The 144179-nt window shown below is 42.0% G+C and overlaps 2 protein-coding genes across 2 annotated transcripts; one reads left to right on the top strand and one right to left on the bottom strand.

The window, feature by feature from the left end:
• Positions 1–32065: 32065 nt before the first annotated feature.
• LONRF1 (LON peptidase N-terminal domain and ring finger 1) lies at positions 32066–71323 on the top strand. Its single transcript, XM_054030675.1, has 12 exons — positions 32066–34798; positions 40539–40657; positions 47427–47549; positions 48316–48462; positions 49014–49254; positions 49342–49438; positions 53304–53418; positions 54026–54147; positions 64016–64174; positions 64310–64472; positions 65223–65375; positions 70635–71323. Exons 1-12 carry the CDS (start codon positions 34177–34179, stop codon positions 70791–70793), a joined length of 2220 nt encoding a protein of 739 aa, XP_053886650.1. The 5' UTR covers positions 32066–34176; the 3' UTR covers positions 70794–71323.
• Positions 71324–83831: 12508 nt separating this feature from the next.
• PAICS (phosphoribosylaminoimidazole carboxylase and phosphoribosylaminoimidazolesuccinocarboxamide synthase) lies at positions 83832–143831 on the bottom strand. Its single transcript, XM_054029768.1, has 20 exons — positions 143472–143831; positions 136704–136790; positions 131458–131937; positions 129939–130028; positions 129642–129737; positions 129020–129091; positions 122303–122389; positions 116555–116626; positions 114759–115160; positions 113570–113632; positions 110972–111247; positions 100822–101049; positions 99163–99360; positions 92906–93084; positions 89963–90142; positions 89730–89843; positions 87746–87829; positions 87466–87646; positions 85547–85705; positions 83832–84211 (listed from the first exon to the last, which is right to left on the bottom strand). Exons 1-20 carry the CDS (start codon positions 143602–143604, stop codon positions 84045–84047), a joined length of 3348 nt encoding a protein of 1115 aa, XP_053885743.1. The 5' UTR covers positions 143605–143831; the 3' UTR covers positions 83832–84044.
• Positions 143832–144179: the final 348 nt, after the last annotated feature.

The following is a 144179-nucleotide window of genomic DNA, read 5'->3' as shown; positions in this document are numbered from 1 at the left end:
CTGGGAGCATGCCTCCCAACTGGGTAGACAGACACATGCTAGTTCTGCTTGAGCTAGTATGCTAAAAACAGCAGTGCGGATGATGAAGCATGGGCAGCAGCCCAGGCTAGATATCTGAGTACAAGCCTGCCCAATCCCCTGGGTCCGTACTCAGATGGCTAGCTCCAGGGCTGGCCTTACCATGAGGTGAACTGAGGTGGCTGCCTCAGCTGCCAGACTGGGGCGGGGGGCACCACGAGGACCCAAAGTGTAGAAAATTGTGTCTGATGCTGGGTGCATATGTATTCTCTCTGCTCTAGATGCACAGAGATGGTGGAGTGCTGTGCTGGAGGAAGGAGGGCACAAGACACATAACAGGCAGGCAGGAGAAAAGGTGAGAGGGAATAACAGAAAGCAGCAGGAGCTGCAGGAAAAGAGAGGAGGAGGAGCCTCTTATGTACCTCTCTAGCACCCGCAGGAGCCTGGACTGATTAACATCAGCTTCTCAGGGAGCTTCCTGTTTCCTGCTGCTTCTCTGAACCCACTTGAGGAGAACAGGCAGTCAACTGAAGTAGTAGGAGCCAGTTAGGCCCTTAAGACACTGATATCATACCTCACTCAGGCCCTGCTACCAGTCTGCTTATTTGTCCCCTTCAATTGAGTGTTGAGAGCCACTATAGGTGGCACAGAACCGCAGTCAAGAGTGAAAGAAGAAAATGCCCCTCTGGGACAGCATTCAGAAAAAGAAAGAAAGCAAAGGAAGCTTTTCTATCTAAGCAGGAAGGAGCTCTCCTGAGATACATAGACACAAATGTTCACGGTGAGCCTTCCAGCCCCAGTGAGGATGTGAATGGTGAGGAGATGTCTGATCTTCCAGTTAGTCAGAGTGCAGGTGACCTGGCAGCTACTGCAGCATCCATATCTCCATCTCAAATGGATGTAGCCATGCACATTCCTGAAGAAAAGTGTAGATCAAAGAACAGTGTGGTGGAGGACCCACTTGAGCAGTAGCCTGAGGGACTTCCTTGTACTGCATGGGCCATAGCAAGTGAAAAACTTCATGTTCCCCAAAGACAATTAAAATAGAAGTTTCCATCCAACACATTACTGGCATGAAATCCCCAATGGTAACAAAGTGGAGAGGCCATGGCTTATGTACTCAAAAACCCAAAATGCTGCATACTGTTTTTGTTGCAAACGCTTCCAGTCTAATGTTCCAGCCACATTGGGTTCTATAGGAACAAAGGACTGGAAAAATCTGGCTAGAAATCTGGCATGCCATGAGAAGGCAGCAAATCACCAGAGAGCATTCCAGAGATGGAAAGAGCTTGAGAAGAGACTAAGGTTAAAGGCCACCATAGATCATCATCATCATCAAGAGAAGATTGCATCAGAGTCTCTTTACTGGCAAAATGTTCTGAAAAGGCTCATTGCCATTGTGAGAATGCTTGCTACCCAAAACCTAGCACTGTGTGGCACTTCAGATCAGCTGTATATGCCAAACAATGGAAACTTCCTTAAAATTGTGGAGCTGATGGCTGAGTTTGATGCTGTACTCCAGGAGCATCTAAGAAGAGTCACCACCCAAGAAATGTACACACACCACTACCTTGGAAAAACAATTCAAAATGAGATCATACAGTCACTGGCAACAAAAGTCAAAGAGAAGATTGTGGCAGATCTGAAGTCAGCAAAATATTACTCTGTTATTCTGGACTGCACACCTGACATCAGCCATACGGAACAAATGACTTTAATGGTATGTTTTGTAACAACAACAGAACCTAGTGAAAATGTCCCTGCAATGGTGACTGTCAAAGAGCATTTTCTAGAATTTATTGACATTGATGATACTACAGGAGCTGGTATGACAAATGTGCTTCTTAAAAAGCTGGAAGATACGGGAATTGCGATAGCTGACATGAGAGGTCAGGGCTATGATAATGGTGCCAACATGAGAGGAAAGAACAGAGGAGTGCAGACATGGATCCAAGACTTAAACCCTCGAGCTTTTTTTGTCCCATGCAGTTCTCATTCATTGAACTTGGTGGTCAGTGATGCAGCATCAGCTTCTAGTGAGGCTGCTGAATTTTTTAATGTAATTCAAAGCATCTATGTATTTTTCTCTGCATCAACTCATGGATGGCAAATTTTGGAGCAACATCTGGGAACATCGTCTCTGACACTGAAACCACTGAGTGCCACATGATGGGAAAGTCAAGTGGAGGTGATAAAGCCAATCAATCACCAAACTGGGAAGATAGATGATGCCATAGTTGCCATTATGGAGGATAATGCTGTGACAGGAACTGTACGTGGGAGAACAGTGGCAGAGGGAAATGGAATCACCAGAAACATACATAACTTCAAATTTCTGTGTGGCTTAGTGTTGTGGCATGACATACTGTTTGAAATAAATGTTGTAAGCAAGAGACTCCAGGGTAGTGACCTTGATATAACTGGAGCAATGGAACAACTGGACAAAGCAAAGTCATACCTACAGTCTTACCGGTCAGATGAGGGATTTCAAAACGTTCTAAAGAGTGCACAGAAGTTGGCAGAGGAACATCACACTGAAGCTATTTTTCCACCCATTCAAGAATACAAGAGTCACTGAAGAAAAAGACATTTTGATTACGAGGCACAGGATAATCCCATAAGAGACCCCACACAAAAATTCAAACTTGAATTCTTTAACCGGGTGCTAGAATGTGCGATACAGTCAGTTGAAGAATGTTTCATGCAGCTCAAGGAACACAGCAGTATATTTGGGATGTTTTAGAGTAGCAGCCGTGTTAGTCTGTATCCGCAAAAAGAAGAACAGGAGTATTTGTGGCACCTTAGAGACTAACAAATTTATTAGAGCATAAGCTTTCGTGGACTACAGCCCACTTCTTCGGATGCATATAGAATGGAACATATATTGAGGAGAATATATGTTCCATTCTATATGCATCCGAAGAAGTGGGATGTAGTCCACGAAAGCTTATGCTCTAATAAATTTGTTAGTCTCTAAGGTGCCACAAGTACTCCTATTTGGGATGTTGTATGCTATTCCAAAACTCCTCACTATACCTGAAGATGACCTACACCAGCAATGCAGGGCACTAGAGACAGTGTTGACACATGATAACATGTAGGGTTAACATATCTCATAAATAAAAAAAGAGGACCCTCCATGGGCCATGGCCACGCCCATTTCCCCACCCCTAGCCCCACCCCAACTCCGCCCCTTCCACACCCTAACTCCGCCCCCTCCTCCCTCCCACTCCCAGCCAGGGGGAAAGGGCTGCCCCAGTGCTACCAGCTCCATGGTTTCCCGGGCAGCCCCCAGACCCTGCGCCCCCAGCCGGCGCTTCCCCAGCGCAGCTGGAGCCCGGGAGGGGAAGCACCCAGCCGGGGGCGCAGGGTCTGGAGGCTGCCCAGCAAACCGTGAAGCCGGTAGCGCTCGGGCTTTGGGCAGCCCCTATGCCTCCGGACCCTGTGCCCCCAGCCGGGCATTTCCCCTCCGGGGCTCCGGCGGCTCTGCGTAACTTACACTGTATAAGTTACACAGAGCCGAAGAGGAGCAGAGCCCCCGCAGCTGGAGGCTCTGCTCCTCTTAGGTTCTGTTTAAGAGCCGAGCTGCCCCAGCGCTACCGGCTTCGGGCAGCCCCGTGCCTCCGGACCCTGCACCGCCGGAGCCCGGGAGGGGAAGTGCCTGGCTGGGGGCGCAGGGTCTGGAGGCAAGGGGGCTGCCCGAAGCCAGTAGCTCTCGGGCAGCCCGGTTCTTAAACAGAGCCTCCAGTGGCTGGGGCTCTGTGTAACTGACACTGTGTCAGTTACACAGAGCCCCCAGGGCTGGAGGCTCCAGCCGCTGGGGCTCTGTTTAAGAGCCGGGCTGCCCGAGCACTACCGGCTTCGGGCAGCCCCCCTGCCTCCAGACCCTGCGCCCCCAGCCGGGCACTTCCCCTCCCGGGCTCCAGCGGCGCAGGGTCTGGAGGCACGGGGCTGTCCGAAGCCGGTAGCTCTCGGGCAGCCCGGCTCTTAAACAGAGCCGCCATTTTCCCGGACATGTTCTGCTTTTTGGCAATCCCCCCCAGACGGGGGTTTGAGTGCCGAAAAGCCGGACATGTCCGGGAAAAAGAGGACGTATGGTAACCCTAATAACATGTGCAATTTTGATGTGAGTGATTTAGGTGATGAACTGAAAGCCCTTTCAAGATACATTTCAGCAGGATCAACTCCAAAGGCTGTTCTGGAATATATGTGCACAAATAAGATGACCACCCTATTTCCAAATGCTTTTGTTGCTCTGAGCATACTTCTAACACTTCCTGTAACAGTTGCCAGTGGAGAACGCAGCTTCTCCAAGCTGAAGTTAATAAAAAAAAATCTATGCTCCACAATGACACAGGAGGGGCTGGTCGGCCTTGCAACCATCTCAATAGAGCATGAGCTGGCCCAGACTGTGGACCTTCAGCAGGAAGCAATTCAAATCTTTGCATCCTAGAAGGCACGGAAAGCACCACTTTGATTATTCAAACAGATAAAAATGCCAGTATTTACTATGCAGACAAAAAAAGTTAACTTTCAAACGCGTGAACAGCAAATGTAAGTGTTACTTAAAATTTTTGAACAAGATGTTTTAAGTTGTTAGTTCTCCTTTATTGGGGTAGGTAGCAGAGCAGTACTATGAGAGGAGTAGAACAAGAAGGCGGCAGAATTGAGACCTTTCAAAGTTTTGGCCCAAGCAAGGGGGCATAGGGGCATTATTTGAGCTCCCCGCCTCAGGTGCCAAAATGTTGTGGGCCGGCCCTGGCTAGCTCATCCCACCATGTCCACACTGCTATTTTTAGCATGTTAGCTTAAGCAGAGCTAACATGTCTGTCTACCTGGCCTGGGAGGCATGCTTCCAGATGCAGTGTAGACCTACCCTTAGAGGCCCAACCCTTCCCACCACCACTCACCTTCTGCCAGCAGCGGATCTTGCAGTGATGTTTTAAGAAGGAATGTCTTGCAAAAACATTCTCCCTTAACTTGCACTAAACCAGAGCTTAATTTATGCCAGGGCTTACCAGGGTTGAGCCCAGGCACCCCTAGGCTTGGCAATTCATAGCACTGGCACCTCTGGGCTGCATCAGTTATGAAAGTAAAAAAATTGCCTGAGACGTATCACCTCTTTCATTACAAAGTAAGCACTGCACTAAACTCTGTCCCACAAGGTGCCTGTCACACCAAAGAGTAGGAATGAGGGAATTGTGAAACCATTCCATTTAAACAGAAAGATTCTCGGCCATAACCAAGTAGAGAGTAAGAACAATCTGCACTTGCTGGAAATGCTTACCCTAAAACACACAGGGTAAAATCCTAACCCCATTGAAGTCAATGGGAGTTTTGCCATTGACATAGCACACAGGAACCAAATTCCCCAGTAACAGCTTTTGTAACCCAAACCGACCAAAATTGATCATTTTGGCACAGCAGCTCCATCATGCTGCACACCTAGGCAGTGTAGACCAACACAGTCTGCTCCTGAAGTCCTTTTCCCTAATACATCACTAGATGTCACAGGAGAACTCATTCAAACCCTGATTACAACTATATGAGCCCCAGGGCTAGGATCCATGGCAGAGGTGATTTAACATGATCTAAATAGGAAGTAAATTTCCTCAGAGTTAGGGATCTTATCCTTGGCAAAGGTGATTTAAGAGTCCAGAGATGAGGTGAACTCCATCTGAGGTAGGGAAATCATCCCAACCCTCCCTTGAAATTAGTACAGACTTTAACAAAGAGCTCCAGAGTGCCCCATCCAGCACATCATTTGTGTCCCTACGTCAGGGAACAGTCATTAAGCCCATTTCCACACTTCAGGCTGAAGGCTTATTCAGGGGTCAGCCCACATTCCCTCTTTTCACAGAGTGGCTGGCCAGCCTGCTCCCACCTCTTTTTGTTTAGGTCATAGCTGAAAATAGGATCTGCCTAAGCTGAGAAAGATCATCTAGTGGGAACGTAACTGCTCTGCTTCTATGCTTTGCCTCCATAAATACTGACTTTTAAGATGTTTGATATGTGACTCAGAAGACATTATGCACTTGTTCAGTGCTTTAATACTAGGACCTTTGAGACTACAGAAAAAAATTAGAGTGATGTTTGATATTTTACTTTTTAAACTTCAACAAAGAAAAGGGTTTTTTTGCTGTTGTTCCCCCCCACCCCCCCGGAGTATACTTGTAACATTATTTTGAGTAACAAGATGGCACTATTGTAGAAAGTCTTGCTCGTTCTGCTTCACTTAATGTATTGTAGTTCGATACTAACACATCACCAGTAAAGTCTGTTCTGCCTGAATCTCTAAGGATATGTCTACACTTAAAACGCTAGCCGCTGTAACATTTCAGCATAGCCACTACCTACACTGACAGGAGGAATTCTCCTGTCAGCATAGGTAATCCACCTCCCCAAGCGGCAGTAGCTAGGTCAACAGAAGAATTCTTCTATTGACCTAGCCTTGTCTGCAGCAGGGGATTAGATCAGTAGACCTACATCTCTCAGGGGTGTAAATTTTTCACACCCCTGAGAGACATAACTATGCTGATGTAAGTTCCAAGTATAGACCAACCCTAAGAAACTTTAGGTGCAATTGCTGTGTATATGTTATACTCCCCAAAAGCAAACAAATTATTACATGCCAATGCCAAAATCTTACAATACTTGTCTGATAAGCAGTCATGTGTTTTGTATCTTGGATGATGACGTAACGGCAAACTACAAGGGAGGAGATTTGAAGAAAACAAGAGGGAGGATAATGTTCTTAATAAAACAATGATGGCTACTTTGTACTACAGCAATGCCTAAAGGATGTAACCGAAATCAGGGTCTCATTGTGCCATGCATTATGCAAACAATAAGAGAGAGTCTCTGCTCGAAAGAATGTACAGTCTAAATCAGGGATCAGCAACTTTTGGCACATGGCCCACCAGGGTAAGCACCCTGGCAGGCCGGGACAGTTCATTTACCTGCCACGTCTGCAGCTTCGGCTGGTCGCGGCTTCCACTGGCCGCGGTTCACTGCTCCAGGCCAATGGGGGCTGCGGGAAGTGGCGCAGGCCCACCCGGGGCTTACCTTGGCGGGCCGCGTGCCAAAGGTTGCCGATCCCTGGTCTAAATAGACAAGATGGATAGTGAGTGGTAAAAAGGAAATATTATTTATCTCCATTTAAAGAAGGATTTGACACTATATGTCTTTCCATGTAGATCTAAAGAATCTAGCACTGGAGCCCATTTTTCTCATTTCCATGCCCTTTGTAAGATAAAAGATTGTTTGCAAAATGCATGAACAGAAGCCACTACAGAAGAAGCAAGATCTGTTATCCATGGTTTGAGAATAGCTTCCTTTGCTATTACTTGCTAAAACAGACATGCTAATTTTTTTGAATTTTACTCAAGTTAACATCTGTCCGCATACCTAAAGCACAACTGTAACTATTCTACAGGATTTGAAGATGAAACAAATGAGCTGCTTTTGCAGTGTATTTAACAGTGTAGCACAAGACCATGCAACAAATATGCAATAAGATTAGCCTTGAATGAGGACAAGAGGCCCTCTGAAGAACTAGAGGAATTACACTGTTAGAAGAATAGCCTTCTTGAAGCCATAGTGTGAGCAAATTGTAGGTCTCACAATTCAACAGCCCTTTTATCACTGTCAGCTCAGTAGGCCCACTGCAGCTTCAATTTAAGAACAGGAATCTTAACACTGTTTTTAATAGGATTAGAATTGGGCCAAATGTGATCACCATGTTTTGTTGAATAAGTATTCTAAAGGCAGACAAAAAAGCTAGTGAATTCCTCAGGTGGAATCTTGAAGTGGACAGCCCTGCCTCTGTTTGTGGAGTGTTTTAATCTCAGGAACTGACAATAAGAGTTTCCTGTCTGATTTTAACTACCGGACTGGGTTGCAGGATGAGATATGGCCTCTCAAAGAACTATACGCCAGACTACTCAGGTTTTAATTCACCTTGAATTATACCCTGAAGTAAACAAGAAGTCAGTGGAAAGACTTGAGCCCAGATGTTATGTGCTCATGTTAGCCCTTTTTATGACTGGAGCAGCTTCATTCCATACTAGCTAGAGCTTCCAGGTGAACTTCAAGGGTTGCCTGAAGTAGAGCACAATACAATAGTCTAGCCTGGAGATGCCAAAGGCATTCATAACTGTTGGAAGGTCCACATTACAGAGGAGTGGAGACCATTTCTTCACTACGTGTAGGTGATTAGGATGCATGGAACCTGTCACAATAGAAATAATACTAAACTGTCATCATTTGTGGTCACACAGTTAATTGTGTTGGCAATTATTTGTGGGTGTTTAAGGGAAGGCAAGTTTTAAAGTAGTCATAAAGGATTTTATTTTATTTTACTAGCAAGTTTAGAGCTAAGTGGTTGAACACTGATACTTCAAAAATCTTACAATGAGGACAGTAGCAAGGTCTGGGATGTGCTATATTAAGCATAGTGAGGCATACTTACCCCAGGTATCAGTGGTGAACACTGTAAGAGCCAATATAAATGGACTAATAGACATGATAGACTTAGCAGGTTCCTGCTGCATCCACTTTGTTTGGAGTTTTTACTGTGTGATCAAGTTGTGAAAATAAATCTAAAAGGATTGTTTGTAGTCTAGTTATAGCTCTCATAGAGCAAACCTGTATTAACAATACTCACTTAGGGCCAGCCACCTGAGCAGAGAACATCATTCTGAGAGACAGTAGCTTGCGTATAAGCTGAAGACTTTTGCAGTTCAAGATGCAGGAACTTGTAATATCCAGAGTTGCCTCCGCATATGCTCTGTTCTCAAACACTCATTTCATCAATACTGTCAATCTCAGAAAAAGTTGTCAACCATAGTATTTGAACAATAATATAACTCAACACAAATTCCACTTGGACTTCAACTTCACATGACCCAAGAGGCCTGATGGAATTGCTGATGTTGTACACCAAGAGACACCAGATGAAAATGTCCATGATTTGCTTTTAGAATAATAAAATCCTTAGATGCCCTATGGTCCACTCGTCTCTGCATAGAATAGCCAGGAATGAGAATGTTTGGATCATAGAGAAGACACGGATAGTTCAGCAACATACTGCCCCCAGTGCCCCACCACCACGTAGTTGCTGGGAGGCTCCCTGTAGCAAAACACACATATTATTCTAAATTAGTGATTGGGGAAAGGTCACAAGGAAGGTGGAGCCAGGGACAGCTGTTGTCCATTGGGTATTCCCATTCAAAAAGGCTCTACGTTATGGGGCAAATTTCAGTGTAGTGTAATGTTGCTCATTGCATCAATGGCAGACACTAAATGGCTTTCATATCACACGCACATACACCAGCACAGAAAGAGATACAGTCACTGCCAGCAGACCAACAGCAGTACATCCATGAGCCAGGTTTTCTGAGTTGATTGGTGTGGTGTGGTGTGGTGGAATGGGAGGTTGGTATGAACCAGACACTGACTATCTCAACAGTTCTAAACCAGGCCAAGTGGGAACGGACTGTCAGAGTTCAGCATTCCTACAATCTCGTTAATCTTACCTCTGCTTTCCAGTTCATTTATTTAAGCTTTGTCACAGAACAAAAAGTCAGTTCACAGAATTCAAAATCACAAAACCTCTGGTCTTGCTACTGTAGGCAGGTGATGCCCCACCAAACTTTGTAATTGGGTAATTTTCCACCATATGCAGCACTGTCTGCGCAGAACTGCATTTGTAAGCCCTATTTATGTAACATGTAATGACAATGCTCATGATTCAAATAAAAACAGTTCAGCAGGATCAGACACCAATGGGGAGCCTGGGTTATGTACTGCAGTGACCAAGGAAGTTAGAATTATGCAATCTTAAACTAGAACAATTCTATTTAGTCATTCAGTCCATTTCCCTGCCAATGCAGGATTGTTTTCTACAGTGCACTTTCTATTGTTTCTTTTTTACTAAAAAAAAACAACAAGGAGTCCTTGTGGCACCTTAGAGACTAACAAATTTATTTGAACATAAGCTTTTGTGGGCTAAAACCCACTTCATCAGATGCATGGAGTGAAAAATACATTAAGCAGTATATATATTACAGCACATGAAAAGATGGGAGTTGCCTTACCAAGTGGAGGGTCAGTGCTAATGAGGTCAATTCAATTAAGGTGGAAGTGGCCTATTCTCAACAGTTGACATGAAAGGGTGAATATCAGCAGAGGGACAATTACTTTTTGAAGTGACCAGTCACTCCCAGTCTTTATTCAGATCTAATTTGATGGTGTCCCATTTACAAATTAATTCCAGTTCTGCAGTTTCTCATTGAAGTCTGTTTTTGAAGTTTTTTTATTGAAGAATTGCCACTTTTAAGTCTGTTATTGAAGTCCAGGGATATTGAAGTGCTCTCCTACTGGTTTTTGAATGTTTTTTACTGTTACCCATTACTTCACCCCATTATGCTATAAAGTTAGATGCAAGTTTAGCCTACCTAGACTGCATCATAATGGACCATCAAACCACATAGGGTGAAAGGTTTTCAAATGATTTGATGAAATATTAAAAATATCCTGGAAAGTGAGGGTGGTAAGTTCAATTTGCCAAGAGAAATTAAAACAAATTCTCATTCCCATGGAGAAGCTCACACTGTCCCTGTACTTATTCCAGGACTACAGCAGGCATTTCAATTTTCAGTGAAGTTCACAAGATATCTTTCAATAACATTCAATTCCCTAAAAATGAGACAAACACCTTTTAAACTAAAAGACCCATGTGAAAAAACAAAACTTGTCAAATGGCTTACAATGAAAAGACAGTAATAGCAGCCATATGCTCCTGCCTAATTCACAGCACACAGTGAAGATGTCTGCAGTACGGTAGTACAGAAAGGGACAGTAAACTTACCGCATGAGTGAAAAGTGCTTAAGTGACAACATGCTACAGTAAAGTTTCAGTGTAGCTCATCTTCAAGAGACCTGAACCCTCTGAAATGGGGACATGATTAGGATTGGAGGAGTGAGGATCAAATCCAACACATCCTATGCTAACCTCAGAACAATTGCCTTGCTTCTTTTTGAACATCCATTGCAAATTACTGCAGTATGGACACCTTTAATGGAGCACAGAGAGATATGTACTTCATAGTCTTGTTTTCCAATGTATTGCTGACTGATTCAGATTGGGGCCATATGATTCAACTGTATGTGTGCAAGACGAAGTACAACACTTGCCTTGGCATAATTCTGTGGCAAAAGACACCTATGCCCTTTGCCACGTGCAACTGAATGCTGGAACTCTGACCTATGAGCCTTCTCCAATGGTATCACAGCAGTACTGCTTCTTGAAAATGAGTTTTTCAACCAGATGTACTCTAGATTCCTTGGGCAAGTGTTGTGTGCATATCACAAGGCAAGATATGGTGCTAATTTTTCAGGTCTTCATCACAGCTTTTTTTCCTGTGTCTTCCATCACTGCACTGTTTTTCCACACAAGAGGAACATGTGGTTCTTACATTTTATAAAGGGACTTTTCTCCAGCATGATCCCAAAACACTTTTAAGTATGTGTAAACACTACTGACTCTTTTGCCCACCAAAGCAAGGCAGGCATGTTTGGAGAAGAATGTGGCAACTATTTAACAGTTCTAGCAACACTATACAACAGTTTAGGTTAGAAAGTGAAGAAAAAATGTCTTAGGTAAGCAAAGTATAATTGTCCAGGATGGAATTTGGCCAGAAGACCAGAGTTTGAATAGTCTTACTCTTTCAAAGGGAGTTTTAAGATTTTTACTGACCAAAAGTCAAAAGGGCTTGAGTCTTACATCTCACCCAAAACATTAACCAAGACATTAATTACTATTCCTTACTATTGTTTGGCAAGGCACCTCTTTCACCTCCTCAGCCTCAGTGTTTCTCACTCTAGCAACTGGGGGACCTAAAATAGATCAGTTCTACTCCAGAAGTTTTTAATTCTTCATTTTGGTTTATTTCTTTCAATATGTTGAAGGTAGGCCTGAGGGTAAGCCCGAGTAGGAGCTTGTCTACACTTACAGTGCTGCAGCGTTGGTGCAGCTGCACCACTGTAGCACTTTGTGAAGATGCTACCTATGCTAATGGAAAAGCTTCTCCTGAGAGTCTCTGGGGTTCTGGAGAAATCTGCAAATAGATCTTAACATTGACATAAAAAGATTGCAAGTCCAGTAAAACATTTCAAAGCTATGCCTACAGCAGTCTTTTAGACATTTTCTGTAATAATCAGGGAAATTTATGATCTAATGTAGTACCATAACATGCCCAGAGGGAGCAGAGATGCATTCAAACAGGGTATGAGGGAATATTTACAAAGGCACTTATTTACAGAGGCATGAGGTATACAGACTGTGTTCATGAAATTATGCAGAGAAATATTTGTTCTTTCTAAGTTAAAACTATGCCATATCATAACTTTTAATGCATCTGTTTGTCTACATTAGGTTCTCTCTTGTTTGTTTTGGTTTGGGCTGGGTTTTTTGGTGCACTGATCTCTCTCAGCTATGCACCTTACTTTAATAATATAGTTTGAAAAATTATTAGCCAGTTTTTGAGTTAAAGAGTAGAAATAGCTTTTGTGCATAGGTAGATTTGTTACTGTGTAGCATTGCTTGATGGTTACAAACATTATCAAAGGTTATTGTGAAGATAATCCATGCAGCCAGAGGACTAAAGCAAAAACAAAAGATTTATTTTTTTATTTTCTTATGTAAGTAGACTGGCAGAGATCCAGCTCTCTCATTCTGAAAGCTAGTCTGAATCAACAACACAGTAGATATTCTGGAGAAGTTACAACAAATTGAAAAATGTGAATTCCTCTTACAGCCTTTATTGCTTTAGAAACAGAATAGTTTCCTTGTTTTGGAAAATCTGCCACTTAAAATCAATTCAGAAAGTCACTCGGGAAAACAAAATTTAAAAATTAGTCAAACAGTATGTTTACCCATTTGACCAGTTTGGATATAGAGTCTGATGTCACATGGCAATTGGCTAAGAGATGACTAAATTGGGGGGTGGGTGAGTGAGGGGGGACCACAAGAGATTGGAGAGGAATTATTTAGGATGGTACACTGGGGAAAAACTAGGAGTAATGGGCGGATGTCTTGGGCGAGCGATTGGGGGTGTTGCATTTTCTCTTTGGGAAATATGGTTACCCGGCAGCTACCAGCCACCATGAGCAGAGGGGGTGACCCCCTGCAACTTCCAGCTGCCGGGGGCAGAGGGGGAACCCCACAGCTCTCAGCCACCAAGATGGTGGGGGAAACCATGGAGCTGCAGCATCAAAAGTCACAGACAGGTCATGGCTTCTGTGAATTTTTGTTTATTGCCCATGACCTGTCCATGACTTTTACTAAAAATAACCATGACAAAAACTTAGCTTTAGGAATAACCCTTGTATATCAAAAAGGATTTTTCCTGAGGAAATAATAAGTAGAAATAATTATAATTTGCACGTGTAATTATATAATACAGGAAAGAATAATGTACTTACCACCAAAACATACTAGGAGAGCCAAACAATCAAACCATAAACTTAAATTTGCTGAGTAATATCAAGAACTGGTCAAAAACCCAACAAACCGCCAAAGTGCCTAGTCAAGAAACCAAATAAGTCATAATATGATTCTTAAATGAGAGATAAATATTAAAAGTCCTTCCTTGCCATTTTTTCATATTAGCTTTATTTAGTTGCAAATGTGAAAAAAAGAGACAGAATTGCAGTCTGATACAATTTCCAACTTTCTCAAACTTTCAGCCATAGTACCCCAGGTTGTGATCTTATCTACTCCCGAAAGCTGAGCAGAGGGGCCTGGTCACTTAGATGACTGGGGTGTGAAAAGGAAAACCCTGGGTACTGCAGGAAGTGGTGATTCAGTGGGTGGCATTCTTACTTCTGATTCAATATTCAATTAATGCCACAGCATTGTGCTTGAGAGAAAAATATGTTACTGGAGGTGCCATCTTTTGGTAAGAGATAAAATTTTTGTGATCATCAGAATCCTGTGGCACTTATTGAAAGAGTAGAGATGTTCACACCAAAGTCCTAGGGAGATTCTATCCCGGAGAACTACATTTTGACTCCCTTGAGTTTCAACTAGATACAGTATTCTTCTTCATTTTATGTCCTAAGTTATCGAGTAACATTGCTGGTAAACAGCTGCTATGTTCCACCCCAAAATGGGTGATGTAACTCCAGTGCCAATATAAGTAATGTACTTATATATATTTTGGCAATGTAAGCTAAATATATATTTTAAGACTTGCATACATACAGATGTATGGTGGTTTAGATGCAATGGTACCTGTTAACAATAAAAGATGCTTTTGTTGGGGGGGGTTCTATCACTTAAGGCTTAAGTCATAGGAAAAAAACCCACAAAAGCATCTTTTATTGTTAACCGGTTGTATTGCAGCTAAACCACCATCTCAGCCATCTCTTCATAGAGTGAATTCATACTGATTGCCCCAGGAAGTTCTTCTGAGCCATGGCTAAAAATCACATAACTGATTCTTTTCAACATATACTATATGTGTATAGAGTTGTTGGGGTACAATTCACATTATATATATATGTGTGTGTGTGTATATATATATATGGAGTTTTGAAACCATGGGTGTGAATTGTACCCCAACAACTCTTTGTATTAAGTCCTATTTTTATTCCTTTCTTGCTGGCTTGGAGAATGAATTAATGTAGTTCTCCAGAAAGAACAGCAGGGAGCACTAAAGAGCACAAATACCAGTAAGAACTCTCCCCAGACACAAGACACCTTCCTTCAATGCTCAACTTATAATAAATTGTCTCTCTGTGACTGTATTTCTATTTAGTTGCTATAAATTAATTCACATTAATGGAAGATTTTGAGGCCTTATCTATGCTATCATGACAACTGAGTGAAAAGACACAATCACAGCTGTAGTCTGACCAAGTTACATACAACATGGGGACCCAGTTATGTCCCAGCCACACTACCAATTTTAACTGTGTTCATCATGGTCAAGGAATAAATTACAAACGGATGTCCTGATTCAGTTAGTTGTGGTTTAGATGGGGCTGGAGCATTATGGCAGTAGTGAGAGGCTTACAAGGCTGTTTCCAGATACTGTGCAAGATTCTATTAGTATCTGTGTGTATTTTAATATCAACCCATCTTTCTACATGAGCTGTGGACAGGTAAGGATTTTGCCTCCATACCCAAAAGATTACAGGTGTTTTATATGAAGCGTGTATGTATTTTTGTGACAAAAGTGACCTATGAGATAAAGATGTGTGAGCAACTTCTGGCATCAAAATAGAAAATAATGTTATAAAATGTACTTAAAACTTAGTAAAATGCAAGATCAATATTATCTTTTATTTCTTCTCCTGTAGGATGCATGGTTTCTTGAAATACCTAGAGCTATGGGCCCAAATGTACACTCTCCCCTGAGATCTATGCATTGAGGATCCCCTCAGATTCCCCCCACCAGGAATAAAAGGGGCTCTGCTGCAACATCAGCCTTTTGGGGTCCAAAAGACTGTCTGTGGATCCACAGATCAGAGGTGGGGGGGGGGGGGGCTGTCAACTGTGCGTGGAGAGCTGCAGCCCTATGATGGGATGACCACACCAACCCTGAAAAGGTTAAGGAAGCTGAGAAAGGTCCAATTAGTGTGATAGGCCACACAAGGGGCAGAGGCTGGAGAAACAACCCCTGACTGGAAGATGAAGCTCAGCTGAGCACATGTGGGATAGGCTAGTATAAAGCCAGGAAGTAGGCAACAGAAATTGTGGTGGTGAGGAAGTCAGTATCTACCTCCTGTGCATTAGTGAGGGAAGGAGGAAACCCAGGGAGCCTAGCCCTTATGGAAAGGCATACTGAGAAGAGAGCCTGTGGAAGGCAGAGCAGGAAGCAGCCCAAGGAGAGAGCTGCAAGGTTGGGGACTGAGTAGACCTTGGCTGCATATTGTAGGGTCCCTCGTATGGGACCCAGAGTAGTGGGTGAGCCCGGGTTCCCCTACCAGCCACTGATGGATTGGCATTGCCTGGACAGTAGGTCCAGGTTGACTCTATATCCCAGAAGGGGAAAACATGTAGTGACATGGCCAGAGGTCTGATTCTCAAAGAAGAAGAGCAGGGGCTGCAGTGTGAGAGAGAGGACAGGAGCTGAGATACTGCGAGGCAAGGTGTTAGACCTAAAAGAGAGCTATTCCTTAGAGGAGCAAGTAGGAGGTGTCACCTGCAGTGAGAGAGTACCCCATGACACCCCTCCCCTACTCCACCCTTCTGCCCAGCAGAATTCAGGAAGGAACTCTAAAACAGCTTAAGGCTGCCTTATTTCTCAAGCCCCGCCCCACTCTACAATACCTCCACCAGGCAGCTGCCAGCTGTGGGAGCCCTATCAGAGTGGTTCTGTTGAACCCAGGTTACCAGGGTTTGGGTGGGGAACTGCCAGAGACCAGGAGGCTTGGGGCTCCTGAGCAGATGTTTCTAGCATTTCATAGCTCCAGTGGAAATCTGTGGGTATGCTTTGTTCTGTGGGGGAAGATGGAAGACAAACATGACATAGAACAATGAGGGGAGCAACTCTACAAGGAACAACCTTGTAGAGATTTCATCCCCCTTATCATCTGCCTATGGGTTTTCCCACATGAGAAGACAAAAATAATAATTAACAACAACAATTTGGTTTTACATAGCTCTTTCATATATTTTGGATGAGAAGAATATAATCAATGTCTAATCTAATTAGGTACTGATATGCACGCACACCCCCAAACTCTGTAGTATCTGAGCACCAAATAAACATTAATACACTTTTCCTTATAACAGCCCTGTGAGGTGGGTATATTCCCAGTTTTACATATGGGAAACTGAGGAACAAAGATTAAGTCACTTGCTCAAAGCACATGGGAGGCCTGTGGCAAAGGCAGGAATAAAACCCAGAGTTCTCAAGTCCCTGTCCAGTGCCTTAACCACAAGACCATCTTGTTCAGGTATTCCATGGGATAAGAAATCGTCTTTAATACAAGAGGCATTTTAAAAAAGTTAAAGTAATAGGAACAAATTCTGCTCTCTGATTTCACTGAAGTTGCTCCAGATTTATGCTGGCTAGTTGAGAGAATTATTTGTCCCATAAATTCTGAAAGTGCTTGGCTACACCCCAAACACAGCACTTATGTAACACTGCATAATCACCTGACACATTGTAGCTGATTTTCCAAGAATGCTAATCCACTTTTCCTGAAACTATCCCTTTACTGAGCAAATATATGTAGGCTATTTTTTGTATGTCTGTTTCAGAGCTAGCCAAGTATGCTGTCATGGAGTAAACAAGAGAATAATATTTTATACTCTCAAACATCAGAGATAAGGACAGAATTCTTACAGCAAAGCAGAGTGACTTGTCATATAAAAGGGACACACAACATCACCATTCCTTGCTTGGGAACCCCCATCATACTGAAATAAAGCTGCTCCTAACCATTAAAAAAATCTTTCCCATAAGAACAGTGAGGCTTCACTCTTCATTTTCTTTCCCACCAAACTGAGGATTTATCATTCTAGCAAGGAATGTTTGTGGATGGTGCAAAGCAATTATTAGGCTGCCCTGAGAAAGAGCAGAGCTATGTGTAGCACAGCTCGATACCAGGTTGGAGCCAGAAGTAACTTGAACTTGTTATTCCCTGTACCTTTATGTTTTGGGGTTCTTTTGCTGTAGACTATTGATATAAAAAAATTTATCAGATGTCTAAATATATAAGTAGCAATTCCAAGTTGTACTGTATATTAGTGGGCCAGATCCTCATTCCATTGGAGTCAGTGCCATAGACTTCAATGGGACCAGAATTTGGCCCAGCATTATGCTAAGTATGTATCACTTAGTGCCGCAATATCAGGGTTATTCTTTATTAATGATTTTTGTGCATGTGGTTTATTCATGTCTCTTGTGATGTTAAGGGTCCTGCTCACATAGCACTGTCCCTAAAATAACAGAATTAAAAGGCACTGCTGGGCACAAGAGGAGGCAGAGGGCATAAGGAGCCTTCCTTTGTGCCATTGTCTATTTGCTCAGTATAATGGCAATCCTTGTGCTTTCATCTTGAGTAGACTGCTCCAAGCCTCCCAAAAGTGCTGTTGCCAGCTCCTCTCCTTCATGCTAGCCAGCTGTGCTGGATCTAAACCAAGGTTTTCAGGGAAGCCTCCCATTGTTGCTCTGTCACCGATGCAATTCCATTAGTGTTAGCAACAGTGAGTACCCTAGTGTTCCAGAGCAGATATAGACAAAGCACCAGTGGTTATATACATTACAGCACCCACTGCTGCTTGCACTGGTGGTATTGTTATGCTTGGAGTTTTCTGTAAATACTGTAGTGTAAACCATGCAGGAGGATAGGTCTACAGGGGAAATTTTCAGTACTTATCCTACCATTGTTTCAGCATTGGTACAGTCACACCAATAGCAGCAACAATGGAATCCGTGGAGTAGACAGGGCAAGACACAGGAATTTCTACCATCATCTAACTGTTCTGCAGCTGAGGCTGCACCAGTAGTGGCACTGCAGGGGTGGGAGATTTTAAGAAAAGTGTCAACATAGGCCACTTCAGAACAACTGTCTCATCAGTGGCAATTCTTGGTCATTGTCACAAGCATCGCAGCCAATGGGAGCTGGGTGGGGGGGCGGTGCCTGAGGGCGAGAGCAGCATGCGGACCCTCCTGCCCTCTGTCTAGGGCTGGACCTGCTGGCCACTTCCAGGGCGCAGAGCAGATCCAGGACAGGCAGGGAGCCTGCCTTGGCCCTGCTGCACCGCTGACTGGGAGCCACCCAAGGTAAGCCCATGCCCTAACCCTGAGCCCCACACCCTGCCCCAGCCCTGAGCCCTTCCACAAACCCAGATCCCCCTTCTGCACCCCCCAAGCCCTCATCCCTGGCCTCACCCCAGAGCCTGCACCCCCATCCCAGAGCAAATACCCATTGCTGCACCCCAACCCCCTGCCTCAAACTGCAGCCCCCTCCTGCACTCCGAATCCCTCGGCCCCACCCCCCAGCCTGGAGCCCCTTCCTGCACCATAAACCCCTCATCCCCAACCCCACCCCAGAGCCCTCACCCCCTCCCACACCAAAACTCCCTGACTCAACCCGCAGCGCCCTCCCACACTCTGAATCCCTTGGTCCCACCCCTCAGCCTGGAGCCCCCTCCTGCACCCCAAACCCCTCATCCCCAACTCCACCCCAGAGCCCGCACCCCCAGCCAGAGCCCTCACCCCCTCTTGCACCCCAACTCCCTGCCTCAGCCTGGAGCTCCCTCCTGCACCCTGAACCCCTCATTTCTGTCCCCAACCTGGAGCCCACATCCCCAGTTAGAGCCCTCAGCCCAACCCCCCACCACAGCCCAGTGAAAGTGAGTGAGGGTGGGGGAGAGCAAGCCACCAAGGAAGGGGAAATGTAGTGAGCGGGGGTGTGGGGGGCGCTCAGGGAAGGGGCAGGGCTAGGGTGTTTGGTTTTGTGCAATTTGAAAGTTGGCAACCCTAACCCCCACACCTTTCTGGATTAGCTCCTCACTGTCCTGAGACACAGTGAAGTTGAAGTGGCAGCTGCAGTGTAAGTCCAAGGTGGCAAGGGAGGGGCTGGGGGCTGCCTGGGCAGCAGGGCTTGCAGAAGCCAGTGAAGGCTGGGCAGTGACATGGAGCCAGGTGGGTCGCTACATTTGTAGCCAAAGCTCCAGCAGCACTCACGGTGCAGCTAGGAGGAGCAACGGTGCCATAGCCACAATCTTAGCCCCGGCTGGGGACTGCTTCCTGCTCCTCAAGCCCCAGATAGCAGCTGCACCCTCCCCTGGGCAATCCTAGCCTACTCTGACACCACTGCTGCCCACAGAAGGAATCTGAGTAAGTCTACAGAATCTGCCTAGTCTGCCTATAGCTAAAGCACCCTCTCATGCCACTGACATACTCTCTCTGTATCAGAAGGTGGGAGTAGGGCCAGTACAGAACCAGTATACCAGCTCTACACAAGCTGGGAAGGCCTTCAGAAAAAGGTGTGTTCTCAGGTGGGTCATTCTGCCTCTTTGTGTAACTGAGCATGTCTGACTGCCTTAGATTTTTGGGAGAAGGAAGTGCTTATTTAGTCTGCAGAAGAGAAGAGTGTGGTAATAGAATTTGATCAATAATATTAGTATTGACATTTCACTTAGAATGGAGAACTAACATATGCATTGCATTTAATTTATTGGGCTGTATGTAGCCATCATAAATTATTGCTCCCATGAAAGAGAATTATGAAGTCCATAATCCTGCTCAAGCATTTATCATGCATCTTCACCAGATCTTTCTATGAGCTTGAGTGATGCAGTTAAATGCTTAACAGCTTTTATTGTTAATTCTTTTTGTTTCCCCTTTTATATTGTACTTGCTATTAAAAGCCTAATTAGTTTAAGAAAACCAAATGTAATTACTATAGTTAATTAATTTGGGAACAAGTTATCTGATGCTTTTAAAGAGGATGTTCCCTTTGCCTTGACATGAAGCAGACAAATGTTGTGTGATAGCCTGATTGCTGGTCATGTGAGAAGAGATGGTAACTTCTGCTCACAAGAAGTGTCAGGGTAAATTAATTGTTTAAAGTTAATGAGTTATTTTAAAAACAAACTTCAACAGGTTAGGCATAAACCTGTTTTATAGCTCATTCCAAATTAAAGCCACATATACACCTATATGGTTATAATTTAGTTACTTTAACAGTATATTTAACTCCATGAAGATTGAACAGAACAAATAAAGAATGTTCAAATATTTGTCAGAGGCAATCAATATGAGTGCACTTTCCCCCCATATATGTTTTGGAATTGTGTAGAAAAGAGGATTTGGAGCTGATGTAAAGTCTGTTGGCATGGACCCAAGCAAAATCCTTAAAAAAAAAAAAGTTAACACATCAAATTAGATTTGCAAATACTCAGTAACTATAGACAAAGAAAAAATGCATTACTGTGAAAAAATGCATGTATCCCAAGGACTGAATAAAAGTTATGGGATCCTCTTTAAAATGTGTATAAATGAATAAGAAAAACTTAGGGCCTGAAATCCTGCCAATCCTTATTCATCCACCCAAGTAGTCTTTACTTACCCGTGTAGTTGAATTGACTTTACTGGGTTAGTAAAGGCTACTTCAGTGAGTTAAAGTTGTCTGGACTGGACTCTAACACTTCCGAGACAGAAAGAAGAGTACAAGAGTTTGCACCCCATTTTTTTCCCTTATGAAACAGAGGTTGAGTATGTGTTGGTTGTTTTTCCTGTGATTCACAGACTCAGAATAAAAATCAAACTGTCTGAAAGGAATCTTGTAAAACTGAAAAAAAAAGCTAATGTTACACCAGGGGGAGGAAGGGCAAATCACATCCAATGTAGTCCTGTAACAAGGTAGCTCACCCCTTAAGGGCTGGAGAGTCTGGGGCTAGCCACCCCGTTAGATGTTTTCCCTATAAAGGGCAGCAGGAAGCTACAGGGAACGGGATGAAACTGTAAGGAATGAAAAAGGTTTCTCCAGTGAAGAATCTGATACCAGCGGAGTTTGGGCCCAGAGCTCAGGAGACACCTAGGGGAGACCCTGATTAGGTTTGGACCTGGAAGCCAAAGTCAGAAAGCTGAGTTCCAGCTAGGAAGAGCTGTGAGGACTGGTGGTGAGAATAGTCTAGGACAGAAAAGGAGCTCTGGAGGTGAGATGAGACACCAGAGTTAAGTATGAACTTTTTTGTGGTGATGGACTTTATTTTGGGACCCTGAGCATTAAAAATTGTTTCTGTCATTAAACCAGCCCCAGGAATGGATCGTGTTAATCAAGAAGCCTGTGTGCAGTTCTCAAGGGGCCCTGAAGTAGGGGAGAAACAGAGGCAGAGTGCAGCAGAGTGACCTGAGGCCCCAAGGGGTTGCTCTGTAAATGGCAACCCTGTTACAAGTCCAGTGTACAATTGGGCTTTGCCAAGCTTTTATAGCATTATTGCTCTGGTGGTGGAATAAATCATGCATTCTCTACATTTTGAATTGCAAAAGTAAGAACAAGTAGTTTATCTACCTTACTTAGCAATTGTTGCTTAATACTGACTCAATACATATTGAGTTACATAAGCAATAATATGCAATGGAAAGTAATTTTATTCCAGTAACAGAATGTATTTTCCTACTTCATAAACAATGTTATTTTAAAAACCATATTATATAGCAATGTCACTGTAGCAAATGTTGTAGCAATGCTGCAATTAAAACATCCACCTTTGAGGATATCTATTTATCTAGGCCTTAAAGCAAATGTTCCATGTTTAGGCCTTGATCTTTCCTTACATAGAAATAGCATGTCTATTAGACTGAAGACTCTGAGGTTCACTTTGCAAGAGCTACTTATAGCTGAGCTTGCTGGGGTCAGGATTTGCCTCTCTCTGCTGTTCAGGACAAGGCCCAAGTTTCTACAGTGCTAGTCACAATAGGACTCCAATCCTGACATAACTTCTGGGAACTTTTTTCAGAGTAGCAGCCGTGTTAGTCTGTATCCGCAAAAAGAAGAACAGGAGTACTTGTGGCACCTTAGAGACTAACAAAATTATTAGAGCATGAGCTTTCGTGGGCTGTAGTCCACGAAAGCTTATGCTCTAATAAATTTGTTAGTCTCTAAGGTGCCACAAGTACTCCTGTTCTTCCTTCTGGGAACTATCACAATACAAATATGTATCTTAATAATTCATGAGAAGTAGTGATTCTCTTTTGCAATAATATCTATATATTGCTTTGAGTAACATGGGTTCAGTTTCCTTTTGAAGGACATTAATTATATTGCATGGAGTGAATAAATCTGAAGCTGTTTGGATTATAATTATAAAACTCAACCTTAGTGATGATGTTTGTACCTCAATAAAATTTGCACTGTGCTGTGACACCAGCCCAGAACAATCCCTGCTCTATAAGTCCATCCCAAGCATACAAAATGATAAAGAGCAGATTGGAGAGGTGTTTCTTCTTTAATGCCTGCAGAGAAGCAGCCAGCCCATTTTTTTTTCCTTCTCCACCCTCAAATTCTCTGACCATAGCCTTCCAGGGCATGACAAAACAGGATATGGTGACATTTACTTCACAATGCAACATCACAATATCATGATTCAAATGTCTACATGAGATTTTACTTTAGCATGGCAAAGTCAAACCCACCAAGTTTGAGCAAGCTCAGATTTTTTGTAATACAAGCTTCTATTTTAGGGCTAAAAGAGCCAGTCTGCCTCATGCTACTCAAAATGTTATTTAACTGAAATCCTTGAGAGTGTCCCAATCTTCTTGATGGAAATTACAGTATTTTAAATATTTATTACAAAAATCAACTGTATAAAATTCCATTACCCATTACAACTTATTGAGTCAACAATGCGTATTTTGAACACTTTGTTATACATATTTATACAATAGCTCACCTGGCTCCAAAGTGGCTACTGCAATTTATCAGGCCAAAAGAAATACTTTAAAATCCCATCATATATATATATATATATGTATGTGCTCTACTTCACCTGAATGTGTCACTAAAAACTACTGTCCCAAAAGGAAGCAAAATAAAGTTTAAGGTATGACACAAAACAACAAAAACAAAAGTGTGAAGTTAAGACTGATACTCTGTTTACTTCTGAATTCATCCCTTGTGCTTAGCTCTCAGCAGTGCATTAGAGAAACATATCAGTACATATTGCAGTACTTTCTTGCTTTCACCTCTTTGCATAACACTCTTAAGCGTACTTCCCTATAGAGTTGTATGAGTTATTATATTTAGGATGTAAGTATGCTTATATAAGGGAATTAGAATCGAAAACAGTCATTCCATGTCTGTGCTAGTTGACAATAAATGCCCTTGATTGCATTATGCAACACACTGCCTCACAAGATAACTATTTATTTTACATAAGTCACTGAAAACTTTCAGTACAACAAGTTTCTATTTAATATTTCTATATTCTGTCTCCCATAAACCAAGTTCCTTATTATCATGGACTGTCATTTAATACAGAGTGGATATCTTAGAAGGAGATGTGAGCATTATGCATATGTTCAAAAATATAGTAGGAATGCTTGAAATTTCTACTGATATGTACAGTATGTCTAAATTTGCTAGAATTTGCTATTTTCCCCCAAAGATGTTGCAAACATCTACCCACATACTAGAATTAAGATTTTTTTTATTAATTTATAGATCATTCATATCATAGCACCTATGAGCCACTAGAAATCTGCAGAAGGTATGAACACCCCCTCCAGGGCGCAGAATTCCCCAGGAGTAATCTGCTGACCACTAAAATGGTTTTGCTTTCTCACCCAATCTATGCAATTGTTTTGTAGTATTGGCAAACCCAGAAATGAACCTTCTGTAATAGAAGTAGAGCCCTGTAAAACTCTGCACATCTGGGGAGTTGGCCAGCTCTGCACAGCCTCAGTTTTCTTGTTCTCAGTGAAAACTCCCTTCTCACTAATTGTGTTTCCAACGTAGATTATCTGTTTTGGAACAATTCACATTTCTTTGGGTTCAGTTTCAAATTGGCCGTATTCAGCTTATCACAGACCACTTATAAAAGTTTTAGTTCCTGCTTAAATGTTTTAGCATGCACCAGGATAGCAACTATCTAGGAGTAACAGACAGGCTGAGGGGTGAATGCCACATAATACCCTCTCCATTAGCCTCTCAATGTGACTAGCGCATTGCACAAGTCAAACGCCACCACTTTAAATTGCCACAAGCCTTGTCCTGCTGTGAAAGCAGGGTTTTTTTCCTCCACTTTTTGGTTTCCACTTCCACTTGCCAATATCCTTTTTTAAGATCCAGTGTGGAAAAGCAGACTGAATCTGCTACACCATCCAAGGCATCATCTATTTGTGGTCATGGATAAGAATCTTTTAGCCTTCTTCAGTGGAGGTTCTCAAAAGGCGTCTGGATAGCCATCTGTCTTGGATGGTTTAGATACAACAAATCCTTCCTCTTGGCAGGGGGTTAGACTAGATGACCCTTGCAGTCCCTTCTAACTCTATGATTCTATGATTTAATTTAATTTTCTGCAGTCCACACAAAATCTGGTGCTGCCATCTTTTCTCTTCACCAGAACTACAGGTGAGGTCCAAGGGCTAGTTGAAGGCTCAGTTATGTCTTCCTCATACACTTCCTCAATGGCCTGTAGTGTTTCTTCCGTTTTTGCTACTGGTAACCAGTAAGTTGGCTGTTTAATGGGTTAGTCCCCGTCCCCCCACCAAGTACCAATCTTGTACTGTACCAGTGCAGTACAACCTATAAGCTTTGTTAGATCAGGAGAACTACTCCTGATTCTTAACCAGAAAGTCTCTTAGAAGTCTCTTAGGCCTGGTCTACACTAACCCCCCAATTCGAACTCAGGTACGCAAATTCAGCTACGTGAATAACATAGCTGAAGTCGACGTACCTTAGTTCGAACTTACCACGGTCCAGACGCGGTAGGCAGGCTCCCCCGTCGACTCCGCGTACTCCTCGCACCGAGCAGGATTACTGGAGTCGATGAGGAGCACTTCTGGGTTCGATTTATCGCGTCCAGACAAGACGCGATAAATCGAACCCAGAAGTTCGATTGTCTGCCGCCGAACCAGCGCATAAGTATAGACAAGCCCTAAAGGCTGTTCCCCATTTAAATGTACAACACTGCCCTGGAATAGGTCCAATAGGAGCTCTCCGCATTCACCTTCCCCCTTGTAGTTTACTTCTAGATCAGTGTTTAACAGATGCATCGGCCCACATTTTGCAACAGCAGTTCCCTTTTTTACTATTTGTTGTTTGTCAGAAACATCCAGCAAATGAACTGGGATCAGTTCTTGTTTTAGATCCCTAGAACTTTAGTAGATAAAATTCCCTCAAGAACCTGGATCTCAAAACAGATTTCAGCAACTCCCCAATTTTCCCTTGCTGGAAAGCTACCACAACATATAGCTCTTATAATGGTTTCTGCCCCTTGGAGCAGGACAACTTGCTCATTGCAAACCAATTGCCTACAAACCATTTGTCTCATCTAGGCCATTGTGAAGGTCAATACTATTATGGTCACCACTTTTACAAGACTACGATACATTTTGTATAAAGCGTGCCTTGTAAGATATCATTTGAAAACACTTAATCTACTGAATATTGTTGTCCTGGTAAAATGTGGGCATCAACATTGTATGAGAATTTATTAGATTCTACTATGTATCATTGTTATAGCATGCTCCAAGGTTCAGACAAGCAGCTCCAAACCAGTTTTTCAGAGACAAAAGCTCACTGGCACCCCAGCCAGGTGTTAAAGAGCAATGAGTAAGGCTACGATTATGTCACGGAGCTCATGGAATCCATGACTTCCATTGACCTCTGTGACATTTTCTGCCCCGGGGCTGGAGCTCCCACAGCAGTTCCCTGCCCCCGCCCTGGTGGGGAGACCTCACCGCTGCCCAGACGCAGCAGAGGACAGGGGGCAGGCAGACCCCGCAGCTACCCAGCCACAGCAGACAGCGGTGACTCCCCACAACTGCCAAGCTGCGGCAGGCGGCCGGCAGGGCCCCACTACTGCCCAACCCATCTGCAGCAGGGCCCCCCCACAGCTGCCCAGCCACGGTGGGCAGCAGTGACTCCCTGCATCTGGTGGACCCCGCAGCAGTCCAGCCCCAAAGGCAGGGAGACCCCATGGCTCCCACGCACTGCAGCAGTAGGGGAGCCGGTAACCCCAGCAGCAGTGGGTGCTGAACCCTCTTACCCCTTTTGCCAGGGATATTTTTAGTGAAAGTCAGAGACAGATCACAGGCTTCCATGAATTTTTGTTTACTGCCTGTGACCTGTCCATGACTTTTACTAAAAAATATTTGTGACAAAAACTTAGCCTTAGCAATGAGCAGCTTAAGCACTGGGATGGTGTAAATAAGAAATTTACATTTCATTTCAGAGACTGTTCAGACCTCACATACACAAGAGACTGTCCCCTCCCCAGCGGGGGGTAATCCTCAAATAGGGGTGTAAGTATGCAAAACAGTGGCCTCCACCTGACCTCTCCTTCTCCTATATTTCTGCTCATAACATCAACAAACACTTGAAGGACTCTGAACTGGGGGAGAGGTCCCTGGCTGAAAGGAAATCCAGCCTGAGAAAGATACTTGCTCTAAATCCTATTAGCTTGTTAAAGTTTAGGAATTATCTTGTGTTATCTTTTTATTTTGTTTTGTAACTAATCTTGACTCTTATGTATTATCACTTATAATCACTTAAAATCTACCTTTCTGTAGTTAATAAACTTATTTTATTGTTTTATCTTAACCAGTGTGTATTTAGATTAAAGTATGCGGGAAACTCCATTTGAGATAACAAAGTTGGTGCATTATCATTTTCTTTTGTTGAAATGACAGACTATGAGCTTATACTGTCCGGGGGATACTGTGCAATATAATATGCACATTTCTGGGGTCAAGGTTAGGACTAAGAATATGTAGGTGTCACCCTATAAGTAATTTATGAGTGGCTAGCTAGTAGCACTCAATATTGTGTGGCTGGGAGCAAGTTACATGCCGGAGGCTGTGTGAGAGAAGAACCTGGAGAGATGGTTGTTCAGCAGCAAAGCAGTGTAAGTGGTATCCCAGGGTAGAGAATTAAGGGGGCACAGCTGTTCAACACTCTTGATTGAATGCTGGGGAATGTCACAGCCATATTTTAAAAGGAATTTTCACAGACTAAATTTGTATGACACCTTTCCTGGAATTGATTACACAGTTACTAGCCATAGAGAAATCCAAGCCAATTAGCTCATTCATTCTTTCAGCCACACAAAACTTCTTGCTCAAATTTTATAGGTCCAATCTTCAGACCCAATTTTCCCAGTTTTTGAATAGGTACCCTTGGTCCAGTCAGTCTCCACTTGAGACTAATTAGGCAGTTCAGTTTTGGATCCCCTATTCTTTAGGGTGTCAGGGTTCCCTCCCCACTCTGAACTCTAGGGTACAGATGTGGGGACCCGCATGCAAGTCCCCCCAAGCTTATTTCTAGTAGCTTAGGTTAAAAACTCCCCAAGGCACAAATGCTTCCTTGTACCTTGGATTAGGTAACACTGTCACCACCAAGTCATTAGACAAAACTCAGGGAAAGGACCACTTGAAGTTCCTACTCCCCTCTAATATCCTCCCAAGCCCTACACCCCCTTTCCTGGGGAGGCTTGAGAATAAACAAGATGAGCACAGACCAACCTTGGGTTTTTTTAGGACACTAAAAACAAACAAACAATCAGATTCTTAAAAAAACAGAACTTTATTAGAAAGAAAAAAAGGTAAAAGAAGCACCTCTGTAAAATTAGAATGGAAGATAATCTCACAGGGCAATCAGATTCAAAACACAGAGGATTTCCCTCTTAGCAAAATTTTAAAGTTACAAAAAGAAAACCAGGAATACACCTCCCTCTCAGCACAGATAAAATCACAAGCCAAAATAAAAGTAAGCTGACACATTCCCTTGCTAGTACTTACTAATTCTAATGACAGGTTTCAGAGTAGCAGCCGTGTTAGTCTGTATCCGCAAAAAGAACAGGAGTACTTGTGGCACCTTAGAGACTAACAAATTTATTAGAGCATAAGCTTTCGTGGACTACAGCCCACTTCTTCGGATGCATATAGAGTGGAATAAATATTGAGGAGATATATATACACACATACAGAGAGCATGAACAGGTGGGAGTTGTCTTACCAACTCTGAGAGGCCAATTAAGTAAGAGAAAAAAAACTTTTGAAGTGATAATCAAGATAGCCCAGTACAGACAGTTTGATAAGAAGTGTGAGAATACTTACAAGGGGAGATAGATTCAATGTTTGTCTCTACGCAAAAGAATTAATGGACACAAATCTGACATCAGGAATCATAATACTCAAAAACCAGTGGGAGAACACTTTAACCTGTCTGGCCATTCAATGTCAGACCTGTGGGTGGCTATTTTACAACAGAAAAACTTCAAAAACAGACTCCAATGAGAGACTGCTGAGCTGGAATTGATATGCAAACTAGACACAATCAACTCAGAATTGAATAAGGACTGGGAATGGCTGAGCCATTACAAACATTGAATCTATCTCCCCTTGTAAGTATTCTCACACTTCTTATCAAACTGTCTGTACTGGGCTATCTTGATTATCACTTCAAAAGTTTTTTTTCTCTTACTTAATTGGCCTCTCAGAGTTGGTAAGACAACTCCCACCTGTTCATGCTCTCTGTATGTGTGTATATATATATCTCCTCAATATTTATTCCACTCTATATGCATCCGAAGAAGTGGGCTGTAGTCCACGAAAGCTTATGCTCTAATAAATTTGTTAGTCTCTAAGGTGCCACAAGTACTCCTGTTCTTTTTACTAATTCTAATGGAGTTGGATTGCTTGCTTTCTTGATCTGTGTCTAGCAAGCACCCAGAACAGACAAAACAAAGCCACCTTCTCCCCCCCCCCCCCCATTTGAAAGTATCTTGTCCCCTTATTGGTCCTTTTGGTCAGGTGCCAGCTAGGTTACCTGAGCTTCTTAACCCTTTACAGGTAAAAGGATTTTGTGCCTCTGGCCAGGAATTTTATAGTACTGTATAAGGTTGTTACCCTTCCCTTTATATTTATGGCATCTGGTCTAATAACTTACATTTGAGCCTTTGTCAACTACTCCCATACAGATAACAGATTATATTATACAATTAATAGCCAAACTCTGCTTATTATTTAACTGCCCAGATCTAAACAAAAACTTTGGGTTTCATACTTGTACCTCCATCAAGCTTTGCCTCTTCAGTGTAGTGTTCCCCATTTTCCAGAATTGGGACAGAAGCCTTTGCTAGACATCTTCAACTGTCTTGGCCTGCCTTCAATTTATAGCAATCCTTCTTTGTGGCTACTCTTGTCATAGTACCAGCACATAACTGAACTGTTTGGCAATAATGCAAAAAAGCAATTTTTTTTTAAACAAACCACATGTATTTGTTTGAATTGTTCAGTAAAATCATGAACCAGATTAGAATCCACTCTTTATCATACATATTAGACACAGAACTGTACTTACAGGGCTAATGCTGATCAGTTTCCGTCTTCCTCACTAGTGGTTGCTTCCTCTTCTGGTGAACTACTGCAAAGAAAGATTCAAGTTCTGTGGCAAATTCCACAGTCTCTGGTGTCCTTTTGCTGATCTTGATCTGCAAGTCCAACTCCAGCTGTCCATCTATAAACTGGTCCATTCCCAAATGCCTCTACTTCTAGCTCTGCCAGGCTAGCTCAAAACTGCATGCTAAGGGCCTGTATCAGGTCTGGATAAGCAGTCTCTTTTCTGGGGGTAAGTTCTGCAGGACAGAAAGAGCTGGGACCCCTAAATTAGCTGCTTGAAACCTTCCTTTCTGTCCCACTTACCACCCATTCATTTTAGTTGAATTGAGCCAATAAGTCTCCCAGGGAGCTTTTTTCCCCTTAAAGATACGGAGATTTTGCATTATTTGAACCGGGAATCCTCCAGATGCTTCTTTAGTTACTTTTGTGAAACTTCCAGGTCTTACTTGAAATTCTTTTGTGAAGGGTCCAGCTCCTGTGTTAGGGTGACCAGACGTCCCGATTTTATCGGGACTGTCCCGATATTTCCTTCTTTGTCCCACGTCCCGAACGACGTTCGGTCGGGACACTGGACAAAAAAGCAATTTTGCCCTCCGCTCTGGCGCTCAGGCCCCCCCCCCCGACTCCACCCCCTCCTTCCCCCATTGGATCCCTCCATGGAGGGAGGAGGGATGTGTGGAGGGGGGATGGAGTGAGGAGGGTCGGGCAACTACCAGGAGCGTGGGAGGGGAAGGGAAAGTTGCCGTGGCTGCCGGGGGCTAGCTGGGCATGGCCCGGGCTGCGTGCAGGTAGCAGCCAGGGCTGGCTCTGGCCCGGGTGGGCAGCGCGGACTGGGGGCGTGGGCCGCCGGAGACACGCGGCGAAGAGGGGCTGCGGGGGCGAGACTTGTCCCAGGCGGGGAGGCCGGCGGACGGGGCGAGGGGCCAGCCGGGGTCCCCATAAACTTCCCTGCCGCTGCCAGGGAGCCCCGCGCCTCTCCTGCTCGGCTGCGCTCCAGCGGCTTGCCCCACCGGGAAGGAGCCGCTGGAGCGCAGCTGAGCGGGAGAGGTGCGGGGCTCCCTGCCGGCAGCGGGACGCGCCGCATGTGCCCACGGCGGGCTGGGAAAAGCCCTGGCTCCTGCCCGTTGCCCAGCCTGGAGCCCCGGGGAGCCCCTCAGGTGACCGGCCGCTGCTGTGGCTCAGCTGTGCCAGCCCCGGCCCCCTGCACGCCCGCGCCGCGCTGACCCCGGGTCCCCGGCTCACATGCACCTCAGCTTATCGGTGTGTCGACCCTCCCATGCCCTCTTTATCCCCAGCCCCCTCTGCATCGGGGCCAGCTTTTGCCCTGGGGTGGGCAGCACGTGCGGCTGGGACCTGCTAATGCCCCCCACCCCTGCAAAACTGCTTTTTTTTGCTCTGCTGCCATTTTTTTTGCTCCGCCCCCCCGATATTTCATCCCTGTGATCTGGTCACCCTATCCTGTGTTAAGTCTTGTTTTACATCCTGATGCCCATTTTTGATTCCTACAAGCACCTCCATTAATTGTTCTATCTTACTGTGACGGTGCTGCCCATGGGAGCCAGCTGAGGTCACTCAATTAGGGTGAGCTGCAAACAAAACGGGGCAGACAAACCCCAGAAGCTGGTGGATATTCCAAAACTTAGTTTACCAAGCCAGCACAGAACAGAACAGCTTCTATAGTGCCTCACTGGTTACTCAGAAGTCCAAACAATGCAGTTCCCTTAAAGTACCCAGCCTCAGGCCTCCATCCAGACACACACGTCAGATATGATGATGATTACTGAAAATCTTATCTCGTCATATAAAAGAAAAGGTTCTTCCAATCCCAAAGGATCAGCCACATACCCAGTTTCAATTATAACTTAGATCTTACCCAAAATACACGCTTATAGCCAATTCTTATTAACTAAACTAAAATTTATTAAAAAAGAAAAGAGAGAGAGTTGGTTAAAAGATCAATATACATACAGACTTGGATTCAATTCTTGAGGTTTAGATACATAGCAGAGGTGAGCTTGTAGTTGCCAAAAGTCCTTTTAGATATAGTCCATAGGTTATAGTCCAATGTCCATATTCAGGGTGGCTCGAGTCAATGACTGGGGATCTCAGTCCTTGTTGCTTAAGGTTTCCCCCTCTTGAAACCCAAAGCAGATCTGAGATGCAGAAGGATCGTGTCCCAAGGTTTTTATACATTTCCAGCAGCCTTTTGGCCTGAGAAAACAATAGGCTCAACTTTCCTCCTTCTAAACATCATGGCAATTAACACAGGATAATTTATCCATTAAACAGTTCAGATACAGGTTACCACAACCTTCAAAGAGACGTATAGACAATAATACTATTTCACTTAAGTATCTTTCTAAATACGGATACTCCTTTTTTGATCTTTGAATCAAAGCTATAGCAATAGACAAGACTCGTTTGCTTACATCACAAGCCCTGAGCAAAACATCTACCCTTTTATGTCTAACAATGCAGACTTGCATTTCAAAGCTCTATTCATTTACACATCTTCCTAACCAGTCACTAAAGTTCGGCCATGGGTTAGGTCAGTCTGGGAGGTAATTAACTCTTTCTGGCCCTGTCACCTTTCAATGAGATATTATATTACACTCATAACATCACACTTGATTTAACAGCTCACGATCTCTCTCTTTGGAAACTAGATCCCACCTCTAACACAGTTGTTGTCCCTCTTTGATGTGAACAGCAACTCAAAGTTGAGAATCTCAATGATGCTTCATTTAGAAGTAGACATTGAAGGAGTCTAGTATTTTTGGATGCAACTTTATTTACAAAGAATATGTAGAATCCCACTTTATGCAGGAGGCACAAATGGAGCAATTATTTAGCTTATAGCCCCAAGCCTCTTCAGCTAACAGACCCAAACACACTCACTCTAGCTTTTTCTAGCCTACTGCTTGGCTTTCCTGCTTCTCTCTCTGTTCTTACCTGTCCTCCCTTCCCCCGTGTTCTCCCCAACACCTACCCAAAGTGCTACTCCACCAAAATCTCCTGCACACACCTTTCATCTGAGGAGGGGGTTTATGCTTACAGTTATGTTCATGATAAGTGTGACCCTTCAATCTCAATGGGGTTTTAACTCACCCCCTAATTTCACCCAGCTCCTAACAGAATAGGGCCTAGCACAGCAGGATCCTGGTTCCTGAGAAGGGCTCCTAGACTTTACAGTAATATAAATAATAAGAAAGCTTCACTCCCAAATGAAATGCTGAAGGTTACAGTGCCTCACTGAGTGCTGCCCGGGGTAGTTTGGCACCTGCAGATCACTCAGCACAGGCTGGAAGAAGCATCTTGCTCTCATGAGAGCCAGAGTCAGGCACAGGCACTGTTTAGAGCTATTTGAAAAAAGTGCACGGGTGTATTTAGCTGGGGGTGGGGGGCAGGTTCTGTCATAATAGAGGGCGCTGTAGAGCACAGAGGTTCAGGCATTTTTAGCACCACTGGGCTGTTTCTTCTCCGCTTGCCTGTCTGCTGGAGCCTCTTGTACTGCCCCCAGAACACCTCCTTACCGCTCCAGCCATGGGGACCTGAACGACCTCCCTACCTGCGAGCGCCCCACACGCACCGAGTCTCCGCCCATTCCCCTAGGCCCTGCCCACCACCCCGGCGGGCTTCTCCCTCGGCTCCTCCGCGGCTCTAGGCCCCGCCCTCTCCTCGCTGAGCTATGGCACGCGAGGAGCGTCGAGCTGTGTTTTGTAATCTCCTCCGCCCCCTCCCCCACGCCGTGCCGCTCAGCCAATGGAGAGTGCACGTTGTGGTCAGGTGACGCAGCTTTTTATGTAAGCCAGCGGCGGGTCTGCGGCGATGTTTGAAAGGGGGTTACGGTCTAACGGCCGCTCCGCGAAGCGTCTGCTATAGGGCGCGCGTGTGTGCTGCGCCCGTCACCCGCTTAAGTGTCTACTCCCGCTTCCCCCCCCCCCCGTCGCGAGTGCCTCGGGGCCGTGCGCAGAGCAGAGCCCGGCTACAGCCACGCCGCGAGGAGCGCCACACCCCCCTCTGGGATCCGCACGGCGAGCGGGGCAGGGTGGGGGCTCGCAGCAGGATGGCGTCGTCGTCGGTGGTTGTGAGCTCGGAGGGGTCCCCGGAGTCAGGGGGCAGCGGGTGGCCCCGCGCGGAGCCCGAAGGGGAGCAGGAGCGGCTGCTGCGGCGCGGGGAGCTGCTGGCCCTGGGGAACCACCTGAAGGAAGCGCTGGAGACTTACTCGGCGGCGCTGCGTCTCGGGCCGCCTGCGGGACCCCGCCGCCTCGAGACCCTTGTGGACTGTCTGGTGCTGAACTACCGCCTCCGACAGGGGCTGGACTGGAGCCGGGACCAGGGGGCCCGGGAGGAGGGAGGCGGCGCGGCCGCAGGGCCGCTGACCTGCTGCGGCTGCCGGGGCTTCCTGGGCGAGCCGGTGACCGCTCCGTGCGGGCACAGCTACTGCCGCCGCTGCCTCCGGAGGGAGCTGCGCTCCCGCTGCCGCCTGTGCCGGGACCTGCTGCTGCCGCCGCCCGGGGGTGGCCCCGCTGCCCAGCTCCGGACCAGCGTCGTCCTCAACCAGTTGGCGGAGAAATGGTTCCCGGCCGAGTGTGTGAGGGCGCGGACCGGCAACCTGCTGGGGGAGCTGCTGAGCCAGGGGCGCTTCCGAGAGAGCCTGAGCGCCGCCAGCCAGGCCTTGCTAACAGGTAATGGGCAGCGGGAGAGGCTCAGCTTGCGCGCTGGGCCCTGGCACGTTTCTCCCCCCCAGTCTGCACCCGGGGGGCAGGGAACCCGCTTCGGTTTAGTGACAGTTGGCGCGACAGGGCGAGACTTGGTTCCTCGGGTGTGCCGCAGGGAGCGGAGTGCTCTTGTCCGTCTCCTGTCACTCCATCTCCACCGTGCCCCTCTCCTCCCCTCACAGCTCAGTCGGGGAGGAGTCGGCGCTGTAATGAAGTAAGCTGCCGAAATCCCGAGGGGAAGCTGGCACGGATAGGCCCTTTGAAACAAGTCTGAAGTTTGCTAGAGCTCCAAGAGTTGACTTTTCTAACGTCGCTAACTTACTACGGGAACGAGCAGCGAGAGAGCCGATTGTGGGGCTGCATGAGGGCTGTCTGGTGAGCAGATACACGGAGGGGTACTTGTGGAGTGGGCACGCTGCCCCTCTACTGCAAACCTTTTTCCAGGCCAGCTTTTTCCGTGCCTCCGACATAGACCCTGTTGGACGGTGACAGGGTATTTTAGAACCATGCCTGCTGTATTTGCATTGTTTCTAAAGAGAGACCTGTTTTCCCAGCCTCTCAAGTATGTCACTGAGACAATTCCCAGCAGGCTAGGCCTAGTTGCATAAGCAGACGGGGCATGGAGGGGGACAGGTTGTGTAATGCTAGTGACATCACAGATGGGTGTGGTAGGCGTTTTATAATACACTGTTGCTAGAGAGGGCAAGGGGGGAGGTGAAAGGGTGTGCTTGGATTATTATTTATTGAGTACTGACAGTAGCTTGGCTCTGTACAGACTCATATGTGATCACTGTATCAGTGAGGTTAGTCTAGCTCACCCAAGCATTTTGATACCATAGAGATGAGCAAGACATAAACACCTAGACAGAAACAATGCCAGGTTCCCTCTTATGGTGCCTTAGTTCCGGTATGGAAGACTGAATTTGGTTAAGTTCTAGTCTCTTTATTTTTACAATGGTTGTTCAGAAACTTAGTCTGAAATTATACCTTTTTAACATTTGGTTTTTAATACTTGGGCACTGCATTTATGGAATTGCCAGCTGCAGGGGGAAAAAAAGTTTAGATATCAAGCTAAACATATTCATTTGACAGAAGTTTCTTTTCTAATCCATATTAGGGAGAAATGTTAGCTGCCATTTCAGAATAAACTGTTGTCAAAATACACTCCTGTTTGAAATATTCTGTTCAAATCTTAAACATCTCTTGGGAGCATAATATGTGTGGATGTTTGATTGTAGCAGTGTCCTAAACTATTTTTTAGTACAGTTGTAGCATCCTGTGTTAGTCAGGCCAAAGAAGCATGGAGTGTTGAGTGATTTATTAAATCTAGGAACTTCTTAAGAATTAAGTATTTTATTTTAATATAAAATTTGGCATTGTGGCGCACACACATAAAAGGTAATCAAACAAATGAAGTAAAATCTAAATGGCTTTTGGATTGTAAATGGGTCTCTGTGATTATAAACATTTATGGTTTAGGATTTTTGAGGAAGTGGAAGAAGAGATGGATTTTTCTGGTTCGACATTAAGAACCTAAGGGATCTCTCCTCCTCCTCCTTGCCATGGCACTGCTTATGGCTCTGACTGTCATAATATTTGAGGTGTCTATGAATGAAGAGTTTTTTAATTACATTGTTGTACCAAGTTTACATTTAGGTTTGGGTTTAACAAATGGCAGGTAAAACCTGAAAACATAACTTTCAGTCTTAATATTTATCCATAGTTTTCTTATGCAGATTATTCATGCATATATTAGATTGCAGATTTAGAGATTTACTCAGACCACGATCCTTTCTACATTCTTTTCCTTTGTATAGCCCAAAAAACTCAGTGTTCCAAGTGCTGACTGATTATACAATAAACGTTGTTACTCCGTGTGGTAGTTCTAATGTGTTAGAGGTGTTTGACAGCTGTATAAATCTATATAAGATGTCATACATATTTAGGGGCCTTTAAAGTCATTGATCTGTGAGTGTGTTTTTACAAAACATTGCTGTAAAGTAAATAAGGTAGATATAGAATTCTGTTAGTATATATTCTGAGCTATTGGCTTGGCAAGGTTTTTTTTCCTCCAGCAACATAGAGGAATTCTCACAAAGGCTCAGAGTTCGAGAGAGAGGGAAATATTAGCTTACTCTTTTTAAAAATAATTCCCTTAGTTCAGATGTGTTTTAAAGAAGCTTTTCTCCTTGTCATCCCATCTTAGTTCCACTTTACCCAGACATACAGTCCAAAATCTGATTGACATAAATCTGTTGCCCTAAATTGAACTTGATGCCATAAACTCAGCTTTAGTCAGGTTAAAAGAGAAGATGAGTTAATTGCTTTTAATAACTGTCTCCTATTATTTGGGATGTTAATTAATTGTAAACATGGAAGTTTGCCCCTAACTCTTCACAAATGTGGGGATGGGTAGTTCTTATGCTGATTAAGTTGAAATGAAGTAGAAGTCATTAAAGGGATGTGGTCAGGTTAAAATAAGAATAAAGACATCTTGAGTCTTTTAGCTTAGCATGTACCTCCTATCCCCCACATAACTGATATAGGTGCAACTCCACCACTTATTAGTAAATTACACTGTAATCATAAATAGTGTGATTTGAATTTCATAGCTTTCTTTTTGCCTTGGGTATTTTCATAACTTATTTCTTTTAGCAGATCCAAAATACCATAATACTTATTTGATTCCCTCCCGAATAACATTTTAATTCAGTGAAACTGAAAGTTTTGGAGTACAAATGTATTTCTTACAGTTTATGCTGCTTGCTTATTTTTTTGATATCTTTGTACAATTAAACTGGCTAATTGTATTCTCACTTCCGTAGTTTGTAGTAGAACAGTGGTTTGATGTTTGCAATCTAGATGTTGCGTGGATATATTTTTAGTTTTTCTAAAAAAACATATGCTTAACCTAAAGTTGGGGCCAAAGCTGACCTGACAGTATTTCTTTAAGCATTGCAATTCTGGGACAAAGGCTTAAAAACAGTTTGCAGTTTTGCAAGTACAGTCACTCCCATTTGGAAATAGGATTTATGCCTGCTATATGCATGTGCATATTGGGTAGTTATTGGCTGATAACATGTTAATGGGCCACTTTACCTCAAATGGCCCCTTGAAATATGTAACTACTTATGCTAAACAATCTGTTTCACTTTGTATTTAGCTGTGACATTCCGGGTATGTTTCCCAAACCTGAAGATCTCTGTGTAAGCTCGAAAGTGTCTTTCTCACCAATAGAAATTGGACCAATAACATACGTACCTCACCCACCTTGTTTCTCTAATATCTGGGACCCAACACGGCTACAGCAACACTGCATACAGCATAATGTGGCATTTAAATTATGCTTACAAAATTACACGTGCAAATTTAGGCCATGATTTTGCAAACACTTTTACACACAAGTAACTTTACACATATGAGAAGGTCCACTAAAGTAAACTGGACTACTCACATGTGTAAAGCTAATAGGCATATTTTGCCAAATGGGTCCTTAAAGGCCTGATTAAGACCTTTAAATCATGGCCCATCATTTTGTACAACTCCACTCAAAACAACTATCCTATCCTCTTTTTGGAAAGGGAATTGGTGTGTACAGTGTGTTAAAAGGACACTGTCGATTCAGGTTAGACTAGGGTTACCATATTTTGTGCCTCCAAAAGGAGGACACTCCACGGGGCCCTGGCCCCGCCCCCAGCCCCGCCCCAACTCCGCCCCCTCCCCAAAGTCTCCGCCCCCTCCCCTGCTTCCCGCGAACATTTAATTCGCGGGAAGCCTGGGCAGGTAAGGGGCGGTGTGGGGGGAGGAGGTGCGGCCCAGGCTGGCCCCCCGGCGGCTCCAGCCTGGGTCGGCTGCGGCCCTGGGGTGCCGGCCCCGGCCCCCGGCCGACCACCCCCGGCCCACCCAGCACTGCCAGCCGGCCCCGGCGGCCCAGCGCACCCCCCGGCTCGCGGCCCAGCGCACCCCCCGGCTCCCGGCCCCGGCGGCCCAGCGCACCCCCCCGGCGGCCCGGCTCCCGGCCCCGCGGCCCAACGCACCCCCCCCGGCGGCCCGGCTCCCAGCCCGACCCCCCGGCTCCCGGCCCTGCGGCCCAACGCACCCCTCCCCCCGGCGGCCCGGCTCCCGGCCCTGCGGCCCAACGCACCCCCCCCCCCCCGGCGGCCCGGCTCCCGGCCCGACCTCCCGGCCCCGCGGCCCAGCGCACCCCCCCCGGCTCCCGGCCCGACCCCCCGGCTCCCGGCCCCGCGGCCCAACGCACCTCCCCCCGGCGGCCCGGCTCCCGGCCCGACCCCCCGGCTCCCGGCCCCGCGGCCCAACGCACCCCCCCCCCCGGCGGCCCGGCTCCCGGCCCGACCCCCCGGCTCCCGGCCCCGCGGCCCAACGCACCCCCCCCCCCGGCGGCCCGGCTCCCGGCCCGACCCCCCGGCTCCCGGCCCAACGCACCCCCCCGGCGGCCCGGCTCCCGGCCCCGCGGCCCCGCGCACCCCCCCGGCGGCCCGCCCTCCCGGCCCCGCTGCCCCGCGCACCCCCCCGGCGGCCCGGCTCCCGGCCCCGCGCACCCCCCCGGCGGCCCGGCTCCCGGCCCGACCCCCCCGGCTCCCGGCCCCCGCGGCCCAGCGCACCCCCCCGGCGGCCCGGCTCCCGGCCTCGGCGGCCCGACCCCCGCAGCCCCGGCCCGGCACCGCGCGCCCGGCCCCGCGACCCCGGCCCAGCCCTCCCTCCCGATTTTCCCGGACATGCCCGGCTTTTGGGGGATTTCCCCCCGGACGGGGATTTGAGCCCCCAAAAGCCGGACATGTCCGGGAAAATCCGGACGTATGGTAACCCTAGGTTAGACTTCAATTTATCATTTTCTTCAAAAAGTCTGGCAAATGAGGACTGGCAAGACCATAATATTAATAGAAATGTTCTGACATTTAAAATTCAAAATAAATTTTTATTTAAGGGACATTGTCGATTCAGAATCTAGTCAATAAGAAACAAGTTAAGTAATTTCAAGTACTATACTTGTTGCCAAGTCCCCTATCAATGCTTGTGGTTTTTTATAGTCTCATATTCCTTGAGACCTTTTCTCTATAACACCTGGAATCCTGACACACAGTGCTTGAGAATTGCAGTGAAATTGATCAGTCTAACTTCCTGGCCTAGACAGAGTGAAATGTTAACTTACTTGTTACAGCAGAAAAGGTAAAAGTAAATTCGACTTTTTATAACAGGCATAAGTGCTTTGAACTAAAATGATTTCACTTTTCTCGGTAGTGTCTCAGTGTGAAGGTAAGAAATATTAAAAAAGTGTAAACAAAATTTAATGTACATGTGAATGCAAAACTAACTGTCCATGTTAAGTATATCACAAAATTTATTTGGCCTTCTTGAGTAGGTTTCAAATTTTACCTTTTTGTTCATTTTTATAACCAATAAGTAGTTGTAATAAGTTTTTTTTAAATTAAAACCTAAGATTATGCAAGTACATTAGAATGGACTATCTTTAAGATTTAAGGGAGGTTCCAAATATTTTGCAAAGCATTTGATGCAAACATTGTTTTTAAAACTGTTAAATTTAGGGAAGCCATTGCATTTTAAAAAAAATTGTCTAGCATGCTTGTGGGTTTTGTTGTCTTATAGGAATGTATAACTTATTTAGTTGGGTCAAAGTGTGTGTGTGTGTATGTATGTATATAAAACTAAAAATATATCTTGTTTTCAGATCCCAGTGACTTGATGTTAAGAGTTTACAGAGCTGAATCATATGCTGGCCTCCAAGAGTTTAAAACAGCCATAGAAGATCTAAATTTTATCATCTCTAAAATGTCAAATTGGCCAGAGGTAAGTTGGTTTGCAATCTGTTTTTTTTAAATCTGAATTTGTCTACAATGCTAAATTATGATCAAATCGCATCAAAATAATTTGGTTGACCCAGTTACTCTTACTTTATTTAAACTTTCAAATCAGTGTGGTCTAAATGCTTGGTTTAAAAAAAAAAACAAAAAAACCCCACCTTTAAATCTGGGAGTCAGTGAGATGTGAAAAATACTGCTTTTCTGCATCCTTGTTTATATTTTTATCAATTTTGATTTTAAACTCTTCAGGGTGGAGGGAACCTCTTGTCCTTTTTTTTCCTTTTTCTTGTATGATAAATAACCCCCCCCCCCCCCCAAAAAAAAAAAAAATAGTCCGAATCCACCAGTGAGTCACAGGAAGGTTCTAGCTGGGTTGCCACGTTCCAGGCAATTTTAACTCATCACTGAGCCCTGGCTTAGGCAAACCTAAATTTCTTCTGGCCTGGAGAGGAGCTTGCGGGGCAGGAGGGTGTTGGAGAGCAAGCCTATCTCTCACTGACCCCACTGTGGTGGCTTCCATCCCTCAGGGCTGGGCCTGGCTCCCCGCTTGGACGTTGTGACCTGGTGCATGGTGTCTCAGTGCCACTTAAGTTTACTCTGGCCATACAGGTATGGCCAGGCCAAACCTTAGTGGTGCTGTAAACCCATGCACCAGGTTGCAATATCAATCAGGTTTGGCTCAGCTACTCTCCTGTCATGGACAGGAGCTGCTGCCATTGTTGCAAGATGAGTATGTTGCGGGCTTGGTCTCCAGCTCCCCCTTACCTCTGCACCAGGCTGGGATTAGTGCAGTGCCTGCACTGGGAGTGCTATATGCAATGGTGGGTCAGTTGATGAGTCACCTTAGTAAAATGTTTGGGAACTCCTGGACAAGGCTAAAGCGGTTCTCTTTCAAACCAGAGAGAGTCTATTACCATTTTGTTGTTGTTAAATAGACAATGCTATTTTATTAGTATTAAGTTTGAAACTAGCTTGCTGTTACAGGCTCGGTTTTGACATGCCCTGTAGTTTGGCAAAACCTAACTAGCTGCCTGAAACTTCAGACTTCTGCTCTATGCTATCTTTCTAAAAAAAAAACTTGGATGAGGCATTTGGGAAGCAAGACAGTCAGAAGCTGAGGTGGTTTTCACTTCTGAAACATCTTGCTCATGAGTTTTTTGTTGCAGTTTTGATTCTAAAACAGCTTTTTGTAAGTCTGGATTTGTTTAAAATTGGTCTTGGCGTATTTGCGTGACTGTGGTGGGGTGAAAGAAGGGGGCGGGCAAGGCAATACATGGGTTGGAAGAATTTGGAAAGGATGGGGTCCCTATGGTTTGTTAGCTTTGCTTGGATTTCTGACAGAGCAGTTTGTTTGAGAATGATGAAGCCTTGCAGAAATCTCAATGGTGTCCCTCTTTTTAGCTCCACCATGAACTGGAAATCTAATCATGTCCATAAACTACTTAAAAGTACTGTAGTTTCTAGTGCAGGGGTCAGCAACCTTTCAGAAGTGGTATGCCGAGTCTTCATTTATTCACTCTGATTTAAGGTTTCACGTGCCAGTAATACAGTTTAATGTTTTTAGAAGGTCTCTTTCTATAAGTCTATAATATACAACTAAACTATTGTTGTATGTAAAGTAAATAAGATTTTTAAAATGTTTAAGAAGCTTCGTTTAAAATTAAATTAAAATGCAGGGCCCCCCAGACCGGTGGCCAGGGCCTGGGTAATGTAGGTGCCACTGAAAATCAGCTCACGTGCTGCCTTTGGCACACGTGCCATAGGTTGCCCACCCCCGTTCTAGTGTTATCTCTGCCCCTGAGTCCCCCTGGCAGTTTCTGTGGTCTTATAGGCACAATATCCTGTTTTTTTTTTAATTTTTTTTTCGCTCTCCTGTTGTATAAAAGACTTGCAAAAAGAGGAAAATGACTATATAGAAGAAATAATAAAACTGACTGCACAAAATGGAGTCAAATACACAGTGTAAACAAACTAAAAACGAAGTGCTTTTCTGTATTCTTTGGCTGTAACAAAAGCAGTTTTTTTTTGTTTTTTTTTTTAAATGTTGGTGTTTCTTCAATATGTCTTTCAGTACCTGAAGGGGGAAAATTTTCAACAGCTATTAGTGAAAGTGAATTTGTCTTGTGATTTAAAAATTAAGATATTTCTTGTCTTAGTGGTTATCAAAAACTTCATGAAAGACCATCAGTGCCTTCAGCTCATTCATAAGGTGTGATAGTTACATAGGGTGAAAGATTTTTGATTCTCCAATATGTGTTTTCATGCTATCTAATCTTAAATGTTACCTTAATTTTGAATTTCCAGGCTTTCTTTTTGTTTTAAAAAGAGAAATGATTGTTCACTTAAGAGAAAACACTTAAATATAAATATTTACAAATTTAACTCCAGCTTAACAAATTCATTGCTTGGGAATTGTTGATGACTTCGGATGTGGTACAGGTAGCTGTAATCACTTAAAGGCAGGATTGAATTATATCTGCAAATATCTCACTTTAGAGTTCTGCACTTAGTGTGAAAGTATAAGCATTTGCATTAAATTTTTTCTCATTAAAGCATTTAAACATTAAATAATACTTGGAGTCCTCCTGTAAGGGGAGGTGCAGTTGTCAGGTGCCAGGACTAAAAACTTCAGATTTTTATATTGTTCTTGGAAGACATTTCTCTTCATACCTAGTTTTGAAGTAAAGAGACTCGTTTTCATTGTTAGGTAAATAAAACTACATTTTCCCCAAGCTCTTATCTGTCAATAAAACTAAATTTACAGAAATACTAAATGCTTCTTGTGGCAAAACTGGTTCAAAATGTGCTTTCAGAATGTATATTTACTTCTCCATATACCTGGAGAGAAACTCAGCTTCTTGTGAACAAAACTTCTAAAAAAATTGAGTTTGCTCTATAGCTTCCTCCAACAAAGTCTGAAGACCTTTTTAGCCTCCATTCCTAAAAAGGTGGACATGTAAGAGGAAAGCCAGAATCCTTCCCTTTCCAAGAAATCTGCCTCATCTGAGTAGAGGCAGAAATTTCCTTAGGAGGAAATGTGCTTTCATCAAACAGCCATTGTAAGGAAACTATCACAGCCATTTGTTGTGGAATTATGGCAGTCACTCCATAGGTAAAGCTGCACTGAATTTCCTTTTTATAAATTTGGTTTTGGCCCACTTATCTAAAATTATTATAAAAAGTCATATTGGCCTCAGTGTTGTTAGTTAGGAAAAATTGTAGCGAATTGGACAAAGTGTTTCCGAATTCTGATACCCTAAATGGTGTACATCAGGATTCAAAAAGTCCTAGGTTTTCATCTTTTCATAGCAAAAAAACCTGAAAGGAGAGAGAATCTAGTTTATTGATTTGTAACTGAGATCTAGTTATCTAGTGCTCAGGAATAAAATTAGTTGATTAAAGTCAGATGTCAAAAGTTTTTAACTTTTGTATTTGGAGCATGAGCTCAAGTAAACTTTAATACTGCATATTACATGATTGCTGGAGACATGAGTTTTCAATTTTTAAAAAATGGTAAGTAGCTAGCTTTTTCTCTAGGTTAGAACAGAGGGCTTTGGCAGTGGGAGAATTGTCGTCACTGGGGAGACTTGTCAATGGAAAAGGTAGCTGATGGGAGGGTGAGGGACCATTCATTAATTTAAAGCCTAGCCCAGGCCATGTGGAGCATCTTTTTGCTCTGTTCCAGCATCTCCTGCCCCCCCCCCCCCATCTTGTACTGGTAGCTTAGACACTACTTTGCAGATGCTGCAATTCTGACCAGTTGCCTGTTTTGGGATCAAGAAGGAATTTTTCTTCTTATAAAAGCCAAATTGGCCAAGGCCTGGGTAGTTCAGTTAAATAGGAGTAGGATTGAGTAAATAGTGAAAGTACTTGGTAAGGACATTAATTTGTTGCAACTTGGCAGTCCGTTTCCACTGGGGTTAAAAGGAATGGTTCCCAGAATAGAAAGACCTGGGATTTGGGCCTTGTGCTTATGGAATAAGGGGAGATCTTCATGGGCTGAGGTCCCCTACTTTAATACCTGCTGTCCCCCTTGTGGGTGGGATTAGAGTGATAGGACTCAGAAGAGCTGAGTTTTAGGGGTAAGCTGAGGAGAGTCTACTCCAAGTTGTGTTGTATAGTAGGACCCCACTGTAGCTCCCACACTGGACCCATTTAAAATGCCCGGTATTTATGAGTCTAGGTGACAGAGCAGGTAGTGCCCCTCTTCTGTGTTAAGTTGTAACTTTGTTAAATTTATCCCTCAAAATCCATCCCTATATTTTTCCTCTTTTGCCATCATATCCAGATGAGAGAATTTTTTCCACTCAAAGGCTTGTGGGATGGGAGGCGGCACATGGCAACACGTCTTTCAAGTCTTAGTATAGGGATTTTACCTTTTCCTGCAGTCCTCAAAAGTAAGTAGGAGAGTGTACCCCACCATCTTACCCAGTCTCCCCTTCCTGTGGACCTCCTCAATAGGGGAATGCTGTTTCTGCAGACCTTGAAATAAGTAAAACCTCAGAGTTACTAACTGATCAATCAGCCACAGACCTCGTTTGGAACCAGAAGTATGCAATCAGGCAGCATCAGAGAAGGAAAAAAAGCAAGCACAATACAGTACTGTGTTAAATGTAAACTACTAAAAAAAAAAAAAAGATTTCATGGGGTAAGGAAACTCTGCTTGTTTCATTTAAATTAAGATGGTTGAAAGCAGCATTTTTATTCTGCATAGTAAAGTTTAAAAGGTGTATTAAGCAGGGTGGATAAAAATCAATGATTTAAAAAAATCAAATTTGATTTTTTATTTGTTGGATTTTTTTTTATTTAAATCAGATTTTTTTAAATAAAATGCTTTTTGAGGAGAAAACCTAAGGATAGTTTTAATTAAGACACATTGTAGTTCAAAGTATCAGAGGGGGGTAGCCCTGTTAGTCTGAATCTGTAAAAATCAACAGAGGGTCCTATGGCACTTTTAAGACTAACAGAAGTATTGGAGTATAAGCTTTTGTGGGTAAATGGCCACTTCATCAGACGCAGGTAGGCATTCGTGGGCATTCACTCACAAAAGCTTATGCTCCAATACTTCTGTTAGTCTTAAAGGTGCCACAGGACCCTCTGTTGCTTATTGTAGTTCAAAGATATCTCATCATGGAATAGGGATTATAAAGTCTAATTCTATAGTATGAGACAATATATTCATGTAATGTTTAAGAAAAGTTTTGTAAATGAGTTCCAATAGTTCATGGATTTAGGGACCCAATCTTATGGGCTTCCACGGGCTTCTGTATAGATTATTTAGGTTAATCTTTCTATCTATCCAGTGGGACTTAGTGCTCAGTCTAGAAGATACCATCAGAGATGCTTAGTTTTGCAGTTCTCAAACTGTGGATTTGTTCTCCAGAGGTAACATGTTTGCTATTAACAAGCATGTTTTTAAATAAATAATATATAGATGTGAGAAATAACAGACCTCAACTCTGTGTACACAAATTTTCAGAGGGACAATAGAGTCAATCCCTTACCTCTCTCTAAAAGTGCAGAGTTTCAAAAAGTTCAATGAATAGAAGATTGTTGGGGGCGTAATAGATCTGGACAAGGAGAAGAAGTCTGGAGATAAATGTGAGAAGTGAAGGACATATGCTTGTTTTGTTAAAATATTGTGTTCTGTTTAAGTATTCTGGATTTTTTTCCTTCATGTTGTTGTTTTAGTTAAATAAAACAATTTAAATGTCTGTCGGGTAATGTTCTCTTCCTAATACAGCATGGCAAGAAAATCCTCCAAATATTAATCATTAACCTGTTGGATTGGAGATAGTTCACCTCCAAGTGACTTAATAAATATCTGCTTCAGTTACTTTTGGTAACCAAACACTCATTCATTTTCTGATATAGCTGTAAAACTAATCTGAAAAGTTTTCAAAATTAATCGCTGTTTAAAAATGTATAGTGTGTACTTTCTAAAAATGAAACCTACCATATATACTCGTTCATAAGCCAATATTTTTGGTAAAAAAGTGACGCATCAGAGTGGGGGGTTGGCTTATAAACGGGTCTACTCCAAAATTTGATGATTTTAAACTCTATTGAATAATTGAATTGAATATCTAATACATTGTTGCTTTGTTTATCTGGAGCGTCTGCAGGCATGGAGCCCCTCAGCTCCCTGTGGCCGTGGTTCGCTGTTTCCAGCCAGTGGGTCGGCTTATGAAAGAGTCATACGGTTTTTGCTATTTTTACCTAATCATCTTGGGGGGTCGGCTTATAAACAAACGGGCTAATGAACAAGTACATACGGTACATCTATCTCTGAGTTGTGAAGAACATGTATTGAGGTTATAACAACCAACAAGAATGCACTTTTATGTAGAAAACCATGATTAAATCGAGTCTTCCTGACTAGTGATTTAAATTAAATCCACCCTGGTATTAAGTCAATGCTCAGTTGTAAACTTTTGAAAGAACAACCATAATGTTTTGTTCAGAGTTACGAACATTTCAGAGTTATGAACAATCTCCATTCCCGAGTTATAACTCTGGAGTTCTACTGTAGCTTTGTGGAGGAAGGAGACTAGAAAGCATGGTATGGTCCTCCTTTCTGTGGACCTTCTAAGGTCTGCAGAAAAGGCATATTTTCTTCCTTACCACAACATCTCTAATTCTCATCTCCATGTGAGATGGAAAAGACATGCAATGCCCTAGTGTGTCCCAATATTAATATTCTAGTTTCTTTAATGAAAGTATGAAAATATCAAATGTTACTTCTATATCTTCAGATTTACTTCAGGAAAGCGAAAGTGCTTCATGATGCTGGGTTTGTAGGTGATGCCTTACAACTGTTCCTACAGTGCTTATCCCTTGATGAGGATTTTGTTCCAGCAAAGCTAGAAGTGGAAAAGGTAACTTGTTTTTATAAACTGTGCTGCTCTCTCTCTATCTTAGGTGGCCCACTTTACCCTATAATCTGTCTTCAGTGTATTTATGCTCATCACGTCTGTAATTGTAAGATGAAGTTCAACTAAAGTTTGGGTGACTTTATTTTCACATATTTAATTTTCTGTGTAGAGGGTCCCAATGTACTTAGATGCAATAAGAGGTTGTGTGCCCATGTATTCCACAAAAATACCTTTATTTTTAAGTTGGGTTAGGGGAGAATATATATATTTAACCCAGTTAGCTTTCTAGTTCGTATGGTTTTCAAGTAAAACAGAAATCAGATTTTCATACTTTCCAGTAGATCTCAAACACATTTGAGTAAGAAATCAAACACTTTCCTAAGCTTTTCATTCTATGGAAACAAATATCTCCGCGCTGTCAACTTTGCACAATACAGATTAACATTTTTGCAGAACTGCATCTTGTTTAGTTACACCACACCTAAATAAGAGTTGGGCGAAGATGAGCATCACTTCCTGTAAGGGGGGAATTTAAGAGCTTAACTTGTGGATAAAGATAAAGATATAAACCTTTAATTAGGAGAAGAACTACTGAACTGAACTTGTGCTACAGCTGATTATAAGGAAGAGAATAAGTGGAAGGGTATATTTAAAATAAGAAATTTTGATACAAAGTAAGCTTCTTCATGGTGGTTATGTAGTTATATTAACTGAAGTTATAGCTGAATCTTTTCCCCACAATCTTAATGTTAAGATGTTTATCTTATAGACATTGTGTGATTTGCTGTCACCAGAAAATGTGAGAGAGAGTCTGAAGGAATCTGCTTGGACTTCACCTCATATTCGAAATAAACCTTTTACACTTGGTTCTGAAATGGAAGAGTCTGGCTGTAATCTACAGCTTTGTCCAGAGCAGGTAAGTAATGAAAACCATGTAGTATTATATGTATTTTTACCCTAGGTTAGTAGACAAACTCAGGGCATCAGAACTTAAGCTATTTATCAAACTTATTAAGCTCCTTTCCTATTGGACATATATGCTGCTACATCTTTCTTCCTGCTAGTTGTAGAATTTCTGGTTAGATTTCATGAATCAGCTGCAAAGTACTGTAATTTTTTGACAATTCAGAAGACACAATCTAGTGAACTTTTTCATTATTTAAGATTTAACGCTAATAGCTCCAAAATAAAAAGGGTATCATTATAGATTCATTTTCCAAATAAATTCTAAAATTATTTTCCTCTTTGAAGGAAACTGAGGCTTTTAATCCCTTTTTTAATTTCACCGAGTGCTTTCTTGACCTGTCAAATTCCATAGATCAATCATTGAGTCTGGCTGTGCAGTGGAGAAGATTGTTGATATCTGAATTTGGCTTCAACTTATTCATGTTCAGCTGTCATAAATGATTAGCCACAATTTGAAAATGAGAATAAGTATTGTTAATTTTGTTCATTTTATTTCTATAGAATTTAGGAGTGCCAGAGATAACAGTGGAGTCTTTCAGAGGAAGCCTAAATCGTGTACAATCTTCCCATGCTCTTAACTCAACAGAAAATCTTGCTAAAGGAGATGGATTAAAAAGGGTTTCTTCTGAACCTCTGCTTTCTAGCCAGGAAAAAAGTGCTCTCCTAAAAAGGAAGCTTTCCCTTTCAGAACAGGATGCAATCGTGTCTGAAGATGGAAGAAGCAAACATAAAAAACCAGGAGGTAAATAGCCACTTAATGTCAATGTTAGACATACTTGTTTTGATTTTTGTCTTGTCTTCAACCAGTATCTGCTCTTCTTCCTTTTAGAAACTACAAAAAGGGACACTCCACAAACCAGTGAAAATGCAACAGTTCCACAGCACTTAATTGATGTGGCAGATTTTGAGTGTTCTCTGTGTATGAGGTAATATTTACTATTTGTTTATCTTCCATGTGATATCTGCATTATAGATGTGGGCAGATATGTTTTGTTGTGTGCAAATTGAGGCAAAGAGGTTATGACTTGCCTTATTGTCTATTTTATTTGAGAATAGTGGGTGCGTGAGGTTCTGTGGCCTGCAATGGTCATGAAGTCATGCTTGATGATGATGATCCCTTCTGGCCTTATAGTTTGAGTCTGTGGGTATGTCTACATTGCAGTGTAAGCCCAGGGGTAGTAGAACTTGAGTTAGCAGACCCTGCACTTGTTAACCTAGAGCTTGCGCATGTTCGCTCATTTTTAATCCCAGGTTAGGAATTGTTGAAGTCCCAACCTGGGGCTTCAGTGTCTTCAGTGCATAATGTGAGCCTGAGTCCAACTGAGCCCTCCCAAAATATGGTTGCTCTAGCCCTGTGGTACTCCGACTAGGGCTCATGAGCCACAAGGGGCTCTTTAATGTCTCCTGTGGATCTTTGCAGCACATATTAAAATTATTCTGTGATTTTAATTATTAACCAATCTAAGTTATTAACTAAGCTTTTACTAAGTTAACCATTTGTAGTTGATAAAATACTAGGTCCGTTATTTTGCTATGAAAACTATATCTATTCAAAAACTAAATTTCCCTTCTCATACTGTTTTTAAATATGAATATATAGTACACCTCTACCCTGATATAATGCTGTCCTTGGGAGCCAAAAAAATCTTACTGCATTATAGATGAAACCGCGTTATATCGAACTTGCTTTGGTCCACTGGAGTGCGCAGCCCCGCTCCCCCGGAGCACTGCTTTACCGTGTTATATCCGAATTTGTGTTATATCAGGTCATGTTATATCGGGGTAGAGGTGTACTATAGTACTTGAATTAACAAATTCACACTACTATGACTCTTTTGGGTAATGTTGATTGCTAATTTGGCTTCTGAATCAGGTTGGAGAATCACTGCTCTAGCCTTTTGTTCATGGTGAATGGTTGAAAAACTTTACTCTCCACTAACCTGGATCCTCCAGAAGACAAAGAAAGTTGGTCTGTGGGATTGTGGAATACTTTTGATGGATTCCTGGAGCACAAGTCCAGTGGAGCTGTGTCTACATTGCAGAGCAGTAGGGCTTGAACCCTGGGTCCCAGTTTGACTCTGGCTTGTATCCTCCACCTCTATGGGGTCTTGGGACCTTGGTCTGAGCCCTGGGGTTAGTGTGATGTGCATGTACATAGAAGGAGGGGGATTAGACTTGAGCCTGAGTTCGAACCCTGGGCTTACGTTGCAGCATAGACATACAAATATCTAGACTTCTTGGGCCCTTGCTGTTATCCTTATTGTTGCAGACTAGTGGTCTGCACAGCAGTGTAAGCCTGGGCTCAGATCTAACCCTTTTGCATCCACACACCAATTGTTCTAAACTAGAGCTTGAACCTAGGGTCCCAGGACTCTGCAGGGCTAGAGAGTCCAAGCCCATGTTAAGCTGGGACCTAGGGTCTGAGCCCTGTTGCTTTCCTGTGTGCACGTGTCCCTGGCTTGACTTGATCCCAAAAGTCTTCTGGATGCACCCAAGAGTTCCTTGGGGAAAACTTTTAGTCCTCTCTGCACCAACAGTCTGTGGTGCACTCTGTTGCCATACCTCCTTGTGCAGAGGACAGCATCTCAGGTCAGTGTTAACCCATTATCTGCTGAACACTAGTCTGCAAGCACACTATCAGAGAGGAGCCTGCAGGTTTTTAATGGAGAGCAGTCAGAAGAAGCTTTTTGCAAAAAGAGCTGCTTCCTGGTCACAACAGCAGAGCCAGATTTTGGTGCACACTGCCTTCCCTTGCACACACTGCCCCAGAGGGCCCAGGAGCAAGGGCCAGAGAGCAGAGCAGGGACTAAGTAGCTGCCCTGCAGGGAGAGGGAGCTGCAGAGCTCCTGGCTCAACATGGCTAGGGAAGGATGATCTCCCCTCCCCCCCCCCCCCAACACCGCAGGAGCTCCCCCTCCCTTCAGGGTAGCTGCTTGGTGCCTGCCTTGCTCTCTTTCCCACCCCACTGCCCTTTCTGGAGCTTCATGTGCAGGGGTGTCCAGGCAGTATGTGCTGTCAGGACGGTGAGTCGGAACCAGCCCCAAAACTTCCCTGAAGCCTCCTGCAGCAGTGGCTTCGGCTCCTTCCAGCTGCTGTGAAGAGCTTGCCCAGAGCAGGGATAGGCGGGAGTCATCCCTCCCATGGATCATCCTTCCCTTGGTTGTGCTAAGCCAGGAGCTCTGCTGTTCCCTGTCCCTGCAGGTTAGGCACTTGGTCCTACTCCGCTCTCTGTTCCTTGTGCCTGGCTCTCCCCCATCCCTGCCCTCCTTAGGGCTATGTGTACTGTGGGAGGCCCCTCCTGGCCGGGTGCAGGGAGAAGAGGTATAGTGTGCACCAGCACCCCCCAGGGATCTCAAGCCCTAAGGATTCACTTCACCGGCAGTAGCTGGGTTGGGGTGGGTAGGTTTCCGTTGAAACCTACATTTTATGTCAAACTTCAAAACAGAGAAATAAAAGCCAACTGAACAAAAACACCTTCATTGAGCATTCCATTTTAAAAATTAAGAATTGCAAAGTTTCATTTTAATACTTTGAGAGCCCCGGAGACCGATGTACTAATTATCCTGAGAACAGGTGCACATGGGCATTTTCCTACCAATGTGACACAGCCTAGAGGTGGAGAGCCCAATTCTCCGATTAGATGGTAGTTCAGTATACATTTTTCTCAAACTGTAGTTATTTCTACTGAGACAGCCACCAAAGGAGCTAATTATGCAGTTTATATATTTAGGTGCTCATTATGGGCATCTGCATCCCATCAAGAACACCATCACAGTTAGGAAACAGGGTGGGCAGTAGAGTTTTCCCAGAGTGCCACACATTTGTAGGGCTAGTGTGTCAATACGGGACATAGGGGGTGCTAGGCACTCTGGGATAGGATTACTTTGACTTGTCTGTGCACAGCAGTGTGGATCCCAGAGCCCTAGGTTGGAGCATGGGTCAGAAAATCCTTAAATTAGGGTTAAAATACAATGTAGACACCAGTCAGTTGACTCAATTCCCATTAACCTTGAGCTGTCATTGCTGTGTAGACGTACCCTTAGTAGATGAGTATTGGTAAGGACATAATATTTGTATTTAGTTTTATAGTTGTGACACAAACTGATAGTTGAGTTAAAAATGGTATTCCATTCTTAAATGTCAACAACACAAGATAATGTCTTAAGGCTAGACTACACTTTATCTAGAAGTCATTTTGTTTTGGTGGATAAATTGACAAATACTGTTTAACACATGTACTTACATTTAGCCTTTGGGTTCACATATTGGTTGAGATTCTCAAAGCAGTATAGGGGATTTACACATGTATTTTCTTAGAAAAATCTCCTCATCTTTTAGTAGGTTATTTGATAGGCTCCATAGGAACTGCAAATCTTTCTGGTGTGTCATATAAATACACACCATATGTTCTAAAGTATTAAAAATCAGAAGTAGTTATGTGTGCATATGATGTTGATTAAAGTATATCATGACCATTGTAATATCACATTAAGTTTATGCTTTAAGGAAGAATGTCTGCGTTTGTGTAACTTATTTATATAAATATACATTTAGACATTAAATATTTGAATCCAGAAATGTGATCAAATTGACTATGAAGCACAGGATGCATTAAGTTGTGCAGTGTTGAGAAAACGAAAACACGAAAAAAAATTCTAGCACAAATCTTGTATTTCTGATTTTCATTTAACTTGTCTGTTATAGCGTAGCTAGAATTCTTTAAAATTTATTTAAAAGATGTTAGAATCACTGTTTATCAACTGACTTATTTTATTTTAAAAAAAATTTCAGGTTATTTTTTGAGCCCGTGACAACCCCTTGTGGACATACCTTCTGCAAGAATTGTTTAGAACGCTGTTTAGACCATGCCCCACAGTGTCCTCTATGTAAAGAGAGCTTAAAAGAGGTAAATATTCAGAACACCTATTAAACTGTAGTAGAAGGAACTTCATAAACCATCCCACAAAACCCAGATGACTTGAGTCCACTCAAATCTTGGATGCTTCCAGAATCCAAAAAACCAATCAATTAGGTATTGATGGGACTTCATGTGTTCATATTTCGGTGGCCACATAATTTACCCATGCTGCAGAATTAAAGCATTACCAACTTTGATACCTCGTCAATTAAAGTTCCCTTGCCTGCTCTTGTAATTTTTGCTATCTTTTTCTTTGTATTATTTTCTCTCTTGTGGCTGTGGAAATGCTGGGGAAACTGACTATGCAGAAGAAATATTGACACTGACTAGACTCAAGTCTTGTCAAATGCACCAAATAAACTGAAAAAAGTAGAGAATTTGTTCTTTCAATTACAATAATTTTAGAGGTTATAACTAAGACTTCAGGAATATCTTAAGTTTTGTTAAGACAGATTTTTGTAGTCTCATATCCGATTACAGTACTTTTAATTAAAAATAGCGCTGAATTTTGTGTTAATGTTGTATAAGAATACTACAAACAGTTGGAAGAGAAATGTTTTATGGTAAATTTTTATTTTTTTTAATCTTTTTTTAGTATTTGGCAATTAGGAAATACAGTGTCACAGTACTACTGGAAGAATTAGTGGTGAAATATCTGGCTGATGAATTATCTGAGAGAAAAAGAATTCATGATGAAGAAACTGCTGAACTCTCAGAGTAAGCCTACCATGGGTTTTTTTTTTTAATCCAAGGAAATTTGAAAGCAAGATTATTGTCCTTTTTGCAAAGCAGCATTGTGAAATCGTGTCCCTGTGGGTGCTCTGCTTGAGGTGTGCATGTGTCTTTGATCAGAGATTTTTGGCAGCAGTGCTCATTCAGTCTGCACATGTGTCCCAGTTATTCTCATACCCTGTACTGAGGATATATGGGGCTGCAACAGATGGACCTCCCTCAGTTCCTTGTAGAATGACTCTGCCTGAGACAGAGAGACTCATTTGTGCCCTCATACAGGAACTACAAAACTAGTTTTTAGAACATAATTTTAATTTTTTTATTTTAGTTTTTAGTCTTTGTAGTTTTTTTTGGGGGGGTGGTGGTCCTTTTCTCATTTTTTGGTCATGCCTTTGTGTCTCACCACTGTCCCTCGTACATAGGGTTCTTCTCTAAAGAGGCCTTTTTTTCTTCAGGCATGCCTAAGTCCTCAGGCTTCGAACTTTGCCATGCTTGTCAGGAATCCTTCCCAGTTAGTGATCGCCACTCACACTGTGTATCCACTCTCTTGGGGATACATGTGTGTTTTAAAGCACAAGATTCGCATGAGCTTTGACTCATTCCAGGCGTGACAGAGATAACATTGGCTCCTCATGATAGAGCATTCACTTTGTCTGGCTTTAGATACAGGTCTTGATATATTCCCCCCTCCAGCTATCGGCCTCTGAGCTACCGGAATGCCTGGTCAGTCTCCACAGCTCAGTTGACTTCTAGGTTTTTGAGAGACAGACCTTTGAGCAAAATGGGGAAAGCCTTATCCAAGAGGAACTAGTACTCCTTTGAGAAACCATATTGCTAAGAGGCCTGCTGTGCCGGAGACCCTACGCCCCTTAAAGGCTTTCGCAATGGCTTCAAGCAGCCATGGTACCAAAGTTTCCTCCAAGTCAGTCTTTGTAAAAGACAAACGGTACCCATCGTTCAACAATAAAGCCCTCAGTACCATTGAAATCTGAACAAGGTGCTTCTGATGCCAAACACTTGGCACTAAAGAAGTCAGTACTGCCTGCATCTTTGGTACAGCAAGAGCTGGAACATCTAATACACCCCTTGATAGCATAGGCTTCAGCATCTGGGTCTCATCAAATGTCTAAGCAGATTCACCCCAGTACCACAAGTGTTCCGATTTGTCTCTGTTGAACCTGAGTCTTTTTTTCTCAGCTCAAGATCCCCAGTATGCAGCTTGAGCTATTCCCATTATATCACCTTTCACTAGTACTGCCTGTGCCCCAGTACAGTAACTCCTCACTTAACGTTGTAGTTATGTTCCTGAAAAATGTGACTTTAAGCAAAACGATGTTAAGCGAATCCAATTTCCCCATAAGAAATAATGTAAATAGTGGGGGGGTTAGGTTCCAGGGAAATTTTTTTCACCAGACAAAAAACTATATATTATATAGATATACACACACTATACGTTTTAAACAAACAATTTAATACTGTTCACAGCTATGGTGATTGTGAAGCTTGGTTGAGGTGGTGAAGATAGAGGATGGGATATTTCCCAGGGAATGCCTTGCTGCTAAATCAGTGGTTCTCAAACTTTTGTATTGGTGGCTCCTTTCACATAGCAAGCCTCTGAGTGTGACCCCCCCCCATATAAATTAAAAATACTTTTTTAATATATATTTAACACCATTATAAATGCTAGAGGCAAAGCAGGGATTGGGGTGGAGGCTGACAGCTCGTAACTCCCCATGTAATAACCTCGTGACCCCTGAGGGGTCCCCAGTTTGAGAACCTCTGTGCTAAATGATGAACTAGCACTCGGCTGAGCCCTCTAGGGTTAACACATTGTTGTTAATGTAGCCTCTCACTCTACAAGACAGCAAGAATGGAGGGGAGGGGAGAGAGCATGACAGACAGAGACACACCTTGTGTGTGGGGGAGAGAGAGATGCACACTGCCCCTTGAAGTAAGCTGACCCACTCTTAAATGCATTGTCTTTAAGTGGATCAGGAAGTTGAGGCAGCTGCTGCCCCAGGCTCTTGGTCTCTCTCTGTCCCAACCTGCTCTATATGGAGAAGAAGGGGTAAGCGGGGTGTAGGAGCAGAGGGGAGAGGGACACCCTGACATTAGCTCCCCTCTCTTCCCCCCCCTCCCCTGCACAGCAAGCAGGAGGCTTGGGAAGCAGCTCCAAGGCAGAAGGGAGGAGCAGTACATGGGAGTGGGGGGAGGGCTAACTGCAATTGCTAGCCTGTGGCGGCTGCAGCACAGGAAACTTAGGAGAGCGGGGACTGCCGGTCCATCCTGGTTCCAAGCCCCCACCAGCTTGCTGCAACAGGCTGCTCTTTAGGCAAGCAGTGGACAAAGCAGGCGGCTGCCAAAGGATGTTAGAAGGGAGCATTGCACAACTTTAAACGAGCATGTTCCCTAATTGATCAGCAATGTAACAAGGTTAACTGGGACGACTTTAAGTGAGGAGTTACTGTACCACTGTGCGTTCTGACAGCTACTCCTCCCTTGTCTGCTCCTCCACTGGAATATGAGGAAGAGTGTTCTTCAGCTTTTCAGATCTCAGCACAGGGAACTGCCATAATAGGCAACACCATTCAAGGATGACCCCATATGATTAAAAACCATAAGGTCATAGACCTTTTTTGGTGGTAACCCTCCACCCTCTCCAACCCTGCAATTCCAGTTTGCTATTTATCTGGCAATTCTGGCAAAATGTAATCCGATCCATTATACAAAATTGAGTTTTTAGTGAACATTTATCACAGAAGCACTGGGGCAGCTTTTGGGGAGGAGAATCTTGCAAACTTCTTTTGACGCAGCAGATATGACAACTTGCTTCATCTCCATAGCTATAGTTATGGGTAGAGTCTAGTGGTTCCAGTCCTCATGATTTCCATGAGAAGTCTAAAGCACAGTAGTGTACCATCCCTTTGATAGTTTGAAGTTGTTTAGTGACTCCATGAATGACTCTCTGCATTCTCTAAAGGACTCCAGGGAGACCCTTAGTTTGTTGGGCATATATACACCTGCAAATAAAAATGTGTCGTGTATCTCAGCACAGAGATCATGTCCACCCAGTTCCCCACCTACTGCAGTTGTTGCAGCCACACAGGAAAAAAGCAGGATGCAGAAGGGAAAGTTCTCAACTATTACTATGTTTGATGCAGTAGTCATCGTTGCCATATGTTACTTTTGATGCCATGGTCAAGGACCATGAATCCTCCTGTGATCCAGATCCAATGATGCACCATTCTGCCACGTCTGTCATCCTACTTCTTGGGGATCGACTCTTCCATTTTCATGTCATGGGAGCGTATTACTTCCAACAGTTGGCTTTTGGAGGTTATATCATTGGGGTGCTCCATCCACTTTCACTGCATATTCCCCATGTCCCCCACTCCTTGTCCCTTTTCAGGGATCCATCTCACTAACCTCTTCTGAAACAAGAGGTTCTATCCCTTCTTAGCATAAGAGCTGAGGAACCAGTTCCCACTCAGTACAGCAGAAGAGGATTTTATTCTAGTTCCCAAAAAGAAAGGTGAGTGGAGCCCAATTCTATAACTAAGGATACTGAATACCTTTGTCAGGGTACAGAAATTCAAGATGGTGAAACTTGCAGCTATCATTCCATCCCTGGTTTTGGGGGGCTATTTCATGACCCTCAACCTTGAGGACACATACCTTCATATTGCAATACACCTTTCTCACAAGAGGTTCTTCATGATAGGCCAAGACTATTACCAATATCAAGTCCTTCCCTTCAGAGGGCATGTCTACGTAGTAATTAAACAGCTGCGGCTGGCCCAGGTCAGCTGACTCTGCAATTTTACAGCCTTGCGAGCCAATGTAGATGCTTGAGCTGGAGCTTTCTTGGGATCCCAGAGCCCAGGCTAAGCCCAAGCATTGGGCTTATGTACATTTCAGTTTTTCAGCCTTGCGAGCCTGAGTCAGCTGACACGGGCCAGCCACAGGTGTTTAATTGCAGTGTAGATATACCCACACTGTCTGCCGGTCTTAGGGTGTTCATGAAAGTTATAAGAATGGCCATAGTGGGTCAGACCAATGGTCCATCTAGCCATAAGCTGTTTTCGGACGATGTCTGGGGCAAAATGCTTCAGAGGGAATGAACAGAACAAAGCAATTTCAAGTGAGCCATCCCCTGTCGTTCAGTCTCAGTTTCTGGCAGATAGGTTTAGAGACACCCAGAGCATGGGGTTTTGTCCCTGACCATCATGGCTAATAGCCATTGATGGACCTACCGCCTTTGAACTCATCTAATTCTTTTTTGAACCCAGTTACACTTTTGGCCTTCAGAACATGCCCTGGCAACAAGTTTACGGGTTGACTGTATTTTGTGAAGAAGTACTTCCTTATGTGGGTTTTTAAACCTGCTGCCTATTGATTTCATTGGGTGACTCCTCGTTCTTGTGTTATCTGAAGGGATAGATGATACTTTTTCTCCACATCATTCATCATTTTGTAGATTGCTTTCATATCTCCCCTTGGTTGGCTCTTTTCTAAGCTGAACAGTCCCAGTCTTTTTATATTTAAAAAAAAAAGTCCTTGTGGCACCTTAAGCTTTTGTGGGAAGTTGTTCCATACCCATAATCATTTTTGTAGGTGTTCTTTGTACTTGTTTCAATTCTAATACCTTTTTTGAGATGGGATGACCAGAATTGTACACAGTGTTCAAGGTGTGGGCATATCATGGATTTATATAGTGGCATTATGATATTTTTCTGATTTATCATCTATCTTTCCTAATGGTTTCTGATATTCTGTTAGCTTCTTTGACTGCCATTGTGCATTGAGCAGATGTTTTCGGAGAGCTATCCATAATGACTTCAAGATCTTTGAGTGGCAACTAATTTAGACCCCATCATCTTGTATGTGTAGTTGGAATTATGTTTTCCAATGTACATTACTTTGCATTTATCAACATTGGATTTCATCTGCCATTTTGTTGCCTAGTTACCCAGTTTCGTGAGATCCCTTTGTTACTCTTTGCAGTCAGCTTTGGACTTATCTGGCTTGAGTAATTTTGTATCATCTGCAAACTTGCCACCTCACTATTCACCCATTTTTTCCAGATCATTTATGAATGTTAAACAGCGCTGGTCCCAGTACTGATCCTTGGTGGAGCCCACTACTTACCTCTCTCCACTGTGAAAACTGACCATTTATTTCTACCTTTTGTTTCCTGTCTTATGGATCAGTAACAAGTTAAAAGAAGACCTTCCCTCTTATCCCATGACTCCTTACTTGGCTTAAGAGCCCTTGGTTGAGGGACCTTGTCATAGGCTTTCTAAACATCCAGTTACACTATATTGACTGGATCACCCTTGTCACATGTTTCTTGACCCCCCTCCTCAAAGAATTCTAATAGATTGGTGAGGCATGATTTTCCTTCACAAGGGCTGTGTTGACTCTTCCACAACATATTGTGTTTATCAGTGTCTCTCTGATAATTCTTTACTATAGTTTCAAACAGTTTGCCTGGTACTGAAGCTAGGCTTACTGGCTTGTAGTAGCCAGGATCATCTCTGGACCCTTTTTAAAAAAATCAGCATTACATTAACTATCCACAAGTCATTATGGTGATAGTTGCTGCACAGCTTCACCAGTTGGCATTAATTATCTTCCCTTACCTCAACTATTGGCTCTCAAGTCAGAAGTGCTGTAAATGGCTCTGTTCAACAGGTTTTGCTTTCAGCTCAGCTCTGCAAAGGCCTCAAAGGAAAGAATTCATAGGGGCTACCCTTGATGCTACAACATTCAGATTTTATCTGCCAGAGGACATATTCCTCACTCCGTCATACTTAATTGCTCAAATTCAACTGAGTCCTCAGGCTCATGCCAGCATGTATCTTTGTCATGCTACATCCTCTCCTAGACTTGTGTTGCTTCCAAGTTTGGTTCAGGCCACTTTATGCCTGTAACAGAGACCGTCTAAACAAGTTGCTCTCTCTTCCTCCTCACATACTAGTCTCCTTCAACTGGTGGAAGAATCCAGACAATATGTGCACAGGGATTGCATTTAACTGTCCCCATCTCATTGTTACAATAGTTTCCAGCATGTCTCTCCTTGGATAGGAAGCTCATCTGTGGGACTGGACTGTCCAAGAGTCCACCTTGCACATCAACATTCTGGAACTCGAAGCTGTAAATTATGCCTGACAGCATTTCCTCTGTATGATACAAGGTCAATCTACGGGCAACGCATGAACCGCTGGCTGGAGGAGGCTAGCCCCCCCAGTCCCACACCTTCTGCCCAAGGCCCCGTCCCTTCCACACACCCCCGCCAGAGCCCAGAGGCTCCCTTCGCCCCGCCCTGGAATGCCGGGAAGGCGGGTGGTGTGCGGCCTAGCCCCAGCCGGGGCCAGCACTGGGGGACTGGAGCTGCATGCAGAGTGGGAAGCAAGGGAAGGGAGACTGGGGGCGAAGCATAGGCTATGGTACCCGCCATCCATGGGTCAATCCATCTGCATGATGACAGACAACAGGGCCAGTATGTACTACTGTATTAGCAACGGAGAGTGAATCTCCTTCCCTCTCCACAAAGGCAATAAAGTTATGGAACTGGTCAATAGTGTACCATATCCTGATCTTCGCAGTCACTTCACTCAAGATCACAAGTGGAAAATAAATCCATATTTTGACAAATATTTCTTACATGCAGATTTCTCTGGTGAGTTGTGTGAAGTTCTGCTCAAGAGGAGGCCTGGGTCATCATTCTCTGGGGGTTGACTTTCTCTTCCCATGGACAGAGAATCTCCTTTATGCTCTTCCCCGAAAGCTGTTCATCCTCAGGGTGCTAAACAAAATCAGACAGGACAAGGTCACAGTCGTCATGATTGCACCAACCTGGCCAAAACTAGCATGGCTTCCTTACTACCTTTGCCTCTCCTTCATCAACCTTCCATCAATGTCCATTCTTCCCACTTGGGACTTGAGGAATGTTCTTCACCCCAACCTGAACACTGCAGTTCAAAGCTTGGTATCTAGATGACTCTCAGGGTTAGCACTCTCCTGCTCAGGAGAAGGATATGAAGTCCTGCTGAATAGTAGGAAAGATTCCATCAGAAATAGAAAGATTTTACCACTGGTGTGCTGACCAGCACCAATCTCTTGCTGACTCTGCTACCTCAGAGATTCTGGAATATCTTCTTGCTCTGAAAAAAAGGAAATCCTTACTTTAGGTTCAATTAAAGCTCTTGTAGTGGCCATCACAGTACTTAATTCTCTGGTGGAGGGTTTCTCAGTATTTGCTCACCCTTGCAACTTCTTGACACATCAAAAGATTATCTAATCTTTCCCAAATGTCAGAGATCCCATTACCACCTGGGACTTAAATTTAGTTCTTAACTTTCTGATGAAGCCTCCCTTTGAACTGCTAGCTACCTGCTTGTTTCTAAATATCTCCCTGAAAACAGCCTTTTTAGGGCCAAAGACTTGGCAAGCCAAGAGCTTTGATGGCTGACCCTGGCTGACCCTCCATATGCTGTCTCTTTCAAAGAAAAGGTATCCCTTTGACCACACCCTTGTTTCTTGCCCAGAGTTAGCTCAGACTTTCACATAAACTAGTCAATTCACCTCCCAGTTTCCTGTCCTAAACCCCATCTGTCTAGGCAACAAGCTGCCCTTTATAACTTGGATGTTAGGAGGCTACTGACCTATTATTTGGGCAAGACTAGACTTTTTCGACCCTCTTTGAGGCTATTTGTTTCTATTGTGGACACAACTAAAAGAGTGTCAGTGTCCATGCAGAGACTTTCTAAGTTGGTTTCTGACTGGATCCTCTCTTGCTATACTGCTTGTAATATACTATACCTACCTGCCAGATATCAATCTACATCTGTCGTTCTGCTGATGGACTGAGATTTGCAAGATTGCTTCGTGAGGACACCATACCATATTTGGTGCTTCTTGAATAGATGCTGTCAAAGGCTCTGAAATTTTACTCTCAGTCTTAGATTGAGTTCCAAAATTCCCATCTCCTTGAAAGGGTACTGCTCGGGAGCCACCTCAAATGGAGCACCATAGGTGGGATGCTACTCGAAGAAGAGAGAGAAAGGTTGGTTACCTTGTTTAGTAACTGGGCTTTTTCAAGATGTCCCCCTATGGTTGCTCCACTACCCTCCCTCCTTCCACTTTGCTTCAGAGCCTTGTCTCCTTAGGCTTTGCAGTGGAGAATGAACCAAGAGCGGTCTATCCACAGCTCTATATGTGCTCTGTAAAGGGCATGAGAATAGCTAGGGAACGTGGGGACTGAATGAGCACTGTTGCTGAAAATCTCTGATTGAAGGACTGTGAGCACCTCAAGTGGAGCACCCATAGGGGGACGCAGCTTGAAGAAATCCAGTTACTGTCAGGGTGGAAATTTTTGTATAGTTTTGTTAATGATTTTAATGATGGCATTTCATAATTTTGTGAAGGAACATTAAATATCGGGAAAGCTGTCAACTTAGTATTTAAATTTACTAACTTCAGAAAATGAATGAATGTCCTATTAGTTAAAAAATAAAATCACACATTTTTATAATGGTCTCTTAGGTGAGCTCAAGATTAGCACCACCTAACGTGATCAGGCCCATCTCTCTTCCTTCTCTGTGCCTATATACTGTCTCTTCAGTTTCAGCTTTGTTACTGTTACAGGTAAATAGCCTCTTGCAAAGCCTGGGGAAAAGCATACTTCTGAGTTTCCCTCAGAGTTGCATGATAGATAAAACAGTACTCTTTTTCCCACTTTATTTTATGTATTCTCTAATTTTTCAGTTGTAATCTTAGGGGTTATTTTTATTAATAAGTACAAAACATTAAAATAAAGTGAGACTTTCAAGTTGTTCCTTTCACTATTGAGAACCATCTCTGTCTGTCTTAGAGCCTCTGTCTGTGTCAGAAAATACTGGTGAGAAACTGTCACTTAGGCAACTTAACAGTGCAGAGCAAAACACTAGCATTCAAATGACCATTTGTACATTCTGAAAGGCAGAGGTATAGTGCAAGATACAGGGTAACTTTTAATGCTAACTCTGTCTGCGTCTAGCAAAAATAAAACCATTGATTAAAAAAACAGCTTGGAAAAAATCTTTGACCAAATCTATTTCATTCCCTTAGTTAGCTGCTACTATGTGAGCCATGCACAGCAAATTTTACCTTGTATTGCACTCCCCCTGTTCGGGGTCCATCCCTGGAAGTAATTCAGCTGATGGCTTGCAGTAACTACAACTATAGAAACTATTCTCTAACTTTAGTAAAACTTTCACAGACTGGTGCATCTCACAGAATAAGTGTTCTTTCAATGGTAGTTTATATGCTACAAACTATTGGGGGGGGGGAAATTCTGGCTATAAATATTTGATCAGAATAAACCACTGTCCATAATACACTTTGTAATGTTCTCTTAAATGTTTAAATAGCAATAAATGTTCACCCTGCCAGGGACATTTTATGACTTAAGGTATAATGAAAAAAGAAGAACAGGAGTACTTGTGGCACCTTAGAGACTAACAAATTTATTAGAGCATAAGCTTTCGTGGACTACAGCCCACTTCTTCGGATGCATCCGAAGAAGTGGGCTGTAGTCCACGAAAGCTTATGCTCTAATAAATTTGTTAGTCTCTAAGGTGCCACAAGTACTCCTGTTCTTCTTTTTGCGGATACAGACTAACACGGCTGTTACTCTGAAACTTGGTATAATGAAAATCAACGGACACCCAGCATTTCTTTATTTTTTTTTAAATTGCCTTTGGCAAAATAAACGTAGTGTAGCACTTTTGCTGTTAATTATTATGGCTTGGCACAGTCTTGTGGTTAGATTTCAAAAGGTATATTTAATCTATTTTGGGTTTGCCTTTAGCTTGACCAAGAATGTTCCTGTGTTTGTTTGCACTATGGCATACCCCACTGTGCCTTGCCCTCTTCATGTGTTTGAGCCAAGATACCGATTGATGATTCGCAGAAGTATGGAAACTGGGACTAAACAATTTGGGATGTGTATCAGTGACCCTCAAAACAAGCAAGTATACATTCTGATACTCTTAGCTGCTTAAGAGCTCTGTATGGTTCTACCTCCCCCCCCCAGCTTCCGTTTTATTGCAAAAATGTTTGAAAATTGTGAACTTAGCATTGCTGACAGTGCTTCTGGTTCTAGTTTTGCAGATTATGGTTGTATGCTGCAAATTAGGAATATTCATTTCCTACCTGATGGGAGGTCTGTTGTTGACACAATTGGTGGAAAGAGATTTAGAGTTTTACGAAGAGGGATGAAAGATGGCTATTGTACTGCAGACATCGAATATTTGGAAGATATTAAGGTATCTAGAACTCTTTCTGAGCAATAACACTCCTCTTAACCAACAATCTTAGTTTTCTCTACCATTTGTTCATAAAGACTTGGCTTCAAATGTTTGGGATTACAGAACAGTTGCTGGGAGACATGGTTCTCCTATATTAAAGAAAAATGAAAATAGCTAAGATTTTCTAGACCTTTTGTGAAGACAAATTTATCTTAGAATTGTGCTCCCCCCCCCAATCAATACTATTAACTTTTATGAAGTAAAAATTACTTTTAAACTGATATATAGCCAATAACTAATTTTCCTAATTTAAATAAGGCGTCATGAGGTTTTTTTTGGACAGCTATTAGGTATCCACCGTAACTATGAAATATGCCTAAGTATTGATTTCTAGAGTTTCGCTGCATCAGAATTGGAACTTGATCTAAATGTGTGACTGTAGTAAAGAATATAATGGAAAAAGTGGGCCTGTCAAATGTATATTAAGTGCAGAATGACGTAAAGCAGGACTGTAAATATGACCTACTTAAACACAAATTTGTTTTACATAATTCTTGTCATGTTGCTATTTTATGAGGTATTTGGTCTGAAGTGCGGGATTTCTGTACCACAACGCTTTTTCTTCTCCTTTCTGCCATTGCTCCTTAAGGCTTGTATGAATGTGGAGGCTTCATGATTGTTACTAATAGTTGAAATGGAATGTGTATTAGACTGATTATCTCATTCTTTGTGTTGTGTATTTAAGTTTACTCTAGTGTTCTATCATAGGTTGCAGATAAAGAAGAGCTGAAGAATCTGAGAGCACTTCATGACGTGGTATACAATCAGGCTTGTGGCTGGTTCCAAAGCTTGAGAAACAAATTTCGCAGCCAGATCCTTCAGCACTTTGGGCCGATGCCAGAGAGAGAGGAAAACCTACAGGTGGGCTAAGATTTTGGCATCAGTTATTCATTCATTACTTCTTTTAAAAAAAAAAAACTTTCACTTTTAAACATAACATACTTGAAGCAGTTTCTATAGGGATCTGCTGTGTGGCGGATGCAGTACCATCTCCCATTTCCACTAGTTATATCCGTTCTTTAAGCAGCAACAGGAGGTCATTCTGCCTTTGTGTGTGTGTGTGTGTGTGTGTGTGTGTGTGTGTGTGCTGCAGTTGTTTTGCATGGATCCCTCCTTGACATTCTAGGCAGGGGAGGGTAGTGCTTTTTTGTTTTTTGTAGATATTTTTATCTACAAAGTTAGCAAAAAAAACAAACATAATCATCTTTATTTTAAATAGCTTCTTACTACTATTGGTCAAATAGGTTTGTCTTATGCTATACCTAACCCGGTTCATTGGTGAATTTTAAATTTGGCCCTAAATGTCAAGTGTTCCAGTCTCCTGTTTGTGGGCATACTGGACAGAAGCAGTCATAGGGCTTGTCTTCACTACCGGGATAAATCAACCCAAGTTACGCTACTGCAGCTATGTGAATAACGTAGATGGAGTCGACGTAGCTTAGGTCGACGTACCCCTGTGTTTTCACTGTGCTGCATCGACAGGAGATGCTCTCTGTTCGACTTCAGTACTCCAGCTCCCCCAGAAGAGTAAGGTGAGTCAACCAGAGAGTGCTCTGCCATTGATTTAGCGGGCCTTCACTAGACCCACTAAATCGACAGTTGCTGCATCGATTGCAGCAGCGAGGACCTCTGAAGCCCTTGCTAGCTACATAGTTACCTCATTGTAGGTACAGATCTTGTAGGTGCAAGAAGTACAGGCTTATCTTTTGCCAGCACAAATTGTAACTGCAAACAGAAGTCAGGCCTGAGCATAGCCGAAAACTTTCCATTTTAAAGAATAGCTTCATTTAGTTAAGGATGTTAAATTGTTTCTTTTTGTTACAAGTTTCTCCTGTGCTGCTTTTATATTGGTAGTATTTTACTCTGACGACAAGGACACCCAATCTGCAGAAATTCTTCAAACACAGATGGCTATATTTTGTGCATTAGTACTCATGCATTTCAGCCAAAGCTTCTGCAAGACTACTTGGTATACAATAACTTTTCAGCTGGAAGTAAATAATACTTCACATGCTCAGATAATATTACAGATCTCAACAATTAGTGATATCAGATTTTTCTCCTTTTGGAAACTTCAGTGTTCTTGCTTATTGTGTGTTCTGCATTTTCAGTTTTTGCTGATTTTTTTTTTTCACCGATAAATTACCAGTTTTTTATTAAAGGAGTTTTGTTTTTTACTGATTTACACGCACTTATCCATTCAGTATTTTTCTGGGGTACTTATTTTTGTTACAACAATTGCATAAAGCATTAGAATTTGTCCTGCAGCTCAGAGACTGAAGCAGTTCCACAGCGTAAAACACAAAACACACATGGTAGAGGTTGGAAAAGCAAGTTAATATTGCGCAATGATTGGCTCACAAGGAAATGCTGCTGCCTATTTCTTTCTGTCCATTTAGTGCGGCACTGAATTTAAACAGTCCTTCCTCCACAGATAGAGAAGGTAAAAAAGGTAAATATAGGGTGAAAACTCAGTTCTATGCCTAAATACCAACAAGAAATCAGTGCTTAAAAATTTTTCAAGAAAGGTAAAGACTGGAATGAAGAGGATGCATCATGCCTCAAGTTCTGCAGCAATGAGGTCACCGGTCGTGCTGAGAGAATGAAGGAGCATGCTGAAAGCAAGCGATACAAGAAGATTGAAGAAAGTGGGTTTTGGGATAAACAGTCAATATCAGGAGCTTTCACCAGAGCTTTAATGAAAGAAGACACAGTGTGATTGTGTCAGTTACTTTGTGCTCTTCGATTTGTCAGATAACCGCTGCTAATTGCAGAGAAAACTGTTGGTGACTTTGTGTGGCAGTACTGTCAATCAGCAAAAACCCTTCCTAGTGCAGACAGCCCCTCTTGTAAGTATCAAAGAAAATGATGATGCTTTAGTATCTAACAAATTGATGGAAATGTGGTATCTAGTCTGATTTTTGACAAGTTTTTTGATGCTCTGGACCATCTAATTCTTGGCCTTTTGTTTTAGTTTAATTTTAAAGCAAATAAACCCACATTGTTTTGTGCTGATGTGACAGTCATCCCCTCTGACACCTGTTTTGTCAATGAAGCAATAACTGACCTGTTAAGAACTCTTAACTCTGGCATACCTCAGGGCTCCATCCTGGCCCGAATACTTTTTAATCTATACACCACAGATATACCTGCAATGGAGTCGCGGAAATTAATGCATACGAATGACATTGCCTCGGCTGTTCAGTCCATTAGCCTCCATATCATCAGATGCTCTCTAAACCGAGATCTTAGCATATTGGCTGATTATTTCCAATGCTGGAAATTTAGGCCTAACCCCCAAAAAAACCTCTGGTGATTGCCTTCATCTGAACAATAAAATGGCTAATGCCAAACTCAATGTACAGTTCTGCAGTGAGAGCATTGGCCATCAAGCTAATCCGAAGTATCTTGCTGTTACACTGGACTGGAGTTCAACCTTTCAAAAATACCTCAAGAACACCCAAGATAAGGTCAGATATTGTGTCGCGGTTATCAGGAAATTGGCTGTAATATCATGGGGCTCCAGTGCACAGACCTTACAAACTGCAACAATTGCCTTTGGTATATTCTATGGCTGAATATTGTGCACCAGTGTGGTCTCACAGCAGTCACACTAACCTCCTTGATACTCATCTCAATAATGCCATGTGCATAGTGTCAAGGATGCTCAAATTGACTCCAGTCGACTGGCTTCTGGTCCTATCGCACATCCAGCCTCCAGACATTAGAAGAGTTTCCCAGACATCTCGCTTTCTCAACCACGTCAATGAAAACATGAGGATCTCGTTGCACAATGACTTGCAGAACCCGCCAAAGACAAAATTTAAATCCTGCAACCCTCTGTGGAACTGCCTTCATACCCTTACACTCAACTTCAACACTGAGGCTCAAAGGAGGGCCACATGGAGCGTTTCAACTGCTCAAAATAAACAGCTTGTCGGTGACCCTGCCGAGGAACCTCTGGGATTTGATTCCAGTTGGAAAGACTGGTGCAGATTAAATCACATCAACAAACCCTCTTTCAATGGAAAATTAAGCAAACACCTGTATGCAACTGTGGTCACTAGGCACAAACAATAGAACACATCCTATATCTTGGTGTGCCCTTTGTTCTTTTGCTGGGGGCCTGAAAGACCTTCACCAACTCACTGTTGCGGGAATGTGCTCACTATCAAATGTAGATATAAATTTGTAATTGTTGCTGCCTACCTAAGCCATACAAGAAGACGACTGACATGTTTGAGATGTACCAACTAACTTGGGAAAATGTGGCTACAACTAACACCAATTATGCTTCCTAAGTGGGTAAGTTTGCATGGGAGATTAAACTCAATCAGAAACCAGAGCTCTACACATTACCTGTCCTGTTCATCAGATTAACATTGCACTGTCAGCAGCTACTGCTACAGAAGAAATGAAAGATGTGAAATCTTGCATTATTGGATTTGGGACCATTTTCAAGCATGCGAACAAGTTGAAGGCTTTATTGTACAGAGGGTGAGACAGAGTGCAGAGCCAACTGTCAATTGCATACCCCTATTGTGTCACATCAATGGATGATCTTCTACTTCACTGCCTGTCGTGTAAATAATGGATGGACTGTGCTAATACATCTCCTAGAAGACCTAGATCATTTTGAGATTATTGATTCTAAAACAGGAGCTCTGAAGAGACTGGCAAATAACCAAAATGACTGGCAGATTCTGCATACCAAGGGTAGTGTTCATTGTTGAAAACTTGGGGTCGCAGTGTGACATACAGAAAACACTGGAGTTTTCTCTGAGTAGTACCACTATATTTGCCAATACAGATGCTTACCTGATCCTGACAACCAAAATCTCAGCTGAAATTGAGCACAAAAGCTGTAGGAGCGAAACATTGAGAGAACCCAGCTGTTTCTGGAAATCCTTCTGACCTTGGAACATGAGAACAAAAAAGTGTTCAAAACCTTCAACACAACTCTCAGTGAGAAATGGAAGTTGACCGTGGCCCGTAATCTGGACCCCGAAAAGTTTTGTACCAAAGATTCTTTTTGGAATGTCACCCAGGTGTTGCACCCTTCCTCAAGGTGAATTTTGCAGCAGACTACATCCATTATGCCAGAGTGTTTCTTCCATTTGCCACTAAAGATGAAATTTCAAATCTGAAATACTTGCATGAACATGCCTAACCCTGACAACATGAAACTGGATGTGCTGGCTTTTTGGAACAATCATCAAGACACCCTCCCAACTTCATCAAAGTGGTATGGCAAGCTTTGGGCGTATTCCCTGGATCTATTGGTCTATTGATGCATAACACTAATTTTCAAAGTTGGACTACTTCCAAGACAGCAAGAGGCTCAACATGAGTGAGGATACTTCGGAGAAAATTGTGACCAGACACAAACCAGGATTTCTGGAAAAACTAATCAACTTTGTACATTTAAAAAAAAAAATTAGTTGTACTGTAGTAAGATGTGTATATTAGGAACTTTTTTTGTTCCTGATTTTTCACACTTTAAAAAAAAAAAATAACCCAATTTCATCCCCATTTTAATGTTTGGAAAATAAACATCAAAAAATTACCGGGATTTCTTTTACAAATGAAAACTGAAAACCTGGAACACTAATTATTGTGTAGTGTAGTGCCGTAAGTTTAAATTCTTTGCACTAACAAGACATAGGACAGTTGCCCTGTTAAAAGAGGGAGTGTAGTAAGCTTATTGGTGAAAACAACGGTGGAAAGTTTCATGGAAGTAATGTATTTTGAGGAGAGGAGGGAGGTGATTGGCAGCTGGAGACCTTTCCAAAGTAGAGGTGCAGAGAGTAGAGAGAATTGAGAGAGGGAGTAGAGAGAATGAGAGCAGTTGTGCATGAGACCAGGATTATGTAAGTCTTGAAGGTGAGGGTATGGGTCTTGAATTAAATGCAATATAAAATAGGAAGCTAAAGAAGGGATTCGAGGTGAGAGTTACATGTTTGAAGCACCAGAAGAGGATTATAACTTAATTTGATCCCTAATGTTAGACTAAACTTTGTTCCATGGTTAGCTTTTGCCTTTTTTTTAAAGTTGTTCAGCATATTATTCGCCTTGTGCTAAATTGTTAATTTAATAATCCAATTCATTCTCTAATTTTAGGCAACACCTAATGGACCGGCTTGGTGTTGGTGGCTTCTAGCTGTCCTCCCTGTAGACCCCAGGTATCAGATCTCGGTTCTGTCAATGATGTCTTTGAAAGAACGTCTAATCAAAATCCAACATATACTCACATATTTTTCTAGAGACCAGTCCAAGTGACTAACCGCCTGGATCTTCCTGAAGAGTTACTCTTTTCTGGTTGTAATCACAGCTGGAGTTTTTGCTGCTTTTGCACGTCTAGTGCTGGTTTGAAAAGTGTGATGAAACTGCTTCCTCCCCCTCCCGCCAACTTCCTGAACCATCTGGTTCTTCAAATGGGCACTGTCTTCAACTAGAAGGATAGACCACTAAAGTTGCGCATGCAAAAATCAATCCAGCCACCGAACATGGAAAAATTCTACATGATTTGCACTATGTATGAGACAGTCATGCTAAAACTTGAGAATTTATTGCCACTGACTTTCTAAAGCTGTGGGAAATGCAAGACTTAAGGCTGACAGTCCAAGTTTACAGCATTAAGAATGCATTTTTTTGCAAATAAGAGCTTGCCTCAGATACAACTGTCCTGTTGCTATTTGCACAAATATTTGAAATATAGTATTGAATGTTGCTGTTGGAAATTACTGCTCTTGCTGAACTGTCTTGACTATGGCACAGATTCTTAATATCTTATAAATATTTGCATCATAGACCAAGTGACCTGAATTATGATGAAATTAGAGCTGGTTTTAAGGAACAACTGAAAAAAAAAATGAACATGGTACTTCTGTCAAAGATAATTAAACTGTGAATATGGCGTATGTACCTATAACTGTACACGTTTAAAGGGAAAATTGAAAACAAACATTTAATACCAGTTACAATTTTATTGGGCTTTTCAGACTGGTGGTCCTTCTGAGCACTTAAGTAGTTTATAGAGCTTATAACAAGAAGCTTTAGTACAATATGCTAGGAATTGTGCATTCCAATTTTTTTTTTTTTTTTTTTTTTAAAGTTTATAAATTGTTTGCTGCCTCTATGCCTTATTCATATTAATAGTAGAGCCCACTGCAGTGGCAAGTTTTAGAATTCATGCTGCCAACTCGTACTTTAATTATCCGTTGGTTGCATATATGTGAATATCTGACACATTAGCTTTCTTGTATGTAAATCATTTGTAAAATTTTCTTACAAATCTTGCTTTTTGCTAATCTATTTAATTTTCAAGAAAAGCTAAGTTTGTAATATTTTGTAACTTAACTAAATGTTACTTTTTTATAAAATTGTTTTCATACATTTCCATTTCCATTTTGGGGTGGGGGGAGGGGTGTCTTACACAGAGCCAGAAGCATTGTTAGCTTAGATCAGGGTTGCAAACACTTCATGGACATGCATATGGCATGTACGTTGATTTCTTGCCATCAGTGTCTGGTCTGACTGAATAGGAACTAACGAGGTCCCACCAAAATAACTTGTCTGTCTTATTTTTAGCTATAGTGTTGGTTTCTCCGTCCCTTTTATTTTAAATTGTCACCATACTTTTAAATTTTCTGACGTTCTTAAGAATTTAAGAAGTTGAGCTTTACATTTTATTAAACTCTGTCCCTTGTTCTGTCCTCAACCTGTAGGCTTCTTCAGATATTAGAGGCTCCTCAAATTCGTGCAATTTGAGTATTCTTACGGTCTTCTCAACATAATGTATTGTTCTTTAATGTTATCTGTGGAAAATGCCAGTTCTCACTGATAAGTAGTAAGAAGAGAAGAGGACTAAAGAAACTTTTGGTTTTGACTCAAGTTCTTAATACTCTCTGCTTAAAGGCTTTAGTCAGACTAGGTTCTCCCTTCCTTATTTGCTCCTCTTGCCCCCACTTATCTCTTGTCAGGAACTGTTGACTATCTTTGCAACTCTAATTTTATACCCACTTGGTTTCCTTGGTATTAAGTGTCTGATATTCTTGATGTAAAATTAGTACTTGGCCAGTTGCAAAGTCTCATCCTGATAATCCTATTCAAATCAGTTGGAACTCCAGACCTGAGAGAAGCATTTGGGGGTTTAATTGGTTTTTTCCCTCCGTATAGAAAGTAGAGATGACAGAAAAAAAGGTTTAATAGAGCAGTTCTAAAAGTGAATACTTGTGGTCTGAAGCAGTGGTTCTCAACCAGGGGCCTGGGGCCCCCTGGGGGGCTGCAAGCAGGTTTCTGGGGGTCCTCCAGGCAGGGCCTGCGTTACTCACTGGGGCCCAGAGTAGAAAGCTGAAGCCCCACCGCATGGGGCTGAAGCCAGGGCCCTGAGCCCTGCCACCTGGGGCTGAAGCAAAAGCTGGAGCAACTTAGCTTTGTGGTGGCCCTGTGGCTTGGGGCCCCAGGCAATTGCCCTGCTTGCTACCCCCTATTGCCAGCCCTGGCTTTTATATGCAGAAAACCAGTTGTTGTGGCACAGGTGGGCCGTGGACTTTTTATATCATGTTGGGGGGAGCCTCAGAAAGAAAAGAGTTGAGAATCCCTGGTCTGAAGAACTGACTAGTCGCATGCTTTATGGCTTCTTTTATAGCTTGCAGGGTCTTCATTAGAAATGGGAACCTTGGAGGCCTATCAAAATTGAAAATGAGGAGCCAACCTAATTGCTTGTGCTAATGGCCACTGTGAGGAAACAGGATCTGTCTCCTGGTTTGGAGCTGCCATCCATCTGTGGGAGAAGAATATCTGTGGGAGAAAATGCAGTAATGAGAAAATTAAAAAAGCAAAATCAATGTGCTCTCAAAAGAGCAAAACACGTTGCATTAGAGTTACTAGTATTACTTTCCTAATTCTGCTATTCCACATAAGCAATCACTACAGTTGCCACAGGGATGAGTGTGAATGGGAGGGAAGGTAATTTATAAGTCTTTTTATAAAAATGGTGGTCCATTTTTGGTGGGGAAAAAAATCCTGAGTCTCCCCTGTAAATGTGATTGTTCTTGTCTCCTAGCACTTTTTCCTGTCTAGTTCTAAATGCTTACAGGAATGGGACTGCCATCGTTACCTTGAACAAGATACTAGATACCACACTCCAATACATCTTACTGTTAGGAAAGTTTTCTCTGGCTATTTACCTTAAACAGTCTTCTTTCGGTTATTGCTAGCTATTCCTTTGTGCCATACTAAATTCCTCCTCCTGTGTTCACACTGACAGATGTGTAGTTGATATGTTGTAGGTACTGAGAATTTTATGAACACTGTAGGTGACCAAGTCACTAAGGAGATGTTTCTAATAACCCAATACACAGTATTTCATGTGACTGTATTGATCTAACTTACATTGAGGCTAGTGGAATGTTTACACACAAAATGCTCTAATTCAGTGGGGTTTGAATGAAAATGATGCAATAGCTTCCAAGATAAGAACATCCAAGCACCCACTTGGAAGATGATGAGGTAAGCTGTTCGCTTACTATTCTCCAACCAGCTGCAAACCTTGTATTGCCAAAGCTGGGTATTACCAGATCAAAAGAAAACTAAATAATTAAAAGTGACTTGATTCCTCTGAAGAGGAGTGAGTTGCCAGGGGCAGTGCAGGGAGTTGCCAGTGAGCTCTGACAGGGAGACAAGCAGACAGAGAAACTCTGTCAAATAATCTGTAGGGAGATGCCAAGTATGCATATTGTTTGCTTTTTTTATTTTAGATGCTAAAACGCTTTTGTTCTAAATAAATACTTTAATGGGGCTGTTTGGTCTGTGATGGCCATTGTTGTCCTGGAGGGAACAGAACTGCAGAGTCTTAGATATAAGTCAGACCTGCTGAGATAATCATGGTTGATAGGCAGGGGACTGCAACCCAGTGTCCCTGGTCTGAGAGCAGAAGAATCGTGATTCCACACCAAAAGATGGGTGGGGGATAGAGGCCTGAGACCTAGAGAGGCTGCTCTTGGAGAGACCAGCAAGGGTCAGAGTTGCAGTTAGCTTGACAACTAGCACACACCATTCAGACATTAACTGCTGTGCTCTTTACACCGACTCCTGCTGTATTTATTTAGATCTAACATTTCTTGCATCAGTGAAAACTGTGAGAGCACCTTTAATTATTTTTCTTTTGGAAAAGCCCTTTACATCCGTGGCTTTTTCCTACAAACTTAAATTTAGACTTCTAAAATACACAGATCACAGCTCAAAGTGCATGCCTAAATTATAGAAACAATTTAAAAATGAAAAAGCCAAAAATTCTTGATGTGGTCAGACTGAAAAGCCTGGAGAAATAAATGGAGTTCAGTGGAGGAAAGATGGTGTGATGGTAAAGGCAGTGGACTCAGCTCTTGAGAAATCTGGTTCAATTTTAGGTGGTAAGGTGGCTTTTTTTTGATTGTGGGCAAACCACTTAATCTCTGTCTCAGTCTGTAAATGGTAATTTCTTAACTCCATGTTGGGGTATTATGATACCTTTTACTAAATAGGAGCATCTCAAATACAAGTATAAGTTGGGTTATTTCCTAAAATAATGAGACTTGAGGATCACATTGGACCTAGGCTCTAACTATAAGCATGCATGTGAGTTCTAGAGACCCCATAAAAGTGCAGGCTATTAGCCTGAATTACTAGTTTCTCAGAGTTGATGTAGTGTTATAAAAGAGAATGTTGCCGGTAACCTACTGTTCAAATACTTTACACTTCATTTAGAACATATTTGGCAGCATAACAGAGCACTGATATTGTGTGCATTCTCCAGATGAAAAAAATAGTCTGTATGAGTTTAAACCTTGCCATAGTTTTGAAGTGCTCACACAGAATCTTATTTAATTCATTTTCTATATTTAAAAAAAAAAAAGAGAAATACTAAAGATGGAAACCCAACATTTTCAGTCTCATTTGAGGGTATGTCTACATTGGCAGTTACAGCGCTGCTCAGAGAGTGCTGAAGGGAAACCGTTGTGTGTTCACAATGTCAGCTGCCTGCGCAATAGCATGTTCACACTTGCAGCGGTATTTGGAGTGGGGTACTCTGCGTAGCTATCCCACAGAGCATCTCTTCCTCTTCTGCCGCGAAGAGTTGTGGGAAGGCGGAGGGGGTCGCATGGCATCCTGTCCCAATGCCCCGTGATGCAATCCCTGTGCTTCCGTCCTCATTTGGCACCATCTTTCAACGGTTTGTGTACTGTGCGGTCTGCCTCTTTTGGTCTGAAGGAATGGATCCCGCACTGTTGACCAATATGCTGCTTGCTCTCACGAACACGTAACGAGTGTCAGTGGAGTTATTGCTTAAACTACAAAGGCAAGAGGAGTGTGACCTTGATCTTGCCACGCGTAGTAGCTGTGACACAAGATTGCTTGTGGCATTCATGGAGGTGCTGACCACAGTGGAACACTGCTTTTGGGCTCGGGGAAACACCCACTGAATGGTGGGATCACATTGTTATGCATGTCTGGGATGATGAGCAGTGGCTGCAGAACCTTCAGATGAGGAAAGCCACATTCATGGGACTGTGGTGTGAGCTTGCCCCAGTCCCGCGGCGCAAGGACACGAGAATGAGAGCTGCCCTGTCATTGGAGAAGCACGTGGTGATTGCACTGTGGTAGCTTGACTGCTACCGATCGGTCACTAACCAGTTCGGAGTGGGAAGGTTGACCGTTGGACTCGTGTTGACAGAGGTGGGCAGGGCCATTAATCTCATTCTGCTCCGAAAGGCCGTGACTCTGGGCAATGTGTGTGACGTGGATGGCCTTGCACAAATGAGCTTCCCTAACTGCAGAGGGGTGATAGATGGCACACATTTCAATTCTGGACCACCCCGTAGACACAAAGTATATTAATTGGAAGGGTATTTCTCAATGGTTCTCCAGGTGCCTGTGGATCACCGTGGGCATTTCACGGACATTAACGCAGGCTGGTCCAGAAAGGTGCATGATGCACGCATCTTTCGGAAAACAGGCCTGTTCAAGAGGCTGCAAGCAGGGACTTTCTTCCTGGAACAGAAGATTACCAGAGGGGAAATGCCCATTGTGATCCTGGGAGACCCCACCTACCCCTTAATGCTGTGGCTTATGAAGCCATACACTGGGCACCTTGACAGCAGCAAGGAGTGGTTCAACAGCAGGCTGAGCAAGTGTAGGAGGACTATTGAGTGTGCTTTTGGCCGTTTAAAGGCCTGCTGGTGCTGCCTATATGAGAGGCTGGACCTGGCAGATTACAATATTCCTAAGCTTACAGGTGTGTGCTGGGTGCTCCATCATATTTGTGAAGGGAAGGGTGAAAGCTTCATGTGGGGCTGGACCACTGAGGCTCAGAGCCTGGAGGCTGAATTTGAACAGCCAGGGCATGTCTATACTACCTGCCGGATCGGTGGGCAGCGATCGATCAAGCGGGGGTCAATTTATTGCATCTAGTCTAGACGGAATAAATCGACCCCTGAGCACTCTCCTGTCAACTCTGGTACTCCACCAGGGCAAGCGTGAGGACACTGCGGTGAGTAGATCTAAGTACGTTGACTTCTGCTACGTTATTCATGTAGCTGAAGTTGCGTAACTTAGATCAATCCCCCCTACCCCAAGACCAGGGCTATTAGAGAGGTGCCGCGCGGGATAAGGACCATAGTTTCCTTGAAGCAGCAATTTGAAGCTGAAAGCCACTAATATTTGTTATGCTTGGGAGTGCAGTGCTTGTAAGGCTAGGAGGTGATTGTGATTAGTGCAGATGACGCACTATGAAGGTGTGGTTTAAAAAAAAAAAAAAAAAAAAAAAAAAAAAAAAAAAGCCTGCTGCTTTGCAGGACTGTTTGCTTTCAATTAATGGAATAAAGATGGCTTTCAAACCAAAACAATTCTTTTATTAAAAAACAACTAGAGCAAGACAAACAAACAAAAAAACCACATCAATCCTGATGGGGATGGGGGATCTCAGGAGGAGGTGAGGTGCTGGGATGGTTTAAAAATTTGTGTATGTCCAGGTATCATATCCAACCTTCTCCTTTTGGAGTACAGTTCAGCAGGTACTGTACTTCAGCAGGGCTAAACTGCAGAGGGATGGGTGTTGAGTGCAGTGGGTACTGGGAGTCCACCGGGCTGGACTGTGATGGAGTAGGAGTGGAATTCCTAGGGTACAGACTGGAGGATCACCTGCTGCGTGCAGCAGGCGTGGCTACGTAGAAAGATGCGCTGAGACCACTGCACACATCACTGAGCAAACAGGAAGGGGACTTTCAAAATTCCCAAGCAATTTAAGGGGTGGGGATGATGGTTGGTTACCTGAAGGCAGAGCAGTAGAGTTCAAACTGGTGACCAGAGAGATGAGAACAGGCATTATGGGACACCTCCCAGTGGCCAGTTGCAGCGCTGTAATTGATCAGGGTGTCTACAGTGGCAGTGTGGTGCTGTACGCCTGGCACAGAAAGTTGTAAGCCTCTGGGGGGGTGATTTTTTTTTTTTTTTTTAAAACCCAGCACTGCAACTGCACAGGTTCTGTGTGTATACCTTGGGAGTTACAACGCAGAAAGCTGCTTTACTGCTCAGAAACTTGCCAGGGTCGACCAGGCCTTAGAACAGAACCAAATTAAATGTGACTTGCAGACACATGAAATTGAGTTTGTGCCCATTTTACTTAAAGGGTGGTGGTGGTGTTTTCTTATGTAAAAGTGTGTGTGGGGGGTCATCTGGACTTCCCCTACATCTGAGCAGTTGACATCTATTCTTGCTCCCTGGAAATTGCTAAGTGGTTCTCAGACCTAAACTGGAAAGATAGCATTGCTGAATTCACAAAAACAATTCTTTTCTGCCAGCTGTGTATTTTAATTACACTAGACATTGTCAAAGTAGAATTTTGAACAGTTAGTCACAGACAGTGACAGTTAGTCACTGTCCCTACTAACTCCAGTTTCACTTTTAGTGTTGGATGTTTGGGTCTTACTAGGTCTCCAGTTTGGTCTTCCAGGAAAAATGGGGTAGATGTAAATTTTTAATATAAAATATTCAAGCTTCCTTCATACATCAAAGCACCATCCTCTACCCCCCCCAAAAGCTTTTGTTTTGTTTTTTTTGCAACCCCCTGTTAAGTACATCCACCTTGCTCACCTCCTATTCCTTTTTTTCCTGAGCAGAATTTAAAAAAAAAAAACCTCGTGCTCACTAGAGCAAATACTTTCAGGAGTCCAGAAGTAAATATCTGTTGCAAATTTCTAGACAAAACATCCAAATGAAAAAATATTTGAAAATATAGGTATGAAATTAGAGAGTTGTATTATGTCAGTGAAGACATGGAAAGTAGAAAGCAATTTTTAAATAAGGCATCGCTTTTCAAATAAAATTTCAAAACTGGAAAGTCATCAAAACCACCTTTCTTTTGAGCAGTTTCAACAAATTGGCATGTTCTGATGTGTTTTGTTGAAAAATTCCCAATCAACTCTATTTAGGACCAATACTGCTTAAGGACCTGTGTCATAAAAACAAAGGGAAGGGTAACAACCTTTATGTATGCAGTAACATAAAATCCCTCCTGGTCAGAGGTACAGGATCACTTACCTGTAAGAGATTAATCAGTTCAATTAACCTAGTTGGCACCTGACCAGAAGGACCAATGGGAAAAGAAGATACTTTCAAATCTGTGGGGGTGAAGGGGGAAGGTTTTGTTTGTGCTCTCTTTGTTTGTTCCCTTTTGGGAGAGAGAGAGAGAGAGACCAAGCAGGTAAACCAGCTCCTAAAAAGATCCTGAAATGATACATCTAAAATTACAGAAATTGTAAGTAATAGCAAGGAAATGCATTAGACTATCTTTTGTTTTAGCTTGTGGATTTTCCCTATGCTAAAAGGGAGGTTTATTCCTGTTTTTGTAACTTTGAAGTTGAGCCTAGAGGGGAATCCTCTGTGTTTTAAATCTTAGAGGTGCTTCTTTTACTTTTTTCTTTATAATAAAGTTATTTTAAGACCCTAAGTGGTTTTAGTGTCCTAAAGATAAAGGGTCTGGTTTGTACTTTTATTAAAGGCAGTTGGTTGGTATATTATTCTCAAGCCTCCCCAGGAAAGGGGGTGAAGGGGCTTGGGGGAATATTTTGGGGAAATAGGAACTCCAAGTGGTCCTTTTCCTGAATCTTTGTCTAAATCACTTGGTAGTGGCAGCAATACCCGTACAAGGACAAGGATTTGTGCCGTGGGGAAGTTTCTAAGCTGCTAGAAATAAGCTTAGGGGCGGTTTCATGTTGGTCCCCACAGCTGTACCCCAGAGTTCAGAGTGGGGAGGGAACCCTGACACCCCCTGCTTTCTACAGTGTTCACACCTATTTCTGGTAGCATAAGCCAAAAGTTTGTTATATGAATGGAAGTCTTTTACTACACTTATAAGATTTCATGTACTTCCTAATTATGCCACTTAAGAAGCTGATTTTTTTAAAGACAACATATATAGTTGAAAATACATGTTACTCCTCTTAGATTTCAATAATCACAGCAGCTCTGTGGTAGAAGACTGAAAACTTTGGATTTCTTCAATTAATGTAATAAAGCCCAAGAGCTGGGGAGGAGAGAAAAGGTTTGAACATAAGCAGGAGATTCCCCCCCCTGTCAAAATGTCAGAAATCTCTAAATCCTCATCTTCCCTTGATTTTTATGAAGCAGAAACCACTTCTCAGAAGATATCAGAGCCAAAAATCTTAAAAAATTTCAGCTAATAACCAGCATTAAACTGATTACTGTATATACTAAGATGTGTTCTAGGTCGGGGTGGGCAAACTTTTTGGCCCAAGGGACACAGCTGGGTGGGAAAATTGCTTGCAGGGCCATGAATGTAGGGCTGGGGTGTACAGGAAGGGGCTCAGGGCAGGGGCTGGGGGGCAGGAGGGGTGTATAAGAGGGCTAGGGGGTGGAGTGCAGTAGGGGGCTGGGGTGCAGGATGTATAAGGGGGCTCAGGGTGTGGGTTCCAGCCCAGTGCTGCTTACTTGGAGTGGCTCTGGGATGGCAGCAGCATGCAGCAGGGCTAAGACAGGCTCCCTGTCTGCCCTGGACCTGTGCCACTGCTGGAAGCAGCTTGCACCACATCCCTGCAGCTCCTGGGAGGGTGGGCAGAGGGCTCCACCCACTGCCCTTGCCTGCGAGTACCTTCCCCAAAACTCCCATTGGCTGCAGTTCCCTGTTCCTGGCCAATGGGAGCTGCGGGATGTGTGTGTAGGGGGGCAGTGCATGGAGCCCTCTGCCCCTCCCCCCCAGGGGCTGCAGGGATGTGGGGCCCACACCACCACGGGGATGGCAATCCCCCGGGCCAGATCCAAAACCCTGATGGGCTGGATCTGGCCCACAGGCTGTAGTTTGCCCACCCCTGCTCTAGGTGATAGAAATCGATCTCTTAAAAAAAAAAGTGTCCAGTGACTCTGGGGAGCATGGAATATTCAGGACACAAATAGCTTTGCCTACACATGGCAGAAACTATTATATATAGGGAAAGGAAAAGAATTAAACACAGAGGACAACATGTTCAGTATGTTTTGGTAGACACCAGCAAACTATTTTCTAGTACAGTCCCCTATTGTGCTATGCACAGTATAGAAAAGATACCATTAGACTGTCATTTAGAGTAAAGAGACTTCTGAAAGAAGTTGTTGTTTCTTTACTATCATTGCCCAGTTTTCTACAGCAGAACAGAATAACTTTGTTTTACCAGGTCTAATTATGACCAGAAAACCAAGCCATTTGTGATCAGCAAAGTTTAAAGGGAAGCAAAGTCCCACAACATGACTCTATGAGGGTCAAAAGCACTGAATTCTGTTTTCAACTTTGATGGTCTTGCTCAGTTACAGTACTAAAAAGTATAATGGGGATAATAATCCAGCTTTGCAAAGCAGTTTGATAGCCTCAGAGGTGGTAGTATAGAAATGAAAGGTAGTAGTATATGCTCAAGTACAAGGGAACGTTGGAAGTTACTTAGAAAATAGAGACTATTCTAGTCAAACTAATATTCTTTGACAATGTACACACTACATTAAAGATTCTTTATTGAATAATTGCAAAACAATCCCATTCTTTTCTAAATCCACTTTGTCAAGAGCTAAGTTTATTCATGACCGCAACCTACCTCAGCTGAGCGAGGGAGTATTACTCATACCTACATTTTAGAAAGTTACTCAATTAAGGCTTAGTAGGCATGTTCCATTCCTAAAACCTACAATGCAGATGTTACAATTACAAATTTGACTATTCTATCTGAAAGTTATTTGGCAGAGTTAAGGGCACTTAACTGTTAAGTAGCTGAAGGCTGCAACATCATTGCCACAGTAATGCCATTCAGGCTACTAAGCTATTGCAGCTGCTCAATGCTTGTTTTTAGAGCTTGAGTGTTATCAGCACTAGCAGATAGTGCAGCCCATACCTCAAAGACCACAGTTCAGTGACAAAGGCACTTAGCCAGCTTTATTGCCCTCAAAGGCACAGTACTAGTGCCCTGGCTCCATTACAGGTACACTAACAGGAGTGCCAAGGGCAGCTTAGTCAGCAATGGGAATTTCTGCTGTCCTCTAAGCCACACAAAGGGTTAAGGTAATGTATCCATACATTTATAGACAGACAAATAACTTTCATAACAGCTGCTTGTTACCTCCCCATGTTCCTTGCTCCAGTTGTCTCAGGCAAATCATCCATAGTTATCACTTTTGTCAAACCCTCATCTTGTATTAGGTGAAGATGTACCTGTGCTAAGCTTTTGGAACATCTTTACACCCATACCCAGTACCTGATGCTTCTTGGGAGTGCCTGTGTTTTAGCAAGGTTAGCAGTACTCTTGCCAAGTTCATGTACTGGACAGTGAACTTGTAAGCATCTGCTTTAATACATGGCCTGACTGATTCCCAGCCTTTGGTTCAGGCCTCAGGTCTTGCATCATACCACATGGTCCATGTTCTCTATTACATTATCTTAATGGATGACCACCACCACAAGAAGCCTCTGTAATGCCAAAACATGTTTCCTGACACAATAGCTATGTACTCTGCCAAAACTCTCAGGGATCAGAGGTTCAAATCCCAGCAGAATGAACTGAGTTCTTAATTTATGTACCATGGAAAGAATGAAGTATCATAAAGGTCATTGTGTGTGGGCCTTTGAGGTAAGCAAAACTTTAGTCTCATTGATATATGGATCCTATGAAAAAACCCATGGGACTACCTGTACGCATAGGGACTTGTTTCTGTATCTCTAGTCAAAGCCTTCTCTTCCCCTCCAAAGCAATAGTGTGCTCTCTTTGCAAAAGTTGGTTGCATGTTAGTAGTGCTGCATGCATGTAGTTGTAAAGCACCAAGTCAAGCAAGTTGTTTAGCACAGCCATTTTAATTTTAGTATCAGCCATGGCATGTAACTTAAAAAAAAAAAAAAATCTAGATGTTTAGCATGAATATACCCACTGGAGAAACCTCTGCATAAAGCAAATTGGAATTTAACAGTTTATTTGTAATTTTAAAAGCATATGCTATTACATTAGTTGGGAAATTGCATGTTAGAATCAGTACTGTAATAAAGCTGACCTAATTAAAAACAAGAGTTTCATGAAGGAAAAAAGTCATGCTTAGATTTCATTATTATTTCACTTAATTGTTTATTCCCACCTTCAATTATTTTATGAGACTTTCCTTAGCAACCAACTTTTTCCTCACTATAAAACTAAGGGGAGAAAGACCCCTCCCCCATTTTCTAAAAATGAAGTCTGTTATGAGCTTATCAGAGGCTCTTTAAAGCAGAACTAGTGAAATGGAAAGAACTCATTGTACTTGAACAGAGGACAAAAGGCTTACAAGTCAGTTTTGAACTCATGATTACTACTCTGAGTTAATCTCATCTGCTGCTATATAAGGAGCATTATTGTTAATATGAGGACATCGCTTCAGGAAATACTGAAATAAACTAACATCCTATCTTGTGATATGACTGGCTTTTTCCATACACTTTTACAGTCTCTGAATTGGGAGGCTGGATGTCTGAGTCCATTCCAGAACTGTTTTCCAGTTAGGATTGCAATCTACAGCTACGTTATTGCTTAGGGAGCAAATTTTCATAACTGCAAGCAGAGCAGCATAAACATTTTCTGTTTTGGATTGGCAGTCCATTCAGTGGAGTTAGTAAATCCAAGCTTCATCAGTAATATTCTGTAGTAATGCTGCTAGGGAAAACTGATAAATTCCAGTGCACATTGCACTAAACCTTCATTTTGATATTATGTAGTCTGTAGTTAAGGCAGTATACAAGGACTAAAGCAGAACATAATTGTGATCAAGTCAAACAACTATCCTGTATGCTATCATTTATTAAAAAACAGAAAACGAGACCAATTGTAGAGACTATCATCTACCATACAAGATGTATCATCTTATACAACAAAGGGTTTAAGATTTCCAACTGATCCACATGAAGATCCTAGCATGAAGACAGTTTGCACATGGCACTATTTTTTACGTAGCCAATATAAGGTATGCATTACTTTCCTTTTAACACTTTATTTATAAGGTGCATTCTCTAAGTTTTTTGTCAGCTTGCTTCAAGGAGATCCACGTATTCAACATGCTTGAGCGCAGCTTGGCCCACACCAAGTGGTTACTTAATCCAAAAATCTGAGCAGCAAACTGGGCAGCTCCTTCAGGTGAGAGTATAGTAGGACAGCCAAGACCTGTTGCAGAAGAAAAAAATCCAATCTGTTATCCAAATAGGATTTACAATTATCATAAAAATTACTAACAAGTAATTTTTCAGGCCATGAGGGTTACTGCAGGATTTTTTATTTTAATTACTTTGTCCAGTCTAATTTAAAAAAGGTAAAGCATAAGCAACCTCAATAACCCTAAAGATTCTCACCTTATTCCTTCATTCCCAAACAAGACAAGATTGCTAGTTTTCAACTGATAGTCTCAACATGCCCCAAACTTTTCTGCATATTTGAAGAAAGTGCCTTTGAGGCACTTGCCTTTGAGGATTAAAAAAAAAAAAAAAAAAAAAAATCCATCCCATACGTATGGTCAGTGGTTCTCAGACTTTTGTACTGGTGACCCTTTTCACATAGCAAGCCTCTGAGTGCAATGCCCCCCCTTTATAAATTAAAAAAAAAAAACAAAACACCTTTTTATATATTTAACGCCATTATAAATGCTGGAGCCAAAGCGGGGTTTGGGGTGGAGGCTGACAGCTTGCGACCCCCCAGTCTGAATGAGAGAGGCTAAGGGGTTCTCAATGTTGCTATAACTACTGGCAACAATGATTAAGTCAGCAGATACCTTGAAATCTGAATAGACTACTGAATGTATAAAGAGAACTTTTCAGTGTCTATGAAAATGCAGTTTTTAATTTCAAGCTACATGCACCCCTAGAACTGACGTATTTTCACAGCACAGTAATTCTTTCTACATTAAAGCATCACAGCAAGGATCTTTTAGTTTTATATGATCAGTTGCTAGGTTAACAAACATACTAAAACAGCAGTGCTAACAAATTTATTTGAGCATAAGCTTTCGTAGCCCACGAAAGCTTATGCTCTAATAAATGTGTTAGTCTCTAAGGTGCCACAAGTACTCCTGTTCTTTTTGCGGCTACAGACTAACACGGCTGCTACTCTGAATACTAAAACAGTTTCATGAAGGTAAAATGTGAAAATAATTCTCAAGCTTTTTTTTTTTTTAAGATGTCATTAATTCTGATACCTATTTTAAACTTCAGTTGTCTGAGTAAGAATATAATGAAAGTTAAGTTTACTCCTCTTTGATTTTCTAAGGCTCCACCTCCATCTATGCCAGGAAATTGAAATTTTAAACGACAACAGTCAACAAGATTTACCCCACCAAACCATCTTCAGCACTGGCTGAACCGACAATATAAAATGGGACAAAGGCATTTTCAGCACTGTTGAATCTGGCAGATGTGTCCAGTATTTAAAAAAAAAAAAAAGGGAGGGGGGGCTAATTACTACAAGAATGTAACTACATGTACCATAGGTCAACATGATGCTTCTTACCACTGGGCAGTCTAAGAGAAGACCAGACATCCTGGGGACCCCAATCGGCGGAGAGAGGAGGACAGTTGACAACTGGATATGACGTGTTACCAGACAGCACTGGTCCCAAGCCATTGCTTCTGCCAGCTACCGCCACAAACACAGTAGGGATTCCATCACCTAATACACACACACACACACACACACACACGAGCGTTAACAAGTAAATTTAAAAAACCAGTGGGGGGGGGGGGGAAGAAGAGATATCTATGCATTTTTCCTTTTCCCCCACCTGCTTTCATGGAAATGCTGTCTAAATACCCTCCCCCCCCCCCACACACACAAACACCTTTTTTTGAAATTCTTTTTATAAAAGTCAGTTTAGTTTTACTGCTGCTCAGATTTCTCTTTTGTGGAATACAATATTGTAATTCCCTATAGTAATATTCAGTAACTGTCAGTCACTGCTCGTTACACCATCTACAGAAGTAGCACACTAGGGGCAACTCATGCGCCTAACCCCTTTCTCAAGCAGGGGAAGACAACCTTTAAGATTCATGATAATGGTGGGTACTGGCCATTTCTTAATGGAAACTGCTGAATCACTGGATTCTTTATTAATTAAAAACTTTGGCCTGTTGCAACAAAATTAGTGAATATCAGTTCTGCAAAGTTCAAGATAAGATCCTCTAAGTAACATCTGGAAAAATCTGTGCTTGCCCACACTGTGCCCCAACTCCCAGATCTACATGCACAGAGTATACAATGGTGCATGGAAGTACCTGCAGACCTATGCTTGCATGGGCATTTAAGAGCAACAAGTGATATTACTCATGTTCAGTCGAGACACATGGTTTTTTGATAGACTGTACTAGCGTCCACCCCATTATTCATTGTTTTCTATTCTGTGGGCATCACAAGATATGGTTTTCCACCCAGCTGCAGTGCACCAAGGGCAGCCAGTGGTGTGGTCCAAAAAAAGATGACATTAGATGAAGGGGAGACTTCAGTTTTAGCAGCTGGCATTTTTAAAACAGAATAAGGAATAATAAACAGAATAACGTGTGTGTATGTAGCAGGACATTGCAGTAATCCAAGATGTTGAGATGATCTGGGCCTGAGAAAGCATTTTAGCTGTTGGGATAGAGAGGAAGGCCAGATTTTGGGGGAGAAAGAAGCGGTTAGACTTAGACAGGCCTGGATGTGGGAGAAAGCACTGTTGACTATGATACAGATGATACAGAGTACCACCTATAAAGTTTGCAGACAATACCAAACAAGAAGGGGTTGCAAGCGTTTTGGAGGACAGGATTAGCATTCAAAATGACCTCAATAGATTGGAGAAATGGTCTGAAAAACAGGATGAAGTTCAATAAGGACAAATGCAAAGTACTTAGAAAGGAATAATCACAAATACAAAATGGGAAATGACTGCCTAGGAAGGAGTCCTGCAGAAAAGGATCTAAGTGTTACAATGGACCACAAACTAAATGAGTCAAGTATGTAATATTGCTGCAAAAAACACCCCTCCTCCCATTCTGTGATGTATTAGCAGAAGTGTTGTAAGCAAGACAAAAAAATATTAATTCTTCCACTCTACTCAGCACCGATATGCCCTCAATTGGAACACCATGTCCAGTTCTGGGCACCAAAAGTTGGAGAAAGTCTAGAGAAGAGCAACAAAAATGATCAAAGGTCTAGAAAACACAACCTATAAGGAAAGACTGAAAAAAAAAACAAAAAACAAAAAAACCCAACAACCTGGGTTTAGTCCGTAGGAGAGAAAACTAAGGGGAGACATGATAAATCTTCACGTACGTAAAAGGTGGTTATAAAGAAGAGGGCGTTAAACTTTGGGCACAGTTTGTGGCAAAGTTCTCAGGAATCTGCAGAACTCTAGTTACTGGTTCTAAACTTAATAAGGACTATTCAGGGTTTACCTTCATACTCTGCCTTGATCCTCAGAGTTTCATCTGGTCCTTTGTGAGCAGATGTCACTCGTAGCTCACAAGGAATTCCAAAGTTTGCACATGCCTTTTTAATTTTTTCACAGTGACCAAGATCAGAAGACGATCCCATCAACACCACAACTCTACCATGGCTCTTTGTTTTCAGCAGCAACTGGAGTGGAAAGAAAGAAAAATGAACCACAGTATTTTAAGAGAGTACACAAGATTGTCAATTTCTACACAGACTACAGTTAATATAAACAGGGGGTACCTCCACTCTTTCTGCAACCCATTCAAAGTTTCTTTTAACCATCTGCAACGCTTCAGGGGTCACTTCTTTTAGATCACGGTAAGACTGAAATACACAGATAGCAAGTTACTCCTCATGTTCTATTTGGAAGTGTGATGGTCAGTCATTTTTCTACTTAAATATTCAACCAGGTGCAACCATCCAACTACCAGAGGCTAGAGAAATTTATGCCATCTTTCAAACACCTGTTTCTTGAAATTATATTATATATAAATTTCATATATTCTACAATAGCTTCTTCCCCGTGAACTGAGGCCAACATGACATCACGGGAATCCCCACATCTCAAATTTTGAGCCATTAGCTCCAGCAAGCAGTATTGTCCACCACATTATAGTAGAGTTAGAACATCTCCTACTTCAATCAATTCCTTTCTGAGAGAAAACAACTTCTGTGCTTGGTTGCCTCAGCCATGATGTGTTAGCCAGTCCTCTCATGCCCAACTGAAGTCAGTTGTTGGCTTCCTTGCAAATAGACACCATGCTGCTTTGGCATGTTAATTTTAATTTAGAAGCAGAGCTTCAATCACAGGACAGCAACTGCAGTAAAGTACAGCCAACACCTAACAACCCCCTTCCCCCCAAAGTTATAGTAATCGTAGATTACCACCACACCAAGAATTTGCTCAGAAGCATTCTGTAGTATAACAGCTGAAATGAGTGAAGAGGAAACACCATAATTTTTAATTTCATTCAGTTTTTAAAGGAAGTGGACCTAATGTGGCTTTCCAGTTTAAATTTGTTAGTAATGGCACTGGAACACTGCTGTATCTTGGATTATCATAGACATAGGTTATGGCAGCTTGTGCCTATTGGGGAGTGTCTACATTATTAGTGGAAGTGACTAAAATCACAGAAGTTCCATGAAAGCAGTATTCAATGCAGCTAAAATGGTGCCCCCCAATGGACTCAACTTAGCATAAACCACAAACGTTTGTTCCCTGGAAACAAACATCTGTGGACTGTCTAGACTAGTGGCTCTCAACCTTTCCAGACTGCTGTACCCCTTTCAGAAGTCTGATTTGTCTTGCATACCCCCAAGTTTCACCCCACTTAAAAAACCCTACTTGCTTACAAAATCAGACGAAAATACACGTGTCACAGCACCCTATTACTGAAAAAATGCTTACTTTCTCATTTTTACCATACAATTATAAAATAAATCAATTGGAATATAAATATTGTACTTACATTTCAGTGTATAATATATAGATCAGTATAAACAGTCATTGTCTGTATGAAATTTTAGTTTGTACTGAATTCATTAGTGCTCCTTATGTAGCCTGTTGTAAAACAAGGCAAATACTGTATCTATGAGGTGATGTATCCCATGGAAGACCTCTGTGTACCCCCAGGAGTACGTATATTCCTGGCTGAGAACCACTGGTCTAGACCAGCAATTATATCAAATGTTAGTTATCAGTTAAACTGGAGTTAAAACAGGACAAACTTTGGCCTAGACAAATCAAGAGGCTCTGAAAGGAGAAACGTGGGACGCGTTGGTGAACCAATTTTTATCTTCATGGCATGTTTCTGACTTTTAGTACTTTATAAGTGTGTTTGTGTTATTCGGTTATTTGAATAGTTCACACTCTGAGGAGTACATTGCCAGAAGTTCTGGAGATCCTTGCAGACTTAACACTACACAGGGGACTATGAGAACACCAGAAAATATTGCGGAAATTCCTATTAACGATACAGGCATCCTTAAGGACTTGATTCTGTTGCCATTAAAGTCAATGGAAGTTTTGCCATTGACGTGAACAGGATCAGACCCTAAATGCTTTGTGGCCTACCTTGCATAAGCATAGACAGCTAAGGAAAGCAACTCACAGCAGTTGCTTGAATGCTGTCTACAGCGCCCCCCCCACTCCCCACCCCCACCCAAATGAGATGTAGTTTTGTTTTTTATCTCTAATTCAGACCCAAAATGGTAATAGTATTACCTGTTTGTCCTTCTGCTGGCTTCGGTCTCCTGATGGCCACAGTCTCCAAGAATCATTATCAATAACATCAGCAAGGACAATCTCTTTTGTAGTTATATTAACACCAAACTCAATCTAGCAAAAGTAAACAAAAATAAACTTTACAGCTATTTTCAAGAGCTGTAAAGAAGCATCAAAAAACGTATTCCACTACTTTCAGAACCATGATCTACAAGATAGATTTTTTCTTATACCTTCATATCTACAAGAGTGCAGTTCTGGGGAAACCAAGATTTTTCCAGTATCTCAAAAATAGCCTGTGTAGAGTGGGCCATAATATCCACCTCGGTTTGTCCAATAGTAAGTCCAGCAAAGCAGAACTTGGCTTCAATTAGTTGCTCCTCAGACCATTGTGGATCATTAGCAGCATCATCCTGAGAATGAAATAAAATAAACTTGCATAGAATAAGATCAATTAATGACAATTACATCAGACTTGAGTTAGATTAAAAGAAAGCCTAGCAAACAGTGAAGAGAACAATTTGAAATCCAGTAACAGACAGGTTTTGTGGCTTTAAATTGATATTTGATAACAAGTCCTAGCAAGAATTTTAATCACAACAGTACTGAGAAATCCAAGCTGCAAGACTTTTAAGATAACTTGAAAAAAGCATTGCTTACTTGAACATTAAGTCTTGAAGGTGCACCACAGAAGTGAGTTTAAGACAAAGCTTTAACTATTTTTAGGTCAATAGTCCACAAAACTTCTAATTCAGTGAATGTTTCTAGAAACCCTGATAAATCCTAAAGGATTAGCTAGTTACACCACTCATACTTTAGCAGACAGCAATGGAGGTGTGTGTGTGTGTGTGTGTGTGTGTGTGTGTGTATTTCTTTTATCTCACTGTATGTGGTATAAAAATAATAAACTAACACTGTACACCTTTCAACTCTAACCACCACTTAGCCTACAAATCTATTTCTACTGGACTACAGACAGTTCAGTTTTAACAAATTCCAAGAGGAGTTTCACTGCTAGTATTTAAGCAAGTAATACAAGTTTGACTCTAAATGTTATTCTTAACCTGCTTATTTGGAAGCAGTCAGCACATTACAGTAAGACTACTTGATCTATATTTTAAGTCATATTTCAAGAGTTCTTTTAATCTTGAATTGGACAGAAGTTGCTGTATGAAAGCAACTGTTGTAAAATCTTGAAGTATAGATTTTGCTATAGCATGCAGTGAATACAATCTTTCTATATACAAGATGTATGGTTGTCATCTGATTTCAAAAGTGAACGCCCTTGTATATTGCTGATGCACCAGGATGGTTACTGGCCAGGTCCTTTCATGCTCCCCTCCAATTGGGGAAAAAAAAGAGACAGACACTCTCAAAGTTTCACAAGGATACTACTTCCCAGAGTTTTAGTCACATTTTCCCCACAAAGGAAAGAAGTTAAGCCTCCTGAAGTGGCCAGCATGCAAGAAAATAGATCACAGTCCCTTGGGGAAAGTCTTCCCTGCCCATTCGCCATCCAGCCCCAAGGCAGCTACTCTGTTTGGAACCTCTCTGCTACTGAGTACCCCTGAATATCACTGAAGAGTCAGACTAGTTATTAAAGACTGGTCACTATCCCCTCTATGCCATTTCTCTTTCATCCCCATACCCTTACCAGCTTGCAGAACTCTGCGAGGAAGCATACTGTGAAGCCAATGCTCCCTAACCAAACTCAGCTTGCTTTCGTCCCTTTCAGCAGCATAAGAGAAGAGGTCCCAATGTTTCCATGCTATTAAGATTGTTCAAAAATTCTGAATACAGAGACCAGAATCTGCTGAATGCCTGGGGTTACCAGTAAATTTACTCAAACCAGACACTACATATAATCAAAAGAACTTTGTCAGCAAAGGACTTCTAGGACTAGGATAAAGCCAACGTCAGAAAGATAAAAAGGGTTGATGCTCTGAAATGTGTAGCACTCCTCAACTAATCTTTTCCCACCCCTTCTGCTTCCAGTCCAACCAGAAGTTTTTCATTCTAGGTTTACCCTCCAACTCCCTACCCTCAGAGTGGGACCTCCTCTCTAAGCAGGCCAATCCCTGGAGAGATATATCCTTATCTTGTCACGATGATAGTGGGGCTGTGACTCCACACCCTTCTATAAGATGTTGAGGTTTCCTTTATTTGATGACTCACATGATGTGTAGTTAACTGCCATGATCTTGTTATATTAAGAACTGAGGCTAAACTCCCTGTATATATAAAGTCACCATTCCCCAACAGGATTAGCATGGACTGCTGGTACAGCAGATTAAACCCTCCTGAGTTTCCTGCATCACCTCACTTTCACTTTGCTCCCAAACCCTGCCAACACAAGAATGAAAATCATGCATGAACTCTCTTTGTCACTTTATCACGTTACATTTGTGTAGTAGTTTAGGTATGCCGAGGCAGCGTAAGTGATCTAAGGAAGGACAAGAGAAAAAGTCCATAACATGGACCATATTTTAATAGATTGTCTTGTTGACCACATCCTCTCTCACTCACTATTATGCATGCTGTCTCCCCATTTGTGATCAAAAGACCTCCTCCCCTCCTCATTTACCTCACACCCATTTCAATTACAGCAATAGTTTACATTGAGTGTGTTAACAGAGTGTTTAATGCATTTTTAGCTGCTTTGCAATGAGATTTAAATACTGGCAATGAGCCTGTACTATGTGACCAGTCGACTTTCTGAACTAGTTGGAGAATCTCTGATCTAAGAGAATATTCAAGAAAGACATTTTAGCAATGTTTGAAAAATACAGAATCAATACTAGTTTCTTAAAATCCATCAATAAGTAGTTCCATTTCAGTTTAAAGGGACATTTATCAACCTAAAAAATACACTTGTCTGAAAATGTTGTATTTATAGCTGCTATAAATATAATAGATATTTATTTTCCCCTTTGTTTGCGTTATGTACAGTCAGTTTCATTATTTTTTCAGTAGGATCAATTAGCCAGTTTCATATTTGTATGGATCTTGCACGCAGCAATAAGGAGAGCACACACACAAACAGAAGTGCAAAAACCACAAAAATTGACAGAATTTCAGGCACTACACCTGCTCCTATGTTCAGTTTATTTTGTAAAAATGATACTATTTAACACATCACTTTCTTTTGTTTAATAGATAGTTACAGTTTTACTTACCTTGTAAAACATTTCAATTTTGGGTGGGTAAAACTTATATCCTTCCTTGACACCAGGGTTTCTTTTCAGGAAAGAACCAGTAGCAATTCTTCTGCACACCCATTCAATTGGAATCATTTCACACTGAGCTGCTATGAACGCTGTGTCGCCATGTTTTCTGACAAAAGCAGTTTTGATTCCTAAATGTAAAAAGAAAACTCAGTTTTGCTACTGTGTACTTCTATGAGTGAACTGAGAACGGTGACCAGACTGGTGTATAGTTGATCAATCAGAAAATCATTTCATCAGAAGATTCTGTTTTCTCAGAGATCTTAATGTATCGTTCTGTAGCTACAATACACCTGAGATGATTACTTCCCAAGTGAGAGAGACCTTAAATCGGGTGGGAAAACTTTTTGGCCTGAGGGCCACATCTGGGTGGGAAAATTGCATGCAGGGCTGGGGTAGGGGGTTGGGGTGTGGGAGGGGATGCGGTGTGCAGGAAGGGGCTCAGGGCAGAGGGTTAGGGTGCAGGAGGGATGTGGGGTGCAGGAGGGGGCTCAGGGCAGAGGGTTGGGGTGCAGGAAGGGGCTCAAGGCACGGGTGTGTGGGCTCTGGCCCGGCACAGCTTACCTTCAGAGGCTCCAGGGTGGCAGCAGCTTGCAGCGGGGCTATGGCTAAGGCAAGCTCCCTGCCTGCCCTGGCCCCACGCTGCTCCCGGAAGCGGCCAGTACCACGTCCCACAAACACAAAATGGTCTCAGTCCAGAAAGCACTCACTTCCCCAATTCCATTCAACAAAATACACTGTACATTATAGAGAGCCTTAGAAACCAGTGTGTAGTGTGCTTTCAGAACTGGTTTAAAATCACTTTGCAATAGAACATTTTTTCCTGATCATGCTATGGGTCAGTGGTGTTCAATATTTTTTCATGTGCAGATCCCTAAAAAATTTCAAATGGAGGTGCAGACCCTTTTGGAAATTTTAGATAAATTCTGCAAACCCCCAGGGTTCCATGGACCACAGATTCAAAACCACTGCTATAGATAACCAAAGTCAGTGCTCCTAATGGATGCCTGCCCATTTTCATCTTTCTGCTAGTTTATGTCCTTATGTCACAGTGTGCAGTTGTCATGGAGGGAAACAAACATATAGCTACTCTGAAACCAAACATGTAGCTTAAGTAATTTTAAAAGTCAACCATCGTAATAGTTTTCATAGTATGTGGCAAGCTATGAATTCATCTCTGCAGATACTCCCAGTGTAAAGTATGTTGACTATTACGTTATCTTGGTGTATGTTAGGCGGTAACTGGAGACTTTCTGAGCCAGTAATAGAAGGCAGCAGAAAAGATAAAAGCATTGTTTTCCTCCCCTACACCTTTGGTTTGAAGGAGGGGAAAGATGGAAAAAAGAAACTTGCTACTCCTCATTTGCATTACTGTACTAGACTTTCCAGATAATGAAAAAAAGCTACATGCAAATTAAATCTTTTGTTAGTTTCTTCCAAGAAGAATCACAAATATATACCAATACAGTAGCTTATGAAGTGGCACATCTGTGATATTCCCTTCTATATGAATTCAGAAGGGACAACTGGTCCAAGTCCTGGATACTTAAAAAGGCAGCTGATGTGCAAATCACCATTTTGAGTATGATGTGGCCCTCCCCTCCTACTTCAGTTCCAAAATCTCCACCCTTTTTCGCCAGGCCAAGCCAACTGTTAAGTCCCTGATTTGGCATCTGCCAATGGCCAAAAGCAAAGTAGCCAGTATCTGGTAAATCCAGAGTGGATATGTTCCATTCCAATTCTGAACAATTTCAAACTTTTTTGTTGCTCTGAGGTGTAGGTAGTCCTATTTGACAGTAAGCCTTCACTCTCAAAGCAAAGTTAAAGTCCAGTCAACAATTTGTTGTAGAGTAAAAACACACTTTCACAAAAGGCAACCTATACTTTAAATGAAGCAATTTTAGGATTACAGGACCAATTTCTAGAACAGCTAGATTAATATAACCGTGTCAATCTTTCTTGCACTTAAAGGTGGGTGTGTTTAATATTTTCAGGATTTCAGGTTGACTGCCTCTGGTGATAAATTAAAAAATATTCAACACAGCGTTTGAAGACAGTTTATACGTAATGAATCAGTGTTGTTCTGTTAAAATCAATTAAGTCAGGAGATGACAAGTAGGGCCAAAATAGGATGCTCTTCTTCTCGGTCAAACAAAATGTTTAAGATTCAGTATCTACACTAGTGTCCATTTTAATTTAAACATATCATCTGATGCGGTGCAATCAGACTGTAAATTGTGGTTATTCTGCACATCAAGTCACTTTTAAATTTCCGTGTGCATCTCATCTGCTTTTATTGCCCGTCTCTTTTTCCTGAATGTGTATTTTAGAGCGGCTATTCTTAGCTCACAATAACTGCAAGTCAAATTCTGTTTCTATCAGAAGAGTTGAAGAAATTAACAGAAGTCTCCACTTATAGACACCGCTTTTGTATCACCTGTGGACTCTGCACCACTCTTCTGAACTGGGGTTTCTTTCAAAGTAAATAAATTGCCTTCCCCGCCCTGTAAGGCATTAACACAATCGGTCAATTGTGCCAGTTTGGTCAACTGGTGACCAATCTGAGAAACCAAGGATACTTTTGCTGTTTACAGATGCAGTTGCAATTTTTGCTTAGTCTAGTGCATACCCAGGTCAGTTTAGTAAGGGGAATGTTTCTTCCCCTCCCTAGTGCCTAATGAATGAAGCAGATTCACTGTTTTTTTTTGTAATGATTAAAGTAGTGATCTTGCAAACATCACCAGACATTTGTACCCTTTATAGCCCAGTTTACTTTGGGTAAAGTTGTCAGAAACATGTAAGTGACCTATGATCCTAAGTCACTTAGGTGCTTTTAGGGCTGTCAAGCGATTAAAAAAAATTGAGTGTGCAATTAAATTGCGCTAGAATACCATTTATTTAAATATTTTGGACGTTTTCTACATTTTCAAATATATTTATTTCAATTACAATACAGAATACAAAGTGTACAGTGTTCACTTTATATTTTTGATTACAAATATTTACACTGTAAGAAACAAAAGAAATAGTATTTTTCAATTCCCCTAATACAAGTATTGTAGTGCAATCTCTTTATCATGAAAGTTGAACTTACAAATGTAGTATTAGGTACTAAATAAATAAATAAATAAATAAATAAATAAAAACCACCAATGTAAAATTTTAGAGCCTGCAAGTCCACTCAGTCCTACTTCTTGTTCAGCCAATCGCTCAGACGAACAAGGGTTGGTTACAATTTGCAGGAGATAATGCTGCCTGCTTCTTGTTTACACTGTCACCTGAAAGTGACAACAGGTGTTCTCATGGCACTATTATAGCAGGCGTTGCAAGATATTTACATGCCTGATGCGTTAAAGATTCGTGTCCCTTAATGCTTCAACCATTCCAAAGGACATGTGTCCATGCTGATGACGGGTTCGGCTTGATAATGATCCAAAGCAGCGGGACCCGGCACATGTTCACTTTCATCATCCGAGTCAGATACCACCAACAGAAGGTTGATTTTGTTTTTTTGGTAGTTCAGGTTCTATAGTTTCTGCATCAGAGAGTGTTGCTCTTTTAAGACTTTTGAAAGCATGCTCCACACCTCGTCCACACCTCGTCCCTCTCAGATTTTGGAAGGCACTTCAGATTCTTGAACCTTGGGTCAAGTGCTGTAGCTATCTTTAGAAATCTCGCATTGGTACCTTCTTTGCATTCTGTGAAATCTGCAGTGGAAGTGTTCTTAAAACGAACAACATGTGCTGGGTCATCATCCGAGACTGCTATAACATGAAATATATGGCAGAATGCAGGAAAAACAGAGAAGGAGACAATTTTCCCCCAGAGTTCAGTCACCAATTATTTAATGCATTTTTTTTTTTTTTTTTTTTTTTAAAATGAGCGTCATCAATATGGAAGCACATCCTCTGAAATGGTGGCCGAAGCATGAAGGGGCATACCAATATTTAGCATATCTAGCATGTAAATACCTCGTAACGCTGGCTACAAAAGTGCCATGGGAACACCTGTTCACTTTCGGGTGACATTGTAAACAAGAAGGGGGCAGTATTATCTCCTGCAAATATAAACAAACTTGTTTTTCTTAGTGATTAGCTGAACAAGAAGTAGGACTGAGTGGACTTACAGGCTCTACAGATTTACATTGTTACATAACTGCACTCAAAAACAAAAGAAAAAAAAAAAATCTAAATTTGTAAATTGCACTTTCACGATAAAGAGATTGCACTACAATACCTGTATGAGGTGAATTGAAAAATACTATTTCTTTTACCATTTTTACAGTGCAAATATTTATAATAAAAATATAAAGTGAGTACTGTACACTTTGTATTCTGTGTTACAAACGAAATCAATATATTTGAAAATGTAGAAAACATTCACAAATATTTAATACATTTCACTTGGATCACTTTCATATTTCATCAATACTCTTCTCCAGCATGAAAAGGTAAGCCATTTTTGAAGCCCCAAAATAAATCTTAAGATTTCCAATTCACCTCAGTATCCACCATGTGCTACTTGTAAACTCTGCAAAATAAAGTATCTTCTTCACAGCTACCTGTAAAGCACTTGGCACACTTTTTATGCCACAAACAATATGCAGTCTTTGAAAGTGATATGGCAGACACTGAGAAAACAATTTAATGAAGTTTATCCATCCAGGTCTTCATTTTTATTATGGTTTTACTCTAGTAAAGCTAGGTAAAGTTTTGATTTTAAATGCAGTCTTTGGTATGGTCACTGACCAGCAGTACTAATTTCCACAGACAGATATGTGGAATAAGAGCTTAATGCCAAACTCTCACAATCTGCTTGTAAACTGAGAATTGAAAGCATGAGGTGGGTGATGGGGAGGGAAGAGAATGGTGTCCAGGAAGACAGCAATAATACACATGGAAGCTGTCTGGGGCTGGGGAAGGTCTTCAAATATGATACATTAATTTTTATTTCATAACCTAGGTCAATAATCTTAGATTACTCTTTGGGACACTGATATAAGGAAATTTACTGAAGTCAAATCAGTTCCAAAACCTAGGTGAATTAACATTTACAACTTCTCAGACAGTCACATCACTCCATAAGACTCACCATATATATCATGCCTCCAGCTTCCACCCAGGTCACACCACACGATCCATTGTCTACAGCCAAGCACTGAGGTACAATCGCATCTCCTCCAACCCCTCAGACAGAGACCAACACCTACAAGATCTTCACCAAGCATTCTCAAAACTATGATACCCACACAAGGAAATAAAGAAACAAATCAACAGAGCCAGACGTGTACCCAGAAGCCTCCTGCTACAAGACAGGCCCAAAAGAGAAACCAACAGAACTCCACTGGCCATCACCTACAGTCCTCAGCTTAAACCGCTCCAACGCATCAGTGATCTACAACCCATCCTGGACAATGATCCCTCACTTTCACAGACCTTGGGAGGTAGACCAGTCCTCGCCCACAGACAACCTGCCAACCTTAAGCATATTCTCACCAGCAACCACGCACCGCACCATAACAACTCTAACTCAGGAACCAACCCATGCAACAAACCTCGATGCCAACTCTGCCCACATATCTACACCAGCAACACCATCACAGGACCTAACCAGATCAGCTACAACATCACCGGCTCATTCACCTGCACGTCCACCAATGTTATATATGCCATCATATGCCAGCAATGACCCTCTGCTATGTACATTGGCCAAACTGGACAGTCACTATGCAAGAGGATAAATGGACACAAGTCAGATATCAGGAATGGCAATATACAAAAACCTGTAGGAGAACACTTCAACCTCCCTGGCCACACAATAGCAGATGTAAAGGTAGCCATCTTACAGCAAAAAAACTTCAGGACCAGACTCCAAAGAGAAACTGCTGAGCTCCAGTTCATTTGCAAATTTGACACCATCAGATCAGGATTAAACAAAGACTGTGAATGGCAGTTTCTCCTCCCTTGGTGTTCACACCTCAACTGCTAGCAGAGCACCTCACCCTCCCTGATTGAACTAACCTCCTAATCTCCATACTGATTTATACCTGCCTCTGGAGATTTCCATTACTTGCATCTGAAGAAGTGAGGTTCTTACCCAGGAAAGCTTATGCTCCCAATACTTCTGTTAGTCCTAAAGGTGCCACAGGACTCTCTGTTGCATATATAACAGAACACAAATGCATCTGTTTTACCTTTAAAAATACTTACCAGATTCATGCAGCAGTTGAAACACACAGCTAGTTGTTGTATTGGAAATTGCTGCCTTTCCTTCCATGTGATCCTTTCTAGCTGCATTTCCTGCGGTTATTTGGTCTTTTGATTGCATCAGCACACATCCCACGAGATCTGGCAACTCATAGACTTCTTTTGTTTTACCTTCATTAATTTTTTTACCAAGTTTCAGTTCTAGAGAAATAAAGTTAATTTTTAAAATTACAAATTTTGGACAAATTATGATTATTTTGGGCAAATCATATGTATAAGTACGTTTTGGGGAACCAAGATAGCCAGAGACCAGAAGGAGTATTCTAACTGACAATGCCCCAGCATTCAAATTTTCTTCAATGAGTATAAAGAAACATTTAAAGCCCATCTAGAAAACCGGTAGAAAAGGAAAACTTCAGTTCCAACAGCACAGACAAAAGTCTGTAAAGTCTCATGACTACTGTCCAAATGGTTCCACTGATGCAAAACAATCAGGATTTGTTTCCTTACATTCTGTGGACTTCACATGTTGGATACATTTCTTTGTATGCATCCTTATTCTTTTTGTCTGTCCTAACAGAAATACAAGTTTAAACAAGCAAACGTACAAGTGAAAATTGAGAAGTTCTATTCAAAAGACAGTATGACAATAGGTGGGTATAGTTGATCACTTCATCTTCAGGAAATGGGAAGAAAAGCATACTTGCAGGGCATCAGGCAGATTTATACTTGGAAGCGCTCAGCAATGCCTCTTGCTGGCACTACCTGTGCTACACTGCTATTCATACTTGTGCCAGCTCAATAAGGGCTAGCCAGCAGGCAAGAATATGCATACAAGCAGGGAAATCAGACCCCTAGCTCATAACATAGACAGCCTTAAAAGAGGAAGGAATGATTTTAAGCAAGTGACATTTGAAGATTATTCAAGTATCAGGGGGTAGCCGTGTTAGTCTGTATCTACAAAAACAACAAGGAGTCTGGTGGCACCTTAAAGACTAACAGATTTATTTGGGCATAAGCTTTCGTGAGTAAAAACCTCACTTCTTATGCATCCGAAGAAGTGAGGTTTTTACTCACGAAAGCTTATGCCCAAATAAATCTGTTAGTCTTTAAGGTGCCACCAGACTCCTTGTTGTTTTTGAAGATTATTGGGAGTTATCAGCACCTTGACTGTTCAAACTAAAAAGTTTAAAGTGGTAGGTCATTATGTTCATGCTATGTTTGCTTTTCACTCATCCTGGAGCGAAACTGGATTTATCTGGATTATAGCCAGCTTCACGTGCTACACATCTGGAGTTAAGTCCTTTCCAAACCTACGGCAGGGCAGCCGGAAACCTAAAGGCCCCCACTTACAGCGAAGGGGAACAGAGGCCATAAAGACAGCTCTATTAAGTTTTGTTTCAACCCTCATGAACTTCGGAGCCAGCTACTTGCCACGGCGAGTCTTGTCCTTCAGGTTTCATTTAATCTCTTTACTAGTTTGGGTTTAAAACAATAAACCAACCCTTTTCCCCCTCCACAAGGAGTCTACACCGGGGGCCGAGGCTGCACGCACCCCTTATTACCCACCAGCCCACGCGGTACGGCCGGGGGGAGCCCGAGCATCTCCCCCCCAGCCTGGCCAGAGTGAATTGGCGCGCAAGCCACCCGTCACTCACGCACCCCGCTGCTCCTCTCTGCCTGCGGGGGGCGGGGAAGGCGCCTCTTCGGCAGAGCCCCGGGAGCCCTGGGCCCGGCCCCACGCATGAGCCCCGCCGCCTGGGGAAGACTGAGAGGGGCAGCGGGCTCTTCTCCAAGCCCCGCCAGCTTCGGGGGAGGCTGACGCAGAACTCAGCCCCAAGGTCGCCCGAGACCTCGCGCCAGGCCGCGGAGGAGCCGAGGGTGCGGAACGTTACCTGTTGCTACGGGAGCCATCGCGGCGGCCAGGGCAGCGGGCACCTACGAGACAGAGAGGCCCGATTAGCACGTGGGGCTGGCGGCGGCTCCGCACCCCCTGTCACGCTCACTGAGGAGATGACGCAGTGCGCGCGCGCTCGGGGCAAAGGCGGGCAGCGGAAGGGGCGGGGAGTGACTGGCCAGCACAATCGCCGCAGCAGTGTGCCTGGGCCGACCAGGAACCCGCTCCCGCAGGGGCAAACACACAGACCGCTGCCCCCCATGAGAGCTTCCACGCGCCTTCCCCCAGTACACGCGCCAACGTCCCTGCCCGCCCCCCCCGAGCGAACCCCAACCCCTCTGCTCTCCTTCGCGCCAATAACTCCCCCACGCCGCTCGCTGAGTACCTGGGCCCGCTGTCACTCAGGAGCTGCCCCGGCCCTACCGGCCGAGCTGTAAATGTAGCGGAGAGTCTGGGGAAGCGGCACGTGGGAGAGCAGAACGTACCAAGCACACACGGAGAAGGGGGAGGTGCCCGCGCTGAACTGTGTTTCCAAGACCAGACCCAGCGACCCCAACACCCCCCCCCCCACACACACAATCTATCGCACGCGCGGCAGGGGGGGGATCGTTAGAGTCCCCACCCCCGTATGTAAATAAGGGAGGCCGTGGCGGGCTTTTGGGCGGGACGACGCTGTCCTATTCCTGGCTGCCGCGGCGCCGACGCAGCAGGAGTTGGCCTCGCGCAGGAGGTAGCTAGCGGCCGCCACGACCCGCGCTGAAGGGCCGGCGGCAGCACGTGTTTCTGCGGGGTGGCCGGGCGCTATGGAGTTTGAGGAGCTGGGGATCCGGGAGGAGTGCGGCGTGTTCGGCTGCATCGCCTCCGGCTCGTGGCCCGCGGAGCTCGATGTGCCCCATGTGATCACTTTAGGGCTGGTGGGGCTGCAGCACAGGTAAGGGGGGGGGGTCTGTGTGGAAGGGCCGCCTGCTGCACGGGATAAAGAGAGGGGTGCACGTGGGGAGGTCTGACAGGTGGGGGCCTGCGCAGGTAAGTGGGTCGGGGGCGCGGGATCAGCACCACAAGTAAGGAAAGGGCGACATAGCATCTACGATTGTTTTTTATGTACTCCCTGACTGTGCGCTCCCTGTTAGAGCAGAGGTAGGTGCAGGGGGCATCTATCCTAATGTAAAAGCTGCAATGTATCTAGTGGTTGCTCAGGTTTTCTAGAGATAATAGCCAAAATTGACATTTCTCCTCCCCTTACACCCCCCCCCCCCCGTTGCACACTGTAACCCACCATAGCACCAGGGTTCCTCAGAGCTTCCGTTTTGTGATTGCCTTATATGCAAGCCGTGTATGTTCTAACAACCTAGGACTGACCTTGGCCTGTTCTAACGCTAGCTCAGAAGCCTGGGGTTTGGAGCAGTTCGTGCTCCTTGATGAGTTAGCACATGGACCGTAGGGCTGAGTTGGGTTTCACCTCAAGTCCCTATTTTTCAATCAACTTCAATAAAGACATGAAACACAGAGTAAACTATTGCTTATTTTAAATTGAGGCTGTGCTGCTTGATCAAGATTGTTTTTGTATAATTTTGATCTCTCTTAATCCATCTGTACCTGTTGCATATTTGTGCTACAGCCATGGAATAAATGCAGTGCACAACATCTTGATGCATTTTGGATATTTAACTGAAACCTACTAAAAGAGTTCTCTTCAGGTTATGTGAAACTAGGACTGTATACAAATAATAATTATAAGTAAATCTGCCCCAGATTAAAACCATTTGTATGTCATCAATAGGCCATACGATTTATCTCTATTTTCTCCAAATGGAATGTAACTTGCAAACCAAAATTAAAATTCAGCATTAATTGAATTGAATCAAATGTGCCTTATGAAACTCATTTTCTTCTAACGGAAAAGTGTGTATTGAAGCCATGTTCTCTATACAACATTAACAAAATAAATATATAAAAGCAAAATCTATAGTGGGAGGGAATAAAATCTCCCGAGGGGCCCACCAAGTAAGGCCCAATCCAAATCCCATTCAAGTGTATGGGGGAAGCCTTTCAGTTGACTTTAATGAGAGTTGTCAGCCCTAAAATAAGGTCTTTAGGCTTTATACTGAAATCAACAAGGACATTTAGTAAACTACTAAGGGCCTTGGATTGGCATTGACTTTAAAAAAAAAAAAAAAATGAGGAGTCCAGTGGCACCTTAAAGACTAACAGATTTATTTGGGTGTAAGCTTTCGTGGGTAAAAAACACTTCTTCATATGCATGGAGTGAAAATTACAGATACACGCATAAATAAACTGGCACAAAGCGACAAGGAGTCCTGTGGCACCTTATAGACCAACAGAAGTATTGGAGCATAAGCTTTCGTGGGTGAATACCCACTTCGTCAGACGCCTCTGACGAAGTGGGTATTCACCCACGAAAGCTTATGCTCCAATACTTCTGTTGGTCTATAAGGTGCCACAGGACTCCTTGTCGCTTTTTACAGATCCAGACTAACACAGCTACCCCTCTTATACGGTCACAGTTCTTCTCTTCATGTATCTGTAATTTTCACTCCATGCATCTGAAGAAGTGTTTTTTTACCCACGAAAGCTTATGCCCAGATAAATCTGTTAGTCTTTAAGGTGTCACCAGACTCGTTGTTTTTGTGGATACAGACTAACACGGCTATCCATCTGATAATTGACTTTAAAGGGAACTCTGGGCAATACATCAGAGGGAAGAATTTGGCCCTTGATATTTAACAATATTTATCTCCAATTTTAAAAGATAGAAATGACAAGGCTAGCAGTGTATCTGACTGAATCTTTGATCAACAAGGAGGAAGCAGCTGTAGGGAACATGTTAAAACAGACAGGAGTTCAACTAACAAAGGGCTATTAGCACATCATATGCTTGAGTAAAAAGTGCAGTGTTTGTATAATGTGCCACAAACACTAATGACCTATTTTTATGTCCCTTCTTCTGATACAGTGGTACACAGCAATTAAAACCTTTTGGCGTCTGTGATCCCACCACTTAAAATGAATCAGTAGATGCATAATTTTCATGATTCTTGGTTTAAAAGTTTAGGTCACTCAAATAGGGATTTTATTCCACTGCATGCTTGATTCTGTTACACCAGCTTAAATTAAAAAATAACACATTCACTTAAGATCAGTAAAACTCTCCTGAAGACAAGTCCTAAGAGCCTAATCAAACTCCCACTGTAGTCAATAGGAATTCAAGTGGGCCCTGTGAGACATATCTATAGTCCCTGATTCTCAGCCTTCTCACATGTGCACTAACTGTGCTGTGGAGGGCATTTAGCATATTTTAACTAACCTTTTATTTTTTTAAAAAAGCCTATTTTTAAACCTCTTATGCATCCTCATATACTAAAGACGTCCCAGAATTTGTTTTGTGACATTATAAACACCAGTGCTGTGGTGAGTACTATAGAAATGCCTGTCTAAAGCACTGATTCTCAGCATGTAATACATTTTATAGCCATGTTAGCAGTGGATGTAGACCAGTGGTTCTCAAACTTTTGTACTGGTGACCCCTTTCCCAGAGCAAGCCTCTGAGTGCGACCTCCCCCCAGAGCAAACCTCTGAGTGCGACCTCCCCGCACCTTATAAATTAAAAAAACAACACCACTTTTTAATGTATTATAAATGCTGGAGGCAAAACAGGGTTTGGGGTGGAGGCTGACAGCTTGTGATCCCCACCATGTAATAACCTTGTGACCCCCACTTTGTGAATCTCTGATGTAGACTGTGTTTGAAACTTTCAAGCACTTGCTACACAAGTTTTAATGTGGAGAGGGCTTACGGATGAGTCTATTGATTTAGCTTGATTATTTGAGAGCCAAGGACTAAGGCCATTATAAAACTGGTATTTTGACAGGATGCCTTTTTAAAAAATAAAATTAAAAAAAGGTAATTTTTTAGGGTAGGGGAGAGAGAGATGGCGTACCTTGAGCTACAAATTATGTAAAAACGTCATTTGTGTCCTTGACCAGGGCAAATTTGAAAAAAGTCAGTCCTGGAACAATTGTGAGGTCTGTTAATTTTTCCCAAAGAAACTATTCTGATGGTTAGTTTTGGCAGTAATATGTACCACTGCTATGTACAAAACATCTGAATGCATTTTGCTTTCTTCCAACCAAAAAGGAGAAATGTAGCCCCACTCTGTGTACAGAACTCCCATTGAAATTAATCAGTGTTCAGCATGTGGGATGAGTAGTAAATCAGGCTCTGTGTGGGATTTGTTATGAGAGTCCAAAAGCGGTAGAGACTGAGAGCTTGTCTATGCTACAGACACTACAGCTATGGCGCTGCTGCTGTAGTGCCATGGTGTAAATACTTACTACAATGACGAAAGAGGTTTTTCCATTGCTATAGATAATCCACCCCTCTCAAGAGGTGGTAGCAAAATCGATGGAAGAATTCTTCCATTGACTTAGTGGTGTCTATACCAGGGCATAAGTCAGCTTAACTACATATCTTCGGGGGTGGATTTTTCACACCCCTAAGCAATGTAGCTAGGTTGATTAGGTGATAACTAGGCCTCAGACTTCATTGGTATGCTTTTGTTCACCAACCTGGTCTTGACCAACATTTTTATTCAACATTCAAAGTATTACCAGTTTGGGATGCAGAAGTTGTAATCTATTTTACTAACTAATAAGTTTAACAGTATCTTCCCCCTTAGCCACAGTTCTCCATATATCTAAATTCAATATTGTAGGTTGGATCTCATAAGAGCATAAGAACGGCCATACTGGGTCAGACTTATGGTCTATCTAGCCCAGTATCCTGTCTTCTGACAATGCCAGGTGCTTTAGAGGGAATGAACAGAACATCGTTGGCTTGTATTTCTTCTTTCAATAGATAAACTTGATACATTGCCTGTTGTCTTCACACAAGCAGACCCTGTTGTTTCTTGTTTTTGAGAGAGAGTTTTAGCCTCTAGTAGACAGACCTCCTTGTATTATGATCCTGTCAGATTTTGCAGTAGAAGCAAGAGCAAACCAGTTAAATGCTTGGATTGACGGCCTTCAAGGGATGTGTAGATCATACAAGAATGATTAACACCAGTTCAGTATGTGGCTATTTCCCCTCTTAAATCCATACCTAATGTTTCAAGTGAGATTTACACCATGGTTCAGATTAAAAGATCCACCAGCACCTTTTCAAAAAGTAGTGGTATTTATCCTCTTATCTTGGCTATGTTCCATAATTAATTGTATTCGGTCTACATAAATTCCCTGTGCCGTTTAAATTGGATAAGATTGTGGCTGCACCTAAACTTTATTTCTTGGTTTTTAGATATTTCAATTTAGCCACTCTACACATTCTGGAATGGCACAAGGTACCACTGGGCACCCTTAATTATGTGTTAAAGTTTTTGGGCATTTAATTTTCTTGGTTTAAAAAAAAAAAGAATTCTCCATAACACAATGTATTACACAGCCCAGCTCTCACCCTTCACTGCTTCTGGTTGCTTTGCTTGGCACTGATTACCCTGTCACAGAACACCCTGGCTGCATGTTAATTCCTTCGCTGCCTCTGCATCATCTCCTGTCTCTTTGCCTGTCCAGCACAGCTTGGTTCTCTCTCCTCCCCACAAGAGGCAGGTGTCACCATCAAACTTGCTAGTTGAGAAACTGGATAGAGGGTGCAGAAACAGTGCAGGGGCTAGCATGGAGTCGGTGAGAATTTTTTTTTTTTTTTTGGTGGGGACACACATAGGAGACATGGATATGGAGGTTTTGGGGGAACAGATAAAGCCCCCCAATATCCCTCACTGTCCAGCTTGGTCCCCACCTTTCCACCTCCTCTTCAATGTACTATTCCAACACCCTCCCCCACATTCTCTATTCTCCCATTTTCTCTAACTGCTCAGAGACCCCCATACTGCTGCAGTTCTTCTAACAGTCTGTTCATCACACCCATTGCTCTGACTACCTGCATATCCCTGCTTTTCTGAGCCCCACACAAATATCCCTCCACTGTTCTAAGTTCCCCCCACCTCATCAACTTCACCCCTCTCCCTCCCCCCCCGCCCAGATAAGCTCATAGGACCATGGGACCAGCTGGACACAGGAGGGGGAAGGAGTGGAGCTGTGGAATCCCTACCGCAAACCTGAACCTGGTGTCTGGGGATGGGCTCTACACATCCATCTGCAGCATAGGAGGCTCAAAGGGGTTTGAAGAGGCACATTCAGATGAACACCCGATAGAGATGAATAGAGCCTGAAAAATAGCTCTGAGATGTGTGAACTATTCCATTCATCTCTGTCAATTTCCCCAGGACACCTTCAGGGGCAGCCGCCTGCCAGATCCCAGCTTACACTGGGGCAATAGGAAGGCTCCAGAACCCAGCTACATAGATGGTGGGGAGGGTCCCTGCCCTCCTCAGGGTTGGGAATCACTGCTGCCCCATTCACCTCTCCCCACTTTATGAGGCATATCCCCTTCTGGGCCCCGGCCATTGCCCTGAGAGATGGGAGGGTGAATGGGAGGCATCTTCCCTCACCACCTGGCCTCACCATGATAAGGGGAGAGGTATTCTCTTCAATTAGGAGGGGAGGATATGGGCTAAGCGGCCTCTCTGCCATCCATCGCTATGTCTATGCACTGTGGTTTAGCTTGCACTGACCTAGAGTTCCAAACTCCAAGGTTAAAAACTTGAATACTGCTTCCCCAAAGAAGCAGTGGGTGCCATGCACTAATTGAGATAAAGGCCAAGTAATTGAGATCAGACAAGGAACAATTAAAGCCATAGCTTGAGACACAGGTGTGTGGGCAGAAAAAAACCCAAAAAGAATGAATTGCTTTGTAAAATGCTGGGGTTTTCTAAGGGGAACTCTATCTTGGGAACTACTTGCTCAAATGACCCCAAATTTGGATCCTAATGCTACCTAGAAGGCACTGTAAATTTCAAGACCATGTGAGTCATCCTGTGGATTTTAGAATATTTAGAACAGTTTATCTTTAAACAGAAAAGGACACTCAACACTAACTATAGCACAGCAATCATGATAATCAATTTGACTTGTTAAGCAAAGATGGTTTGTATGAGAATTCTAACTATCCAAGCAAATGAAGCGTTCTGTGTAGAGTCACTTCAGTGGGACAGTGCAGGAGCATACGTTAGCACCAAATGCCTCATTATCATAGAATCCTAGAATATCAAGGTTGGAAGGGACCTCAGGAGGTCATCTAGTCCAACCCCCTGCTCAAAGCAGGACCAATCCCCAACTAAATCATCCCAGCCAGGGCTTTGTCAAGCCTGACCTTAAAAACCTCTAAGGAAGGAGATTCTACCACCTCCCTAGGTAACCCATTCCAGTGCTTCACCACTACTTCACTACTGGACATATGTTACCATTTCTGAGTCAAAGGAATATGAACAGTGGAGGAAGGAAGTTGCTGAGAAAACATGCTACATTTCCCAGGAACAAAGTGAAATGAAAATGGACCATAGACAGCATGCATGTGACCTGTTCTGAAAGTTGGCAGACAATGAAATTCAGCCCTCTGAAGAGTGACAGTATGCTTCATAAGGAAAAGTAATTACTTTGAAAGTCACTCTTTAAAATGTTATAGTATACTGAAAATGAATGTATATATTTTTTTCTGTGCTTCATGGTCTATCCTCTTCTCATGACACTGCATTACTGTCTTTAAAATGACAACTGTCAGTTTCCAAGCCAATGTATACCATGAGATTGCAGGACTGCTTTGCCATACTCTCTACTGGACAGTAATTTGACTAAAATGTTCTACTCTGAAAAATTACTATTTTAACAGATCTGTCTTACCAGAAAAATCTGTCTACTTTAATGACTAAACTAAGATTCATCTTTGTTTGGTGTGGGGAGGAGGGAGGCTTGTGGGGTGTGGGTTTTTTTTGTTGTTTTGGTGCAGAGCAATGCTGTAGGGGAGACTGGGATTCTGTTCTGGCTTGTGCCACATTGAGAGAATTGTTTTTACTGCAGTGTTAACTCAGGGGTAGATAACTTGAATTCTAATGGCACTGTATCCTGGCTTGAATGAGAGTTGTCAGACTGCAATGGGCCTAAACCCACTGTTTGTACTAGCAGCATGGAGTAGCTGAGTCCCCACTGCATTACTAGCTCCAGTGTCAACATCACTAGAGCTTCTAATCCTTCTCCCCATGGGCCAGCTAACTCCAGTTAAGCAGTGCTTTAAACTCACTGTAAATACTTCCTCTTGTTTGTATTAAACCTGCTGCCTATTGTATTATTGGGTAATCCCTGATTTTTGTATTGTGGGAAAGAGTAAATAATACTTCTCTATTCACTGTCTTCACATCATTCATAATTTTATAGGCCTATCATATCCTTTGTTAGTGATCTCTTTTCTAAGATGAACAGCCCCTTCTAATATTTTTAATTTCTCCTTATATGGAAGCCTTGATCATTTTTGTTGCCTTTCTCAGAACCTTTTTCCAGTTCCACTGTATTGTTTTTGAGAGGGGATGATCAGAGCTGGACTCAGTATTCAAGGTATGGGTGCACCATGGATTTATATAATGATATTATAATAATTTGTGGGTGTGGTTTTTTTTTTTTTTACCCCTTTCCTAGTAGTTCCTCACATTCTGTTAGTCTTTTTGACTGCTGCTGGGCACGAGCTGAATTTTTCAGAGAACTGTCCATGGTGACTCCAAAACCAACTTTTTGAGTGATAACAGCTAATTTAGAAGCCATCATTTTATTTTTATATAAATAAACATATATATATATATATTTGGATTTTTTTTCCTCATGTGCTGCTGTATAGATTGATAGGGTCAAACAGCTTCTGCAAGGGAAAACCATGTTTGCCTGGTTTCTTAGAATAGTTTGAAAAAGTTTCTAAAATAGTAGATAAAGTCAACCCAGTGAAAATAACTTAACTTGGATTTTCAAAAAGCTTTGCATAAGGCCCATCATAAGATTAACAGGGAAAATAAATAACTATGGGGTAAGAGGCAGAGTCTTGTTGAGAACTAAAAACTGGCTAAGTGATAACAGTCATAGGGAATGGTTGTCTCTTAAAATGGAGAGTGGATAATAGGGGGATTTCTGTATTTCTTATACGTATCAATACGTAGGGGGTAGTAGACAGTGAATTTGGTTAACTGTTGACACAGAGTTGTTTCAGTTATTGAAATAATAGTGGGCTATGAGAAACACCAGAAAGATCTAGACACATTAAGGGGTGGAGTGGAATGACCATTCTCAGATATTTCTAAAATGCTTGTCACTGTAGTATGCAATTTTTACTTGAGCAAATGAAAGGTAATGAATCAGGTCAGACTGTCAATGTTTCATTTACTAATTTGTTGTAAATTTACAGGAAAAAGATGTGGATTGTCCTGGATAGCTTTATGAAAAGGTCTAGTGCAAGGCAGCAGGAGTGTGACTGACACATTGGTTCTGACCAGTTGTAGTGGAACTGACCAGTCTTATGCATTTTTATACTTCTGCTTGAGCAGAAGGCCTGGCACTAGAATTTTCCGTCTGCAGATTTAGGAAAACAGCACAGCATCAACACAATAATTGGGTCAGATTTTTGTTTTGTTCAGAGGAAGCTCGTATTTTTCACTTCTCACTCACTTTGCTAAAGAAAGCTCTGATAAAACCTTCAAGATTTGAAGGTTATGAATCTAGAGGAGGAGGAGTAACTGCTATGATGGTCTATAAGAGTGCACCTACAAGGAATGGGGTGCAATTTAAAGCAAAGAAAAATCTAGGCTTAAAACAAGTTGAAGTTTCCTTTCCATTCAGTCTGTTAATCTGTGGCATAGTCTCCCAAGAGCAGTGATGGGAAACGCATTCCTGTTTAGGTTTAAATAGCTCAAGCACAAATTTACTGTATAGAAGCAATCCTATGCTAGTATGGATGGACTAGATAATCAAATAGATCTCTTCCATCTCTCATCTGTGGATTGTCTGTATTTTCTTTTTGCATGCGAGTTTGGTAGAAAGTTCATTAAACCAACCTGTTTTATAGCTGGAGGATCACCATACAGCTGTGTTCTGCTGATGTCTTGTGTTTCCTCCTGTTTACAAAGCCTTTCTAAAAGTGCTTTTTTGCCTTCTGTTACTGTATGCATTCTGTCTGTTAAACTTCTTTGAAACTGTACTACAGCTTTCTCAGAAGCACTCTTCTTAAGCGGCCCAGGTGATGATTCTGTAGAAGAAAGCACAGTATGTTGTTGGAGAGGGAGAGAGAGAGGCATAGCAAAATGATGAGTCTACACTGAATAACTCTACAGACTGGCATTCTAGTTTAATATTTAATTCTAGTTGGCATTCTAGCATAATAGTTTTCTAAAACTATTATTCACCAATCACATCTTGCTGGTGGAGAGAAGAATGTCTGATGTATCTGGGTCATAATTAGAACTAGTCAGGAATTCTGTGATCAGCTTTTTTTTCAACAGAAAAATGTTTATTTGTCAAAACTGAAAGTTTAATACTATGTCCAACAGGGAGTGGGTGAATCTGACCAATTTCGTGTAAAATCAGTGTTAAATCTCAGGTATTCAAACTTTTTTACTTGCCACTCACAAGTGCTCTCTTCAGACTGTTTATAAGCTCATAACAAATGAAACTATTTAATTGCCCAGCCATAGTTCGTTCTTAGCTTCAGTTTATACCTCGTTTCTGAGCAGGTTACTCTCAGAAATGTTGTGACATTTAGCTGCTCTGCATATAGATCTGAAGTCCTTTTAGTGACTGCAAACCTGTTTTTATTTTTTTAACTTTGTGCACCCCCTGGTTCTAATCCTGGAGACCATAGTCATCCTTATCTTTTTTTCAACATTTTGATAGATTTGCTGTAATATGTAGACTTGTATTGCTCCAGAGATGATCTTGCTAGATTTCTCTATTCCTTTCTCTGTATCCCAGTGCTTGCTTATTGTATTCTAACTACTGCCCGATATCAAGCTGATAGTGCTTCATTTTTCTCTACGCTACTGTCCTCCGATCCTGTCTCTGATCAGTGTGTTGAATCTTGTAACCACTTAAGGTATAACTCATATGGTCACGAACAAGGAAAACCCTTTTCCTGTTAGTTGACACCTTTTCTATGTTACGTTGATCCATCCTATACAGTTTATCTTTAGGAAAATGACTTAAAAAGTACAAATGGAAATCATGATTAAAATTTGGTTGTTTAAATAGCTCTGATTTAAATCAGTCCACCCTTAACCAAGCCAATTGTTCAGCAAATAAAACATCACTTTAAGTGATCTTCTAGCTAATCATTTACATTAGCCTAGTGGGTACTGTGCCAACAGTCTCTTGTTTAATCCGTATTTTCATTATTTACTTACTAAGGAAAACATGGTACCTCTTTTTTGAGTTTTTGCTGACACTAACACACCAGTCTTCTCCCCTTAGTGTGTTTCCTTTTGTTCATGATAGTGATTCTAGAATCTTTAGGCTCACAGGTTTATAGGCTTCTGGTGCTTTCCCTGGGGTCTTTCTCTTTAAATATGGGAGGCATGTTAGTATCTCACCAGTGTCTGGTGGGCACCAAACACCTCCACTCTTGAGTGGTTTTTATTTGGCCTTCTTTCAGATGGCTCAGATGCCATCCACCCAGTACAGTTTCTTTACCTTTTCTGAGGTTTTGGAGTTCAAGGCCTGAGAAATTTCTGTTGCTGGCATGTTTCTCTCCCTCTTAGTGAGCACTGGGACAAAGAAATCAAACCATTTCCCCACAGAATCCTGAGGAAACCTCTTGATTAGCCTAATAAGTAAGGCTATGTTTTAGTAAAAGTCATGGACAAATCACCAGCAGTAAACAAAAATTTACAGCCCATGACCTGTCCATGACTTGTACTATATACCCCTGACTAAATCTCAGCAGGGGGCTTGGACAGCTGTGTGCGGCCTGGCTCTGTGCTTCCCTGGAAGTGGTGACATCCCCCTCCCTCAGCTCCTAGGTGGAGGCGCCTCTGTGCGCTGCCTCCACCCCAAGCGCCAGCTCCCATTGGCTGGGACCTGTGGCCAATGGGAACTGTAGGGGGCCATGCTGGCAGGCAGAGGCAGTGCGCAGAGGTGCCTCCACCTAGGAGCTGAGGGATGTCACCATTTCTGGGGAGTTGTTCCTCCCCCATGAGGTAAGCGCTGCCCAGAGCCCTCACCCCCTCCTACATCTGAGCCTCCCCCCTACCCCCCACAAAAAAAAAAACCCCACCTGCTGCTGCTGGGAGAGGGGAGCACGGTGGCCCAAGACTGCCCCAGCAGCAAGCAGCCTGTGCAGCTGGCCCTGGGACTGCCCAAGCTGCTCAGGTGGCTCCTGGGCCAGCCGTACCAGCTGCTGCAGAAGTCACGGAGGTCCCGGAAAGTCACAGAATCCGTGACTTCCATGACCTCAGTGATAAACTTGCAGCCTTACTAATAAATGATTGTTTTACAACTTGAATATTTGATTAAACTTGCACCTAGCATTCAACTCTGCAACAATATTTGCATATCCTCAAAAAGGCAAAACTCTTACCATCAGATGCTTTTCTCTTGATACCCCAAGGTCCTGTGTTTGTGATAATGTCTCCCACTGACTCTTATAAAAGAAAAACAAAGTATTCTATGAACAAATATACTTTTAGAGGTGTTCTAAAAACAGACAAACCAAAAAAGTCTTTGATATGTAAGTAATGTTTAGAGAAGGTGGCTCAGAGCAGCAGTCAGAATGTCCTGGTCAGGTTATGTGCCACTAGAAAGTATGTTTGCTTTCACAAATCCAATCCCAAAATCAGATGAGCTTTGCTACAAAGTTATCACTACTCCTTTCTGGTGCTGACCTGAGAGACAGCCATGAGTTGACACTGGTATAAGACTTCATTACGTTCTCAAATGATTCATTGTCAAATTATAGCATTACATTGTTTTTCTTTGGGGAGGAGGGATAGCTCAGTGGTTTGAGCATTGGCTTGCTAAACCCAGGGTTGTGAGTTCAATCCTTGAGGGGGCCACCTAGGGATCTGGGGTAAAATCAGTACTTGGTCCTGCTAGTGAAGGCAGGGGGCTGGACTCAATGACCTTTCAAGGTCCCTTCCAGTTCTAGGAGAGAGGATATCTCCATTAATTTAAATTTTTCTTCAATGCAAGTTTGTGAATACCACATTAGAATTCCAAATGAAAGCAATATCTTTAAATGTTTTTTTAATAAACAATGTAACTTGAGGTTTCAGAGTAGCAGCCGTGTTAGTCTGTATCCGCAAAAAGAACAGGAGTACTTGTGGCACCTTAGAGACTAACAAATTTATTAGAGCATAAGCTTTCGTGGACTACAGCCCACTTCTTCGGATACATATGTAACTTGAGGTTGATTCCGTTTATGGAGTAGGTAATAATTACATCTGGGCTAAAATATAATCCTAGGCAGTGATGTTTATCAGCCCATGACACAGCTGTTATCAAATTAATGGGGAGCACTTTTTATTATATAGAAATGGGCTCCCAGTTCTTTACACCTTCATTTTGCTTGGATACAATAAAGCCTATGCTCTTATTTGCTACTGCTTTCAGAATTCACCATCCATATAATTTTACAAAACCTGTCTAACCATCTCTACAACCTGTCACTTCAACTAACTCCAATGCTCAATGTCAAAGATAGCAGAAAATTGTCATGTTTATAAGTTTTTAGTCTTAAGAGAGTGGTATTTTCACTACTGGTCTAATACCTGATATGAGATTAGAACTTTCACATCCCCAGCTAGATGCAACTAGAGGTTGTCTTCTGAAGATGCAGTCAACTTCATCGTAAAACCTCATCTTTCGTCTGGGATTGCCAGGATGATCATTTTCTTTTTGCAGTGCGCGGTATTCATATTTTAAGTTCTTGTACTTTGTGCGACACTGCTTCCAGTCTCTGTCTATGCCAAATTTCATTAATCTTCTGGCAATCTCCTCAAAGATTTCTTTATTTCTTGTTGCTCCTTCAAGCATTTGTTGTATCTTCTCATCTGACCATATATTTATTAGAGCTCTGACTTCATTATCACTCCAGTGTTTTCCTGCTCCTGTATCATGAACTGTAATAACCCTAAAGTGATTCTGTGCTTCATCCAAAGGAATTAAATTGTCTGAAAATATGAATGAAACAAATAACTGAGGATTGCAGAATACACAAAAATAAAAGTATATCTGTAGCTAAATTTTAATCAGTAATGGAGTGTGGAGTGAATTAACATTTAAACTAGGATTTCTGAATAGTTTGTCAGGAACAACTTTGGAACTTTAAAGGTGTATACGTTGCAATAATATATAAGAATAGTTCAGTCATGCATGCAAAAATATTTTTTCTGCAAATAAAACCTAAGTTGCCTTCGGATGGCAATAGAATTCTGTCTGTGTGGTTTATTGTTGCAATGTATTATTAACTTTAAAACATTTGTATCAAAGCTGTACAGAGAGTAGCAATTAGAGTTCAAGCATAAACAACAACTTCTGTATTAGCAGTAAGAAGAGGGAATATTTTCATATTAACTTTAGAAGTAGAAAGGGATGTACTAGTACAAAAGCATTATGAAGGCGAAAACTGTAGCAGGTAGACACTAGATGAACAAAAGCCCAGTATCTAGAGATGTTTCCTAGTGTCCAGATGGTGACATCAATCATAAATTGGGTATAGAGCAAAGTGTGAGTGTAAGTTCGAACACCAAGAGGAAGTACGTTTTGCTACTGTATGGGAACAAGTACTGTATGAAATAAATGGGACAGTCCAGCAATTACATAAGCAGAAGCTTAACTGCAGACATGGGAATAGTTCTTTCAGCTTTAATGGCCTGTTGTTAAGCGTGTGCTTATGTAATTTGTTGGAATGTGACCTCAGTTCATGGTGATTGTGTGGTAGGAGCTCTCTTTGGTGCTTGTACAGAAAGTACTTATATGCACTATGACTCTATTCCAGCAGTTCTTGTGTGTGTGGACGGGTGCTCCTGCTCCACTGAATAAAGTTGGTATAGGGACTGCTCCTCAGTAAATCAAGGTATTGGAGGCCATTTCAGGGGGTTCAAACCCAATAGCTGCCACCAGGATCCAGTCTGGAGGCTCCGAGCATACATGCTAGGGAATATGAAGGGATTGTGGTTCCTACCATGATTATAGATGCACCCAAACTTGAGTGAAAAACACATTTTTGTCTTGAGTGTAAATTAGACTATTTCACTTCAATTAACTTGAGACAGTACTGATAGAACAATAGTTGATCTAACTGAAACCTTAAAATGGGAGCAATGGTTTACAAGATGAATATATACATTTTACCTCAGTGTACAATCAAGACAAGTGTTTTTGTAGCTAAAAGTTTACTATGTTTCTCTCTGACAATTCAATTTTATCCACAGCTGAATTGAAGTAGGTAATAAACAATGGCAGCTGGAATCCATAGTAGAGATCAGATTGCCTTGGGCTACTGTGATTGAAATTACACTTTTTTTTTTTTTTTAAACTGAGATGTGTATAACTAGACACTTACCTGTCCCAGTTATCTGTTTCACTACTGATGGGCCAGATATATCCTCTGAAGTAGTGCTTATAGAATCATCGTCTAGCAAAAAATGCAGTTTTATGTTAAATCTGTTTACATATGTGAATTGCGTATATTCTCCCCACCTTCTGCAGATCCATAATAACAACTTAAATTAAAAAGATTGTAGTAACATTTAACGCTTAAATACAACTGTCTCAACCAGTTTGCCTCGCCTTTCGAAAAAATAATCAGAATTAAGCTAAGACATTTTTTACTTATCCAATGGATCGCCCCAGTACTTGGCAATTCAGAATATTGCCAAGCAAATACAAATGTGATGTAAATATAGACTGTACTGTAGCTGTTTTATGCCTCACATCTCATTCTGTATAACAACTATATATTCCTCACATTACAAGTTACTTAGCACAGGAACTCGGTTATGTTTGGTTTATAAAATGGACAGAAGTGGCAGAGCCACAGATTTGATGAAGCAGCCATCCCCCCATGATCGTGACCTTTACATTTTAACCTGCACAGTTCTAATTATTAGCTAGAGATGGTCCAGTGGTTAGGGCACTAGCCTGGTAATGGGAAGCCCAGATCCCCCTGTTTCTCACCCCACCACACACTTCCTGTGTGCCCTTGGGCAAGTCACTTAGTCTCTCTGTGCCTCAGTACCTTATCTATAAAATAGGAATAATTGTACTTCTCAGAAGGGTATTGGGAAGGATAAATATGTTAACCATTATGAGGCACTCTAATATCTCAGTGATGGGGCCCAGATAAGTACCTTAGGCTCAGAGGTCTTCCAGGGGGTGCATCAACTCCTCTAGATATTTGCCTAGTTTTACCACAGGCTACATTAAAAAGCACTAGTGAAGTCAGTACAAACTAAAATTTCATAGATATGGATTTGTTTATACTGCTCTTTAGACTATACACTGAAATGTAAGTACAATATTTATATTCCAATTGATTTATTTTATAATTACTGAAAAATTGCTTACTGTTTCCTTTTTACCATATAATCATGTGCTGTCACTTTTTTTGTACTTTTATGTCTGTTTTTGTACGTTTTTAAGTGAGGTGAAACTGGTGGGTACATGAGACAAATCAGACTCTTGAAAGGGGTACAATAGTCTGGAAAGGTTGAGAGCCACTGCCTTAGGTGGTATCTTCACTGCCAAAAAACGGTGGTGGTGGTGGTGGTTTATTGTCTTTTTGTTTTTACATAAAGATAACTCTGTTAATTTCTAGCTATCTTGAGTTAGTCATAATCCTAATATTATTCAGCTGTCCTTGAAGGAGAATGGCATGGCTGTCTATCAGTCCTTCTCTTCTCTTCCCCCCTCCCCCTCCCAAATCACCTAGGATTTATCTTGATGTAGCTAGTTGAGGTACAAACTACCTCTGTCTTGTATCCACAACAGCTTTTTTGCTATGAAGACAAAGCTTTTGATAGACAGCTAGCCATGTTATCCTACTTCAAGGAAAGACGTATGGGGAGTATTCAGTCCCCGTCCCCCCCAATACTCTGTGTCCATTTTAATTCATTTAAAATACTTAAGTGGTGTTAGGACACAATCCTGATGTTTTTTTCTTGTTTGTTTTTTCTTCTCTTCAAAGGCATGTGTGCTTTTGTTTTGTTTTCATTGTTCTTGTTTTTTCACACTGCAAGTGTAGATCCTTTCTACCCTATATTTACTGGAAGGTTCAATGGACAGTTGAAAAATATTAGGATTATGTCTTTAAAAATTAACTGAGAGATGTGACTTTAAATTAGATGGTTTAAACTCCTTTAAAGGGCTTCTTTAATGTAGTGGGCTGATGTAGTGGTTATCAAGTAGGGATTGCCATTTGGTTTTTCGCATGTGCTGAATCCCAATGGTGCTTTCACTAGAGAAAATAGAGTTCCATTGACAGATGGAATGATTTTTTTGCCTCTTTGGAGGGAGCCATGTTCAGCCTGCTTCAGTTGAAGGGAAAGACTCTAATGTAGGGCTTTATTGATACCTTATCTGTACTGTTCCATTAATACAGAATTGCATTCTGTATAGTACACAAATATCTATTAAATAGTAATAAAAAGTTAAAGGTTTTAAGCTTGGTTAGGAATCTTTTCAGAATTCTTGAAAACACCAGTGTTCATCAGAACCCAAGTCTCATGACACAAGACTTTTTTTCTCTGCCAGGTTTTTATGTAAACACTTTGACTTCTTCATGATTTCTTCAATTTTACTGCCCAATGGGATTTTTGTCACTGACTTCAATAGGACTAGGATTTCACCCTTTCTGAGGTTTCAGGGTCTGGAGGAAGGTTAAGTTTTCTCCTCTTTCCTTGTTTCTGGATACTTGGATGTCTTAGGCCACTTGGGTTTTTAATGACGGACAGAACTGTGTGTACTGTTGTAAACATAAGATCACTAGTAAATAAGCATGACTTTATTGGATGCAGTCAGGATAAGTGAGATAACTAATTTACATGTACCGTAACTCCTCAGTTAACAACGTTAACCGGGATGATATGTTGCTGATTTATTAGGGAACAAGCTTGTTTAAAGTTGCGCAATGCTCCCTTATAATGTTGTTTGGCAGCCACCTGCTTTGTCCACTGCTTGCAGGATTCTCTGGAAGAGCCACACCTCCTTGCGGAGATTAGAAATGGGGGGGCCAGCAGTTCCCCTAAATTCCCTGTAAGGTATGTGGCTCGGCAGCTGCCCAGCAGCAGTTCAGGTGGCCCTCCTCCCACTGCCCTGCTGCTCCTGCCCTGCCCTCTGCCTTGGAGCTGCTCCCCAGGAGCTTCCTGCTTGCTGGGGGATGGTGGGAGAGGCGTGCTTATATCAGGATGTCCCCCTGCTCCTGCCCCCCCCTCCTGCTCCGTACCCCCTCACCACAAAGTGGAGGAGGGGGACAAGGCTCAGAGACAGCAAGGAGGGAGCTTGCTGGAAGCTGTTGCTTCCTGTCTGAACTGGCTGATTCCATTAAAAGGGCACCATACTTGAAGTGGGGTCAGCGTACTTAAAGGGGCAATGCGTCTGTGTCTGTGTCTGTGTCTGTGTCTGTCTGTCTGTCTCTCTCATGCAAGTACCCCCGAGCCTTTGGAAAGTCAGCACCTGTGCAGCCATGCATGTGCTATCAGGAGGAGGGTGTGGTGCGCTTCAGCTGGATGGCGTGGGTTCCTCATCATGTTCAGTTTTTTCAGGGAAGTGTTTGCAGCTACTGTCCAGCATCTATTGTGTTTCCTCCCTCCTGCCTCAGTCCATGCTGCCTTGTAGAGTGTGAGGCTACATTAACAACCGTGTATTAACCCTTGAGGGCTCAGCCGAGTGCTAGTTCATCATTTAGGAGCAAGGCATTCACTGGGAAATATTCCACCCTCTTACTCCACCACCTCAACCAAGCTTCACAATCATTCATTGCTGTGTACAATATTAAATTGTTTAAAACTTGTACTGTATATGTATATAATTTGTCTGGCAAAAAAAAAAATCCCAGGAACCTAACCCCCATATTTACATTGGGTGCGCTTAAGAATTAATTTCCCCATAACATCGTTTTGCATAAAGTTGCATTTTTCAGGAACATAACTACAACGTTAAGTGAGGAGTTACTATAGAGTAGTACTTAGCGGTTATGCAGCTCTTTTTACCTTCATTATATTTTGAAAGGATTTTACAAATATTTATATCGTCATAATATACCTAAGTGTAAATTTTATAGAAAGGCAAACTGAGATTCAGATATTATATTTCATGCCATAAACAAACCATTAATTGTCTCATTACAAAAATTTAGCAAATTATTCCATAATTGTCCTTTATGGGAATCTTTGCACTTTCCTCTGAAACATAGTACTAGCTACTGTTGAAGATATGATACTGAACCAGAGGACCACAGGGCTGATTTGTATAGTGATTCTTATGCTCTTAATGACAAGTTTCAGAGTAACAGCCGTGTTAGTCTGTATCCGCAAAAAGAAGAACAGGAGTACTTGTGGCACCTTAGAGACCTGTTCTTCTTTTTGCGGATACAGACTAACACGGCTGTTACTCTGAAACTTGTCATTATGCAAGGCACTGCATTTAGCCGTATGGAATGGAAATCCATCAACCTCATGAAAAAACTCGTACAGATACAGACAGACATCATCTTCCTTTCCAAATGCAAGCAGATGGACATTTTTATAAATTTGTTAGTCTCTAAGGTGCCACAAGTACTCCTGTTCTTCTTTATGCTCTTAAGTGACCTGTCCAAGGCAACCCAGTGAGTCAGTGATAGAGATGAGATAAGAATGCAGGAATTCCTAATTCCTAGTCCCAGGCTCATTCCTCTTAACCATGTTGTGTTTTTAACCTATTTGTGCACTGCTGTCTTTAAGTGATTCATATTCTGGAATGGATATTGCATGACAGGAACAGAAAACCAATTGATTTGCATAGTACGCAAATGAAAGTATTCACATGACATATTATTCCTAGTATCATTCTACATGAAAAGTTCCTGCTGCATTCATGTGACCTGGCTGTGTCTCTGAACGTAGATGGATGTTTGCTCTGGTCTCAATATAGTTTTGTCTCTCCCATACAATGTCATCTTCATAAAATTGCTTTGATGTAGTTCTGGTTGTCGTAGAAATCCTAGAAATGTAGGACTGGAAGGGATCTTGCTAGGTCATCTAGTCCAGTCCCCTGCACCAAGGCAGGACTAAATATTATATAAACTATCCCCGATGGGTGTTTGTGTAATCTTTTCTTAAAACTCTCCAATGACTGGGATTCGACAAACTCTAGGTAAATTGTTCTAGTGTTTAACTATACTTACAATCACTAAGTTTTTCCTAGTGTCTTACCTAAATCTCCCTTGCTGCAATTTAAACCCATTACTTCTTGTCCTGTCCTCAGTGGTTAAGGAGAACAATTTATTACCTTCCTCTTTATAACAACCTTTTATGTACTTGAAGACTATCAGGTTTCCCCCCTCAGTCTTCTCTTCTCCAGACTGAAACAATTGGGTTTGTTTAATCTTTCCTTCTAGGTCATGTTTTCTAGACCTGTAAACATTGTGGTGTAAATCTGTGGTATCTTAGTGCATTTTGATGCAGTGTGGGAGACCTGTAGATTCCAGATCAGCCTTGTACCCTTTTATCCCAAATGTGACTTGGTTTTGTCCTTAATGACTTCTATGCTCATTGATTCTGAAACATCAGTATTTCTAGTCTACTTCCATGACAAACTGTTTGCAAATCTGTTTTTAATTAGCCCATTTTTTCTCAAATGCTTGACATGAGATTCATTTATATATTAGTGATTTGAATTCAATTTCTTATTAAAATAATTCATAACATCTCTATTGCAATTATTGGATAGTGATCCATACATACATCTCTTATAAGAACTGCGCTAGCATAAAATGGTTTGAAAAGCCTGAATAGACTTAAAATGGCAACTTTTGTTGAGAGGCAACTATTTTAGGTGTTTGGCCAATACTTTCTAGTGTTTGGATAAAATAAGATGGTATTTGTGTGCACATCAAATACAAAAAGTAAGTGTGTTCTTTTTTAATTCTTGATTTGTAAATTTGCATGTTTAGAGGAATCTTGTGTATGTACAACTAAATGGTGAGCTAAAACAAGAACTGTATTTGCGCTACTGAACCCTTTTTAAGAATGTTAACTTCACTTCATAGAACAGTATATTTCTCCACTAAAATGGGATACACTTCCAAGATAATTATGGAAAACTCTTAACTTACCTATGTCAATTGTCTCTTTCTTTATATGTGTAGATTCCAAGTCTTCTGGGGTGAAATTAATGAAGTCCTCTTTATCTTCAGGGATTTCTGTGTAAATTCATTAATTTTTTTTAAAAAAATTCACTGTCTTAATTTATGTCTTAAACATAACCACTCTCACACCAGAGCTTCTATAACAGCAAATTCATGCTGTTGGAGTAATAACTCTCATTGTTAATTCACTTAAATGTTTTGCTTTCTTGGACTGTTGGCTAAAAAATCAGATGGCAACACTTTTTGAAACAAACCTGGGATATCCTTAAAAAAAATTCTTCTAGTTGGAATAAATACCATGTGATTTCTAATTGGTCAGTTTAAGTGTGTGAATGGAATTTACATCAATGAATTTTTTAGATGGTAAGCTCTTTGGGGGAGCAACTATTTCTTACTGTGTTTTTGTACAGTGCCAATGGGACCCTGATCTCATTTGGGACCTCTAGGTACTACAGTAACACAAATAAAATAACAATGAACTGACAGTGCATGTATGTATTTTATAGGGTGGCAATATAGTAATTCTGGTAAAGGGTCTGGTACAATGACTTCCATGGACTGATTTCAGTGGGCATTGAATTAGACTGAAAAAGGGCAAGAAATGCATAGTCTGCCTTCTCAGTGGTAGTGCATTGTGATGCCATGTTCACAGTGTATCTGCGATGGAAGACTGACAGTAGAGGAGAATGCTATACTCGCAATCCACAAACAAGACCCATTCTAAAAATGTGCCATTTGTTTACATTGTGCTACCATGACTTGCCTTTTTCTTTGCTGGCTACTGCTGACATGCTTCTATGCTTTTTCTCTGGGATGGGGAGGAGTGCTTGTCTTCCATTTAATTGGTTCTCCTCCATTTGGTGGCACTCCCTTTGTGACTGGCAAATGAGGCAAGAATTTATTTGTATCCTTATTATGCAGCTGGAGAAACTGATAGGGTAAAAGCGCGAGGCCATACAAAGGGTCAGTGGCTGGCTTCTAGGCCTGTCCCCAGTCCATTGGAGAACACTGCCATTAAACATTAATCAACAAAATATGATCTGTAGCTTTAACAAGTTTATTAAAAATGTATTAAAAAATCAGTGTGGACTTGCTTTGCTTTTGTCAATTGTTGCTTTGCTTTAGCCTTCTGTACAACATTCACATCATAATGCTCATTTCCTGTGAGCGAAGAATCTAAACCGTTTTAGCAGTAATTTCAGAAAAGAGCTGAAAGTTTAGCAAAGGGCACTCTGGGTATGTCTGCACTGCTGTTGGAAGGGAGCCTCTCAGCCTGGGCAGACAAACTTTCACTAGCTCGGTTTAAGCTAGTTTGTGAAATATAGCACTTTGGATGTTGCAGCTCTGGTTAGCCAACTGAGCTCAAACCTACCGGGTCAGGTAGCTTGAAAGTCTGAGTTATTGCCCAAGCCATAGTGTCAACCCTTTTTTGCATGCTAGCAAGTCTACCCCGGCTGGGAGTCTCTCTCTCAACTGCAGTGTAGACATAGACTTTAAGACCCCATCTACACAGAGCAAACAACAAGCACAGTCTTTTACCTTAGTCCTAATATGCCTTGGCTCCATCAACAGTGGTTAGTCAAACCAAGTTATGAACATTTGCCAATAGCCACATTCAATCTCTTTATGCATGATTGGCTTGGTATGAAGCAAGACAGTTTGCTGTGTTCATTGGAGATTAGAGCAGTGTAGTAGCAGCTTCTCTAGTCATCTTCTACATCCCTTCACAGACCATCTCTATGCATCCCATTTTCTTTGGTTTGTGGGCAGGAATTAGGAGTCTTTTTAATAAATTTTAGTCTCATGTTTGTCATCTGTAGCACAAATTGGCTGCCTAAGAACCTGAAGATGTCGAAACTAGAGAACATTGCTGCAGGGTAAGTCCTGAGGAAACTCTTTATTCCTAGATTACCAAGCTTGTAAATTCCTTGCAGCTTTATTTTCTCTGCAAATTGCTGGGCAAATCTGAGGCACTGTGTACGTAGGGCTGAGACTCTATGGAGGTATGCATTATTTGATTATCCAAGTGACTGAAACAGAAAACATCCAGTACTCTGCCAACCCCCACTTTGCTGAAATGCACTATGTTAGGATCCGAAATCTGTATCTGTCACCTGTCCTGTCAAAAGTCCTGAGCACCCAGCAGCAGCCATTCTAAAGAGGACATTTATTTGGGTGATTCATAGATTCATAGATTATAGGACTGGAAGGGACCTCGAGAGGTCATAGAGTCCAGTCCCCTGCCCGCATGGCAGGCCCAAATACTGTCTAGACCATCCCTGATAGACATTTATCTAACCTACTCTTAAATATCTCCAGAGACGGAGATTCCACAACCTCCCTAGGCAATTTGTTCCAGTGTTTAACCACCCTGACAGTTAGGAACTTTTTCCTAATGTCCAACCTAGACCTCCCTTGCTGCAGTTTAAACCCATTGTTTCTGGTTCTAGCCTTAGAGGCTAAGGTGAACAAGTTCTCTCCCTCCTCCTTATGACACCCTTTTAGATACCTGAAAACTGCTATCATGTCCCCTCTCAGTCTTCTCTTTTCCAAACTAAACAAACCCAATTCTTTCAGCCTTCCTTCCTAGGTCATGTTCTCAAGACCTTTAATCATTCTGGTTGCTCTTCTTTGGACCCTTTCCAATTTCTCCACATCTTTTTTAAAATGCGGCGCCCAGAACTGGACACAATACTCCAGCTGAGGCCTAACCAGAGCAGAGTAGAGCGGAAGAATGATTTCTCGTGTCTTGCTCACAACACACCTGTTAATGCATCCCAGAATCATGTTTGCTTTTTTTGCAACAGCATCACACTGTTGACTCATATTTAGCTTGTGGTCCACTATAACCCCTAGATCCCTTTCTGCCGTACTCCTTCCTAGACAGTCTTTTCCCATTCTGTATGTGTGAAATTGATTTTTCCTTCCTAAGTGGAGCACTTTGCATTTGTCTTTGTTAAACTTCATCTTGTTTAACTCAGACCATTTCTCCAATTTGTCCAGATCATTTTGAATTATGACCCTGTCCTCCAAAGTAGTTGCAATCCCTCCCAGTTTGGTATCATCCGCAAACTTAATAAGCGTACTTTCTATGCCAATATCTAAGTCATTGATGAAGATATTGAACAGAGCCGGTCCCAAAACAGACCCCTGCGGCACCCCACTCGTTACGCCTTTCCAGCAGGATTGGGAACCATTAATAACAACTCTCTGAGTACGGTTATCCAGCCAGTTATGCACCCACCTTATAGTAGCCCCATCTAAATTGTATTTGCCTAGTTTATCGATAAGCATATCATGCGAGACCGTATCAAATGCCTTACTAAGACCGTATCAAATGCCAAGTGTCTGATATGTACCTAACTAAGTTAAGCACCTAGCTTTTAAGTACAGTGTTTTTAAAGTCATGGTGTGGGAATTTATCTGTAGGTAGTCTTGCTGAGATCTGCTTGAACATGCCTTAAAGTAAAATCAAAAGGGTGGGGGAAGCCCTAGGAAAGATGAACTATGAAGAAGTAATCTCTCTTTATACTGCTACATTTGTTTGAACCTAGATAACTTTTATATAGAACAGATTATTATTATTATTATTATGTTATTTTTTTTTATTTTATTTTAAGCATGTCAGGAAGATAGGTGGCTTTGGAAGCTGCTTTTCTTTCTTTTTAAACTGATCTTTCATATAACAAGACTAAGAGAAATTATAAAATTAAACTAAGTACTTAATATTGAAGGACCTCATCCATGGCCTTGATAGATGGGGGTCTATGTGAAATTTGGGGTGTGTGTATGTGTATATATATATGAGTCAGAATAGACTAGTTTTGCCTCTGAGTGAATTCAGTTTCACCCTTTGCATGAGTAGAAGTAATTGGCCCCTCTGACTACATTTCTAGAATGAACCTGCCTAAAAGTTGTCTTTAAAAAAAAAAAAAAAAAAACTCAAAATAAATATTTAGTGTTTGATATGGATTCATGAAAGATATGACTAGTTTATGCCCTGTAGAAGAATAAGCAAAACTTAACAATGGATTTAGACTCTCCTAGACATGGTTTCTCAACCTCTGGGTCAGGACCCAAAATTGGGTCACAGAATGTTTCAAAGGGCTGTGTGGTAGTTTCTAGTGCCACTTTAGCTTTCGCTGTCATGATGATGGGAGCCCGGGTAGGTCCCGTGAGCTAGGTCACAATTCCATTCTCACAAATTTGGTCCAGACATGGGGGTAAGGCCAAACCTCAGTGGCGCTGCAACCCCAGAAGTTGCAGTGGCTGCAGTGGGGAGCCAAGCCCAGCCAGCCGCACAGCACAGGAGTCCAACTGTGAGGTAAGTGCCAGGCAGGACCCACTCCCTCACCCCGGGGGGGGGGTCAGGAGTTGACCGAAACCACTCCAGGGTTTCCACCTCAAGATTATTTACTGGGTTGCAACAGGCCATAAACATTTACTAATGGGTCCTGAGCCCCAGAAGGTTGAGAACCACTGTCTTAGGTTTTTATTGCCAAAAATTAAGACACTTTTGTAATAAATGCCTTACTTTGGCACCCTCTGCTGGCAAATCCATTGAGACAGCCACTGGAATGCAAAGGTGAAATGGAGACATTATTAGAAAAAGATGCTTAAGTAGCAACTGTAATCTTGGAGGAATTCCTACAAGTGGAAGTATGTGTGGGCTGGTACTTCTAAAAGTAGGCACTATTTAGAGACTGTACTTTTTGGGCAGAGGGGTGGGGAGATAAATTGAGAATCCTCAACTAATTTGTAGTTATGCTGAAATGGGCATGAGGCAGTTAGACCAGGATTTTGACTAACACTATTTCATTTTCCTCTCTCAACAAAGTGAGAGATTACTTACTTTTAAGCTTATGGCTCAGATTCATTTCTAGAAAATTCAGGTATACATCAAACTTCAAAAGGGGTGTGGGTATGTAATAATTAGGAAGATGCCCAAATGTGACTGTCTGATGGAAGGTTAACTGACTTTCCATATTTTTGTGAATATAAAATGCAATATTAATCTTTGCAAATATAACTTTTTTTAAAGATATTTTTATTTAAACTGCAACATCTGAGTCTGTCCAATAACCACATGCCTATTTGATGCACACAATCTTTTGGTAATGTTCTACTGAGTATGGAGTATTTGTAAAGGACCAGTGGCAGATTCTCAGCTGGTATAAATTGTCCTAGATCTATTGATTTCAATATTGCTGGGACAACTTATACTAGCTGAGGAGCCCTCTGTGTTAACCTCATTCATTGTTCATCAGTAAGGATAAGATTTATGTCACTGATTCCACTTCCACCCTGGGGCGGTGGGGCTGGAGTTCGTGGGGTGCAGAGTTCTCAGCTGCTGCATGTGCTGGACTCCTCATTGCAGCAGGGCTCTGGCTTCAGTCCTCCCCTGTCAGCCCTCCGCCCCCCATTATTTTTAGTAAAAGTCACAGAGGTGTCACGGGCTTCTGTGAATTTTTATTTATCGCCCGCGAGCTGTCTGTGACTTTTACTTAAAATAACCGTGACAAAGTCTTAATCTTATTCATTAGCATAGGAATCTATGCAGTACTGGACTACACAAGGCTGCATACTAGAGCTTCAACCATCAGTTTCTCACTAAACGTTCATTTTGAAAATATCAAAAGGTATTATTGCAAACAGAACAAAAGACCTCTATAACTTTATGATGTCAAAATCATTCTTCTTTTTCCTACCTCATTTCATTAGCAAAATAATCATAAAAATCTGAGAGGTATTATCTTCTGTATTTAGAATGATTAAACTCTTTCTTATTTGAACTGGGGAAGTGCATGATAGAATTATTTTCTGGAATAAGAAACGGTGCGAAGTGTCATCCAAGAGGCGTTTTTTAGCAGAGTTACACTTGAAAACAGTAGTTTTTGAAATGTCAATGCTCAGTCAATCACAGTTCTGCCAAACTACAAAATTGAAATTTTGCAAGAAGGAATTCGTAGTTTTAACAGTGATTAGCCCTTATACAAACCATTACAAGAATTAGTTTTTAAAAATATATTTTAAAATGGCAATGACTAAGGTAACCTATATACACGTTACATAAAACAAACTGCTACATTTTAAAAAAAGATTGTAAAGTCAAGCACTGAAAAGTTAGGAAATGCCAGAATTAAGATTGTTTTTGCAACCTTAATTAAGTCGCTGTGTGTGTATGCATCATGATACAATGGTTAATTGGCATGGAAAATTTCAGCCCAAAAGGTTAAAGTTGGCAAAGTTTTTATGCAACTGAAAACAGGGTCTCATAACGAGAAGTATATCTTAATTATGTGTGCACTACCAGCTCTGCCTATAATTCCCTTATCCTTTGGATTCATTCATTCAGATAACATAACATCAGCAATTTTACACGTTTTACAAATAGCCTTAACTCTGATCCACAAGAACTATTCTTACATTTTTCTCTCTCTCTCTAATTAGATTTTTATGGGAAATGACATGACTGCCTGTTTTTCCTTACCTTAGAATCTGAGCATGCTGTTTGTCATAGGGATCTGTAAAGGATGTAATTATGTGCTTTTATTACACAGGCAGAATTTTAGTGAATTTAAATTAATAGAGTGGAGTTCTCTGTCATTGGTAGATGGGCAAGAGCAATGCTGTCCAGTAGACATGAGATTACTTCTTGTGATAACCAGATGCTCTATCACTTACTTGTCTCATCTTTCCCTCTTGGTACATGCGAAGCTGCCAGATTCTCTGAAGTAGTCGTTGCAGAAACCTCATCTGTCAGATTTAAATTTGACATTTAAAACTTTTTGAGCATAGTCTGCTTTAAATAGGGTGACCAGACAGCAAGTATGAAAAATTGGGACAGGGCATGGGGGGTAATAGGAGCCTATATAAGAAAAAGACCCCAAAATCAGGACTGTCCCTATAAAATCGGGACATCTGGTCACCCTAGCTTTAAAGGCTGAACACTGTACTTAAGGCTGTCAAAGGACGTTATGGAGTTTCCTTTGCTAGAAATATTCAAGGCAATAAAAAGGCATTCCCTCATATTTCCAGTTAGGTGTTAAGCTTCCCTTTCCCCTCTGCCAGACAATATTTAGTCCTGAATCTTTGCAAAGAATATGTGAGTACAGAGTACTGTAAGAAACATATGGTGTATTTTGTGTTGTTTTTTTATGAGATTTTGATCTCTTCTCTAATTTCACATGAATGTTAAGCAAAATACCATACTTTGTTATACCATAACATATAATAATTCTGAATCTTGGACTGACAGGGTTTATGTAAAGCAAAAATAAATAATGGTAAATTCCATTCGACTCACCTAAACCAATATCCTCCTCTTCCTTTATATGTGTGGCACCTAGTTCTTCTAAAAGATTGCTTACAGACTTGTCTTCTTTGAATTTGTCAGGGAGCACTATAAATATATAATGCACACTGAATTAATAAAAAGCATAGATGTCACTACATAAGGTGCTGGCATTCTCTTCTACTTAAAGGATTTGTAGGCCTTTACGTTGTCCAATTAATGTTTCAGAATATTTCTCCGGTGATTTTTTTAGATATGAATTGGCTTACTAAATTAAGGATTTTATGTAAAATAGGAACTTTTATTTACCTGTGTCAGAAACTTTCTCTATATGTGTGACCTGTAGCTCTTCTGACATATTACTGACAGAGTCCTCTTCACCTGTGTCTCCAGGTATTCCTGGGTAAATAATATATTTTGCAATAATTCTGTAGTTATGGAAGTTTTACTTTGCCTTTTTACAGGTTATTTAATTTGTTAAAAATCAAAATTAAAAAGGGCCTAGAACAGGCTTGTAGGTACCCTTGACAAATACTTACAACAACAAAATCCTGTGAATTACAGATCCAGCAATTTCACTCAATATTGCTAGCCAACAATGACCAAATTGAAAATAAACGCCGATCCAACCACCATTCTATTCACAAACTTCACAATTCTTCCTCTTTTACAAAGCTTGGAAGACTAGACAAGTATTGCAATTTGTCCTAAAGGTCAACAGATTTAGACTGTTTTGGACCAAAGGAGGAAGTGAGCTCAAAAGTTGAGGGGTGGCATTGTTAACTAGATCAGTGGCTCTCAACCTTTCCAGACTACTGTACCCCTTTCAGGAGTCTGATTTGCCTTGTGTACCCCAGAGTTTCACCTCAATTAAAAACCACTTGCTTACAAAATCAGACATAAAAATACAAAATTGTCACAGCACACTATTACTGAAAAATTGCTTACTTTCTCATTTTTTGCCATATAATCAATTGGAATATAAATATTGCACTTACATTTCAATGTATGGTATATAGATCAGTATAAACAAGTTGTCATCTGTATGGAAAATTTTAGTTTGTACTGCCTTTTATGTAGCCTGTTGTAAAACTAGGCAGATATCTAAATGAGTTCATATACCCCCTGGAATACCTCTATGTAATCCCAGGGGTATGTGTACCTCTGGTTGAGAACCTCTGAACTAGATCATTAACCGGTCTTAGTCTTTCAGGGTATGTCTACACTTCAATTAAAAACCCATTGATGGCCGATGCCAGCTGACTTGAGGTTGGGCTGCAGGGCTGTTTAACTGCAGTGTAAACGTTCCCCAGGCCCTAGCCTGAGTCTGAATGGCTACACTGTAATTAAACAGCCCCACAAGCCTGAGACAGCTGGCACGGGTTAGCCATGGGTGTTTAATTGCAGTGTAGACATACCCCCACTCTTTGCCTGCTTGCTTCCTTCACATGTGATATTTGCCTTCTGTGTTCCTTCTTTCAAGTCATCCTGTCATTGGTGCAAGTCGTGTGTGTGTGTGTGTGTGTGTGTGTGTGAGACTCCTAACTTCTCTACCACTTTTCAAATATCCTTTTGAAAACACTCTTTTCTCCCTTGCCTTTATGCATCTTAGTTTCTCAATCCCTTTAATTAACAGGAGATAATTAGCTAGTGTGAAAAGTTACCATACGTGGTAAGATAATGTTTTATAAGTAGACAAACTGCCATGCTTCTATTCAGCATTTATTTTTTAAACGTTTAAATGCTGTGTGTTTTTTTTTTTTTAAATGTCACATCAGTGCTGGGAAACTAATAATTGTAAATAATGTTTTTATAGCAAAGTTCTTACCTAAGGAGTCTTTTTCTGTTTTAGCTTCTATCCATTCTGTAGGCCTTTCACCTTCTTCATTATCTGATTTGCTTGATTGCTCTCCAGTGTTGTGTCCCAGAATGGCATCCAGTTCATTAAAAAATTTCATACTTTTACTTGTATTCCCTGAGTCTTGGGCATTTTTTACGCTTTTGTATTCATGTTTTAAGTTTTTATACTTTGTTCTGCACTGCTTCCAGTCCCTTTCAATTCCAAATTTTTGAAGCCTAGCAGCAACTTGTTCAAATATTCTTTTATTTCTCACTGTCACTTCAAGTTGTTGCTGGATGTTTTTGTCTGACCATATATGTATTAGAGCTCTGACTTCATTGACAGTCCAGTGTTTTCCTCCTTCGTTTGCTACCGTTGGAATAAAAGGTGGATTTTTGGATGTCTCTAATATTGATGTTGGGTTACCTACATCAGGTGGGGTGGGGGAGAGACACAGGTATGAGTTACCTGCATGAGGTGGGGTGGGGTAGGGTAGAGGAGGGCAGAGAGAATGAGAGTGAAGGAAAATATTTTATTCATTTTTTTTTTTCTTCACTTTTTTTACTTCACAAAATTAGAGCAAATATAGAAATAAAATCAAGGTATCAAACAAAGCTGTTAATGATAAAACTGTATCTTCTGTCTTGTAAAGACAGTGCATTTTGGTTTAATTATATTACTAACTAGAGACTAGAGAGAAGGATTTTTTTTTTTTTTTTGCTGCTCTCCACCTCCAAAAAAATTAACTTAAGTAAAATACTTTCAGAGCTGACATATTTGCTGTTACTAGTACTTTATGGTGTAGTGCTTTACATTTTCATCATTATCTGAAAGGGCCGTAAAAACACTAATAAACTAGGCCCCATTCTCACTAACATTTATACATCTGCTTAGCTTTATGCACACACATAATTCCTTTGGGTTTGCACAGGTGCACAAAGTTAAGTGTATGTAAGGATTAGTAGAATCAGAGGCTTAATTCTTGCAAAACAACCCTGTTGGGGGAAACTGAGGCACGCATTATTTGCCTAAAATCACAAGAACTCAGTGGAAGAGGTAGGACTAGAAGCCAATTGTTATAACTTGAAGCTTTGCATTTTCTCAATACAGTACAATGTAAAAGACTGACCAAATCAGAGAACTTACTGTGTATATTAGTAAAAATATTTTTATTTTAGAAGTGGTTTAATTAATTTCCTTTTCACTTGAAATTTTTCAAATTGTACTTTTTGCTAGCAACCACTAGTTTTAAATTTTGGGGGAAATTGGGGAAAGAATGCCACTATTTCCTAGTGTGCTGAAACATGTTCTCTTAATAAATATATTTTTTAATTGTTTTATTTTAGACAGTAGTAGTAAATTCAATTAGGACTTCAGTTTTCTGATCAAATCAGTTTACAAAACTATTTTATTTTGTACTCATTTAAAACAATGAAATAGGATTAGGTCTTTCTAATAAATGTTTTTGTAGATTTAGAAAATTCATTATTTTCCTTTTTTGTTTTCTTAGTGATTTCCCAGAGAAGTGCAAGCATGGAAGTGCAGAATAATTGGCATAAATTTTGCAATCAGTGTGCTGATGTGACTTTTTTTTTTTTTTTTTTTTTGCCTTCACAACCATCCCTTTCCAAATGGCAAACCATGCTGTGGTGGTTAGATACTTCAGTCATTAAGTTCTGTATGGTGGCAAAAATGACCTTTGCTAGCACAGTCTGATTCACTGAAGCATACTTTACATGAATAAACCTATTTGGTGATAAACTTGGTCTAGAGGGAATAGTCATTGTGCATGAGTCTCTATAAGCCATTCTACTCATAAGGAAGCTTTACTAATAGATAGCATTTCCCCCCTTTTTTATTTTAATTATTAAGTCCCAAGTCAGAGTCTAGGAACCTCTGCAACTGCTGGCCCATTGATACACTACAGGTGGGGAGGCTACTCCCTGGTGACTTACCAACTAGTCTTTCTACATTTGCCTTAAAGGTGCATAGGATTGTTTCTTCTGCAGTTGAGTTGAGCACTACAGGAATAATCACACTGGGTCACAGTGAACACCAAAGAAGCTTGAAGTGGTTGCAGCTCAGAATTATTGGGGTTGCCTTGGCAGCTGATCTGCTTTCTCTTTGTATTTTTAGATATTTTTAAGTGGCTATCATTTTGCTATCTAAGAGCCAACCATTGAGGCTAGAGAGAGAAAGGAAGAAAAGGGCCCAAGGTGCAGAATGGGGAAGGTCCTCCATTAACTTTTCACATTCCACAATTCATGACTAAGGAGCAGGTCATAGTTTGGTAGGGGTGATGATTGGTTAGCTTTTGCATCTGGCCAACATTTCTATGGGTAAATCAGACTGCATATGAGCTAAACTTCAAGATTTGCATGACTTGAAATTGTTCTGGATTGGGTCTCAGTGGGTAGATGGATTGAACATTACTCCAGAATTTTTCATTTAAAAAATGTTGAAATGGGATGCTTTGACAAGTCTGAAACCTTTTTCAAAACTTTTCAAATTTTTTTTTGTCAAAACTGACCCTTTCTCACAAGAAGTTATGGTTTTGAAAAATTAGCATTTTTTTAATGGAAAAAGTTTCAAAAATTCCCAATCAGCTCTAAAAATAATCTTGTCAAGGGGATAGTTTTGGTAGTACAGTAATTCACAAAGCATACACTGTGATTTGGGCCTAAGCCTTATGCCCTGATAAATGAAAAAGACTAAATACCTCACAGTTTTCATAGCTAAAGCTTTGCCTAAACTTTCTCACAATAGTACCCTTCCACTCTACTGTATGCAGGAATTTAAAAACAAATCCAGAGAATGAAGAGTGAAGTCATTGTTTTTCCTTTTGGGAGGTGCCCAGGTTCTGCAATGATGGGCACCAATAAAAGATAGGGCTTATACCTACTCTGCTATTGCATGGAGGTGCAAATAGTAGCAGTATGCCCTCCTGAGGGTAATGCTAGGTTTACAATGGTGTCATTGTGCCAGGCCCACATTCAGAAGGGCCCCACTATGGTTGCCAGGCAAGAGCATTGGAAGCTCCCTAGAAGTAGGTGAGTGGGGGGCACCAGTGCCTGGACCAAGGCCCACCCTCTGCTCTGCCCTTCCCTTTGTGGTCCTACCCCCACTCAGCCTCTTCCCGGGAGGCCCTGCCTGGCGTTTGCTCCTCTCTTCCTTCTCTCTTCCCCCCAAATCGCTCACCATTAAGGCAGGAAAACAGTTAAGGGGCCATGAACACCTCTCCCCCCTGTTCCGGCACTCCTGTTGCCAGGAGTCTGGTTTTCGCCCAGAAAGTCCGGTCAAAAAGTGGACCTCGCAGTTGACCGGACACTAAAAGTCCAGTTACAGAAGCAACCACAATCAGCCTGCCCACTAGAAGGGTGAGAAGAGTAGCTGCTGCTTCCTGGAGGAGCTGTAGCTCAGCTGGAGAGAGGACCAGCTCAGAGGGACCTGAGCCTGGCAGAGTGAGGTAGGTACCAGCTCTGTGCTGCCCTGGGGTGGGTTCCTGTATGCCTCCTCCCCCACCCACACCATGCTGTGCTTGTCTCCGGCCCCTGCCTCGCTCCAGGGACCACCTTCTACTCCTGCCCTGCCCAGCTGTGCCTGGCCCCGCCTTACTCCGTGGACTGACGCCCTACCCCTGTCTCTTACAATTTTCCCCATGGGGTTCCACAAATATGTTTGGCACCAGGCCCACAAAACGTTAATCTGGCCCTGCCTGAGGGTCACGATGCCCATGAGGGAATTCTGCCCTGAGAAAGATGACTGTATTCTACTGGGGAGTCCTCTTTAGTTTCCAGCAAGGGCTTCATAGGAACCTCGCAGAGAGAGGTTGCAACAGTGATGTGCATCTCCCAGCCATCTCCCTTGCCTGTGCCACCCTGCTTTTGATGTTGTGTTTGCTGTCTGCCAGCCCCTGCTGAAGGGGAAGTCTCAGATGTGTTGTATCATTGCAATTCCCCTCTGGCAAGATGTGTGCTAGCTTCTGCCAATGCAGCCCCTGGAGTGAATCTTGGCCTAGGTTTTTAAAAAAGAATTAGATTTTCTTCCAGGACTCAGAGTTCCCATCTGTACAATAGGGTGAATGGCACAGAAGTGCTAAAGAATAATATTCATTTAGATCCTCTATTCCCTTAATTATTGAGCTGAGTGTGAATTGTAAGCAAAGCTCTCTCTCTATCTATCTACCTATCTATCTATCTTAAAAAAAAAAAAAAAAAATCAGGAGTGAAATTCTCACCACCTTTTGTGCCATGTAAAAGGGCTCTAAAGTCCCAGATCCAGTTGGAGGACAACTCCCTTGATGCAACTAATGTAATAAACCTTCACATCTCTTTAATAAAATTTCTAGTCATCTAGCTTTCAGTTGGAAAAAGTTTCCTACTTAATGAGTGTAGACATGCCTCACATTCCAGTCAAAAGCTCATAGTCTGTGTGGCGGGGGGAAATGTATATTTGGGTTTTCAGATCTCAGTCCTGCCAGTCAACTAACTGGTCCTGAGGACTTCTTGCTGGGGAAGCAAATGTTTTACATTGCTTGTGTCTCTGTTGAACATGAATATCCTTAGTAAAGGCATTGTTGCAGCTAAACATTCCCAGATGAGTTGTTGGGTCATCGGTGGGCCTGTGGCTTTGCTTGCCAACCCCCTGCATGAAATTGGAATCCAGCTGCTGTGGATGCTATTGGGGTCTTGAGTTATTCATCTGGTAGTCTACAGCCTAGGTCACCGGATTCTATTTTGTTAAATCCCTGCAGATCTCCTCTGTGCTCAGTCCATTTACTCAGAGATTTGCCAATTTGTGCAGAAATTGCATGACGGCGGAAATTCCACAGATGACACATGCCTCACATGCTATCATATGACAGTCCTCAATTAATATGTAATAAAATACTCTTAGTTAATCTGATTAGCTGTTGCAGGGAATGGTTTTTGAGGGTGAAAGCTGATCATGCAGTCAACAAATTGGTCATGCAGTGGTCATCTGCCACCTATAGTGGTTAACATCCAGTTGTTCATGAGGCTGCTGAAATTTAAAACTAGAAGGTGTAAAGAGAGCAATACTGTGTCTGATGTAAAGTTACATTAATCAGAAACTGACTGCTGATGTACTGACGCTAATGGAAGCGGTTCCTAGCAAGACACAATTATTTTACTCCTTTTAGTTTTTCTAAGATGCAATGAGAAATACATCTAATAGCAGTGTTTTGCTTTTCTCCCCGCACCATCATACTGTACCTAGTTCAATTGGTCTGACATGTGAAATAAAAAGTAATGGATCCTCTGGGACATCCTCATCCTCTTCTAATGCAACTGATATTTCACCTGAAGGGGGTAGGGAAAGAATTTTCTTATAAACAGATATGGAATAAATCTATCTAGACAAAATTACAATGTGTAAACTGCAGTCAATTCGCGTACAAGCATAGAAATGTAGGCAGGAAGTAACTAATCATAATGGGATGGATGTGTTAGTGAATTTTTTAATATTCATTTTACTGCATTAGAAACAAATTTTAAAATACATGTAAAGAAGAGAGATGATTTACCTCTTTTGGCTCATATGTGCCTTTTTGCTTCTGTTTGGGTGGGCTAGCCTATTTTTCAGAATATACATACATCTACCCCAGGGGTGGGCAAACTTTGTGGCCCGAGGGCCACATCTGGGTATGGAAATTGTATGGCAGGCCATGAATGCTCATGAAATTTGGGGGTTGGGGTGTGGGAGGAGGTGAGGTCTCTGGCTGGGGGTGCGGGCCCTGGGCTGGTGTTGGGGGTGCAGGAGGGTGCTTTGGGCTGGGACTGAGGGGTTCGGAGGGCGGGAGGGGGATCAGGGCTAGGGCAGGGGGTTGGGGCATGGGAAACGGTCTGGTGTGCAGGCCCCAGGCAGCGCTTACCTCAAGCAGCTCCCAGAAGCAGCAGCATGTTCCCCCTCCGGCTCCTATGCAGACGCGTGGCCAGGCAGCTCTGCGCGCTGCCCAGTCCCCAGGTGTCACCCCTGTAGCTCCCATTGGATGTGGTTCCCGGCCAATGGAAGTTGCAGAGGGGCAGCGTGCTGAGCCCCCTGGCTGCCCCTATGCGTGGGGGATGGGGGGGGCACAAGCCCCGGACCTCGCTCCCCGGTGGGAGCGCTGGAGCGGGACAAGCCCTGGGCCGGATTAAAACATCTGGAGGGCTGGATGCGCCCCCCCCCCCCCCCCGGGCTGTAGTTTGCCCACCCTTGTACTAGCCTGTCATTTCAAATTAAAAAACAGAAGCAAAAACCCAAATATGCACAATTTCCAGATGGATCCATATTATCCAAAGCAAGTTTATACAACAATAAAACAGCTAGAATTATTGCAAGAATAGCTTTTAAGTGTGATAAGGGAAAAACTGAATTAATAAGGTTGGACCAGAACAGACATTTACTTGATTGAACGCTAACCTTTGGTATGGTGTCCCTCCATGAGTTCTGAGCAAACACCAGACAGGTGTATAAGGCAGGCATGCTTAAGTGAAGTTCTGAATCTGAAGAATAATTTTGATTAGCCAGGGAGAGTAGATGGATTTGTGTGACCTACCTAGTTGGAATGGAAATCATCCATTTCAGCATTTCCATACATCCTATAAACATGGTATGTTTTATTTAGTATTGAATAACTTTTACAATACATTTTTTGTTACTGCTGAACAATTTGAGTTACGGATATCTGTGGGACAGGTAGTGTATTGTTGCACTGCATGTCTAGTCTATAAACATACATGTATTTACACAGTGCTGTTGGAATATCTGATATTAACCTGATATTAGAAAAAATTAAAAATGGGATTTAGACTCTGAAGATTGAACCCTAAGTCCCATGACTTGCAATGAGACTTAGGCAGCTAGGCCCAGATTTTTAAAGGTGTTCAGACTGTGCGTGGCCCAAAGGGGTGAAAGTCCAGCACAAAATGAGGGCTGGCTGTGGTGGAGAGATTTCATCCCTCTCTGATCTTGTGGAAGATACTCAAATTAAAATAGCTACAGGATGTATTAACTGTTTTTTGCATTTCTTCTCCTCTCCTTCCCATTCAGAGCATTGGGGAACACTGGGTGGGAGAACAGGGCTTCCTATGGATGCAGAGTGTTCTGTTTTTGTTTTTGTTGTTTTGTTTGTTTGTTTTTTTCCCTGCAAGAGTGTTACTTTCAAGTCTGCCCCAAAGACCCTTCTAAACATAAAATCATAGAAGTGTAGGACTGGAAGGGACCTCAATAGGTCATCTTTAAAAAAAAAAAAAAAAAAAAAAAAAAAAGGGGGGGGGGGGGGGAGGGGGGAAGAAGGAGAACCCAGGGAACTACAGACCGGTCAGCCTCACCTCCGTCCCTGGAAAAATCATGGAACAGGTCCTCAAGGAAATCATTTTGAAGCACTTGGAGAGGAAGGTGGAGAGGAAGGTGATCAGGAACATTCAACATGGATTCACCAAGGGCAAGTCATGCCTGACCAACCTGATTGCCTTCTATGATGAGATAACTGGCTCTGTGGATATGGGGAAAGCAGTGGATGTGATATATCTTGACTTTAGCAAAACTTTTGATACGGTCTTCCACAGCATTCTTGCCAGCAAATTAAAAAAAAGTATGAATTGGATGCATGGATTATAAAGTGGATACAAAGCTGGTTAGATTGTAGGGCTCAATGGGTAGTGATTAATGGCTTGATGTCTAGTTGGCAGCCAGTATCAAGCAGTGTGCCCCAGGGCTTGGTCCTGGGGCTGGTTTTGTTTAACATCTTTATTAATAATCTCAATGATGGGATGGATTGCATCCTCAGCAAGGTCACAGATGACACTAAGATGGGTGGAGAGGTAGATATGCTGGAGGGTAGGGATAGGGTCTAGAGTGACCTAGACAAATTGGAGGCTTGGGCCAAAAGAAATCTGAGGTTCAACAGGGAAAAGTGCAGAGTCCTGCACTTAGGATGGAAGAATCCCGTGCTCCGCTGCAGACTGGGGACTGACTGGCTAAGCAGCAGTTCTGCAGAAAAGGACCTGGGGATTACAGTGGATGAGAAGTTGGATATGAGTCAGCAGTGTGCCCTTGTTGCCAAGAAGGCTAACGGCATATTGGGCTGCATTAGTAGGAGCAATGCCAGCAAATCGAGGGAAGTGATTATTCCCCTCTATTTGGCACTGGTGAGGCCATATCTGGAGTATTGCATCCAGTTTTGGGCCCCCCACTACAGAAAGGATGTGGACAAATTGGAGAGAGTCCAGCGGAGGACAACGAAAATGATCGGGGGCTGGAGCACATGACTTACAAGGAGAGGCTGAGGGAACTGGGCTTGTTTAGTCTGCAGAAGAGAAGAAAAGAGTGAGGGGGGGTTTTGATAACAGCCTTCAACTACCTGAGGGGGGGTTCCAAAAAGGATAGAGCTCGGCTGTTCTCAGTGGTGGCAGATGACAGAACAAGGAGCAGTGGTCTCAAATTGCAGTGGGGGAGGTTTTGGTTGGATATTAGGAAACACTATTTCAATAGGAGGGTGGTGAAGTGCTGGAATGGGTTACCTAGGGAGGTGGTGGAATCTCCACCCTTAGAGGGTTTTTAAGGTTAGGCTTGACAAAGCCCTGGCTGGGATGATTTCGTTGGTGTTGGTGCTGCTTTGAGCAGGGGGTTGGACTAGATGACCTCCTGTGTCTCTTCCAACCCTAATTTGTACCAGTGCTTAACTACCCTGACAGGTAGGAGGATTTCCTAATGTCCAACCTAAACTTCCCTTGCTGCAATTTTAAGCCCATTGCTTCTTGTCTTATCCTTGGAGGTTAAGGAGAGATTTCCTCCCCCCCCCCCCCCCCCCCCCCCCGCCTCCTTGTAACATCCTGTTAGGTACAGTAGAACCTCCAATTTATGAACAACTCTGGATTGGAGGTGGTTTGTAACTCTGAAAAAAATGTTATGGTTGTTCTTTCCAAAGTTTACAACTGAACATTGACTTAATACAGCTTTGAAAATTTATATGCAGAAGAAAAATGCTGTTTTTAACCATCTTCATTTAAACAAAACAAGCACAGAAACAGTTTTCTTGCCTTGTCAAATCTTTTTTTTTTAAACTTTCCGTTTATTTTTATTAGTAGTTTAACACAGAACTGTACTGTATTTGCTTTTTGTGTGTATCTGCTGCTGCCTGATTATGTACTTCTGATTCCAAAGGAGGTGTGTGGTTGATCACTCAATTTGTAACTCTGGTGTTCGTAACTGAGGTTTACTGTACTTGAAAACTGTTCTGTCCTCCTGCGCTCATCTTTTCTCCAGACTAAACTAACACAGTTTTTTTCAATCTTTCCTCCTAGGTTACGTTTTCTAGACTCTTAATCACTTTTGTTGCTCTCCTCTGGACTCTTTCTAGTTTGTCACCATCTTTCCTGAAATGTGGTGCCCAGAACTGGACACAATACTCCAGTTGAGGCCTTACTAGCTTGGAGTAGAGTAGAAGAATTCTTCTTGTGTTTTTCTTACAGCACTCCTGCTGAGACATCCCAGAATATTTGATTTTTTTTGCAACAGTGTTACACTGTTGACTCATATTTAGCTTGTGATACACTACACCCCACAGCTCCCTTTCCGCAGCACTCCTTCCTAGGCAGTCATTTCCCATTTTATATATGTGCAATTGATTGTTCCTTCTTAAGTGGAGTACTTTTGCATTTGTCCTTATTTACTTCTGGACAAATAGGAGAAATGGTCTGATCATTTTGAATTTTAATCCTACTTTCCAAAACATCAGCAGAAGAGCAGAAAAGATCTTATGAAATCTTTTCTTTTATTAGAAATAATGAAATGGCTAAGACGTACATTTTTAAAGGATTCTGTGTCAGAAAATAGATTTAAAAGTTCAGTTTAAAAACATTCTTATTGAGAGTTATCACTTCAATGAGAATTACCCCACTGACTTTAATAGAGTAGGATTGGACCCATAATGCATTATCATGTGACTTTCCTGACTTGTGTATTTGAATGCACAATTCTTGCATACTATTCTTACAACCACCGTTTGTCCCTTGTTACCTATGTACTAGTTGTAGGTTACATTTATGTTTTAATGTGTGTGTTTTGGCTGCGTTATGGTTGTGTGAAGTTTTGCATTTCAACTCTGAACTATTCATATTATATTATTGCCATTGACTATTTAATTTTTGTGTTTTATAAAGAAGAATTAAAACCAAATGCACAAACGCTTCCCTTATTTCCTTTTCTTTATAGGCATTTGAATGTACCACTATTACATCATACTTTTGAAATCAGATTTTTCACATGCCCCAAAATGCAGTACATTCCACCAAGGATACAATTTTTTTAATTAATACCCTGGATTGGGGTTCATCAGAAAGGCTGGCTAATTGTTGGGTCCTTTCTGAAGTTATCTTAAAGATATTCAGGATAAGAGATGTGAAACATTAATTGAAAATGCCCCATAGTGATTTAAGGTTCAAAGGAAGCAAAGTTAAAATGAACCATTTGGGCAAACCAATTTAAAACATGCAAGATAACCTAGAGTTCAGGGGTGAATCCTCAGCTGGTGTAAATGGTCATAGCTCCATTGAGCTCAAAAGAGCTATAGCAATTTATACCAGCTCAAGAGCTGCCCCCTGAACTTCTGTGCATTATTTAAAATACAGTCTAAAAATGGAAGGTAGCAGTAATGTACAATGCACAATACATGTTAATAATTATTTTAACTAAATAGCTTCAAATGGCTGAAGTGTTATAGAACTACATTTATATTAATTTTTAAAATTTTGTTTAAGATTAAAAACTAATAATTTGATTCTTTTCTTAAAACATGGAAAAATCACACTTTCCCAACGGTAAGAGCTGTCCACTTGCATTGTAGAGGGAGTTGTACAAAGGAGAGTTAGGCATCCAACTCTCCTTTGTGCCTTTGAAAATCTCCCCTGTACTTAATCGATTTTGTTTTGTAAAAATGATTCACAATTGTAACTTAATCCAAACCTCTTCACGTTGTGGGAGCAAATTGGGTTCTGATTTGAATCTCTGATCTGTTCTCTCCCTCCCCCACCCCCATGATTCTGGTACTGCTGTAGATAATAATGAATACCAGGGGGGCCTTTTTCTTGTTGCCAGTTGGGATGTGATTGAAATCTTGTAACAGCATCGCAGGGGCTTCTGGTACTGTGAGATCACCAACTGCAGCCCTGATCTAGCCTCAAACCAGAACCCTCACCTAATTCTAATTGTGATCAAAACAGTGTCTCCTCAGCCTATCTCGAATTGGCTTGTCTCTTCCACCTCTCCCTGTGATATAGTAAATCCCAGTGTAATGCTAATGAGACTCACATGCACGCTGAGGGGCTTTAACAGAACCTGATGTGCAACTGGTTTGGTAAATACCACCATTTCTTCATATTTAAAAATGTCTTTTTAATTATTTCTGTCTTGCTTCAGGATGGTCTCTGTTTATATCACTTTAAACATAACAAATGTTGCATGACTAATAAATACACTAATAGCTTCTTTCAAAAATGTTAAATGTGTTTATCAAATACTCAATGCACAAATGTAATATAATTTTGTAAGCCATGCATTTCCATTTCATTGTATTAACATACTTCACAATTAATAATATTCCATTTAAATATTCTTCTTTAAAATAGTAATAAAAATATTCTAGAATTAAACATCTTTGACTTCAGACCTGACAATAATTATTCATTTAAAAAAACCCAAAAAATTTATAATTGGGAAATTTGTAATATAGTATATTCTAGAATAATTAATTTTCTTTCTGAACTAAAGCTCTAAAAACCTGTTGCAAAGTATTACAAATATATTTGTTAGGGTTATGCTGTATTTACAGACTTCAACACTGGTGGTGCTAACCTTTTTTTCCCCCCATCTGCAAGGGATGTATCAAGTCAGTTGCTGTTCTGAGTCTGTTACTAGGGCCATATAATGTGGCTTTTAATCTTAACAGATTTATTGTTTTTTGTGCAAAGACAAGAAATAGAAAAGAAATTAATTTTTACCTTCAGTGTTCTCTGTGGTAGTGCTTATGTTCAGCTGTCTCTCAGTTGCAGAGCACCTGCCGTTTTCGTCCTCTGTTAATTGTGTGACTGGTTCATATTGCAGTATAGCATCCAGATCATGAAAAAACTTCATGGTTTTAGTGGCATCTCCAGAGTTGTGGGCATATTTAACTGTTCTGAATTCATACTTCAGATTTTTATACTTTGCACGGCACTGTTTCCAGTCTCTGCAAACTCCTAACTCCTGTAGTCTTTTAGCAATGTAGATAAATATTCCTTTATTCCTTAGTGTTCCATGAAGTTGTTTTCTTATGTTTTTTTCTGACCAGACGCTTAGCAAGGCTTTAACCTCCTCTTCAGTCCAATGCTTTCCTGCTCCACTCTCCATGTTGAAAGTGACCTGGAAATGATTCACTATTTCTAGCCAAGGTTTTGTTTCCTAGGAAACCAGACGGCTGGTTGTCGGTAAGCTCCACAGAGATGAAAGGATCTAGTTTTACTGGCTCAAGCTGCCTGAGGGGAGTAACTTGAGAAACTGCCAAATAAGCAGGCTCTATATTAGAAGCAGACCAATAAAACAGCTCAGACACAAATGAAGTGTAATCTAGTACCTAGTATTCCACAAGATAAAAAATTAACTCAGGGTGTCTTCTTGCTTTAACCCTTCTTATTCATATGTTTTAAGTATGATTACTATTTTTAATGAAT

Source organism: Malaclemys terrapin, chromosome 5 (assembly GCF_027887155.1).
Source record: "Malaclemys terrapin pileata isolate rMalTer1 chromosome 5, rMalTer1.hap1, whole genome shotgun sequence".
In the NCBI taxonomy this organism is placed as follows: domain Eukaryota; kingdom Metazoa; phylum Chordata; order Testudines; family Emydidae; genus Malaclemys; species Malaclemys terrapin.
The sequence above is the reverse complement of the archived record's forward strand: the minus strand, read 5'-3'. Positions and strand labels throughout refer to the sequence as shown.

Bases quoted from the DNA above. Each gene is read 5' to 3' on its own strand.
- PAICS (XM_054029768.1), bottom strand. From the start codon at position 143,604: ATGAAGTTTTTTCATGATCTGGATGCTATACTGCAATATGAACCAGTC. The intron at 136,791-143,471 runs GTAAAAATTAAT...TACCCCCTTCAG, and splicing joins TACCACAGAGAACACTGAAG to GTGAAATATCAGTTGCATTA. The intron at 93,085-99,162 runs GTAAGTATTTTT...TTTTACATTTAG, and splicing joins TCAACTGCTGCATGAATCTG to GAATCAAAACTGCTTTTGTC.
- LONRF1 (XM_054030675.1), top strand. From the start codon at position 34,177: ATGGCGTCGTCGTCGGTGGTTGTGAGCTCGGAGGGGTCCCCGGAGTCA. The intron at 40,658-47,426 runs GTAAGTTGGTTT...CTATATCTTCAG, and splicing joins AAATGTCAAATTGGCCAGAG to ATTTACTTCAGGAAAGCGAA. The intron at 53,419-54,025 runs GTAAATATTCAG...ATCTTTTTTTAG, and splicing joins GTAAAGAGAGCTTAAAAGAG to TATTTGGCAATTAGGAAATA.